The sequence below is a fragment of the Apodemus sylvaticus genome, chromosome 4, assembly GCF_947179515.1.
Source record: "Apodemus sylvaticus chromosome 4, mApoSyl1.1, whole genome shotgun sequence".
Classification (NCBI taxonomy): Eukaryota; Metazoa; Chordata; class Mammalia; order Rodentia; family Muridae; genus Apodemus; species Apodemus sylvaticus.
This window is the reverse complement of record NC_067475.1, coordinates 24379551-24523340: the sequence shown is the minus strand read 5'-3', so window position 1 is coordinate 24523340 and position 143790 is coordinate 24379551. Positions and strand designations below refer to the sequence as shown.

Below are 143790 nucleotides of genomic sequence, written 5' to 3'. Positions count from 1 at the left end.
ATTCTTTACAGACTATGACCTCAGGGACCTAAAGAACTTGCACAAGGCCAGTGGTCCTCAACCTTCCCAGTGCTTTCATACACTTCCTCATGTTGTGGTGACTCCACAACCATAAAACTATTTTTGTTGCTACTTCCTAACTGCAATTTTGCTACTGTTATGAATTGTAATTTTTCCAATGACCCCGAGGGGTCCCAACTCACGGGTTAAGAACTGCTGCGATAATCCCCGCTGTGCGTACCACACCCCTGAGGTAAACAATTCATTTATGGATTAGGGTGATGTCAGCATCCCTGCCCAGGCTTCCTCAGTATATACATGACTGAGTCAGTAGCAATGATATTTAGTTTTACATTTTACAAGAGACAACTTTCTTGGCTTCCTCAGTCTTTATACACAACAGGATGAAAATGAAAGCACATGTTCTTATGAAAGCACAGGCAATTGAGTTCGGTGAAACCTAATTTTAGTAACAGATTTAATTTTAGTCGTATTTTATAATATTCCTCTTGATCACTCCATCTGCAGATAAATGACTTGGTCCTAAAGAGGTAATTCAAGTGCACGAACTATTCAGTTACTGAACCCCTTTATAAAAATGCTCAACCACATTTCTGATCAAGTATATATATATATATATATATTTATATATATATATATATATTTCCTTTTTTTTGTTTGTTTTTTTGGATTTGGCTTTTTCGAGACAGGGTTTCTCTGTGTAGTCCTGGCTGTCCTGGAACTCACTCTGTAGACCAGGCTGGCCTGGAACTCAGAAATCTGCCTGCCTCTGCCTCCCAGAGTGCTGGGATTACAGGCGTGCGCCACCACCGCCCAGCCAATATATATATTTCAAATTAGCTAAATTTCAATTCCCTTAAGGATGGTCAGATTACATTAGTTTATTGTGCTTTTTTTTTTCTGCAGAGTTTGACAAATGGGGAAAGATTTATGTATCACTAATTCAAGACAGGCTTCTGACAGCAGTGTCTGTGATAGATGGATCGAGCTAAGTGACCCAGGAGTCACTTCTTCTTGCACATTTATACTCTCTAACAAAATCCACAACTCTAAGTTTCTCTCCCTGAAGGCTACACAACCAGAAAGGCTTGGCTGAATCTGTTTCTAAACACAAATCCTGGATTAGAGGTAAACTCTACCGTTTGGAATAATGGTGAGCTCTGTTCTTTGGGATATCTTGGGTGAGTGGGTTAAGATAACTGCATTGATCTAAATTCTCCCCAGGTGCCCATTATCACAAAACCAGCAATACAAACAGCAACTGTGGACAACAGTGGAAGGTGCGTTGCATGCTGGGCCCTTTTAAAAGCAATTTCCATGTAGTATCTCCTTTAATTCCCATCCAGACCTCATTCACTAGTCTTTACCCATTTGAAAGGGTCGCTTAGGGCCTCACCACGCAGGCTGTACACTGTCCAGGACGAGTTGCGCGAGAGATCATTCCTACTCTCTTTACAGTGCATGAGATGAAGTCACCCGCATCATTTTCTTCATCTCTGCCACAGTGGGAGCTGAAAGCAGCGAAGCCCCGAGGATTGGGAACTATGATGACACAGCTGACACAACGAAAGGACAAGTATGGGGTCTAGGAGGCCATCCTAAGATGGGTAACACTGCTCGGAAGCTGCAAAGCCTACTGCTTCCTGACCAATTATGCTCATAAGCAAGGTGCTCATTCAGTCACTATACACGATTTAAATTCTATACCACAATATAAGGAATGCATGAAGCACATTTACTGGCTTTTAGAGACCCCTCCAAATACCACAGCAGAATCAACCAGATGAACAAATCATTTCATAAAAGAAACTCAGCAAATAACAAATAGGACATTGAAAAGGTCCGGACTCTGACTAGGAAAGAGAACACCACCAGCCTTTGCAGATCTGATGATGGGCGCAGATACCAGTTGTCTAATCAAGGCTGAAGTGGCTCCTTGGAAATAGTGCGCAAGGAACACACCTGATTCCAAATGGACTTGTTCCCGACACTGCCTGGAAACAAGTTGTGTTTGTTTGTTTTGGTTTTTTGAAGACAGGGTTTCTCTGTATAGCCCTGGCTGTTCTGGAACTCACTCTGTAGACCAGGCTGGCCTCAAACTCAGAGATCTGCTTGCCTCTGCCTCCCAAGTGCTGGGATTAAAGGTGTGCACCACCACTGCTGGTGGAACAAGTCTTGAGGGCTGAAGTCAGAATTGAAAGCCTAAATTTGTCTGTGAAGCCAGGCTTCTTGTTGAATCTAAGGGTTTTCCACGGATACAACGTCAAACACTGGGATGGGGACAACCAAGTGTTGATAGGTGCTATTTTGCAAATGTATTATTTTCCAAGTGGCCATGTATATACATATACTGTGCATGACCATGGTCATTCATTCTATGCAGGGTTGTATAGCTGTTATCCTGAAATGGTACTTAGAGGTGACTTAAATGGTTTGCAAGGAGGATTTTTGCTTTCCTTGCTTTTTGGGTTAAGGTATGTGTCCATACCAGTGTCCAGTCTGTAGCACACAGAGAGAAACCATTACATAGATGTCTTCCAGCACCCGAGTACTGATCCAGACCTGCTTGCTAATACAGTGGTATCTCTTTGGAAATGTGGAGAGCCTTATTGAGGTGCCATGCCACTTGGCAGGAAGTTGACATCCACCAATGTGAAGTTCCTCTGCCAGCCTTTGAGCAGGAACTCCTGTGTTAGCCATAATCCCCTCCACCTAGGGTGGAGCGCTCAGACCAAGGGGAAGCCTATTTTTCTTCAAGGACCTGCAGTTTCTTAAGAAACACTATTCACCTGCGGAGCAACTGAACTGGTTCTGCTGAGAAGCTTCCAGCCTTTCCCCCTGCCTATATGTTTGGAGTTCTTCATTAAACGTTGAGATCTTGAATAGCAATGTTGTCTTGGTCTCCATCTCTTTTTGCCGCCTTCCCATCCATTCCCAGCTTTCCTTCCAGGTAACCCGTTCGATGTAACTGCGGGCAGTTACACAGAAATAAAGACAAGAGAGAAGTATGTGTGGCCCCGAGTGTGTCCATCTGTCTAATGCGTCTTAGGATTCAGCAACTCACAGCTAGGAGAATTCATTCCCACGACGGAACTCACATAGGAAAATCGATATATGTATTAGCTTGGATGAAAATGCCTTCCTGTCTGTGCTTCTCTCCATAGCCAGAAAAGTCTTCTGCACTTATTGCTATTCCAAGAGGCTATATGAATGGTAAACATACAAATACCAACTTGAATCTTATAGAAGGGAACATGTGTTTTCAGGACATACTAAAATAGCACAGTAAAATCAGGCAGGTGTTTGAGTAGGGAATATGAAACCGTCTTCTCGAAAGACTCTGGAGGTTTTTATTTAAATGTTTTCAGCAAAATAAACGGTTACTAGGAAAACATGTTGTAAATATAAGAAGGGTCTGTTGGCTTGAAATGTAGCCGGCTGATTTCTCCTTCCTTTGTAATCCCACTAAGCTCAGCGGCAACACTCAGCCCTCCTGGCAGCCCTCCTCAGCCACAGCTGCCGGCAGACAGCGGCCAGGGTTCTGAACCCAGAGCAAAGTCTTTATTGGTTAGCGACCCCTGACCTTTCAAAGGTGATGGCCTCAGTGGCGACACTTGACTTGGTGGCTCTTACAAGATATACAGGCCGATCAAGAGACGGAATTTTGTTGGAGGCAGAGGCTGGTGTGATAAAGGGGAAGAACATACCTAACGATGTCTATTCTGGATTGACTCAACTGTTGAGTTAATTTTTTTTCTTTTAAATTTAGGATATAGTGGTTTCAAATTTGTAGTGCTAACAATCTAAAGTTCTATTTTATGTTAAACAATTGTTGTTGTTCAGACAAAAGGCAGGCAAGGTGAAATGGTGATTTTTTTTTGCTACTTTGAGTCTTGCTTCTAAGAACTTTGAATGTGGTTTTTAAAATTGCATTACTGCTACAAACAGGTCAAAGCACTTAATGCTTCATTTATAAACCATTCTTTCTTTTCATCTAGTAAAAATCTCCCTAGATAGTTTTGGCAGTTGGTATCCATTTATTTCAAATAAGCTTTTTAACCACTGACTGGATACTACTGAGAGTCTGCTCAGGCCCTACGCTCCTGTCATTTGCCGGTTAACAAAGACTTATTTTGTTCCTGAAAAGTGCCAGATCCTTCCCTGGGAGGCAGGGAGAAATAAGTAAGTGAAAGAGGGAGGATCCTAATGAAAGAATGAAAAGCTTTATTTTAATGAAACCTTTTATTGTCAGAAATGTTGGAATAAAAACAATAAACGAGTCAAACATGATCCTCCCTGAGTAGAGTATAAATTATAATGAGAAAGATGGCCAGTAAATCAGTTCCAGTTCCATTTTTTAAATAAAGTGTGGTGGTTTGAATAAGAATGACTCTTACATGCTCACAGAGTTGAATGTTTAGTCACTAGAGAGTGGGACTTGTAGGAGGCAGTGTGTGTGTCACTGAGGGTGGAGTTTGAGGCTTTAAAAGGCCACACCAGGTCCAGTCTCTCTCTCTCTCTCTCTCTCTCTCTCTCTCTCTCTCTCTCTCTCTCTCTCTCTCTCCTTTGATATTAGGATATAGCTCTCAGCTTCTTCTCCTTTTGCAGAATCACATATGGCTACAGCCACACTACGTGCCATAATGGTAATAGACTAACACTCTCTAACTCTAAGCAAGTCCCTAATTAAATGCTCTCTTTTTAAAGAGTTGCTTTGGCCATGGTGCCTCTTTACAGTGATAGAACAGAAGACATAAGGTAATTGGTAATAATGTAACATACATGTTGGTATGATAGACATGGTCATTCTAAATAACACTGTTATTTATGTGCTAATGCACATTTTCCAAAGTAGACAGAGTCAAAAAAAACCTGAAGAGTTTGGAGCTTAAAATGTAACATCAAGACTTAAAAGAGAGAGAGAGAGAGAGAGAGAGAGAGAGAGAGAGAGAGAGAGAGAGAGAAACCCTTCCTAAAATTACAGAAATATGTGACCTGTGCGACTGCACAAGCAGATGACTTGGCTGGTTAATCACATCCTGTTTCCAACTGGCCCGGGACAATGCACAGTAACCTATGAAAGGCCAGGGAAGACTTCCTCCCTGCCCTGCTATCTAGACTGGGAAACCCCAAGGCACTGCCTTCTCTCTCTTAACATACAACAAGCAAGCCAGGATGACAGACAGGTCACGGATGAGATGGACCAAGATTTCGAGTATGGCTATTTTAAGTAGTGTTAAAGATTCCACCTGAGGGTGGTCTTCAAGGGTCACTTTTCTCATGTCTAAAACACTCCCACTCCCACAGCTCCCTCAGGAGGAAGGACGACCCAGGACATAAAAAGTCAGGCTCGTGGAGGAATAACAGCAGAGAAAGGGGGTGAAGAAGGCCCAAGAGAAGTTCAGAAGACAAAAAGAAGAAGAGGGAGCATCAGAGAAGATGAACTCCCTGACATGTCGGTCCCCTGGCTCCAGGGCAGCATCAACAACCGCTCAACTCCGTATCTGAGCTTGTGGGCAGGCTCAAGGGTTGCTTACTAAGGGTTTATTTCTGGTGGTGAACTGTCCCTTCCTGTCCTTCCAAGTTTTAAGGGCATAGCTAAGGGGTTGCATCTAGTGTGTGTGTGTGGCCCCATGACACCAGACGTGCTCCTCTCTCTCCCTCACTGTACATGCCGTTTTCCCCCTCACAGGGATAGCCGGCTCCTAATCCTGCCTCTCCATGTCTTTGGACCAGCTGGTCCCGTAGGCAGGCAGTTGGCTTAAGGCTATGAAACAGCTTAATTAGCCTGCAGCGGGTATGGTCCTGTGACCCCTCCCATCCCCCCCCCCCCCATCTCATAGGCTCGCACTTAATCACATGCTTAACGTTGCTGGAACCACCTCAAACCCAGTTTTATCCAGGACTGCGACATTTGATAATTGGGAAAATTGGTGAAAAGCCATACAGAGGCACAAGGTTTTATTTTTTAAGTCCATAAAGTGGGAACAATAATTCCGTTTTAGTCATACGATTGTGGAACACTTATTTCAATAAACCAAGTACCTTTTAATACGTTAAAAAGTATGATAGGCACCTTCTTTCAGATGCTAACTTTCACCTGTCTGGATATCCCTGGGCTTGGAAAGGAGCTGGCCATGCCCTGGGTCTTAGGCAGTGGCCCTTAGAAAAGCCTTCGTCATACACATCTCTACAGAAAGACCTTCAACAAAATATAAAGCACCACTCTCTCTTCCCTGCTCTGCCCTAGAGAAACTAAGAATGTTTGTGCTTGGCCAAGGGTTTGGCATCTAATCTGAGGCTAAGTTTAACCTAATGCATCTCTTCATTTCCAGCCTAAGGCTTCCCTTCAGTAAACTGTCTCTTCTCTTGAACCGCATGCCTAGTTATCATATTATGCCAGAGCTGGAAACTCAAAATATAAGCATGACCTTTGGTCAACTGGTGGGTGGCCTGGCCTTCATCTTTATGGCTTAAGTCATGTTAAGGTTTTACATACACTCATCTAGCTCAGAAACCCTTCAGGGAAAGCTAAGAAACTTTCTCCTCAGAGAGAAATGCAATGATACTGAGTCACTTCCTTTGTTGCTCTCAGAATTCCCATATAAAGTTATCAACGGGGCATACTTCTCCTGTCTACCCAAGCGTGCCTGCTCGCCATGGGTCAATACCAGCAATATTAGTCACGTCAATTGCTCAAGACCTGAAGTCAGGCAGGCAATCACTGAGTTCATCTGTAAAAAAGTGATTGGAGTCATCTGTAAGAATAAAAGGCATGGTGGGTCCCCATCTGTAAGGATGAAGGGCACAGTGGCTAGCCGTGACTTCAAACTACTCCAGCAGATCTGAGATCACCCCCTTTCATGGTACCACAAACTAACTCAGAACTCTGAAAAAAATGCCAGAAGGGAAACACTGTGAAGTCCTTAATTGTCTTCTTTCCCTTATAGTTGGTCCTGCTTTTCTATTTATACGTTTCTTTTCTTTTAATAGTCAGTCCTACTGTGAAGTTTCAGCTTATTTGATTTTTAAACCACAAAAGGAATTAGTGGTTTGACTTAAAAAAAAACTTTTTGGAAATTAACTTTATATGAAGGAGCCCCCACGACCACCACACCTACACTGGCGTTGTTTAGAAATCCTTGAAGGAGCCACACAGCTATTCTGAAGGTATGTATGCATGTGAGACCCGAACCATGCTGTGTGTGATTGCTGGGGGTAGGGGGGTGGGGGTTTGGCCAGGGCTGGGTTCTCAGAGAGAGGGGAAGAAGATTTTTCAGGTATTAAGAAATTATGACGACTAGTTGTGGCCTAGGACCTTTAATCCTAGCACTGGAGGAGACAGAGGCAGATGGATATCTGAGTTTGAGGCCAGTCTTAAAAAAACCAAAAGAAAAGAAGAAAGAGGTGGGGGAGGGAGAAAAGGAAGAGAGAGTAGGTTAACCATGTACCCCGTGTCGTGACCTTTCAGTTTTATATTTTGTTAGTCACAAGAAGAAACTCTGGGGAAAAAAAAAAATCTGTTGTGTTGTGATGACTGACAGGTCAAATGACAATGGCAGAACCACTCTTGCTTGGACTACAATCTCCTGACAAGCAGAAACTCTTGCCTCTCGATTAGCCATGAAGCACACGTGCTTTGCAGCATCCGGGTCCACCTTGCCTGAGGCACAGTCAGTCTCAAAGAAGAGCTAAAATGGAAAGCTCAAAATTCTGCTTGCCTGAGAGAAGGTGACTATATCTAATTTCATATTATTAACAGAATCGTGGTCCTTAATGCCCAGAGTCCATAAAGTGTTCTCGGGTTGATTATCTGAAATAAAACAAACAAACCCCAATCAGTTGCATAGCTTCTTTGTGGCCATGGAGATTTGATAGTTGACGGGGTGAGCGACCGTGACTGTGGAGACCCTCCTTGACTATCATAACCGTAAAGGTCTCCAGCTGGACTGCCTAGGTTTGAATCATGTCCTCTCTCTGTGTCTCAGGTTCCCCATCTATAAAATCAGTGCAGCAATTGGACTTAACTCAGGAGGTTCTTAACAGGGTTCAGTCATTAATATGTACATAACTTAAAATGTTCCTAGTTAGTTGTACTTACTAATTAAGAAACTAAGATTTGGAAGGTATTTCTTTTTCTTTCTCTTGACCTGAGGTAGAGCTTTAGAACCATAACTTCATTCCAGATGTTTTCAGCCTCTTCTGGGTATGTTTTAATGGCAGGAGAGAGGGCAGAGGACTTGTCCTAGGCAGAGTGGTGGCATTGGGATGCCTGCAGCTGAACAGAGAGAAAAGGTAGAAACTGCAGTTGTTAGGGGACGCCTACTTCTGACCTACACACAAGCCTACTCAGAGGAAGGAACCCTGTTCAGCGTGGGGGTGGCACTGATGTCATAAGGGGATGGTTGGCGGTGTTATTTTCGCTTTCCACAAATGTGGATGTTCAAAATAGGGCTTTATCCAGTCGGCATAGGTGACACATGGGCTATGTATAGTGGTGCGCTTGGGCCTGGCGGATGAGGAGGGCCAGGTCTCACCAAAACCGAATCGTGGTTTTTCCATGGACCATGCCCAGGGAATTGCCCCAAAGGTTGCTAGCACTGACCCCTCTGCTGCCTTGGCAAATCTGCCCGCACAGTTCTTGACTTGTTTGGGATGGATATGTCTCAGAGCGAGTGAACTTGGATTTTGGCCGTAGTTTCACGGGGCATGCCAGCGGCTCACATTTCTTCTCTGAGCCTCCCTCCAAGCGCACTGTACTCGTGGAGGGCAAGCATATTCCTTGTTCTTTCCTGTGTTTTGACTCTCTGCCCTGCAGACCTGGCCCGCAGCCAGGGGAACCCAATCGCTGAGCTGTAGCTAAGGCTATATTTAACAGGACGTATTGTCTCGCAGTGCATTTGCAAAGTTTAGGAGTGGCTTTGAGCTTGAGTAGTCGCTGTAGGGATTTGAAGTAGTGTCCATATTGTCTTCCTGTGTTCCTTCAGAATGCCTGTAGCTCAAGTTTCTCTAAGGAGCTTTTAGGTCTCGGAAAATTCCCCCTTTAAGCTTTGAGTAAATACAGCAAGAATCCTAGAAGAGATCTTTTTTTTTTTTTTCCTTTCTGTTTGGAAACAAATAGGTTATGTTTCACAGAGTATAAGTTTGGCCAAAGGGAAGGATGACGAAATATTCTTGTCCTATGAAAACTTTTACGACCATCTTTTTCATCTGATTTTGCTCTCCAAAGAGGGAAAGGCAATGCGAATGAGGCAAACAGAAAATTACCATACGCACAAGTGGGGCTTGGAATATTTCTGGAGTGTCCTTAGTTGATTTGAAGTGCGGTGCAAAATTTAAATTTTGAACAAGGAGAGAAAATTTATTTAATCAGAGCCCGGGGAAAGATGGCAGCCAGTGAAGAGTAATTGTGTACTTGCTAGACGCCTCTAAAACAGATTACAATGAACATTTGGCTGATTTGAATCAGAAGCCACATTCCTCCCCCACCCCGCCTCCTCTCCTCATCTCTTCCTTTTACCCTCAAGTGTAGCTTCGATGTGACTAGGGAATGGACACTAAAAATATTTCTGGAATGACGTGACCCTCTATCTCCCCATTCAGGGGAGCAGCTACGCAGTACAAGAGACAGCACATGCTTTCGGTTCATTTCTGGCAGACCCCCGCTGGACCTACAGATGCTGCTCCCTCGCTGGCTAATGGCATTCAGACCCCCACCCACCGACGCTGTCAGACAAGCAACTGGACAGGACAGCTCAGCAGCAGGACACTGGCCACAATCGCGGCCAGAGCCGCAGCCCCCTGGCTACAGACCACCTCTGCTGCTTCTCTTGGGAGCCCTCCCACCTCCCTCTGGCTTGCCGAGGCCCCACCGCAGGGGCTGAAGAACTGGGCGGTGGTGGTGGCAGCTGTGGCAGTGGTCCCTACAGCCTTGGGGCCAGCCCGGGCACGTGGGAACCTGTTTCGGGCCACTCTGCGGCCCCTCCAGGACCAGAGGGGGACCCAGGACAGCCCCAGCGCTCACCACTGCCTCTTCTTGTCTCTAAAACCTGGGCAAGGGCTCAGAATGGAAGGCGGTACTTCTGACATGAACTCACAGACTAGCCTGCCGCCTGCAGAGGACCCGGTGAGCCGACCACAAGACAACCCGGAGCCCAGGCAGCAGCTGCGGCCACTACCTGAGCCGTCAGCCTCTATCCAGCCTGAAGCTAAGTATGTGGAGATGTGTGCTTCAGCTGGAGTCCGAAGGGAGAGCCCCCAGACCATGAAACTGCTACCGGATCAGGGCCCTGAGGAGCAGGCCTCCAGGAGCCCGAAGGCAAAAGCCCAGGAGGAACCCAGCAGCCGTGCACCGGAGGCTCCTGCAGCTCCGGGGGAGAGTCCCGCTTCCTCCCAAAGCCTCAGCTCCCAGGCTTGTGAGAACAACTTCTCATCTTCCTCCTTCTCCTCCTCCCCGGTGGACAGTGCAGAAGGCAATGGCCTTTCCAAAATGGACGACCCCACCAAGTTACTGGGGTTCCTGGCCACCTCCTCTTCATCCTTAGGCTTTGAGAGTGAGCCAGAAACCAGCTGCCGGCAACACAGGGGAGAAGCAGGAGACCGGGCAGGAGCAGGGGCGGATAGAAGAGAAGGGGTCGATGATGGAACTACGTGCAAGGACATCATTGCCAAGTCCCACGGCAAGAGGGGGCCCCTGAAAAATGAGGAAGGACACTACATCACCACCCACGAGATCCAGTTGACTGAGGTAGAGCAGGGTATGGATTTCGACGTGGGGCTGGCGTCTCGCTGGGACTTCGAGGACAACAACGTGATCTATTCGTTCGTGGACTATGCTTCCTTTGGCGGCAGTGATGAGACCCCGGGAGACATCACCACAGAAGAAGAAGAGGATGACAATAGCGGTTACGTCAGCACCACGCCAAGCACCAACACCACTCGGACTCCCAGCCCTATCAGCAGCGACCTGGCTCGCCCCAGGTCAGGCAACAGTGGCCGTGACACCAGCAGCACAGAAGTGGGCAGTGGCCCCTCTGACAGTGACACTCTTCCTCCACCCACTGGCCCTGGCAGTGCCACTCCACCTGAGCCTTTGCCGGAGCTTCGGGAGGCAGCCTTAGGGGCATCGGCCACGGCTGCAAGCAGCTGTGGGAGTGCAACAAGCCAGATCCGCCTGTCAATCAAGCCAAGTTCCCGGGCTATAAATGAGCCTAGCAACGTGTGTGCAAAGCAAAACATTATTTATGCTGCCAAGCATGAAGGCGACATGAGCCTCCGAATCTCTACAGCTGCTGAACACAATTCAAGTTCACTGAAGCAAAATTCGGCTGCAGCCGTGGCTCAGGACCATGCAAAGAAATTCATCGCTGTCCCTGCTCGCCTGCAGACCCGGTGTGGGGCCATCCGGGCGAAGGAGCTGGTGGACTACTCCAGTGGGGCGTCCAGCGCAGTGAGTGAGTTGGACGACGCAGACAAAGAGGTGAGGAACCTAACCTCCAGGGCCTTCCGGAGCCTTGCTTACCCCTATTTTGAGGCTCTGAACATCAGTTCCCGAGAATCCTCTACCACACTGTCCGAAGTGGGCTTTGGGCGATGGTCAACCTTCCTGGACTTAAAATGCGGAGGCGTTGGAGCCAGAGTGGAACAGAGTCTGCTGAGGAGCAGCGCGGCCTCTGTGGCTGCAGGGCTGAGGAAGGGTGGTGGCACCCGAGCCACTGCTGACCAGCTCTACCTCCAGGCCAAGAAGTCCCAGACCAAGGCCTTGGAGTTTGTGGTCAGCAAAGTTGAGGGAGAAATCAAACATGTGGAGACACCCCTATGCTTCCAGAAACAGGTCCAAACTGGCTCTCGGGTGGTCACGCTTCTGGAGCCCCTCAATCTCCGCAGTGAGAGCAAAGCCAGCTCAGCTGCTGGACCCTGCAAAACCACCAAAGGTGCTAACAAGGGTCCAGGGTCTGTGTACACAGACGATGGGTCAGAGACCTCTGAGAGCAGCAAGCCTGCCTCCCGCAGTGATGGCCCCCAGAAGAAGTCCAAATTCGCTTCCAGCCTGCTCAAAAACGTCATTTCTAAGAAGATGCAGAGAGAGCACGAGTTCAAAATGGAGAGAGGAGAAGTCACCGACACATCTCACCACAACGCCCCCAGCACTAAGGAGACAGAAGGAGGGGCTGAGAAGCCGTGGGAGCGAGGGCTGCAGAGGCAGAGTTCACGGCACTCTGAGGCTAGTTCCGAGTACACCGTGGTCAGTGTGTCTGATGCAGGTGGGGAGGGGTCTGTGGTAGGTTCTAAATCCCCCATTTTCAAAGCCAGTACTCCTCGAGAGAGCAGCACAGGCTCCGGCCGAAATGTCTCCGACGGACACACAGAAGTGTGTGAAATTAAAAAGAGTGCTTCAGAGACCGTGAAGGGCATCTTCCTCCGGAGTCAGAACAGCGCCTTCCGGACGTGGAAAGAGAAAGAGGCAGAGACGTTGGAGAAGAAAGCTCCCATTGGGAAACTGAAGCTTCCCAAAGGTGGGGACTGGAGGGCTGATCTCGGGGAGATCTCTGCTAGCAAGTCCACCATCATGTCTCGCCTCTTCGTCCCCAACATCCAGCAGACACCCAAGGACAAACAGCCAGAGAAGCAGGCCACCAAGTACCCTGCTGCTGCCGCTGCGGCCACCTCCACGGCGGTGATCAGACCCAAGGCTCCTGAAATCAAGATCCGGCTGGGAAGCGTTCAACAGCCAAGCTCAGACTTCAACATCGCCAAGCTGCTCACGCCCAAGCTGGCTAGCGGCAGCGGCTCAAACCTCTTCAAGACCGTAGAGGATAACAGCAGGACCCAGCAGAAACTCTTCCGCGGTGGGGACAATCTGGAAAAGGTACCCCAGTTCCAGGTGAGAGATATTAGGGACAAGTCCAAGGCCCCAGGACCTCTCCACCAGGTGAGGGATGTGAGGAAGCTAATCAAAGGGTCAGGAGATAGCAGTGACAAGGGCAGTGTCACCCCAGAGCAGGGCTTGACGGGGACTAAGTCTAGGCAGCTGACTCCTGCCTCTGGGGGATCCAGGTCTTTGTCCCCTATGGTGATCACGTGCCAGGCGGTTGTGAATCCAAGAGAAGACAGTGTGGATCGAGAGCCCAGGGAAGGTGTGGGCAAGGCAAGCAATGGCGGTAGATTCTTGAACTCTTCTCCAGAAGGGACTGTCTTGGTTCACAGAGCATCTGGCAGGCTGCCTGTGGCCACCATTGCGCCCAACAAATCTGAGCAGGGCTCTTACCTGCCTGTGCTCAAGATTGTCTCCAAAGCTTCTGCTCAGAGGACCCCGGAGAAGCCCAGAGAGGAAGAGGTCAAGGAGGAGGGGAAAGCTCCCAAACCAGCCCGGAATGCCCTGGAGAAGCTGACAGCTGCCGTGAGGTCCATGGAGGAGCTGTACAGCTTCAACAGGAATGAATGGAAGCGCAAAAGTGACCCCTTGCTCATGATGGCGGACAGCCATGTCCTGTCACTCATAGCCAGTGAGGAGAAGGAAGGGGTAGCTGGACCCGAAGGAGACCCTGACAAGCTGGCCAAGCAGCTGGGACAGTTGGAAGAACGGGACACAGGACACAAAGGTGGTGTGGTCCTGCGAGCCGCCCCTGTGGAACGTCTGCAGAGGAGAAACTCAAACCCGAGCTCCGAGAGCGTGTCTGCCCGGGCCGCTGCCTTTGAGAACATGGCCAGAGAAAGGCCCCGGTCTCTCTATATTCCTCCAGTCCACAAAGATGTGGAAAGAACGCAACCTCTGCAGCCCCTCCCCCCACTCCCCAGCCATCGGAATGTGTTCACAGTGAGCTCTAGCAGCACTCAAAAAACTGGAGGTGTTGCTGGCAAGTTCCCACAAGCGCCTTCTCCGGAGAGCCTTTCAGCAGCCAAGGGCATCAAATCGCAGGGACTCAGATCCCTCAAGATCTCCCCAGCCACCCGAGCCCCTCCTGATGATGCCCCCAACAGGAAAACCGCTGTCAGTTTGGAGAAGAGCAACAGTGACTGTGAGAATTACCTGACTATCCCCCTTAAAGGAAGCGCTACTTCCGGAGAGTTGTTTGGCAGACCCGGGGCTTCCAGAGATGGACCCCCCAGCTCCTCAGCGGCTACTCTCTGTAGTTTACCTCCACTGAGTGCCCGCAGTCAGGTCCCCAATAACCCCAAAGGATCTCAAGTCAGTGGAACCAGCAGACCGGCTTGGCGTACCAAACCCGACAACCACCGAGAAACAGTCACAGCTGCCCCACCAGGGCCACAGAGCCCCGAGCACGCTCCCACTGCTGTCTACCACCAGCAGGCATTGCCCTTCACCCTCCAGGGCGCCCAGCCTCAGGTCCTCTGCTTCTCCCCGCCCAGTATGCCAGCCCCAGCCCCTGCAGGCCCAGCTGCTGTCCCCACAGACCCCTTTCAGCAGCCACAGCCTCAGCAGACGCAGCGCAAGATGCTCCTGGATGTGACCACCGGCCAGTATTATCTGGTGGACACGCCGGTTCAACCCATGACCCGGAGACTGTTTGATCCCGAGACAGGACAATATGTGGATGTGCCCATGACTTCTCAACAACAGCCTGTGGCACCCATGTCCCTCCCTGTACCTCCTCTGGCCCTGAGTCCTGGGGCCTACGGGCCCACCTACATGATCTATCCCGGATTTCTGCCCACAGTGCTGCCCCCCAACGCCCTGCAGCCCACGCCCATTGCTCACACTCCGGGAGGCAGTGAGCTCTCTGTGGCGGCAGAGACCCCCAGCAAAGAGACAGCTAAGGCGTTCACTGAAGCCCCGTACTTCACCGCCTCTGGTCAGTCCCCTGCCTCCGCTTCCTCCTCAGCTCCAGCAGCCACACCTCAGCTCGTGGGGGCCAAGGGCTTTGCCCAGTTGCACGGCAAGCCTGTCATCAGCATCACCTCACAGCCCTTGGGGCCACGCATCATTGCTCCCCCTTCCTTTGATGGCACCACTATGAGCTTCGTGGTGGAACACAGATGACAAGAGAGCAGAACGGGACAGCTCCTGGTGAGTGGAGTTTGCTGTGTTGATGATGAGTCCGTGGCTTTGCATTGGGAACGGGAGAGTTACAGAGGTTGTCTGTAGATGGTGGCCATTCCGGAAACTGAGTCTAAACTCTGCCTGATTTGTGAGGTAACTAATATATTGTCCACATCCCCTCCTCACTCCTCTGTCTGGTTGGCCTTTCTCCTTTGACCACTGACAACTGCCTGTGTGTTTCTCCCACCAGAGAACAAAGGGGAAGGGACCTTCCACGAGTCTCTTGGCCTTTGTTCTGGTAAAGGGTGCAAGGAGAAAGAAACGAGAGCCCAGTGAGCCTCTCTTTGTTCCTGGCCTCCAGGTGGGACAGACAAACCACTTTAGCTCACCAGAAACACATTTAACCTGCTTGCTCCCCGGGAAGTGTGGAGAGTTTCAGATGGTTGTTTATTAAAATCATCAGAAATACTCTTCTCCTTTCTTTCTCATCTGTCCCTTGGAATTTCTTATTCTAAAAACAAAAACAAAATGAAAAAACAACAAAAAACCCTACTTCCTTTTTTTTGTTTTGAGCCCCAAATTCTAATTTATTAATGTAAAGTTATCTATCTATCTATCTATCTATCTATCTATCTATCTATCTATCTATCTATCTATTTATCTTCTCACATATTATATCCAGACTGCAGTTTCTCCTCCCTTCCCTCCGGCCAATCTCTCCTTCCCCCTTCTCTCTCCCTTAGATCCACTTCCCTCCTCCCCTCAGAAAAGAGCAGGCCTCCCAGGAACATAACCAAATACAATCCTAGCAGCAAGCAGCATAAGGCCAGGCACACACTATCACATCAAGGCTGGACACAAGGCCACCCAGTAGGAGAAGTGTCCTTCAAGCAGGCAAAAGAATTAGAAACTATATTTTTAAAAAGTTCTTGTTTTTGAGTTTTCAAATGATTAGAATTCTTCCCCTAAGACTTTTACTGTATCTTATGTTCTTAAGTGTGGTTAGCTATAACACACACACACACACACACACACACACACACACATACACGGTTTGACCTTCAGAAGGGGGTGAGATTCTGGAGCCCAAGTTACTCCTTGGGTCAAGTTGCATTTTATGCCCTATTACCCTGGCTGAACCCACCATGCTCCAAAGCTAATCCCCATAAGCACCTACTCTCCCTCTGAAAAAGAACAACTTCCATACTTGCACAGGAAATCAGAGAAAATCTATTTCTGACACCGAGTCTGACGGGTGCTTGCAGGCAGGGACCTCTGCTGGAAATACAGTCACCCATGGAACTTGATAGGAGGCATGAATGTGAGTGAGTGATTGGAACCAGGACACCTCAGGTCAAACACAGACAACAGAGCGAAGATGGCTTCCGGCAGGAGCATATGGGTATCAGAGCTGTGCGCAGACTTGTCTGACTGCCTTTCAGAGTAAGAAGGGTTGAGATTATGTGCCTACAGACTGTTCACTCCTTGGCAAAACCACACGGTGTGGAAAAGAAAAAGAATATTGTAATGTCTCTAAGATTCCTGTTATCTCTAGTGGGAACGCATTCCCGCCTCGTGTGTGTGTGTGTGTGTGTGTGTGTGTGTGTGTAAAATGCTGATTCATGCATTATCAGATAATCAGATAAGAAAATGTATGCATTATCAAATAAGGTAAACAGCCTATAGGTCCAGCTTGAGGACATTAATTACTATCTAATCATCCAATGTTTACCAGCACGTCAGTGGCCAGGAAAGGGTCTTGCCCTTGTCTACCAAGATAAGAAAACACTGCACAGGATCGCATTTATTGGGACTTTTGCTTAGGATTCGAGTAAAAGCACAAACATCATTCTAGTTGCAACCCAGAGAGAGATTGTTCGGATGGTTCCTCTCCAAGAGTCTTCAACAGGCACTGCACTGTGTGGCGACCACTAGTGAACAGAGATGGAAGAAACAAGGGAGACCCAGCACAGACGATTAGCCTTGTAGGACACTATCTTAAGGGCAACAGCGTTTTTATCTCCTGGACAGCTGGTATGTCTACCTAGGGCTGTTTGGATCAGCTAATCCCTAGGAGTTTGTGAAGCCGTGGATGTGCAGGGAGCCTAGGGGGGCACACAGCACTCATGGCATCCTCATATGGCAACAACTAAAGAGGAAAGAGAAGGCTGGACTCGGGCACCCCACTTTCATGGTGTTCTGGGTGGCCCTAGAGGTCTTCTGAGACCACCAAACCCAGATCCTTTTGTATCAAAATTACAGGAGGAAAGCGACGGTTGTTTAAAGACGTGAGGCGACCTTTCTTTGGTCACTGTCCCTCTGTGTACGACTCAGTTTTCAATCTGGACATTGACTTCAGTGCCTATGATCTCTGTCCTTTGTCCTTTTCATTCTCTCTGGGGACACTTTGAGGGTGTCTGCTCCAGTGTTCCCCTTACTACCTGAGATGTTATTCCGGGTTCTCTGTCAATTATTTAGCAGCACGAGCTGTCCCAGTGTGGCTTCTCATTTTGTGTCCACTCCAACTCAGGTGACTTCAATGGCCCATCACACACATCTATACTTTTGTCTGGGTCCTTAGGTTTTTTTTGAGGGTTTTGTTTATTTTATTACAGAAATAATTGCTTAAAGTGCAGGACTGGGTAGCCTTGACAGCGCTTTCACCACCACATCCTTCAAAGCATTGAGCATCAATGATCAATATCAACGGATCAATAGATCATTTCTTTTCCCCTCCTCTAATATGGCCGTGGCTCCCACGCCCAATTAGTATGATATTGACATGGCTGCAGCTTTGATCTATAATATTCTTGATGTGTTTTTGATTCTAATCGCCTTTCTCCCTGTTCCCTCGATTGAGCTTCCCACTAGCTCACTCTCATACTCTCGCTGCAGTCCTATCGGTACATGCACATATCAGCCAAGGCTAGCCTTGACCTTATTTGAGGCTAACCTCAATGCTTGAATCTCTGATGCTTCTGCCTCTGCTTCCCAGGCTCTGCGATGGCAGGTGTGCTCTGTCTGCCTTCATAACTTGTCCTCATGCCTCTGGATTATTTAAACAAGCAGAGACTTTTCTTAATCCCTGTTAGACAAATGAAGATATAAGTTGCCCCAGTTCTCAGTAAATGAAGTCCGGGCTGTTTGAACCATATGCCTGCATCCTTACAGAAGGTCCTTGGTCACCCGTTTCCTTACTGTCCCTTTCCTTATGAAAGGAACAGGATCAGCCCCCTTCCGGTATCAGCCCCTTTGTGTCAGGCTTACTTTCTCTGAAACCTTCTCAGCATCTTTATTTTGCCTCTTGACCGGTCAGCCTAGTAAAGAATTATTCGTGCCCTCATGGAGGATAGTGGCACAGAGCTAGGCTGGCTGCCCTTATGCTAATTTTTCTAATTAGGCGGGAAATAAACATTCTACCCAAGAGAAGATTGAATCATCTAGCTATTTCACTATCATAAGAGAAAGAGAGACAGAGAAAGACTGTGGTATGTGGTGTGTGTGTGTGTGTAGGGTGTGTGTATGTAGTGTGTATGTGCTGTGTGTGGGGTGTTGTGTGGGCTCTGTATCTGTATGTGTGTGGGGGCTGTGGTGTGGTATGTGTATGTGCTATGTGGTATGTGTGTGTGGTGTGTGTGTATGTGTGGTATGTATATATGTGTGTGTGGGGGTGTTCTGTGGTGTGTGTGTGTTATGTGTTGTGTATGTGTGTGTGTAGGGGGTGTGTGTGTGGTGTGTATGTGTGGTGTATGTGTGGTGTAGGTGTATGTATGTGGGGGTGTTGTGTGGGGTGTATGTGTTATGTGTTTGTGGTGTGTGTGGTATGTGTGTGTCTGTCTGTGTGTATGAGTGTGTGTGGGGTGTGTGTGTGGTATGTGTGTAGGGTGTATGTGGTGTGGGGGGTGTTGTGTGGGGTATGTGTCTGTATGTGGGGGCTGTGGTGTGGTATGTGTATGTGCTATGTGGTGTGTGTGTGTGGTGTGTGTGTATGTGTGGTGTGTGTGTATGTGTGGTGTGTGGTATGTGTGTATGTGTGTGGGGGGTGTTCTGTGGTGTGTGTGTGTGATGTGATGTGTATGTGTGTGTGTAGGGTGTGTGTGTGGTGTGTATGTGGTGTGGGGGTGTTGTGTGGGGTATGTGTCTGTATATGGGGAACTATGGTGTGGTATGTGTATGTGGTGTGTGTGTATGTGTGGTGTGTGGTGTGTGTGTGTTCTGTGCTGTGTGTGATGTGATATGTATGTGTGTGTAGGGTGTGTGTGTGGTGTGTATGTGGTGTGGGGGGTGTTGTGTGGGGTATGTGTCTGTATGTGGGGGGGCTGTGGTGTGGTATGTGTATGTGCTATGTGGGGTGTGTGTGTGGTGTGCTGAGTTTGAGAAAAGGACTAAGAAAAGCAGGAAGAAGGGAATAAGTTGAAGTCTGAATATATCCAACACACCAAGTTTCCATGTGGGGTTTTCTCATGATTAAAATGTTTATTTTGATTCACATGATTAAATGTTCAGTCAGAACATTCTGTGCTATAAAGAGAAAACCTGAGCCATATCAGAGACACTGGAGTCGAGGCTCTCTCTTCAGGAATGAGGGCATCAGAAGAGGAAGGGTATGGGATGCACAGATGAGGGGACCCCGGCCCCCCCGGGGATGCCGATGACTTGAAACGTTTTGGGTTAGGGGAGCCACGTGCTCCTGGCCTGAGCACAGGCACAAATGACTTAGGGTCAGGCAGCTGGCACTCAGGGTGTAGTACGTCACGCACTGGCGCAGGCCCGTGTTGTATACACTCTTCTCTGTAAGATGGAAATAATTTTAAGAAAAGTTGTAAAGATGGAATTGTCAAAAACTAGAACCCATAAACCCCCCCAAAATCTCCACAGGGCCTGGACAAACCAGGAAATCAACCCTGTTGTTTCAGACATCCAGAGTGGTATCAGAGGCCTCTGCACAAGATAGCTGAAGTTCCCAATCAGGAGACAGTGATGATAGCTCAACGGTCCCTCAGAGCTGGCCGGTCTCCAGGCAAGCCAGTTGGCTGGGTGCCAGGGTATTCTAGTGCCCCACCCCCACAGCCTTCCAGTCTGTTAGACAACTCTGGGTCCAGCTTGCCAGCTGCATGTGGTGATTTCCCTCTCTGTCTGGGCACAAGCCTGCAAGGAGCAAGGAAAAGCCTGCCCCGAATCCCTGATGAATGTGGTCAGTGTTCCAGGTCTAAACCCCTGGGAAGGCATCCAGGGAGACCCCTCAGTAATACAGTATAGCTGCCCCTTCACCTCTGCTCTCAGAACTCACTTGAGAAGACTCTGGTGATTTTTATTGGGTAATTATTACTATCTTATCCTTAGTAAGAATTAAACCAATGTTTTCAAACTTTCAAACAAAATTTCTCTAAAATTAATAGAAACACACACACATACACACACACACACATACACACACACACACACCTTATGGATATCTGCAGAGCAATATCTTGACTAATGATCCCTGAATGTGATGTTAGGATATTGTTTAACAGATTTATCTCCATTTCTTGGGTGCCATCTTGGAGAGGAGTTTCTTACTCTCCTCCTCCTGTTCCTCCTTCCCCCACTCATCCCTTTTCCTCCTCTCCTTCCCCTCCTGCTGGCCCCCCTTCATGCTGCTCAAAGAGTCCTTAGACACCTTGCCTTATGACAGCACCAAGCCAGAACTATTGTCAAGTTTCTTCATGTTGTTCAAATAATTCTTCAGTCACTCCCCCTTCACACGTGATTATGTTCCGTTTCCTCTTGCTGTTCTGTCTGTGAAGATAGAAAATCCAGCTTAGCAAACTCAGTGAGTTCCAGGGGACTGCTAAGCAGTAGGTACCACATGTGCCATACAACTGCTCCGGGAACTGCTTAGCTGTGGGCACCACATGCTCCATACACCAACAGTTCCTTTAGCCCGAATATATTTTCTCAATGTAAATATGAAACAAGGAGATATATCTGAAGTATATTCACATGAGCTGCAAAAACATTATCATTCCATCTTTCATTTTAATAAACAAGCTCAAGCAGGCTTTTTTTCTAGGTCACAGGACTCCAGTATCCCTTGCCTTGCTACTTTGGTTGAATATAGTTAGAGAGATGTTATTTGAGTCTTCTATTTCAAGGTTATGTTTCACAGGATGGAGACTTCTTTCTTCTCAACAAATAGTGCTTGAAGTTCATTTAATTTTTGTCTTCATAATACTGTATCTGAAAATCAACTTCCAGGCATTAAAAAAGATTTCTTAAGCAAAGTTCTAGTAGATTGTACTAAAAAAATTTAAAAATAGAGGAAATGGATACTTTTAATACACTTTTGAATAATGTCAGTGCTGTCTTAATATGGGTTTAATTGGGTTATATGTTATAGATAGTAAATGTAATTTATATATATATATATATAAGCACACTGTGAGAAATTCCACATAACTTAGTTAGAGGTCATTTGCTTTCCAGAACCCCAAGGGCAAGGGTTCATTGATCTAATTAGATTACTGGCATAGTAAATTTCAAATGATGCCATTTAATTTAAATGCCTATTCTGTATGCTAATTTTTAAGGATACATACAATATGCCACTTGTCCTTGTGAATGATTCCAGAGGAACTAAACTTTTAACACTAAAACCATTTTGACCAACAGCTGGCTGAACTTGAGTCACTTTTTAAAGACAGGTTTCACTTTCTGGAAGTCAGCAGTGTCTGAGAACTGTAGCCATGGTTGCTAAGCACATTTAAAACTATTTACGTTCCATACTACAGAGAAATGGGCCAGATAATCAAAGAGCAGACAGGGGATGCTTTTTTTTTTTTTGTACTTTTAAAGGGGAATATTCTTTCAGAATGAGTCATCTTTTCTTTGACTGTGTTTTCTTTGCATTTTTTTCTTTTGCAGGAGCAAGACAGAAATAAGAACTGTTCTTTAATTTGAAAGTTTTATTGTAACACTGAATTCATCTGAAAAACTTCCAGTTGTGTTATGAACTTTTTATTTCTTATGAACCACGTGTGTAAGTTTGTATATTTTCCTGAACAAATCCCTTAAGGTAGCTTTTATTATTTTAGTTTTACTAAGATGATTGAATGGTTGCGTTTCTCCCCCATGAAGTATTTCTTTTTATACTTTAATACAGGACATAAGCTTTCTTGCCACCGCCTGCCCTCCTGCACTTGTGACCAGGCACACAGTACACTGAGTATTTGAATGTTTGGTTCAAAACAGGCAGTGGCATCTGATTGATTCTATTGTAAACCAAATCAGCAAATCAATAATTAGGATCAGAAATCACCCTGGAGTTTCTTGAGCTATGTCAAGTCTAGCTGACAGGATGACATCTCCTACTTAGGTTTTAAACACAACTATCTGTTTCCAATACTAAATAGCCAACTCCGTCGTCCTGGCTGTTGTTCTGAGTTCTTGACCAGGTTTGGCATGATTTTCCATGTAATCATGACAAACGGCGGTTTTGACATTTGTGCTTTAATTTTTCCCATTTGCACAGTGCCATAACACTGTTTTTGTCATAAAGCAGGATGTTTTGAGGTATGGGGGAACCTGTGATTACACTGAATATTAAGGTCTTAGTTTCAGAAAGCATAAACCACCCATTTTCCTTTAAGAATCCAACCTTTGTTGTAAGTCACAACGCAACACACATACCATGAGTCTCTTCATAGTTGTGTCCTGCCTCTCGCTGTTTGCAGCAGGAAGAGAAGCCTGTTTGGGAAAGAAGATAGAATTGGCTATGAACTTTGTTTCAGCGTTTCCAATTCACCCCAGCCCCAACCGTCCCAAAGGAGAAGCTCGTGGTCACAGTGCCTGCGTCTTCCTTCCAGTGTTAACAATTGTTAAGATTCTAAACACCGGATGCATTACTGGCCAGTTGTAACCTAATTCTGACCTAATGGATACATTCAGACTTTCCTAATTGGTGGCTCAATTAAGTGATACACCAAAGAATTTCTTAATTACTTTCTAACCAAATACTCCTTTAAAGCCCAAGTATTAATTCTCAAGATTTCTGTAAGGAGTCTCTGTTCAGTTTCTTGTTCGTTTAAAGATAAAACATTCTGGTAAATTCTTTAGATGATCTTTTTATTTTGACAATCATCTGTATTTGCTTTCCACTTAAAATTGCTTCTTGAAGAGAGGGATTTTATTCCTCTCAGAATACTGAATTTTCTAAGGCTTTTACAATTTTAATACTTTGTTACTGTGTTCTTTTTTAAATTCTGGCACAAAACCAAATTCAATGCCACTTCTGGGGCCTTTCTTAAGGGGAACAAACAAGTTCTAAAAATTAAGTTCCGAGGCCTTTCTTAAGAGGGAGGAACAAGTTCTAAAAATTAAGTTCTTTTAGGGCAAGATCTGAAGCAGGAAGAGTGAGTGGGTTTTGGCTACAATCCACTCGGTTACCAGACAATGAGCTGTGAAATAAACCCTTGTCTCTCAGGCATATGGTATAAAGCATGGTCTCTGGGTTAGAAGATGCCTTTGGGACATATTTAGGAAACATTTTTTTCAGTCAAACTGACTGCATATAAGGGTCACATAATATTGGGCAAGAAGCTCGGATCCATTTCTTTCAAAGATCTCAAACCCATATACCTGAGAGCAGCAGGTGTGAAATCTCAAGGACTTGACTGGAACGGGTGGAGTAGATAGGGTTTGAGTGGGTAGAGGCTGTACCTGGAAGACCATATAAGTTCCGTCAGAATTCTGGGACAGCCCCACGGATTTGTTAGCCAGCTCCCCACAAAGATAGGAAGAAAATGTGTCCTGGGCTACTATCAGTATTTATCACCAGGAGATCTGAGGCTTCCATTCTCCCACAGTAGGAGAGAAACTTGGGGTGGGGGTGGGGGTGGGGGTGGGGGAAGAGCTTTTTATTTGTTGCTTCTATGTAAAAGCCGGAGCCCTCATTGCAGCCAAGGACATGGTTAAAATGTAATTATAAGCTGATGGTTATGCCTTTCATAGCAGCTATTGATCATTTCACAGTTGGGTCACCATCTGAGGTTTGACTACCTCGAGTGACAGAGAAATAAAATCCTCATAGGTGCACGTCAACTCCCACTCTCCGTTTCCTTTGTTTGGTCATTCCTTGAACTTGCACAGGCCTGTGAATGAAATGTCTTTTCCCTCTTCCTTCAACCAAAGTGGAACGAACCAGGAATCTAGGAAATCTTCTAATGCAAGAAGCAATAACTCCCAGCAATATCTTAACTACTGAGCTACCTGTGATGTTTTCTAGAAGGAAAACCCTTAATTAAGAAGTATCCTAAATCAAGTCATGAGCTTGGATCTAAACAGAATGTGGCCTGGCCTTAGCTATTTTCTCTCAAGGTCACATGTGAAGCTTAGTTTGCAGAGTGATCATACTATACTCTTTAAAGGAATTTTGACTCATTTACTGTTTTTTTTCCCTGTTGATTATGGGGCCATGTTGAAACAGGCCCCATTTGACTTGTTTCTTGAAAACTAAACACATTTGTAGTCAATGTGATAATTCCATTTCCCAGAATGTATTTCTTTGAACACTTATTGAAACTGTCTTCAGGAGTAAATGAACCCAGGCTTAAGTGTTTGTATAAAGATAACTGTCTCAAAGTAATTAAGCAAACAATGAGTTATACTCTATCTAATATCGTCATGCTAAATTTCAAAAATTAGTGTGCAGTCCAAACTCATCTTGCATCATTAGAAAATGTCCAGTCACATACATACCTTTTTCTTTATTCAGATTTGACCTTTTCACCTTTGCTTTTTAAAGAGATTTGATACAGTCTGACTCTCTTCATCCACTGTAGAGACAAAAGCCAGTATTTGCTACAAACCAGATGCTCCTATTACCTGAACTCTAGCTTGGACTGCAGGACAGAATTGATTCTTAAGTAGAGGGCTCTACTTCCACAATGGTTGTGTGCAGTGTTGACTTCTAAGTAGCTGACCACAGCCTCATGATAAGTGTGTATATGTGTGTAGAAAACACATTCAGCGGTACTCTTTGTATTTAAGACTATCGCAGTATACATTTTCCTATGTGGTGCTTGAGGAGTCTCATTCTACAGTTTACAAGGTGTAATATTTGCACCCTAAATTCTCAGGGTGTGCTATTTTACCCAGATACTTGAAAGAAAAAGGTGCCCTGTGCTTTATCAGTACTGTTGATGGGAGAGAATTATGTGTAAGTTTGTTTGAGAAAACTGCTCATAAAAACCAAATTAATAAGCTTATGCTTTTACATAATCTCCAAGGAGATGTCTACATAGGTAATATCTATCGTCAAGAGACTGCTAATGTATTCTTTAACTTCTGGGTCTGAGAGAGGTCTCACCGGTGCATAGAATAACTAAGAAAGCGTGTAGCATTTGCTCAAAAGTGCCTTGAATTTGAATCTAATCTGAATCACACCCCATTTGTGATGTGTATGAACAAAGACCCAGAAGGAGGACCCAGACGCATGGACTCCAGTGTGTGCCCCGTGTCTCTGGGGAGAGCTAAGTGTTCACTGCAATACTCGAGAGTTAGCTACACCTTCAGTACTTCATGTCGTAAGTGCCTTGTTGGATTTACTCCCGTTTAACTCAAAATGGTGCAAAATAAACTACACACATCTAGTTTGGTTTTTCTTTTAAGTTTCTGGATTGCTTCCCCCTGACCCCCCAAGTTAGTATTAATGGCTTCAAGTCCTTCCCAGGTCCCTGCGTTACCTACTACGGCTGGATCTGTTTTCTAGCAAGAGGTCTTTTCCCACCCCCACCCCTTCTGAAGAGGTGTGTTTATGTATTTATATATGAAATTATATTCTTTTATAGTGATGGCTGAAGAGAATGTGAAGACTGTGGAAGTTATGTGTGAATAGGAGAGTGTATATTGTATAATGCATATAGAAGGATGTTGGATAATGTTGAAATGTGCCCCAGACTGTGAGTGACGGCATATGGAAAGAACGTGAACATTTATACTGCATCAGTGCAGCCATCTTGGTGGAGAAGTCCCTGGCTGAGCTTTGATGTGATGGAACAATGTGGCCAGCTGGCTATGGGAACTTTGCATCCAGCCAACAGCGCCAAGATTTGCCTTTCAAGTGCTCTTGTTTATGGAGACGACTATGAGATGGGATTTCGTGTGACAATCCTACTTACCTTGTACTGCCAGCATTTGTAAGGTGCGATCTTGTGTATTGGTTTTTTTATTTTGACAGTTTTGAAAACATATTTGTTGTTGTTGTTGTTGTTGTTTTTCCAGTAAAAGTAACCACAAAGAAGAAATATGTGGTTGGTCTTTATTTTAACTCGCAAAGCAAGCTTTGGACAATTTCAGTTTCTCCTAGCGTCTAGTTCGAATTCTTCATTTAAACAATATATTCCGTAAATACTTTACGACCAGGTCTGTTCGTTTTCTGTTGGTATGGTAACAAACACCTGCAGATTCAGTAGCTGAAGGCAATGCACAATTATGATCTTATAGCTCTGGAGTTTAGAAGCTTGGTCTGAATTTTTCTCTGTACCTAGAAAATATCATCTGGCTAACCTCAGTGCTGTCTAAGCACACCTACCTCTCATGAAGTCACGTTTGTGGGATTCCTAACAAGGTAAGGTGCAGCTTCCCTGACCCCAAAGTGCTTCACTGACAATTGTCTCTGAGAATCCACAATGGAAGCCCAAGAAAGCAGTGGTCAGTATTCTTAAAATCTGAAGATTACTACACAGAGCCGATCAGTGCTGTCACGGTCCCTAAGCCCAGCGCTGGCCAACTGAGATCACTGTGAACACGAATGTTCAAGACATCTGGACCTGCACTCAGGAAAGACTTCCTTGTGTTTAAACAGGAAGGAGCTGGGCAATTCGTAGCAAGCAAGAAAAAGCACTCGGTTGTTATTTTTCAAGAGTCGCCTCTGACTTTCGGCTGTTGTTTCTTGGGGATTTTCAGATTTCTTCCTGTCGCCTCAGGTGTACCCCATTTTTCTCTGCACTGAGCTACTTCCTTAGTTGTCCCAGGGGAGGAAACGAGTTATTGCAGCTTGCTCAATACACTCCTGACCTTTCTATGGTTGTGATAAAACACAAACACAATCACCTTGGGGTGGAAAGGCTTTCTTTAAACTCGTAGATTGAAGTCCATCACCAAGGGAGGTCAGAGCAGGAACCCAAGGAGGAACTGAAGCAGAGATCAAGGAGATCTCTAAGTGATCACTGGATTGCTAGCTTTATTAGACAACCCAGCCTTACCAACCCATAGTGGGCTAGCCCTTCCTCATCAATCATTAATCAAGAAAATGCCCCCAAAGACTTGCTTGCCTACAGGCCATTCTATGGAGACAATTTCTCAGATGACGTTTACTCTTCCCAGACAAGTGAAGCTTGAGTCACTTGACAAAAAAACTAACCAGGACAACTAGTCTTCATTTTAAATAAACTGTTCCACACCACTTCTGAGGTAATTTTCCCCAAGTTTTAGTTCATTTGTGCTCAGCCGCTGCCCTTGGTAATAATGGAGCTCTGTTTATCCCTTGATCCTCTCCTCCCTCTCCTCCCTAGCTTACTGGCTTCCAACCAATCCCCTGTCATTTTGATAGAGAACTTATCCACCTAGTGGAGCTCCGATTATCAAAGACTTGCTGAAATATTGAAAGCACTGTAGTTTTAGAACCAAGTATGCCCATTCTTCTACTTAAGTATTGCAGACCAGTGACCTGTCCCCCAAATCTAGTAGATTAAAATAGTAATCATGTGGTCAGCGGACACGGCTGCAGGTTAAGCAGGGCTTGGTGTGGAAGGCTTGTCTCTGATTCACAGGGTGCCAGGCAGGGACCCGAGAGTACGCTCTCCCACCGCTCATTTACAGACCTGACAAGTTGCTGCTGTCGGATGAGCGCTCTGCTGAGCCAAAGACAAAACGCCTTCAGGTCCTCTTGAGAGCTGCTCAGACGTCTTCAAAGTGAGCAGGCTGGGTTCCATCACTGAGAATGCCAGGAGCTAGGATGTCCATAGCTGCTTAAGGCCTTTCTCAGAAATGGATACAGCATCATTTTTATCATCTCCACACACCAGGGAACAATAAAACAAGGAATGTAACCATCACCTCTAAGTGAGAGGTTTGCCATAGAACTGGGTGATATGTCTTACTGCTACCATTGATGATAAATGTTATAAAACAGGTATCTTAGGAAGGAGTTTTAAAGTCAGCTCTTAGATGAGTTTAGCCAAACATTCTAGAAAAAAACAAAACATCTAGAATGAGGGCACTCTAACATGGGCCAGGCGGGCAGACTTCTGTTTGTGTCAGTAGGGCAGACATCACAGTTGTCCTTCCACTGTGGAGAGAATCCATTTCCTTTGGGGGAAAATGAGCACCTGTGACAGGTAGCAATGCCAGGCTTTCTGGTCCATGAGGGATGCTAAGCTATCGAGAAGCCTTAGACGATGGCGGGAATGCCCGATACCTTATGAAGCTGTTTAGTCTGCGCCTTACCAAAGCATAGAGAGCAGAGGGAAACTGGCTGAAAGCCACCAAAGAGCTGTGCCAGCCTCTCAGTACGGGGCTGGCAGGGGTGAAGAGCTCCAGGTCTGCACAGGACCAGGGAAAATAAGGGCCTTGAAGAGACAGGACTCGAAGCAGCCTCCACCGAGGGCAGTGAGGAACAGTGTGCAGACAAGGAACATAGGGAGCACCCCAAGGGAGAGATTACCAGCAGAAGTGGTATGGAAAAAAAAAAACAAAAATGGATTTCTCCCCCTGCTCCTTGAAACTATAGTGTGGTCAATACAATGGCCCTTATAGACAGCATTTCTGCAAGGCTTGTACACTTTCAATACTATTGGATAGCGAGTGAAAGTAGATTTATTTAAGACAAAAGTGCCTGGGTTTGAAACTTATTTCTATCTTTCCTATTAATTCCTTTGGTCCCCTAAGTCTACATTGTTGCTGTAAAGTTAACATAGTCATGGAAATTAGAGTATGACACACATGCATGCTATAATACTGGAGGACAGACAGACAGACACACACACACACACACACACACACTCACACATTCACACACACTAAATATAATTTTAAAAAATATAGTAACTACCGTGACAGGCCTCCCTATTTCCTCACTTTTACCTTTGGAAAGGTAAAACTTTAAAAGTTCTGAGGTGTATTTGGTACTTTACCTATAAATTTGCAGTCTACCTTTTCTGCTTCATGTTATTGAAAGCCTGCATCTTTGTTTCATAAGCTTCCTGGTAGGATAATCGCATGGGTGGTGCATGCATGTGAATGTGAAAGTGCATGCTCCCATGCACACGCGTGTGCAGATCAGGAGAGAACAGCAAATATCTTCCTGCATCATTCTCCATCTTATTTTTGGAGCCAGAGTCTCTTGCTGACCCTGAAGCTGTGCTTTGGTTGGCCAGGCTAGCCAGTGTGTTCTAGGATCTGCCGGCCTCCACACTGTAATGCAGAGATTATAGGCAGGCGTGGCCATAGCCAGGTGTTATGTGTGTGTTCGGGATTTAAGCTCAGGCCCTGCTTACCCAGCAGTGCTCTCTCTCACAATGGAACACTTCCTCAGCATCCTCAGCCTCCGGGATTTTTTTTTAAATTGAATATATTCTTTATTTACATTTCAAATGTTATTCCCTTTCCCAGTTTCCCCCATCCTCTTGCTTCTAGGAGGATGTTCCTCCACCCAACCCACTCCCATCTACTCTCTCCCGATTTCCCTGTGCTGAGGCATCTACTGAGCCTTCATAAGACTAAAGACCTCTCCTCCCATTCATGCCTGATAGGCATTCCTTTGCTAAAAGTGCAGCTGGAGTCATGTGTACCCCTTGGTTGATGGCTTAGTCCTTGGGAGTTCTGTGGTCTGGGTGGTTGATACTCTTGTTCTTCCTATGGGGTTGCAAACCCCTTCAACTCCTTCAGTCCTTTCTCTAACTCCTCCATTGGGGACCCCATGCTCAGTCCAATGGTTGGCTTCGAGCAGCTGCCTCTGTATGTGTCAGGCTTTGGCAGGGCCTCTCAGGAGACAGCCATATCAGGCTCCTTTCGGCAAGCACTTCTTGGCATCCACAATAGTGTTGGGGTTTGGTGACCATTTATAGGAACTTTTAATGGCTGTGTCTTATTTCCTCACACTACCATATTAGAGTATGTCTAACTTGTCTCACACTAAAGTGTCTTTAAAGCCGTTTTTTTTTTTTTTGTAGTTTGAGGCCATGCAGTTCATGGTACAATGAGTCTGCCTTTAAGCATAATTCTCTGCAGACATCTTTGATAATTTCCATAGCACAAAATCAGTTAGAATTACTGAATAAAAGGCACTGGATAAAATACTGAATAAAAAGGCATGGGGGATTTTAAGGTAGCTCTTGGCTGTCTTCAACACAAACAAATACTTACCACTTTTTAAAGAAAATTGGCCTCCCATTTGACAAGCCACTCCATAAATACCTCAGTTAGAAATGGTTATCCTATCGTAGTACTTACCTCATTCAAATAACCTCTGAGAATGGGAGGACGGGAGGACGGGAGGTCTGTCCGTCCCTTGATGTTTCGCAGAAAGGTACATTATCCCACAGAAGGCACGAACTCCTGCTTTCTCATCTGCGCTTCTCCATCAGCCTGGAGTACAAACATCAGGAAAGACTGTCTTGTGATTTAAGGGTCTTCCATTTTCCCTGGGTCACAGCTCCCTTACCCAGGTCTCACCTCATCTCCACACCAACAGCCTGGGCATCACTTGACTTGCTTCCTCCGTATTAGCTTTCAGTGTTTTGAAAACTGGCACACAAAGTTATGGACTTCATTGTCATACACCCACATGTGCATGCACACTGGAGGTTTGGAAGTCCAGACATTACATGTAAATGAAAATGCGGTATTGTCTTTGTGGGTCTGGCTTATATCATTTAACCTGATGATCTCCAGTTCTATACGTTTTCCTGCAAATATCGAGATTGTGTTCTTTATAGATGAATAAAACTCCACTGTGTATGTGTCTTACCAGTTCATCTGGGCAATTAAGCTTGATCCATATTTTGGCTATTGTGACCAAGTCAGTATCTCTGTGGTATGCTTAGAATCTTTTGAACAAATCCCTAAGAGTATCCTCACTGGTTCATATGGTAGCTCTAGTTTTCATTTTGAGGAATAATCATAGCGATTTCCATAAGGACCCTTCCAGTTCATTCCCATAAGCAATGAATAAGAACTGATGTTCTTTCTCTATATCACTGCCAGCAATTAGGGTGTTTTTTGTTTTTGTTTTTTTTTTCCTGGACATTAGCTATTTTGACTGGAATGAGGCAGAATCTTGATGTAGTTGTGATTTGCCTTTCCCCCCAGGTACTAAAGATCTTGGCCACTCCTTCAAGTATTTAATGGCCTTTTTGTACGTCTTTCTTTGAGAACTATCAGTTCAGCAGTCTATTTTTTGGATCACAACATTTGAGTGCTTCATTTTCTCAGGTTGCCTTATTTAGCATTTTTGTTGCTGTGACCAAGTCCCTGAGAAACACCAGCTCAGGGAGGAATTATGCTTTGAGGGGATACAGTCCATCACAGTGGAGAAGGCATGGTAGCAGGGGCATGAGGAACACCGGCCTGCGGTTAGCAAGCGGTGGACAGGGTGCAGCTGGGCTACTGTCTGTGACCTACTTCCTTCAGTGAGGCTCAGCTTCTTAAAACTTCTACAACTCTCCAAATCAGCGCCACCAGCTAGAAACCAAGTACTCAAACATGACCCTATAGGGGACACTGTGCATTCAAAGCACACAAGAGCCTTTATAGACTCTTAATAGCAGCTATTAATATCTTGTCTGATGTGGAGTTGGCAATGATAGTTTCCTATTCTGTAGGATTTTTTTCCCATTCTACTTGTTTCCTTTGCTGTTCAGATTGCCTTTAATTTAATGTAATTCTCTTTGCCAGTTCTTAGGATTATTTCTGCTCCATTGGAGTCTCTTTTCAGGAAGTCTGTGCCTATGCCTATGTCTTGAGATATCTTGCCTGAGTTTTTCTCTAATAGTTTCAGAGTTCCAAGTTTTACACTAAAGTCTTTGACCCATATTGAAAGTGTGTGTGTGTGTGTGTGTGTAAGGTATGGATCCAGTTTCATTGTTGTGCCAGCTCTGTGCACTGAACAAGTTGTCTTTTTTTCTCACCTATGTGCCTGATACCTTTGTCAAAGGTTCTGTGGCTATAGTTAAGTGGGTTTATTTCTGGATCCTCTATTCTGTCCCATGGCTCTACACATCTGTTTTGTGTCTGTGCCTTGCTGTTTCTGTTACAATTAAAGGCTCTGTGGTGTAATTTGAGGTCAGGCACTACCGAGACCCCAGGAGTGCTCTTTCTGCTCAGGACCCTGTTCGCTATTCCGGGTCTTTTGTGCTTCCTTGTGAACTCCTGAGTTCTTTTTTCTACTTCTGTGAAGGATGACATTGGAATTCAGTGGAGGCACACAGTGGATTGCTTTTCTTGAAGTAGCCATTTCACAATACTAATTCTGCCAATCCAGGAGCATAGGAGGTCTTTTTTATCTTCTTGTATGGCTTTCAGACCCTTTTAACAGTGTCTTTCTGTTTTTATTACAGAGGTTTGCTACTTTCTTTGTTATGGTTATTCTTGAGAATTTTTTGAATGTATTGTGAACAGAATTTTGTTCCTGGGTTCTCTCTAAGAAAGCTTGTTATTGGTATATAGAAAAGCTATTGATTTCATTATGTCAATGATGTAACCTCCTACTTTGATGAGCGTGTTTATCACATTGCAGAATTTTTTCTGTTTATTTTTAACTGTCTTCGAAGCAGAGGATCATGTCCGGCGTCCTTCCATTAATGAACAGGTAAACTAAAGATATATCTATGTGGTGGAACATTCCTCAGCCACACAACAGAATGAAGCACTGATTATGCTACAGTCCAGAGACACAGAGAGACAATGCTGAGTGACAGAAGCCAGCCTCCCCCAGCAGCTCACACATCTCATTCCGTCAGCGCGAGATGTCAGAGCAAACAGGTTATCGACCTCCTGGGGTGAGGAGAATGAAAGGATTGGAGGCAATGGCTAAAACAGGGAAAGATTTCTTTTTGAAATGACTCGAATGTTCTAAAAATGATTATGATGACAATGCACTGCGATCATACTAAAATACTGACTTCTACGAAAGAGGCGATGTGTGTAAATTCTAATCCTGTAGAGACTGTGCCAAAAAAAATATTGTATGTTATTGAGAATTCAAATTTGCTTCTGGACCTAACACACTCTTCAAAGAGGAAGGACTTCTGGTAAAAGAAAGAAGAAAAAAGAAAGAGACCTATAATACAGAAAGTGGGAAAGGACTTCCGAACAGCCATAGACTGGGATCTAGGAACACAAGAGTTCCGGGAACTTAAGGCTCTCCCTCAAAAATTTGTAGCTGCTGTTGAATCTTTATACAACCTATCACCTGGATGCCTTTAGCAGTAAATATTTGAAATTAAAGACAAATATAGGACAGTGGTTTCTGACAGCAGATGCTAGAGTGATGTTGCTCGGAAATGAGCCCCAATTCTATCATTCTCTAGGTCAGAAAATGTCTTCTGTGCTTCAGTTTCTCCACCAATAAATTAACTGCTCAGTATAGTAGCCACTAACCCTGAAAGTCTCCCGAGCACTTGAAATGTTGGTCTGAGAAGAACTCATCATGAGCCATCCTGCAACCAGGAGAGGGGACGGCAGTCACAATTCACAGAAGAGAAGCTGGCTAGATCCTCCAAGCATGTAGGTAGGTGCTGGCTGAGCAGAGCCTGGAAATTCGCCTTCAGAGTATCCCACAGATTCCAAATCTCTTTAAAACACAAAGACTGTCTCACATGCACCACAGTAAAGTGTCCAGGACTGGAGAGAGGATTCCAAGTGGGTTCAAACTTATGTTTCTGACTCAAATATCTCATTTCCTATCCAGGCATAGAGTCTAGGACTCTTACATTTCTATCTTGTTTATCTAAAAAGGGATTATTGCTTGCCTTGGGTTTATGGATCCTTGTCTGCTTGGAGCATGTTCAGAGCACACTTTGGACTACCCAGTCTCCAGGGGTTGGGTTCAGCCAGGCTAGTGGGACACTCACGATCCATGTACCAGAGTCATCCCTTCTAGAGAAATGGTTACTCTACATGTCACAGAGTCAGCTGTGCCTTATTGCACAGGTTTAGAACTGAAGTTCCTCAGCCCATGCCTCCTCATCATGTGCCACAGATCAACCTGCCCAACCCCCAGCATCAGCACAGATCAACCTCCCCTAAAGCCAACACCCATGGTCAACCTTCCCACCCACCTTCAATTTTTGACTCATTTTCCCATTCCTCAGTAACATAAGCATGCCAATCTATATCGGTAACACAAGTATGCCAATCTTTGTCACTTTGTTGAAATCTTGAGTTGTGTGTTGCTTGCAAACTGTCCGGTCTGGAAAGATTGGTCCACCTCCCTCAGAGAGCTGACTAGCCACCTAGAGGCTGTGTGTTCGGCTTGCTGCAGGGTGTAGTGCAGGGCACCCCTGGACTCATAAATAGACAGATCCGAGGATCACGTATTCAAAGCAATACAAGACGAAAGGAGCTCAGTAAATTACACATGTTTATTTTTTATCACCACAATTTATTTTCTACTTCAGCTAAACTTCCATTTTATGTGTTTCCACTTCCATTTTAAACTTCCATTTGTCTAGTGGACAAACACCTGACATTGGGGGGGGGGTGTTATAATAAACACATTTGCTTTATTAATAAATATGTTTAAATGCTTGGTGTGGCCTTTTAATTCATATAAATAAACATGGTCTTTATTTAATTTCATAGTTTTGAAATACAAGTCCATCATTTTCTCGAAGCAACGATTTTCTCAATTGTTATTGGGTGTTGCATAAATTGCAAATCGATGGAGTTCCTGCCACTCAACAATTGAGGTATAGATAAAGTGGTAGCTACAAGGGTGTCCCCGGCAAAGAACTACATACCACATTACAGTATCAAAAAGACACATCCAGAGAAAAATCTAATGGATGCTCTGAGACTCAATTACTTTTATTCCTGTATGATAATTCCAATTTTTAAAAGGGTGAATGACTTCCAAGTGGTCTCACTGTGGGGCTAGCAGAGACATTTCACAGTATGCTTTAATTCTGTCTCTTACCTTCACAGTTATAAAACTATCAGAAAACATAAATATTAATTCTTGAGATTGACTAACAAAATTCTTTTAAGTCTTATCTCTATCCTCTCTTGGAACCTTCTCATATACACCAGAAGAAGAAACAAAGAAACAAAGAAAAAGAGAAGAAAGATGAACAAAACAACAACAAAAGAAAAATGGTTTGCTTGGGTTCCGTCCACCCCGGCCCATCTTAGTCAATGTGCTTTGTAGACGACAAACTTAAGATTCTGTCAAGGAGCCAGGCGATGGTGGCGCATGCCTTTAATCCCAGCACGTGGGAGGCAGAGGCAGGTGGATTTCTGAGTTCGATGCCAGCCTGGTCTACAGAGTGAGTTCCAGGACAGCCAGGGCTACACAAAGATTCTGTCAAGGGTTCACTTTCACTGAAAAGTTGTTGAATCAAATTCACATTTGCCTAAGCTTTTATGGTGTGGGTTTTTGTTTTTTGTTTTATTTGTTTTCTTTTGTCTTTGTTTTTATACAAATGCTACTGTCTCTGCGCAAAATTAGACTCACTATGCTGATTAGGACTTTTGTAAAATACAAGAAGTAGGCGTGTTGCTAAGTGTCTTAAGGTGACTCAGAGGGACAGAGTGGGTCATCTCCTCAATAGGGTCAACTTTAATCAACTGAGGTTCTCCATTGCTCTTTACAAACACCTTAAATACAGGCAAATATGTAAACACTGTGCTCTCCGAGAGCAAGGGTTAGGCACGTCAAAGCATGTCATTCTCGAGGAAACGGATCCACGGGAATCAAAACCATCCACCGGAGTTATCGCTCTCTGGCTGAGGTGGGAATACCACATTGCACATATCAGAGTTCTCTTGATGGAGCGGGAGTTCACATCCGGCCACTAGGCTCTCTTTTCTTCTTCGAGAGACGTAGCCCTTACCTGTGGATAGCCTTTCATACTTTGTCTCAAATTGCCTGTATAGCAAGAAGAGGAAGGGCAGAGTCACACACAGTTAAGTCACCCACCCTGGTCCCTGCTTCTGCCCTGTGTGGGAAGCTCTGTCAGGAGAGGAGTTGTAGGAACTATTCTTTAAAGCCTTTTTATTGTTGTTTCTTCTGATATCAATAAGTACATTGTGACTAGATGGAGTTTGGGAATTCTACCACGCTTTGTTCTGGAAAGAAGAACTGAAATCCTGGATTGCTCTTAAGCCTTACAGACCTGCTGCCCCCTACCTCCAGGGCACTCCCCTTGGAAGCACTGAGTTCCACAGTGTTGAATGTTTAGAGGGAAATAAACCCAGTGAGTGGTCTGAACAAAATGGTGAAGCAGTCTAGCTAGCCATGTGGCCGGGTTTGTGGTCACTGCACGTATTTATGGGGAATTACTCCACATAAAACCATAAGGCAATATCAGTGAACACCAGAAGTTCTGAACATAAGCCACTATTATTTGTTCCAGGAAAATATAAAACCATGGTATTTGTAATTAAATCACTGACGTATTTTTTAAAATATGAGTCATGAAATCCCAGTAGAATAAGGTACTCAGCTTTGGCCTGGTTATCACAAAATAAAGCAAATTGTGACTTGCTAGTTCAAGTGTACAAATTACAGCTTATGGTTAGATACTGTTCAAGAAAACCTTCCTAACTACAATGGAGGAGTTGGGTGTTGCCTAGACTCAAATCATGCTCGCTCTATGGGATAGTTCTGCAGCAAAGTACAGCAATTAGACCCAAGGACGTGGTGTTAGTGAGAGTTCGGCCCAGAATGGAAGAGTTTCAGTATAGATACATAGATAATTGTATAGTAGGTTTTTCAGGTTCCCTGCTTTCTCATACCATTTAAAAAAGAATTTAGAATGCCAAATTCTCAAGACTGAGTCCAAATTTAAACATGACTGTGGATTTCCTTGGGCTATAGGAAATGGGTAACCAGATATAGTGTGTCCACGAAGCAATTGAAAAGATACCAGATAACAAAAGCCACATGCACTATTTTTTTTCCCCTGAAACTAGGCGGTGACTCCTACAATAAACTGAATCCTTTTTTCCTTAGAAAATTATTTCTAGATTAAATATGACTTAATCCCATATCAAACAAAGGGGCCCTTGGTTTTCTTTGTTTTAACCTATCATTCTCTTCTTTAATGATAACTTGCTGCTTATGTGGTTTCTACCGTCTCCTTTTAAGTCTCACAGTGAATGTTGAGGAGTGGACACAAGCTCTTGGTGAAATGGGAGAGCCTCTGGAACTTGTGCGAGCATTCATCTTACCTGAGTGGGGCTTCAGACCTATCCATCTGCATGCAGACCAAGAACGGGTACTGTGAGAACTGCACCGTGGAGATGAACTCCAGGCCAGCCTCTGTCTCTGCACTGCTTTCCAGGCCAGCTTTCACAAAAGAGGAGTCCACTGTGACATCACTGCTTATCACCACAGCCACCCTGTGATTTTAACAAACATCTCTTATTGTCTCGTCAAACCCGGCAGGAGGATGAACAGAAGAACTTCAGCAAATCTCCACTCATGGCACCACGAGGAAACACTTAAGAATGGAGATGTGACCTCAGTGCAAGTCTTGTTGAAACCAGGGCACAGTGATGTCAAAGATTAGCCACAGAAGACTCATGTTTTCCCTGGCCTTCCCTTGCCTTGAATTCTTGACATGGGATCCAAGTGTATATCACATATAAGCTGTTTGGAAGGTGTGTCCCCCAAACCAAGGTGAATCTTGCTTGAAACCTAGTCCTTTTTCAGGCCCAGAAATATGCACATTTTCTGAGGAAGGAGTATGAACACACGGAGAAGACAGCTGGCGTTTATGACAACTTTGTTGTTACCGATCTCTATTGGCTCTGTTAGCTATTTCAGTTCCATTTCATTACTTTCTCCCATGAGAAAGGCATGGATGTGGTTGCCAAGAGACATGAAAGAGTGCTATGTGACAGAGAGCCATCCCTGTGGTGGGATACGTATACACAGACAGGATGGGTTTAGCAGTGGTCACTGGAGAACCAAACAGACAGGTTGGATGACTAGGCAATATGGCTTGGTTGGCAATGAAGAAATTTAAAAAAAAAATCTAATACAAGTTTAAGCAACTGTAAACTTCAGCTAAATGGTGGGAAATTATGTTCATGGTGAAATCAGATTTACATGTCCATGTTGTTGTTTTTTTTTATTTTAAGAAGAGGAATGCTAATTTTTGTCTGGAAAATTATAAAAGGATTCTGCTGTTGTGTCTCTCAGTATCAAACAGGCCAGAGGTTGTTTGAGATGTGTACAGATAACCTTTGGTCCGTTACCGGATCTTCCACTGTCTTATTCGCAAGCAAATGTTTAAGGGGTGTTATTTATGTGAAGGAGCAAGCGAACGGGATAGAAGACAGGATAGTCACCACACGGACACTGGGGGGATGGGTGGGGAAGGGGGAAGGAGCTCAGCAAACAACATGTGCCTATGTGAAAGTGTGCTCACGGACAATGGGAATACACAATGAAAAGTTTTAATTTGGTTAAAAATGAGATTATCATTATTATAACCCAGTAGGATTAGCAAATGAAGAGAGATTGATGCCAACAACAGAAATGAGCTTAAACTTTCATGTTGTAATATTAATATGAGATCCTGGGGATAAACAAGAAAGGAAAGGCTATGGTTTACCAGCAAGGTGTCTGTGCATCAGTTTGACAAGGGATCAACTTGCTGGCTAGCTCGGTGTCAACACAATTTTAGAGCCATTTGTGAAGAGGGACTCAATTTTTCTCAATGGAGAAAATCCCTCCATAAAATCAGCCTGCAGGGCTTTATTAAAGTTAGCAATTGATATGGCTTAGCTCATTGGCTCATTGTGGGCGGTGCAACCCCAGGCCATGTTCCTGGGGTATAAATATCAGGCTGAGCAAACCAGTGAGCAGCACCTCTCACTGCCCTCTGAACAAGATCCTGCTGTGAGTTCTCTCCCCAGCTTCCCTGGAGGATGGATGAGCTATGAGATGCAATAAATCCTTAGCCTCAACTAAGACAACTGTCAGCTGCTGAAGTGAACTAGGAACGAAGGATGTTTTCAAAAGCAGGAAGTCTCTGTGCTCATCTCAGTGCTGATCTCAGTACTCAGCTCAGTGCTCCTTAGCTCAGTGCTCAGCTCAGTACTCAGCTCAGTACTCAGCTCAGTGCTCAGCTCAGTACTCAGCTCAGTGCTCTGCTCATGTTAGTGCTCATGTTACTGCTCATCTCTATGCTCCTCATCTCAGTGCTCCTCACCTCAATGGTTATCTCAGTGCTGATCTCAGTGTTCACCTCAGTGCTCAGCTCAGTACTCGTCTCAGTGCTCACCTCAGTTCTCAGCTCAGTGCTGATCTCAGTACTCAGCTCAGTGCTCAGCTCAGTGCTCAGCTCAGTACTCATCTCAGTGCTCACCTCAATACTCATCTTAGTGCTCATCTCAGTACTCATCTCAGTGCTCACCTCAGTGCTCAGCTCAGTACTTGTCTCAGTACTCACCTCAGTTCTCAGCTCAGTGCTGATCTCAGTGCTCAGCTCAGTACTCACCTCAGTGCTCATCTCAATGCTCAGCTCAGTGCTCACCTCAGTGCTCAGCTCAGTGCTTAGCTCAGTACTCATCTCAGTGCTCACTTCAGTACTCAGCTCAGTGCTCATCTCAGTGCTGATCTCAGTACTCAGCTCAGTGCTCACCTCAGTACTCAGCTCAGTGCTCACACTGACCTGTTTCTAAGATGCTATTAATATAATGAATTCCCACAGTGGTTTCTGGTCCCATGGCTTACAAACATTTCAACCAGAAAGCACAGATTTGAAACAGTCTGAAGGTTAAACAGCAACCAAAATATATTCCTGCTGTGTTGTTGTTGTTGTTGTTGTTGATGCATTATGCTTACCGATTTTTCACTCGAGTTTTAGACTCGCGATACCACAGACTGAATTCCATTGAACCAGAAATATCAATAGCTAGACCACCCTGGATCTCCATATTGGCCTTTAGTCCAGATTGCAGCTGAATATCCTAGAAGCAAAAACAAAAAACAAAAAACAAACCCACACAGTATAAGTTAACACATCTTTCAGAAACACCCTCGGCTTCCTGATAGACAGTCCTCTGCTGGAGGACCTTGAAAATCAGTACTCATTCATTCCTTTGCTTCCATGCAAGCCCAGGACCTCTCACCTGCTACACTAGTGCTCTGCCATCACACATTGTACCCCCAGTGAAGAAGGCTCAGAAATACAGATTCCCGGTCTTGGTCCCCAACGCAGGCATTGCTGATACGCTAAATAATTAAAATGGCGAAGGCTGTTTTCCTTCAATCCTCTCCTCTCTTCAGGAGGGGCCATTCATTTTCAATGCGTAGCTTTAGGCAGGCAGTCAGCACTATCTGGGAACAGTTTCAAGATGAGTCTCTGTTTTAGAAACCCCGAGGGCAGGGCCAGCAGTCTGCTTCTACTATGCCTCCAAGTGCTTCTGACACAACTAAATGCGAGAACCACTGGACCAAGAGGATAAAGGTATTTCCATCAGAAACCTAGCCGTGGCTTTCTTGGAAACATGAAGACTGAACAAAATGATCTGTCTGAGTCCTTAAGCACTTTGCTAATTGTATGCTGAGGCAAACACAGACATCTGCATCTTCTGGCAAACAAACAAACAAGCAAACAAACAAACAAAAGCAGGATGAAAACTCCAAGAGTGGTATTAACTCCGGGAACTGCAAAAGGAAGGCAATTTAACCTTGGGTTAAGTTTAGGGTTGGGGTTAGGGTTAGGGTTAGGGTTAAGTTTAGGGTTAGGGTTAGGGTTAAGGTTAGGCTTCAGTAATAAGTGGACCTAACAGAGGTTGGGCCCCACTCTGCCCGAAGCCACACACGTGACAGGTGGGTTACACATGCCGATTTCATTCTTCACTGATAGGAGTTACGGCTCGCCGGCTGCACTTAGAGCCAGAACTGCCCACACTGTGTCCAAGGTTGGAGCTTTTCAGCTGCTTGTCACAGCTGTCATACAGTCACAACTCTGCCTCACAGACTGTGAGACCATTCTGAGGGAGACTGCCAAGGAGACAGAGCATAAACTGAAGTCTTCACTCGGCCCAGAATACACATTGAGTTAATGTTTTGTTAACGGACTTCAGGAAGAAGGTGGCAGGACTTTGTGTTTGTGATTAATATGACTCCTTTGTTCCTTAACTCTGACCTGAAAACTGTTTCTTGTAGAATAGACACTGACACACACACACACACACACACACACACACACACACACACACACACACGGGGGGGGGGGGGCAGAGGGGGAGGGGAAGGGAAGAGGCAAACAAACACAGACACACATACATATAGACACACAGAGAGATACACACAGAGACAGAGTCAGAGACATAGAGGGGGAGAGACTGAGAAATTCTAGCTGCCTGGCAGCTGTGACAGGCTGCCAGCTGTCAGTACTTCCTTCAGTGTCAGCACTTGCCCTGAAGTGGAATGTGCCTCTGAAGCTAGGAAGGCTTCACTGGAGCGTTCTGCAGAGCCCAGGGCCTCAGTTATTCATAAAATAACCTCAAATCTGCCAGATACTTCAGCCTGACACACACAGATACTGGTTATGGTTAAAATTGAAGGAGCAGTCTCTCTTTGACCACACCTTGCCCAGGATGTCTTATCTTAATGAATAGAAAAATCATATAAGAAAACTTAAGTCAGGGATTAACAAACTGTAGCCTATAGGTTCTCTGCCTCGCTGGCTGTTATTGCAAATAGAGTTTTACTGGAACACAGCTCCGCTCATTCAGTATACTGCTGATGGCCGTTTACACTCACTAATCACGGGGCTACACAGATGTGTCAGTCGAAGGTGGAAATGCTGACTGCCTGCCATTGACAGGTTTGCCAGCTCCAAGTGCTTGTTTATGTGTGACTTGAGGGTTAGAGAGGTTGAGCTGCACCTCTGGTTTTTCTCCTTCTCTTCATTCAGATGAAGAGAGAAGTGCTTTTCCTCAGAGTGCACCTATACTGTGGTGGTTTGAAAGAAAATGGCCCCCATAGGCTCATAGGGAGTGGCAATATGAAGAGCTGTGGCATTGTGGGAGACTGCGTGTCATTGTCATTTCCTGCTGCCTGACGATCAGGACATGGGACTCTCAGCTCCTTCTCCATGATTATGTCTGCCTGCACACCACGCTTCACCATGATGACAATGGACCAAACCTATGAAACTGTAAACCAGCCCCAATTAGATGCTTCCCTTTGTAAGAGTTGTCATGTTTGTGGTGTCTCTTCACAGCAATAAAACACTAATTAAGACAGTGCCAAGCTGCAAAATACCACTTGCCTGGCAGCTAGAGAGAGCTCTGTGACACCATTTTGGATTTTGGTCAGTAGGATTCTACCAGCCCTCTGGATGGGCACCCAGCTCTTCCTCCTTCCCCTTTTAGGGGCAGAGGGGGATGGGTTTTCTGCACCAGAAGGGGAATGGCCATCCATCACATAGTCAGAGGGTGACAAGTGTGAGATTAAAAGTCAGAGTAAAACTGGGCATGGTTGTGCATGCCCTTAGTCCTACTGGGAGGCAGAGGCAGGCAGATCTCTGTGAATTTGAAGCCAGCTTGGTCTGAGTGATTTCCAGGCCACACAATGTTACATATTAAGACCTTGTCTCAAAAAAAAAAGAAAAAAAGAAAAAAAGAAAGAAAAAAAGAGTCACAGTAGGCAGGCAAAGCCAAAGCGCACAGATTCTGGTCCCTGAGGATTTCTGTGTTAACACTGGACTGTCTACTTCCAAACACTTATTGCATTGTAAAAGCCAATCTGTCCAGTCATTTTTGCAATTTATTACTGCCTTGAACTTATATAAGGAGCAATAAAGATCAAGACACGGTAATATTTCATTCCAGCCATTGATGTTTTTGGGTGAGTTCTAACAAAATGCAGTATCAAAGGTTTTCCCCAGTCCTCAAAACCCATGACTTCATAACCAGAGCCTAAAAATAAAAAGCTAGAATCTTCAAATAATTTGGTGAAGAGCAAAACAGCTGAGAGAATATTCGAGTCTGTTTTAACTGCCTCACTTTGTAGCAGAAAACCATGGCTTGAAGCTATTTGGTAGCTTCCTTCCCAAGGTCACACTGAGAAAGCTGTAAAAGCCAACCTCAAGGTCAGACTGCCAGGCATGATGTCACCTCAGCCCAAAAGAAGCCAGTCCCATAGAACATACATCTTAAAATCAATCTCCATGCACGCAGTGCTTCGATATAAGTGTGAAGTAGGGTTCATGCCAATGACCCATAAAACGCTACATAGGAACATTCCATTTTTTTAATATCAACCTGCTAAGGTGGGACATACATCAAAACATTCAAGGAAAAAATGTAAGCATCACACACACTCAGTCTCTAGGGCTCTTCAGATAGACGAACCCTCTCTGACTCTCAGAAAATCCAACTGGGCAAATCACTGAAAACCCACAGTATCTTAGACATAGAAACCGTTCCACATAAGAACTATAAGACTTAGCACCATGGAGCTCTGTAAACAAAATCCTGAAGAACAAGGTCAAGGAAAGGAAAAGACTTGTATTCTCTCTGAACGAGCAAGCTTCTCTAAGGACCTAGGACCCAGATATAAGGACTGGTGCCAGCAGGGGCTCAGACCCTCACGAGTTTGACATTATCAAAATGATGCACCACACTGATTTTCATAATTGCTGTCATCACAAATAATGCCAATGCCAGGTAGCTCACCTCCTGCATTCAGGGTAAAAAAGACAAGATTTCCTCCCCAGTGCAGGAAAACCGTGTTTGCAGGTAATACCAGCTCTGTTCTGCTGTATCGCAGGCATTTTCCACTAAGCGGCTAATAACAGAGAAAGCAAGTGGTAATTCGCTATAGCAAAGTAGAAAGGGCAGCAGTAGCAAGAGGACAAAGGCACAGGGAGCGAGCTCCGGGTCTGCAGAGCAGTAACTTGTATTTTCTAGACACGTTTAAAATTTGTCTGCTGAGTGACAGGCCCAAAGTGGGATCCAGCTCAAGGGGAGGTCCCAAGGCCTGACACTATTACTGAGGCTATGGAGCGCTCACAAAAAGGGACCTAGCATGACCTCATTCCGGAAGACCCAACAAGGAGCTGAAAGAGTCAGATGCAGATATTTGCACCCAACTGATGGATAGAAGCGGCTGACACTTGTTGTTGAATTAGGGAAGGCTGAAAAAACTGAGGAGAAGGGCAACTCTGTAGGAGGACCAGCAGTCTCAACTAACCTGGACCCCTGATAGCTCTCAGACTCTGGACCACCAAACAGGCAGCACACACACGCTGATATGAGGCTCCCTAACACATATACAGCAGAGGACTGCCAGGTCTGGGTTCATTCAGAGATGACACACCTAACCCTCAAGAGACTGGAGGCCTCAGGGAGTTTAGAGTTCAGATGTGTGTGGGGGGACATCTACATGGAGACAGAGGGTGGGGAGGAGGTATGGGGTGTGGAACAGTCAGAGGGTGGATGGGGTGGGGGGAATAAATTATGGAGTGTAAAAAAAATTAATAGCCAGGCAGTGGTGGCGCACACCTGTAATCCCAGCACTCTGGGAGGCAGAGGCAGGCGGATTTCTGAGTTTGAAGCCAGCTTGGTCTACAGAGTGAGCTCCAGGACAGCCAGGGCTGTCCAGAGAAACCCTGTCTAGAAAAAAAACCAAATCCAAAAAAAAAAAAAAAAATCAAAAAAAAAAAAACCAAACAAAAAACAAAACAAAAAAATTAATAAAAACTTTTTGCTGACCTGGGACAGGCTCAGTTGGGTAAAGCATCTGCCACACAAGCACAAGGCCTAATTTCAGTCCCCATCACTCACACAAAACCAAGGCACACTAGTGTACACCCGTAATCCCAGTGCTAGGAGGCAGAGACAGGAGAGTCCCTGAGACTTGCTGCCTAGGCTTCATAGCTTAACTAAGGATGCTCCAGAGTTAATGGGAGACTGTCTCAACAAAATAAGCTTGACAGCAATTGTGGAAGACTTCCAAGGTTGACCGCTGGCTTCCACATGATCTAATACTGCAAAGATGTGCTTACTGTGCACACACATGTACACACACACACACACACACACACACACACACACACAGGAACTCAATAAGAACTTGCAGTCTGAGAGAGATAGAGAATTACCTGAGAGTGGTCTATTAGCAGAATAAGCCCTTTCACCACGCTGACAGGGTCGCTGGATGCCGACAGCATTTTGGACATCAAATCACTGTATCCATTAAAAAACGTGACAGGTCTAAGCTGGATATCAAACAGGATGGGTGACATGCCAGCGTAGGAGTCAAGGTTCTCCTCCCCTTCATCAGGAGTGGCTGCAATTAACCCTTCCAGCCCTTGGGCTTCAATGACCACCTAGGGAGAAAAGGGCACACAGTTGATGGCCGCAGCTCCCCACCTGCTCCGTGGGTGACGGAGAGGTCTCTGAGCTGCAGAGACCACCGTTTTCAGGACCAAAACCTCAAGTATCTTCTGCAACTAGGCAAGAGCAAAAACTAAATCTCGTGTCTATCATAATGGAGATTAATTTTCTCCTTGCACTCTTCCCAATTGCCCTCGGATGTGTGGAAGATTACATTCATTTGGTAGACGAGGTGAGGACAGGTGAATATTCACTTAGCTGGTATGTGGCAGAAACGGAGCTCGGATCCTTGCTATGCGACTACAAAGGCTGCAGGCATTGGAGGGCATCACCTGAGGTGCTTGCTTACTTTCTCCAAGCTGTCTCAAGCAACAGACCTGCCATCTTCACGAGCCTCTGACAGGAGATGGAGAGGCACTGGCGCTCCACCCAGTCAGCTGTTCTGAGAGGGCACACTCACGCCCTCCGTGTCAAACTTTCACCCCTCACCACAAGAATGAGGCCACACTCTGAGGACGCCCACACCCACATGACTGGCCTGTAAGGAATTTTGCTTATTTTCCATTCTGCACAGCCAGGCTCTAACCACTGTGTGCTTGGCATTCCCCAGGGCACATGAGACAGCAGGTGGCAATGCCTTGGCATGGCAGGTATGTGATTCTGACCGTGGTGCCATTGAATGGATGACTTTATATTGATGATTACCCAAGCTTCCCTAACAATGGATTGTCATTGAGGCGTGAATAACTTCAATTAGGAGGTTATAATCTGATATTCATAAAACCAAAGTGATGGTATGGTTCACAGTAAAGATAAATTATCATTTAATTTAGGACTAAAATTCAACCAGTTCTCAACTGCTCATAATACTTGATTCTTTTCTTTCCTAGCAGAATTGGAGAAATAGAAACTAATTCTTTAAGATACATTGTTTTTTCTTTTTGTTTGTTTTTTTGTTTTTTTGTACATTGACGGTTCTTGTACCAGCAATCAGTCTCAGTAGAGATAAGTGAAAAGACAAACATAGAATAAAATTAAATACTTAGGTATATCTAACTAATGTATCCCTGAATGGAAGTCTAACTAGCAAATTCTGGCACAACTTCAATTCTGTGTATATATATATATATATATATATATATATATATATATATATATATACACATATACATATACATACACATACACACATATATACATACATATATAAAACAGAATATATATATAAATATGTAACCCACCATTAACTTACAAGCTAATTTGTAAGATATAAAATACATAATGCTACTCTCAGTATATGCCATTTTCCCTCAGACAGGTTTCTTTCATTGCACATGAGGTACCTGACTAGCATGAAGCTCTGCCTTTCCGATGTGCTGGAAGACGTTCAGGTTGCTTCTCCTCAGAATGCCAGAACCAGAGTAAAGGATGTCAAGGCTGTATGTGGATGCCGCATGGGGGCTTCCTAATGACAAAAGAACCGCGGAACTCAGTCACAGTTCCAGCAAGGTGGGTGAGGGGGGGTGCAGGAGGAGAAGCGTCTGGGGTCACGTACGTTCTATGTAGCCAGTATAGGCAGAGGAGGATCCACTCTTGGAGAAACGGTCATAATTGTGTACAAACATCTCCTTGAGAACTCGACGGACAGTTTTGCTGCAATACAGAAGAGAAGGGTTTTCATTCACGGTGATGAATGTTTCCCAGATCCAATTGGGAATGCAACCAAACCACCCCATGTTTAAAAAAAGAGAAGTCCTCATGCCACTGCGAGACCCAAGGACGGTCTGGCGGTGGCAAGATGCGGGCTCTCCCCTTCATTCCTCAAATAGCTGACAGTAGTTTGGTGTGAAAGGAACAGAGCATAAGGATGCCCAGCCATGAGATGCCTTCAGCTGACTGGTGGACACTTTGGGAGCAGAAAACTCATGTTTTTTGAATAATCATGGTTATACTGTAAAATTGTATATAAATTTAAGAAAGCTGTGCCAGACAGGAGGCTGCTTATTTATTTATTTATTTATTTATTTATTTATTTATTTATTTATTTATTTATTTTACTTTTTCTTTCCCTTCTAAAATCATCATTGGCAGACAATACAAAACCACAAACTTGTAGGATTGCTATTTATGTAGTTTCCACCACAGACAAAGCCCAACAGAGCCCACAGGAGAATGATTCTCTCCTCTAAAGCTTTGGCTCATTCTACACGCCCTTGTCGCGTTTATAGAATTAGCACTGAGATCTCCTCATTTCTCATGATCTCGCACTAATCCATCAGCAACGGTACAACTACCACACATCAAAACCTCCCAACTAATCAGGAATAAGACAGGCCTAGGTCTGCAGCAGAAGCATTTTGCAAGGAAGGCGTGGCTCTTTATTGATAATCTCCCTGTCCATCAATATCACTGGGTCATTGGATTTTTTAGCTTGGAAGAGAAAAGATCATGTTCTCAAATATTCGAGGGTTCGTTTCATGTGGATGAGCGTTAGACACAGTCTGATTCATTCCAGATACAAACCCAAGGCCAATAAAAAGGCATTGTTTAGAGCAGGACCCAATAACGAAGTCCTGAACAGTGGCACAGATTCACTTAGTGGCAGTGATTTTCCTGGCATCATAGAGAGTCAGTGGAGTCTGGTACCACTTGCCAGGAAACAAAACAAAAACAAACAAACAAATAAACAAACAAACAAGCAAAATCTGCCTACAGTAGAAAGAGATACATACCAGGCAAGGTGGACCTTAATCTCCCTTCCTGCTCTAAGGGTTTTATTTCTGAGAACCTGATGTAAGTGTTTACAATGGCTTCTTTCTGTTTGCCAGGCTGCTGTCCGTCCCACTCCCCCCTCTTTCCTGACCCCTGATGACTTGGTTCACAGAGCAGAGGCATGGGCTACCCCTGGGTGCTCCTCCAAGAAGTCTTGAATAACAACAGAGAAACAGAGGAATCTGATTCCCACAGGCAAGAACGGTCCTGGATTCCTTCCTGCTCCTGACACCTCTGTTCTGACTGTCCTGGCCCTCCCTTGTGGGGAGACGCCCTAAAGAGCGGGTGACATTCAGAGTGAGTGTGGAAGGTGGCTTTTGGGAGATGCGATGGAGTGTACTTAGGGAGAATGAAGTCAACCGGCGCAGCTCTTCAGAATCTGGCTCCTCTTAACCTGGGCCATGACTAAGATTTGTAACCTGAGTGGCAAATTCAGGGGAGTTGTGATAAAAGTCTTCAGAAAGACCTCACATTTGAAAAGTTAAGATGAAAGAACTTTCTTTGTCCCATTGTGCTACTTACAAAAATAGTCCTGTTGAAAATGCAATTAGACTTTAAAACTTCACTGACATTTGGTGATATATATATTTACCATACTGAGTGGGTACTCAGAGAAGCAGTCCTGCCCAGAGTTCCAAATCGCAACCAGCAAAAGGAAAGCTGTTTATCCGACTCACTAATGAGTTTCTTTGGGAAAACTTGACACTTGTTAGGTTTATGTAACACTGCCCAGTGTAATGACCAGGTCATGGTTACTAGCTATGAGGCCCTGTATCAATAGACAGATAGGCTTGCGTAAGAAGAGGCTCGGGCCGGGTGGTGGTGGCACATGCCTGTAATCCCAGCACTCTGGGAAGCAGAGGCAGACGAATTTCTGAGTTCGAAGCCAGCCTGGTCTACAGAGTGAGTTCCAGGAAAGCCAGGGCTACACAAAGAAACCCTGTCTCCAAAAAAAAAAAAAAAAAAAAAAAAAAAAAAGAAGAAGAAGAAGAAGAAGAAGAGGCTCGGGAGATGCATTGTACCTTGCAGGCATTTCAAAACGCAGGATGTCCTGCACAATGGTGAGCATGTATTTGTTCATTTCTTTAGGAAGTTCCCCGATAGACAGTAGGATGTTCTTCACGTCCATGTAGGATGGGTTGTTCTTTAAGATAACAGCAGCAGCAGTAGTGCGCACCGTCTTTTCATGAACCTTATGATTCTGGTGGTAGATCCTGTTCAAGGTCTTCCTCACCTGTTAGGAGATGTTTAAGTTTAGCACATCCACAGAGTTTCTAAATTGCTATTGTAGGGACAGTGAGGTGGGTCAACAGATAAACGGGTCTGTGGCCAACCTTGATGATGTCCATGAGTTTTACTCTCTGGACCCAGGTGGTGGAAGGAGAGAACTGACTTCAGAAGGTTGTCCTCTGAACTCTTTATGCGTGCCATGATGTGTGAACTTGAGAACACACACACACACACACACACACACACTCAATAATTGATGTAATAATTTAAAAACTGATATTGTAGTGAGAATAGCAAGTGCTTATTTAGATACATCTGAGTTATTACGGTTGCTAGATTTTTTTGCACTTAGGTTGATGCCCTGTGGCGAGGCTACTGGACCATGAACAGAAATGATGTGAATGTCTCTTAGGAAGAGGAAGTTAAAAGCTGGCATGCCTCCTGCACCTCTTTTCTGACTGCTGGGAACACATAGCCTCCTAGCCCCTAGCCCACTTTAGACACATCGCGTGTAACAAACTGTGGACCCACTGTAAGGTTTTGTAGTTCATGTGCTGCAGAAACAGTGCTTGGTAATACCTGATAGGAACTTCGAAGGTCACTGCTGTGCAGTGGGGCTTTGGGTAGGTGGTTGGGGGTGAGACTGGGGAGAAAGCCATATGGACTGGTATTTTCTTAGAATAAAGTACCTCAGATTGCTTTCCTCTCTTATTTAAAAGAAAATTTAACATGCTAGTTTCTAGTAGCAGTTTTATGTTCATCATAAAAAGTCAAAACTGCTTCCAAATATTGTCAGTCCCAACTCATGAATAATCCCTGCCCCCACATCCACCCTGTGCAGCGGTCTCTGTGGTTTGAATGTGTCCCTCCAAAGGTCATCTGTCTGGTGGTGTTAAGGTGGCTGAGCACTTGAGAGGTGGAGTTCAGTGCAACATCAACAGGTCACAGAAGCAGTGGCCTCAGGAGCAATCAACACAGGTTTCATGGGACTTCACAAGTTCCTTCAAGATAAGGGATTGCAACTCCTCCCTTGAATCTTTACTCTACATAATCATGCTATATTCTTCCGTTCTCCTTGCCTCTTGTGTTTTCCTATCTCTTCACCCTGGCCCTTGCTCTCAGACTTGTAGGAGTTAAATAACCCACTGAAGAACAAGCAATGGGAAAGGACCCGGAGGATGTAAAGCTAGGTTGGTCTGTCTTAAAAGCCTCCTGCTTTGCAGCCAAACGTCTTTCACACAAAAATGGTAGGAGGACACTCGGCTGCGACCTGCAGGTGGCATCCTGAATGGCAAACACTCCCATGGAAAGCTCATATTGAAACATGCTCATCTCTGACAAAGTCATAATGTAGGTGGCATCCAGAAAAATGCTACATGAGCAGGTGAGGTCACATGTTTCAACCCGTTAAAAACTTTAACAACATCCTGAAATGTACAGAAGTAATGTTTGTACATTTTCAACGAGAGTTTGTTTCTTAACATCACATTCTAACCAGCTGAGCTACCCGGCCTGAGCTACTAGGATTTGTTTCCTAAAATAAGAAAATGTATTTTAATATGTATGCTTCAGGTTACAGGGCATAGTTGTTCAGAGTGTAGGGCCAATTGAGATTAACTTGAAATACAAATGAAGAATATTTCTAAACGAAAGAGCGACTGTTATGGGGAAACATTAATTAATCGGTTAATTAATTAATTAAAGCAGAGTGACTTGAGAGTAGTTAACATGTGGATTACCAGAAGTGATTTTTTTCTCCTTCCTTCTTCTGTTAATGTGGCAGAGTCAAGGTGCTTACCTCATCTGTGATGAAGGAGACATCGTATCTCTGGAGAACAGTGGTAGCCAGGTGGCTGACGGGCCCTTCTCCGGCCTCGGCATACTTCAAAAGGAGCGGAATGCCTTCAGGAAGCAAGGCATTCTTCAGAGCCAGCAGGTACATCATGGTGTCTTCTTTCTTCTCCGGTTTTTCAAGTCCTCCCAGGATTAGCTTCTTAGCTTCAACCACTGCCTAAAACACCACACACCTCAGACAAATGTCCCACTACAACACTCAGACAGGAAAACAACATCAGCTCCTAGGAAGCTTGGCTTTGGTTGCTATGTGACACGTGTTAAGGCATGGAGACTTCTCAAACGTATGTGTTCTAGAGAAGCAGAGCATGATTAATAATGGACAGTCTTCAACACACGCTCTAAATGCAGAAGGGCGATTCCAGATTTAGCTCAGTTGTTCTATATGGAGAAAACTTCCTCAGCACCCCAAACAGAAGACAACTGTGGTTCCAGATCCGCAGATCATTTATTTATGGTTTAATACCACAGCATTGACAAGGACTGGTTCCTGGACCTCCTGGTAATACCGATACTGATGAACATTTGCTTGTCTATATGAGCCACCCTGCTTACTGGAGGAATCTTAGGAGTATTTGTTGTCTTCAATATAAGGTGACTGCCAGGCAAATGCCTATGCTGTGTTGAATACATCCACATGAACATCTGTTTCCCTCACCATTTTTAACCCATGGCTGGTTAAATCTCAAATGGAGACTCCACATATGTACAGGGAATCACTATCTTTGTATTCGATAAACAGACAAGGAATCCTTTGAGGGTGGCATGATATTCTGTGCATCTTTATATTAAAGGATTGGCATTGTGCCTAGTATAAAGTCAGTGTTCACTAAATAATGATACCTGGGTATTTTATATATGGGCTTTATCCTCAGCCACAATATTTAACACAGAAATTGAGCAAATAAATCAGCTGTTTAATAATTATTGAAATTGGAAATGTAGAGATTTGTCATACTCGGGTGTCTTAGATGTAATACTAAAGTTAATTTCTAGCATGACTGATAATCAATCGTTTTCAATATCCGCGTTTTTGTAGACTTCTCTTGCACGCTTATCATGCGTTCTATCCATAGGCTACACCTCGTGGACCCATTTGGTCTCAGGAGTGATGCTCCCTATTGTTTTTAATAACAAGCATTTAGAAGAAAAGATGACACAATAATGTTTTTCTGTAGCAGAAGAAAATAGAGACTGAAGAAAATAGCAGAAGAAAAGTGTGAGTGAATGCTAGCTCATAACACTAATGGGGGAAAGAGAGCTGCACGTATTAGCTGTAAAGTAGAAAAATTCCCATTTAAATGGATATCACTAGATTAACCCACTTGAGTTCTCCATATGTAGTTACGCACAGTTCCAGTGAAACAGAAGGCCGCATAACATGATGACTATAGTTAATACTATTGTAATGTTATATTTCAAAATACCATGAATATATTTTAAATGTCTTTATTCTAAGGACATAGTACGTATTGTAGGTTATGGATATGCTAATCACCCAATTTGGTCATTGTACAATGCATAAATGTTTGAAGTATCATATTTTACCTCAAATACAACATTCATGCATATGTGGATGTGTAGTTTGTCACAGATAAAACCAAAAGCAAAAACAATGCCTGAATACAGACATAGAGGACTCTCAGTGAATTTGTGTTTAGTAGAAAAATTGATGGATGATTTGATTTCTAGAGAGCTTTATTGATTATAATCTATGCAGTAGGCATCCTTTAAGTAACTGGTGTTGATAAACAAAGATTCATCATTGTGTGGAGCTTCTATTCCACACTAGAGACAGAAATAAGCAAGAATGCTAAAGAGCAGTTAAGCTGTAAAGTGTGTGAGATGGACCGATGCTAAGTTGGGAACTGGGGAGTGACCAGGTTGGCAGTGTGGCTACACTGGGCATGCACAGTCTGGACACAGTGGGTACGAGTCTGTGGTGTTACACTGGACAGTCTGGACACAGTGGGTACAAGTCTGTGGTGTTACACTGGACAGTCTGGACACAGTGGGTATGAGTCTGTGGTGTTACACTGGGCATGCGCAGTCTGGACACAGGGGGTACGAGTCTGTGGCACTTACCTTGAGTTTGCAGCCTTCATTCTGACACAGCTTCCTGACTAGGGCTCCAATGATGATCATAACCGTTTCTCTGATGTCGTTGCTTGCAAAGGAACCTTTGAACTTACTCTGTGGCCAAACAGGGGTCAAATAGATTATCAGGACACTTCAGCTTTTCCAAAGGACACTTCTCAGCTAATAAAGCAACCAACATCTGGGGAAATGACTTTGCGCTTCTAGACAACAAACTCAGAATTTTGTTTTTGAGACACTTAGAAATGTATTGTCTAGTTTTGCATGAAGGATTGCTAGACCGCCAACCCCAAATGATTTTACCTTCCCAGTCTGTGAACCCTTCAGGGTTCAGGGATTTGACTGTTCAGTTGTTCTAAGAACAACTGTAATATTCTTTATATGTCTGTAATATTCTTTATATGAACTGGAGATGTCAATGTGTTTGTAGAAATAGCATGAAGACTTTTGAAGTTAAAGTAATCCTAATTGCTTATTGAAGCATCATAGAAACTGTTTACTCTGATGTTTTCTCCTTTGCCACATGATAAGGTGGGTGTCTGTAATCTTCAGGTTGTTATAAAGTGTAGGTCATGTTGGTTACTAGACCTTCAGTGCCCCTAAGTGAGAAGGCTGACTGGGCTGGTTAATGCACAGAAGGGAGGCCGGCCATGTGATTGCCAGCAGGCCTCCGTCTTCTGGTCTCAGCACTCACTGGATCCACGTTAATACCTGCTTCCATTTAAGTTTTGTTTATCATTTTTTACCCAGCAACCCATGGTCACTATTTTCCTAGTGTCCCTAACTTACAAGGAGGGCTCGCAGGAGTTCTTCATCAGGGTGGGAGGCAAATCCACAGGCATAGAGGAACCTTTCCTGGAGAATGATACTGCTGTCGCTTTTGAAATCCAAAAAGTCCAGGATGGCTTCCAGAGAGTCTGGAGTCTGAGCAGAGGTGACTGCGTCCACCAGCTGAGGACTGTAAAACAGGCATCACCATGGATACCACGCTTACGGCACTTAGGAAAGCACCACACATCCCCACCACTCCCAGCTTCTGTTCATTTGAACTTCTTAAAGAAGTACGCCTTCCCTATAAACAAAAATTATAAATAATACATTCCCAAAGGACCACTTTATTCTACGGAAATTTCTCCTCTCCTTCTCTTATCTCAGAGTGTACAAACCATTACACTATACAAACCTAAGCAAAATACGCTTGAAGATGTGTACGTTAACATTATGTAAATATCATAAATCAGACTCAAAATACTTTTATGTGAGGTAATGCATACAATCTGAAGTCTCAAATTCAATTTTTCTCTAATTAGCTTTACTAAAACACATATTTTTCAATGCCTAATTAAATTAAAGCACCATTCATTATTGATAGAAAATATAAACTACTTTAACTTCATATACAAGATCTTTGCCCTTTAAAAATAAAAAAAGACACCATTGTATAGTTCTATTTTGTTCACAATGGGTATGTTATTGTCTTCCATGAACAAAATTGTAGTTAAAAGCTGGTCGTGAAAAATATCTTTAGTTAGTTGAGTCTGGGCATGGTAAAAATTGTAACTAATTTTTTTACACTGATGAATATAGGCTATAAATATTCCATACTGAGCTCATGCTCACAGTGGTTCACCCCTGTAATCCCAGCCCTAAGAAAGGCAAGGCAGGAAGAAGAGCCCAGATTCAAGGCTAGCCTGGGCTATATAATAAGCTTTAGGATAGAATGGGCTACAGAGTGAAATCTTATCTCAAAATCCATCAGACAAACAGAATTGATTAGTAGCCTGAGAACACAATTCCATGGAAGGAAGCCAGCCCCCATCACAGAGCATGATAAACACACGCCTGTGCTAACTTGGACTCGTGGACACAAAACAATAGTTGTGAGAATCAGCGCGAAAACTGGCTGGTGCATTTCTGGCCAAGTGAGCATTAACTTGCTGACCTGTGGTACAGCTGTTAGAAAATGCAGGCCAGCAGAATCACTGGTTTGGAAACAAGACAGAAGACTGAAAGAGGGTCCTTCCTACTTAAGAAAAATCTAACAGTGTTGCAGAGATGGCTCAGTGGCTTAGGACACCGCTGCTCTTGCAGAAGAAGCTAGTTTGATTCCCAGCACCTATCTGGCAGCTCACAACCACCTGTGACTCCAGTTCCAGGGACACCAACGCCCTGTACTGACCTCCACGGGCAGCAGACACACACGGCGCTCATACATAGATGCAGTGAAGTGTTTATACACACCGTGCAAATATATCTTTAAAAAAATAAATGAAAAGGCAGTGGCGGTTTAAACCCTTTCGTGACAGACGGCCCTGAATAACAATGTGGCTTACAGCACTTCTTTCTTCTCTGCCTTCAGAATTTGGAGGATGTCTTCTCTCCTCGCAGTCCGCAGGTGCCGGATGAAGGCCAGGAAGCTGCGCGCGGCCTCGGCATTGGACAGGTTGTCCGGCTCCAGGTGCTTTCTGATAGACTGCCAGTGCTCGGCCAGCTGCAAACACAGCGACAGGGGCAGCCGCCTTAGTCCTCAGCTCCCGACTGTTCTCCACAGGGCTTCGATGGTCGCGCCACCCATCCCATACACTGTGTGAAGCCAGCAGCTAAGAATACACAGGTCTGCTTCCCCTGGGGGCCGCGCTGGAGCTGGATTTGCGGGACCTTGGACCACTAGCCAGCGGATGTTTGGATGTGTGGGTCCACCAATGACTGCGCTGTGATTAGCACATCTGAAGCCGGGCTTTGAGGGGGCTTTGAGGGTGCAGAAGTTTCATTAACAGTCGGGGATTTGGTATTTGGGAAAGTGAGAGCTACCAGAGTCGTACCTGCTTTCTACCTTGCTCCACCCTCGCTGCTAATCAGAGTTTCAAACAGTCTGAGCTCCCTACTCCTTACAGCACTGCTTGTGTGGGGTCCCATGCCCTGCTGTTGCTGGGATCTGAACTGTTCAGAGTCTGTATCTAAAGGGGAGGGTTGAGAAAAGGGTCATTTTCTCAGATGCTACAACTACCGTACAATGATTTTGAGGGCAGTAGCAGTGCTAACCAGTGGTGTCTTTCACTTTTGAAACAAGCCAAATAGCTTCCCTACTTGAGGACTTTTGTCCATCCTTTATTGCATAGAATGTTGAATTCTACCCGTGTGACTGTTAACTCTGGTAAATCACCATGCTGTTTTAAAATGATTGCTTCCTTCTTCTAAAGAACATCTGCTGCAGAAAGAAAGAAAGGAAGGAAGAGGGGAGAGAAAGAGAGAGACAGAGAGACAGAGACAGATGGAGAAACAGACAGACCCACAGAGAGCTAGAGACAGAGACAGAGAGACAGAGACAGAGAGACAGGGACAGAGAGACAGGGACAGAGAGACAGAGAGACAGACAGCTAGAGACAGAGACAGAGAGACAGGGACAGAGAGACAGGGACAGAGAGACAGAGAGAGAAAGAGACAGAGAGCTAGAGACAAAGACAGAGAGACAGAGACACAGAGAGACAGAGAGAGACAGAGAGCTAGAGACAGAGACAGAGAGAGACAGAGAGACAGAGACAGAAACAGAGAGAGGCAGAGAGACAGAGACAGAGACAGAGAGAGGCAGAGAGGCAGAGACAGAGAGAGACAGCCAGTCAGAGCGAGCGCAGTTACAATCCAGCATCAGTCCCAGTCCGCCCACTTACAGAAGGGCATCCTTTACAGACACTCTGCAGGGCCTGTCCCACGATGGGGATGGCCTTGTACTTGGAATCAACTGCTTTAATCACACCGGACACTTGCTTCCCAGGCACCATTCTTGGGCCCGCTTCAGTTGTCTTCAGCTCCAATTTCTGCCTGTGCGACACCAAATGGAAACATCATATAAGAATTTATATGTGTGAGAGAGGGGGGGAAATACTAAAATTGCAACTCTTTCAGAAAAACCCAAAACCAACTAACTTCACCCATGTATGCGTGCAATCTACGGCATCTCCAGAGACAAGCTGAACCCCAACAATCTTGTTCAGTTTTCCTGGTCAAGGAAATATTTTATTCAAATATTTGGAAGTTGTAGGTCTAGACTTTCAAAATACCATGCCAAGAGAGTAGAGGAAAGGAGATTTGTCAGGAGGCTAGAGAAGACATGGGAGGTCTGTCAGCCCTTTTAAGTTAGCTTTCTGAAAATTGTGTTCAAGGCTATCAGGTGTCAGCTATTAACCAAGACAGTCAGCAAAGTTTATTTTCCAAAAAAATGGTCTCAATGGTAACTTTTTACTGACATTCTTTCCTAGAATTTTGTCTTTCTGTCATCAAAAGACAGGCAGTTGTGCTGAAACTAGTATTTCCAATGTGTTACTATAGATTGTATGAAAAATTATGACATACAGAGGCGGGTGCTAGCTGTCAACCATTGGTCTGGGCATGAGGTCCCCAGTGGAGGAGCTGGAGGGTGGTACGGAGGAGCTGAAGGTGTTTTCAGCCCCATGGGAAGAACAATGATTTCGGCCAACCAGATGCCCCAGGACTCCTAGGGACTGAACCATCAACCAAGGGGCATACATGGTTCCAACCAAAAATATGGCAGAGGAATGCCTTGTCAGGCATCAGTGAGAGGAGAGGTTCTTGGTCCTGTGAAGACTCAATAGAAACCCCAACAAAGGGAAATCGAGGTGGGGAGGTGGGGAGGTGGGAGTGGGTCCAGTGGAGGGGCATATACTTGGAGGCAGGGGTGGGAGGTTTTCGGGGAGGGAGAAAACTGGGAAAGGTTTTTTAAAAAATTATCTCAGAATTTAAAAAAAAAGAAAAGAAAGAAAGAAAAGAAAAAAGAAAAATTATGAACAGGTTGGACTCAATATTTGCAAGGAGTTCAGTCAAAATGAAGAGGCCCTGTATGCACACGGGTCACGAGCACACACACCTACTTACAAGTCAAATATAATAATATATAAAAGAAAATGTTAGCTATAACAATATGTGAAGGAAAATAACACTTTTAGCATTATTGTCTTACTTGGACACTATTTTTCCTGCCATGGATTGTTGGAAGTTCACAGCAAAAGCTCTGGTCTCTTCAGCAAGCACGGCAGTGACAAAGCTGTCCTCTATCTTATAGGTAGTGACAGATGTGGCTTTTGAACTGACACCCAACACCTGCACAAGTAAGTAAGTGAATCAGTAGAAAGTAATTATCCTTAAATTTTAATTGAATCAAATTAAACTGTCTTTCAGTTTTCGAAACAGTGCCTCTTTTGTGCCATCTCCCATCCCGAGAACACCCACAACACTGAAATATCTGTTCATGTGGCGCTCGTAAGTATATAGCCTAAACTCAAAATGATTAATGTTTCCTAAGCGTATTGTTTTGTTGCTTTTCTAGTATCTTAAATCTCTACAGACCATCATTGTCGGAGAACCTCAAAGGAAGCTGCTGTACCTGATTTGCCGTTGTAAATCCAGACCTCTCAATTTTGCACGTATCCAGGGCCTTAATTTTGACCACTTTGTCTTGCTGAGCTTGGTAGGTCACTTTACAATCCCCAGAGATATCTACCTGGAACAGAAAGCAAGAGCATGATGCCTGGGGTGCCACATGGGCTGTCTCCATTCTCACGGGAGGAGGCTTATCCTGGGTTCCCTAATATACCACTGAGAACTTCACCCTACCCCGGGATGACAAAACAAAAAGTCCTCAAAGGCTTTTTACAGGGTGCTGAATCCCACTGTCTTCCATTAGGCCTTAGAACATCTCCTCAGCTTTCCTGGTAAACAAGGACAGCCTACTTCTCTTGGAGCTCAGGATCTGAATAAACCGTTTGGCCATTACTGAACTCTCTGGCCATGTAGGTAATTATCTGGTGAGGGGGAATGTTTTTAAAGGCCATATCAAGGTGGTGTGTGTGATTTTTTTAAAGAGAGAAATATGGTAAAAAAAAAAAAAAAAAAAAAAAAAAAAAACTCTTGAACCTGAACTCGTGAGATTAACTAAATTCATTGTCATTCATAATACGAATCTGAGTTTAGACAAAAACATCCCAAAATAGACTCTGCTCGGCTCCCGAGAGCTTTCCCCTTGGGCCTCCTGCCAGCCCCTGCTGCTGCTATTTTAGGAAGCCAGCCACATTCCCTTGGTCCAACCCGGCCATCCCGGTTTCTCCTCTGCTCATGGGCTGAATGAGTTAAGATCAGGAAAGCTGTTGTCCAGCTTGACTCAAGTCAGAGAGCCTGACTCTGCCGGATCCTCTAACTCACTCACTCACTTCTATTTCCTCTCTGAAGGAGGGGACTTGATCCATTCCAAATACCCAAGATTATTAAAATACAGCTGTCAGGCTCATTGCTTGTCTATAATTTTAGCATCCTTGGGATAAATCTAGGGGAATGAATTTTTAATGTTTCCCACAAGGCAACAGGACAAAGACATGTAACAACCATTGGATCCCCCAAAGTTTTCTGCACAATTGACAATTATCCAAAAGTTCCTTTAATATAACTGATTCCAGTTCCTTAACTCTGATTTTAAGCAACAAGTCATTTCATATGTAAGTGAAATCTGACTATCCAACTTAAGTCAACTTTCTTAAAACGATACTTAATCCTAAAAGCAGTTTTAATTTTCTGTGGAATTTCAATAGGCAAAAATGCTTAGAAACACTTTGATATACCTGTTGACAAATAAGATCTTGGTTGGCTTATTTAACGACCTACTTGTTTAATTTGTAGTACTGGGCCTTGAACTGGGCCTTATACTTGTGCCATCTTGACTTCTGATCCTATCTCTAGCTCTTTTTACATTTTATTTTATTATCGCTTGGGAGATATGAACTCTCAGAATTCACTTGTCTCTTCCTGTTGCACTGGTTACTGGCACACAAGTGGCCACATCCATATTTTACAAAAATAAATAAATAAATAAATAAATTAATTAATTAATTAATAAATAAAAAGGTGCGTTTCCTTAAGTCTTAAAGTTACTCTGTGGCCCAGGCAGACCTTTGCTTAAAACTGGGCCTTAGCCCCTAAGCAGCTGAGATTACAACGGGCGCCTCTGCTACCTCACCCAGATACTGAGTTCTTAGGATTGTCACTAAGTACCTCGTTGGTGGTTCCAGAGCTTAACTGCATCTGGAATAAGCTAGCCAAGCCTCTCTTGAGATTTTCTATGCCCACGGGCTCATTTTCATAGGAGTAGAACTCTTTGACCTAAAAGGAAGAAGAAGAATACAAATGAAGTCACGGTACCTTGTTGATCAGATTCGGTTAAATATGTGGGTGGATGGAGAAGACAGGTTCTCACACCCACTGATTATGGGAGAGATTATTTTGTTAGTGCAAAGCTGTGATTTCTCGCTTGTGAAAAGAAGCAGTTTCAGTTTCTGAGAAGCTAGATCATCAGGAAATGGAACTTAGAAGCTGAAAATGAAGGTTCTGAGCGTGATGGTCACTGAGGAGAGCCCGGGATGTCTGTGAAAACCGGGGCTGTGTAGGGGAGAAAAGCTGAGTCATTGTTTTCCTTCACAGCACACACTTTCCACCTGCCATTCTGCTTGAAAGGAAAGCTGAGTAAACCAACAGAAGTGGATGAAAGGCTCTTGGAAGAGACCGAGAATTGGAAGAGACCGAGAATCGCCACAAATGGCAGTCAACATTCCTGAAATGGCGTAACGTCAGTAGGCTATGACCGGGGCTCACTTGGGTTTGCTCACAGATGGCCATGATGCCCGTGAACAAGCTACAGAACACCCAGCTGTTTCCAGATCAGTGACGCTGCCTCAGGAAGAAGACTGTGCAGAGGCGGCAGGACTGGAGCGGGTGCTTCTACTGCAGAAGGTTCTCATCAGAAGGTATAGAGGAGGAGGTTGAAAGGAGGAGCGATTTGGCAGGAATAGGAAGTGACTTGGCTCTGACAGCGATTGGCCCCATATCTTTTATCATTTTAATGAGTTGGTTCATCTATAAGAAACAACACAGAAACCACAGAGAAGTTTTTAGAGGGCAGCCTATTACTTTCACCTTTGACTGACTTCATACACATCCCATGGTTCAGAATCAAAGGACAGATATGTCTTCCCTGTAAAAATACTATGCTCTACAGAAGCTGTGCAGAGCATTCCTGCCCCCATCAATCCATTTCTCAGAAAACAACAAACACAAACAAACAACAAAATCAGAATTTCAAACAAAACAGCAAGCTCAGGAATGCAATAAATTTAATTAATACCAATCTGAATAATTCAGCCTATCTAAAAATTTCTCATGTCTCAGGAGGCAATATTGTGTCTGAATTAACCACACAAGTGCTTCAATTCTCTATTTTTACTTCCTAGACATACCCTGCCTAGTGACAGGTTTGCTGGATACTGTATCTGTGATCAGTTTTAGTCACTACACTGCGTAATCCTTAAGGGCTGGAATAGTGTTGTCTGTGCTGGTTAAAGGGGACCTGTGCCGGTGACTTCACTGTCTGAAAATCCAGGGATCGTATTCTCAAACAAACCACTGGCTGGCTGTCTCTCGGATGCACGCTGGCTCTCTGATGCTCTGTGCTGATGCCCGCTGTTTCCTTCCCATCACAGTGACACTATGGTTCCCAGTGCATATGCTTGGGGGTAAGATATATCTGGATATCATGGCTACACAAGGCTTATAACTAGAGTTCTCAGGCCCAGGAAAGTCGGAAGTACTTAGACAATGGCCATGACGTGTGTCGATGGAGGGTGATATTTTGGTCAGAGTCTAAAACACTTCAGAAGCCATTACATGAGGAAGCTAATGCATTATCTTCATTAGCTCCCATTTCTCTAGCCTACAAAGAAATCTTAGAGTACTGGTTATACTGCAGGAGACTCCAGTCTTGCATTCAGTCTACAACTAAGGTCACACACTCATCTGTTACTCATCATTATAACCTCTGCGACATCCATCTTGCTGTCTTAATAAGATGCTGCTGCTATGTCATTTTTTCCAAGTAAATAATCCAAAAAGTCTAAACTCCTGAATTTTTAGAGCAGGCCAATCTGATCCAAAGTGAAGATATCATTCTTATCCATATTTGTCAGGCACTGAAATTACTCAACAATGATAATATTAATAAACTGGAACTTTGAAGTTTGATCCATGTGACTGCCCCAGCAGTAATCTCAAATTCACTCTTTCACAATAGGAACCAACTATGTTTTATGGTGTTGGGGCCATAAAGCTGATAATTTCATTTAGTTCTGAAATGAGTCCTAAATATCCAAGTGCTAAGGCTGTCAATCTGAATCCGCAGTCACCAGAGTTTCCAGAGAACAGTAAGCTAAGCTTTCCACACAGGGACTCAGAGTGAGGCTAGACAGACTACCAGGAAGGAAACATCCAGCATCGTGTGGTCAAGCCAGGAGCCATTTTTTTTCCCCTTTGGAACTATATTTTTCCCTCAGAAAAATGCCCCCTCTTAAATAGATGTGATTACAGAAGGAAAATTTACAACGCAAATGAGTCAAATTGATCCTGATAAAGAGGGAGTCATCATTTTATCTGTGATATTTACCTAAGGCAAATCATAGTTAAAAAGTGCTGTCAGAGAAAATAAAGACACAGGCGAAGAACCCGGAAGCTTCCAAGTTGATGTCGACAGCTATCACACACCAACCCTGCGAACCAGGGTCTGCAAAGCCTGACATAGATAGAGATCCACCCCAGGAAACGGTGCAAAGGAAGAGGCAAACTTAATTTCATCAACACAGACAAGCAAAGCCAAGGGTGGAATCCAGAAGCTACCTAGTCGGCTGGATTAGCATTTCAGGCCAAGAATGAACCTGTGCTAGGAGCAGAGGCACCTTTCATCCTTCAGTGCCGAGGAGCTGGGCAGGGGCTGCCACGGTCCCAGATTAGCTTGTTCTGGGTAGACAAAAGTCAGGTCGGGCCCATGCACTTACATATGAGCAAAGAGTGACTGTAGGAATAGGAAAATATGCCATGCATATGCATCTAAATGTTTTGTTAGGTTCGTTCACAATGTAAACAGGGGGTTTTGAATGGGGAAAGCAGGAAAGGGGGCTCTGGAAGGAAAAAAAAGACTCTTTAGAAATCCCAGGAATTTCGAATAGAATTTAATTTTGGCTTAGGGTAGAAACGCCCACTAAGAAAACTGTCCATCAGCCCTTTCTCTGCTTAGTTTCTCTCCTCGTAACCTGAAATGACAACGACCTTTCTAACAGTGATGTGCCCGGAAATTCCCTTTGACTCCATAGTCTACAGGGTAGAGCCTTTTCCAAGCTCTTTATCGCACAGCTGAGAGATATATGATGATGTACTTTAACCTGTGACTACAGCAAGTCATCATAGGCCACAGCTCCTGCTGGGCTGGCACATTGGTGTCACCAAAATAGTGATGTGGCAGCTTCTTCCAGCCTTTGATCGCCGAGGGCATCCAGTTCTTGTGTGTGTGTGTGTGAGAGAGAGAGAGAGAGAGAGAGAGAGAGAGAGAGAGAGAGAGAGAGAGAGAGAGGAGACTTTGTACTCAGCTTCCGGCAAAAGCACCATAAAATGAGAGGTTGTGGTTAAGATGATAAATGCAACTAATATTTAATGGACTCCAGAAGCTTGCCACTTTGGAGGTCCAGAGAAGAAAAGGACTGTGTTGTGTGTCGATAAAGTTGAGCCCTATGCCAATCAAGAGAGTGAATTCATACAGTGAAAAATGACAGAAGTTTTCCAAGTCAACCCAGGAGGGCTTGCAATGTGAGGATGGGGTAATGTAGAAGCGAGGGCATAGACTTTGCTCCAAGTGCCAACTTCATGACCTGCCAGTTCTGTGCCCTTTGGGAATTTCCTTAGAACTCTAGGTCCTCCTCTGTCACAGGAGGATGCTATCAACACAGCAGCAGCCTCCTAGGTCTCTGAGTAGGCCAGGTCACAAATGTTCACAGTGTCTTCAGGCAGAGCTACTGCCTGCATGTCTGCAGCTCGACACGCTGCAAGCCCGGCGTTCTCTTATCACTAAGGAATCACAAGCCAACATGGGCTCATTTAGCCTCGCATCAACTCCTGTGTCCACCAGTTTATGTTCATTAAGTTTTCACCATAAGCCATTGCTGAAAGCACTGAGAGAAAAAGATGGAATTGCTGCTCCTGAGAAACTTGTTGCTACTGCATGAGAGAATTAGACTGCACTGGGGCAAGCTTCTGAAGAAATAATCCCAAGGGGTGGTGGGCTTCGGGAGGAATGTGAGAAAAGCTTTGTGGACATACCAGTCTGCACAAGGTACTTTGGGGAAGGGGAAGAAAGCCGTAGGGCAGGGAATGGAGGGGCTGGACTATAAAAAGGATTGGGCGTTTCCCTGCTGAAAGCTATAAATTAGCGATGGATATAGAGGAACGTCTGAAAGAGGAACGAGAAGACCCGTGAAGGGATCCGGAGCACTGAGAGTGCTGTGGAGTCAAATGCTTGCCTCCTGCTGACTAAGAGCGTGAACAGCTGCAAAGAGTGAGTAGTGAGGACAGACAATGGTGCCTGGAGTTCACATTTTGTGTGATGCTGGCACTTGCTTGCCCCAGACTCCTCCCCTCAGGGCTCCATAACAAAAACAAAAAACCCAAAACAACAACAACAACAACAAAATTGCATCCTGTTTGCAACAGAGGCTTCTGACATTTTTTACATTCAAGTACTTGTCGTTGGTATCTTGAGTATAGAAGGTTGAGCTTTGGAGACATGGAAAGTAACGGCCACAGCTGTAACTCTGTATCACCCCAGTTGTTTTTCTACCTTGTGACTGAGCTTGAATGCCGTCTTCCGTAAGGTAAATAAAATAATACCCACAACTTTTCTGAAACAGAATGCCTGGTCCCATTAACTGATCCCAGTTGCTTCTTAGTTCCAACATATTAAGACCATAAAATAAGTTAGGTTTAAATCATAAAACTTCTGAAAGCTTACAGAATTTCCTTACTGGTGTTGTAAGTGGACATCACAATATTCACTCGTCATTGAGCTATGTTTAATGCTTCCCGAAGTCATATTTATAATGGTTATCTACATATTTTGAAAGCTGTTGTGTCGTCAATATGACACAGCAAAAGGTTGTGTTTTATGTTTTGCCCAGACAGATAGCCTCACCAATTAATATAATTTATGTACCCTTTAACCTTCCATCCTAATCTGCCTACTTTCCCAAACTTTTCCAAACATCATGCAGTGATGATTTTGTTACACTAGCTCCATAATAACTCCATAAATTAGCTTCTAATTTAATAATTAATAAGATGTATTTTAAGAATAGTGTTTCTTATCCATAAGCCATCCTGCTACAATGATTTTAGTGAGAGAGAGAGAGAGAGAGAGAGAGAGAGAGAGAGAGAGAGAACCTGGGTAGGGAATAGAATTCAGGGCATAATTTGATGTACTTTGGAGATGTTTCATCAGTAGCCTTTAATCAGTTCTTGAGATGATTCCACTGTAATAGCAGTGTGATCCTCTTGGAGCACTACCTGTTGATCGGGAGCACCCTAGGAAGCTGGGGAAGGAAACACCAGAGCCATTACCTTCCCCCGGACTAGGTGAAGAAGCATGGGTCTCTGCAGAGCCTCCAGGTTGTCCTTTCCTATGATCTTAGCTGCACTTTTGCCCTTGAAGATGCTCTTGTCGCCTCTCTGCTGACCCGCATTTTCGACACTGACAGCCGTTATCTAAGGTCAAGGAAAGAAAACTCTTAGAACAAACTCCCACATCAGCCCCTTGAAAATGAACGTGGGAAGGGTACCAACTGAGATTGTCACCTTTCAAGCCATGACTTATGGGACTTGTCCCTTGTGTCGCTGGACTGGAGCTTTAACCAACTAAGCTACAAAGGCTGACTGGGTCATCCGTTTCTAAGAGTGGAGAACATGTTTTAACATAAGATATTTTAACTAGTGGCTTGAATTTGGCTTTCCTGTGTCGCCGGCACCTTTCTGACTTGCTTTGAGCCGTGGCTGCCTGCCACATGGTTTCCCTGTCAGTAGCATGTCTAAGCTATGACTCCCACTCTGCCACCATGTGTTTTTAAATGGAAGGTGGGCAGCAGAGGTCCAGGACAAGGGTGTGGGCAAAGCCTTCTTCAGGAAAGCTTGCTGTGCTTGCGATAAATGACTCAGAGGAGTGGATGTCGATGCTTTGATCCAACTTTGAACATTCAACAACCACTTCAGACATTAAAAAAAAAAAAGCAAGACAAAACAAAAACCACCAACAGATTGGCAACCAGGCTGCAATAAACCTTTCTATAAAGAACATCCAAACTATTGGACAGCTTTGGCTCACTGCACCTATTTGAGATTAACCTGCAGAAGGATTACCTAACTTTAAAAGAAATCTGTTGCCGTTAGGTTCTTGGAAAATAGAGCTACAATATGCCAAGATTAGGAAAACTCACAAATCTAAACTGCCATGGCTGACCAAACACTGTCATTCTATGGGATACTTGGTTCCTTCTAGTAGAGGCTCTGTCTCTCGTTGGTAATCCCACCTGTTAAGTGAGGCCTCTCTAGTGCTTCTTAATTCGAGCCCCCATGGTTCCTTGCATGATGCGCATTGCAAATCCCTTCCTCCTGGGACATTTTGAATGGATTCCAATACCATGTCCCTTTCACATTAAGATGATATGTAGACCTGGAGATCAGACTCCAGTTACTCGGCAGCCTGGGGCACGTAACCCCTAACTTCCCACTCCAACAATTTGGAGAACACTCACTACTGATCAGCAACAATTTCAAGACTGTGAATGCTTTGCTTGTCTTTGTGAAAGAGAAGAATCCCAGTATAACCAGGAGTTCAAGGCAAGGGCTGCTGGGTGATGTGCCTCTGACACCTAATCTTAGCAAAGTCTTGTTTCACTTTGGTAGAAAGTGCCCACCGTGACTTGGATCAGCTGATCATCGTCACCGTCAGGATTCCTCCACAGTAACATGACATCCAGGTCAGATGAGATCCTGTAGCCCACGCTGTCTTGTGGCTTCCCTTTGCCCCCATCGAGAAACACTTCAGTGGAGTACGTGAGCTTGTATAGCCGCTCATTATTTAATGAGAGGCCAGTTGTGTGACCTGCATTAAAAGAGGGACACAGGTCAAGTTTCAATTGTCAGGCACCTGTCAGGCCAGAGAACATTCTGTCTTGCCCCCATTGCGTTCTTTCTGCTCACTGAGGCTCGGCGGGGCTTAACAAGCACTTGCTGAACCAGAGATTGGGTGCTTCCCCATGGCTTAAAACCCACAAATAACTGAGCTAACTGTGAACTACAAACAAGGTTTCATTTCAGGAGCCATCATTTATATAAATTATCAAGTCATCTCCATATTGCCCTGGCTGAACATTAAAGACACTTTTAGAGCAATGGACAAAATGCTTTCAATCATGTGGCTATAAGGTCAAGCAGAGGTCTTGACAGAAATTGCTTTAGAAATTAAGTAAGATCATTTGTAATTCACATTTAAAATTGTATGTGTATGGGTGGTTTGCCTGCATGTATATACACCAAATGCATGCAGTACCCAGGGAGGCCAGAGGAGGGCGTTGGATCTCCTGGAACTGGAGCTACATTCAGTTGTAAACTGCTGTGTGGGTACTGGGACCCAACCCCAGGTCCTCTGGTAGAGTGACAAGTGCTTTTAACCAAACCACAGATCCATCTTTAAGGCACCATGATTAATATTTTTTTTCAATAGTACAGAAAGACAGTTTGTTCATTGGCGTACTTGCTCTATTTAAAGAATGTTTTCTCTTAGTAGTTTTCTCTATAAGCTTACTTAGAAAACCTGTCCAAAGAACATTTTGGTGGCTCATACTTAGAGGTTCAGTGCTTCAAAGACTGAGACAGGAAGATGCCCATGAGTTTGAGGGTAGCCTGGGCTATATAATTCCAAGCCAGCCTGGATTCCATAGAGAGTTACATGCCAACCTAGGCTACAATATGAGATCATGTGTCAAAAATACAAAAGTAGCTGGGCGATGGTGGCGCACACCTTTAATCTCAGTACTTAGGAGGCAGAGGCAGGTGGATTGCTGAGTTTGAGGCCAGCCTGGTCTACAGAGTGAGTTCCAGGACAGCCAAGGCTATGCAGAGACCCTGTCTCTAAAAAAAAAAGTAAATAAATTAATAATAATAAATCCCTTTCCAGATATTATTCTATAATAATATTTTAAAGAAAACTGGAACATTTTAGAGTCACCTATAAATAAGTTAAAATTAAACTGTGCCCCCAAGACACAATTACACAAAATCTTAGCATAGGATTAAATCTGATATTTAATATCCAATAGCATACAAGTCAGTATTGGGAGCCAAGCAACAAACAAAAACAAACAAACAAACAAACAAACCAACAAACCCACAGAGGAGAAGGTCACACAGTTTCCAGTTCAGTTTAACTCATTCTCAAGACACACATAGGGCATTGTTTCTCAGACACATAAACTGGCATTGTATATGTTCTGTATATGCTAGGCGTCGTCAAGAAGGGTTCAGTATGATGTTCTTACTTGGGGCTACTGGGCTGCTTTGCCAGCTAACTATCAGAAGTCATAACCTACTTTCCCCTTAAGAAGTATGCACATCGCCAGGTGGAGCCTTTAATCGCAGCTCCTGGGAATCAGAGGCAGGTGTATCTCCGTGAGTTCAAGGCCAGGCTGGTCTACATCACATGCTGCTCCCCCACCCTATGTAACGACCATTCATTTCCAGAATAAAAGAGACCAAGACGTGTTGCCTTAGGATTAAGTGTGCTGACAGTCATAACAATCTAATAAGTTCAACCTTGTTCTGTTGTTTATTTGTTTTGAGACAGGGCCTCACTATGCAGCCCAGGCTGGGCTGGAACTCTTCTCTTGCCCTTCGCTGTAGGTGCCTGGATTGCCCTTTTGCATCACCCTGTCTGGCTCTGAGATGGGCTTTACTATTCTTTGTTAGATGAGGAAAGTGAAGGGCACAGAGATAACACAATTTGCCCAGGGTGCTCAGGTAACTAATACTGCGGACATGACGGGATCTGTGGCTAGCTGGCTCTAAAGATCATCCTCTTCCCTCTACTACACACCTTTACATGTAGATCCATTTCTCTTTCAGTCCTAGGCAAGGAGCCAGGAATTCATTCTCTCCTTCAACAAGGATGCTCCGAGAAACTCCCAAGACATGGGCAGGTTTCTAGAGTCGACAGCCATGCCGGTGAACAAGGAGACAAAATGGCCACCTTTACAGAGTTAACGTTTACATATGAGCGGATACCACAGGAGGACAGACATGCTAAGGGAGACAAGTCTAACAGGAAAGGGAATGCGCCTCTCTGTGTGGCAAGGTCAGTTTTAGGCACATCTATCACACTCTGCTCCTCCCACTCTCAGTCTTACACAGAGTAGCAAGTGCAAAGGCCCTGCACAGGGCGCATGCAGATACGAGAGCAGCAAAGGATGGAATTCAGTGAGTGAACAACACAGCAGAAGAAGAGGGGCTGAAAGTGGCGCCTCTGGGTATCAGGGAGACTCGGAGGACAAGTCCACAGTCTTAGGGCTTAACTCGGTGAGATGGAAAGCCGAAAAAGTTTTTGACCCAATTCCAGGGTCCGCGCTCTGACAAAGGTTCCAAAGGAGGGCAAGGGGTTTCAGTGGGCATCCTGGAGGGTCTGGCGACAGAGGAGTGAAGGCTGGCATCACACAAAAGAAAGTGTGGGCACCAGGTCCGCCAAGCCTGAGACTCCAAAGATGGAGTCCCAAAGGTCTTGAAGGAGGCGGAGCCTGCAACTCTCTGCCTCTTCTTCCTCTGCCTTGTTTGTGCTCTAACCTGGTGCTCTGCCGCAGTTCAAACACCGCCTCTTTCTGGCCAGGAAGGATGTTTTGGCCAGAAAGACCTTTTTTCCTTTTCTTCCTTAGTGACATTTATCAACTTTCCATAGAGGGCACAAAAGTACTGTGCGCTGTCTTATCTTATCCTGACAGCAATTGTGAAAGGCAGGCCGTGCAAGAGGGAGCTGACAGAAACTACTCTGAGTTCAGCCCACACATAGGGCAGACTTTGAAGCTTGAGTTTTATGAAATCTGAGTTCATGGGCTACGTGGAGGTGCTTTCTGATGAAAATCATGAGGGAACATGTGTAGGAGAGAGTAATTCTCAAACTATTGTGCTGCGTTCTCTCGCTTTTACTTAACCAGTAACAAGGAGCGTAGGACCGATCAGCTCCTGACTATGCTGAGATGATGAAGCCCAGAGCAGGAAGGGATCTCTGCTCGCCCTTGCCTTCTCCTACCTCTTTCAACGGGCCTCAAGTGTCTGCCCTTCTCATCAAAGTTTACGATGGTCCAAACCTAGCCTGTGATTGCGTGTTATTCAACATCCCTTCCCTAGACTGTTTCTCTGCTTATGTTGAGCATCCAATATGTTATTGGTTTAGTTTCTGTTTCAGAGTATTGCTCTTCAAACTGGAGATAGGGGTATTTTTTTAGAAAGATTTATTTATTTCATGTATATGAGTACATCGTAGCTCGATTCAGACACACTAGAAGAGAGCATCAGACCCCATTACAGATGGTTGTTAGCCACCATGTGGTTGCTAGGGTTTGAACTCAGGACCTCTGAAAGAACAATCAGTGCTCTGAACCATGGCCCCAGAATGGCAGTTTTTATTCCCAAAGTAGAGACGTGTAATGGAGCTGCTACTTGGCTGAAGCAAGGAAGCAGAGCAGGGGTGAGTCGGAGTGAGGCCCTGGTTGTGGAGCTAAGGCTGAGTAAGAATGTGACAGGGCAACGGAAGGCAGAAGGAGTAGCATGTGTGTGTGTGTGTGGGGGGAGGGGGCGGTTAATGCAAATGACTAAAACTGAGGACTGGACCAGGGACTGCGTGACTACAAACAGAAAGTAAACGCCAAGTTAGCAAAACCTGAGTCAGATTCACCCTCTGCAGCCAGACGGACAGCACAGCGGGTGGGGGAAACTTCAGCCTTTGTTGTTCCTTCCCACTCCACAAATCACTGCCCTTCGTCCTGAGAAGGGAGAGGCCTAGCCGTTTGCTCCTTGTTGTCTATCAATCATTCTGAGGGCAAAGACTCTACCACCGAATCATGGTCGTCTAATACCGAAGGCTACTCCATGTAGAGGGGGAGAGCTAAGACCTATAGTACATGTTTGCGAACTTTAGCATAAGAAAGTCTTAACGGAATGAAGAAACTCCTATAAAGAGGCCCTGGCCCTGGGCGCCTCCCTCCCAGGCCCCTCTTGTAAGGCTCTGGAAGGGGGCCCCAGCAAGCTGGCCTCGTCCCTTATCTTCCTCCGTAACCTTTGTAAGCACAAGATATTTTTGTAATGTTTTCTCAAAGACACCCTCTCTGTTGCACAAGCTTTGGGTTCTAACAACCTGGATTTGTCATTGAGCTTGCACACAACAAACTGTCCTGTCCTAAGCCACATTTTCCCCACGCGCAGGTGGCGTGCCTGTGGGCTGCTGGTGCCTGTGTGTGTGTGTGTGTGTGTGTGTGTGTGTGTGTGTGTGTGTGTTGGGACTCAAACATGAAACCACAGTAACTACTATATCTCTATTATTTCTTCCCTTCAAAATAATCATGGTATTAGGTTCTATATTATACTGTTTACATTGTACTAGACAAACAATAAAACCCTGTCTTATAACAATTCCAAGTCAGATATGATTTATGAGGGATTTTTTCACTCAAGGAAGGGTTATATCTTAAACACTGATGATTTTTTTAAAGTACTAAAAATATTCCCTCTAGTTTAAGAACACATTACTCAGGTAAAACGAATTGTAGCCCTCTATACCTCCTTGTAGTAACAGTCCTTTTTCATGTAGAAATTACACACACACACACACACACACACACACACACACACATTGAGACAAACTTTGTTTTATGATCAGAAGTCACATTTATCTACAAACAGATTTTTAAAAGTCTCTCTGCAACTGTTTTGTGTCATCACCCAGAGAACACAGTGCTAGAAGTTGACCCGGCCATGACTGATTGCCTTTAGAGCAATTGGTTTTAACAGTATAACTTTTTATACTATTAATATAATATATAAACTATAAAAAGCTACATCTCTATCCAAGGTAACAATCTAAAACCCAAAGAGTTTATAAGCTGGTGGATTTATAGAAGGTTTCAAATCAGTACATTTCACACAACACTTTCAAAGCATTCCTTGTGAAATCCTTTTCCTCTCATATTTTCTTGATGTTATTAATTCATATTTTAAGGTAATTTTTGTTTTAAGACAAAAATTGTGAGCTAGTGACACTATTTTTAAAATACGTCTCATTTCTTAAATCCGTATTATACAGCTTTATTTTCCTTAACTCACTGACTCGGTTATTCTGCTTCCTTTGAAAAGCAATGGAATTCCACACACGTCTTACCAGTTCATTCATAATTCTTTGGCAATCAAATGTCTCTCTTTACTGGATCTGATTCTTCTTGTTGCTCCATTGCTAAGCAACTCGAAGGAAATTTCAGGACTGGGTTATTTTACAATTCAAGTGAAGGCACGCACGGATGTGTGCCCATCAGCGGCAGGTAACAATAGCTCACATCTGCCTCCAAGAATGAGAAACTGAGGCTAGAGACACACTGGTCTGGGGGGCTGGCAGGGCTGAAATAGGAAGGGATCTCTACTTTTGTAAAAGAGAGCCAGGAATTAAATTCTGCCTTCCTTTCCACCTAGTCACATCCCCCAGATAGTCTGATCTCATATACTTTCAAACATTGTATAGTTAGGAACTCTTTCAACACATACAGAGAGAGGGAGAGAGAGAGAGAGAGAGAGAGAGAGAGAGAGAGAGTGAGAGAGAGAGAGAGAGAGAGACAGAGACAGAGACAGAGAGGGAGAGAGAGAGACAGAGAGAGAGAGAGATTCGAGTTTAGGAAAAGGCACCATACACTTACCTTTAACGGAAGCCGAATAGGAGGAGAAGAAGCAGAGGAAAAGGACAGCCAAGTGGATCATGCTGCCTGGCTCCCCTCTACCGCATCCAGGTCCCAGGAGTCACTGAGCAGTGGACTCTTCTGGTGGCAGCCTGCAAGGAAGTGACCCTCCTCAGAGTCTTCGACAACAGTGTTTATCTATAGGGGAAAGGTCAGATTCCAAACTCCAAAATCAGGACCTAAGTTCATGGAAGGGCCCGCTATTAATGATTAAACATAGGTGGGCTATAGTTTGTAGTCTCTTGCTTTTAAGAAATTTGTTTCATCCGAGGACGATCAAGGAAGTTTTCGTCTTGAGGTCCAAACTAAACCAGTGCACAGCCTTACATATGTAGAAATGCAGAAGCACCAAGGAGCCATGCCAAAAAACAAAAAAACCAAACAAACAAACAACAACAAAAAAAAAAAACCAAAAAAACTACAACAAAAAACCTAGTTGTGATCCTTTACTGCTCAAGTACATAATCATCACTGAAGCTGGAGTATTCTGTGATTTATATGAAAAAGTGAGGGTCAATTAATCTCAATCTCATTGAACTCGATTGAACCAGAATACATCTTCTACGGTTATTTTTGGATTTTTATATTATTCACCAGCCATTACAAAATGATTTCTAATTTCAGAATTTAACCTAAGTCTTACCACCATTGATAATGCTATGGTCAGGCCTTTTGTCCCTGAAGTACAGATTATTGCCCTTATATGTGAGAAACTTCAACATTGGGGCAGTCAGCATTTGCCAGCATTAGTGTGTCAGTAGGCCAACCGAGTCCACCAGAGCGGTCCTCGTTTGTAAGGACGAGTGATGCCTGTTTCCCAGATACCCAGGTTCCTAGACTGGCCAGCTGGAGTCTCATCCCTTCTGAGTTACATTTCCGAGAAGAGATTCAGAGGACAAGTCCCCGTTCTCACCACTTTTGCAACAGAATATTATCTAGGAAACCTTTTGAAAGAGAAGGGCCTTGTGCGGCTCAGGCCGCACTAGGTGGTCCAGCCAACTCTTGTCCCTGGAAGTCCTGATAGAAACATAAACACTTCCAAATGGAAGTAGCATGGAGCCGGGGAGGGGTCGTGTGGGGAGAAGAAGAAAGCGTGGAAGTGAGGGTTATTGGGATATTGGTCTATGAGAATACTCATGGCCGTGTTTTACATAATGAGTTCTTAAAGCAGTCCTGGTTCCTCTGAAAATCTCCCACTCCCCTAACCTTGAGCTTAAATGTTTTAGACAATTTAGGTAAAAGATAGCAAGCAACAGAGCTACAAAATGAAATGCAAAAGTAAATAATGTCTCCGTAGTTAAGCATGTCCTTTGAAGTGTGTATTCCTATGCAAAATTGAAAGGTGAAAATTTTTTTAACCTCCTCTTGAGAGTAGAACTTCATTTGTTATTACTGGTTTTCTTGGGGACAGACTGAAAAGGGCATGCTCACAAAACAAATGAACAAACCAAAGCCCGAAAACCCAATGCTTTACAGCAATGATTTTGTTGATACTAGGTGTCCACATACAATGCACATACAATGTAATGTGAAAATGTTTGTCCCTTGCTCTTTGTTTAGTTGCTGGTGTTGTTATTATAGTTTATTTTTTGAGATGGCACTGGCTAACCTGGAAGCCACGATGTAAAACAGGATGGCTTTCCACTCACAGTGATTCTCCTGCCTCACCTCCCAAGTTCTGGGATTAAACACATGTGCCCCAATGTGTATCACTGCTTTCATTTCCACAGATCTCCACAATATTAGACACGTGGACAAAGAAAGCCGTCATGGTCTCTGAGGCTTACACACATACTTATTACAAGAAAGAAGTATTTTGCATCTTCCTCCAGTGTCTAAGAACTACCTTGCATTTTCATCTCAGAGTCACAGTTGGCTATATTTTTACAGCTATCGTTATACTGTGTGGTATGTGATACGTGTCTCTTTGGGTAAAGTTCTAGTCGTTGTCAGGAGTTCGTATCAGAGTCCAACCAATAAAAGGCATATCACGATTACCTAATCAAGTGAGTGCTATTTCACTTGAACATTTGATTTCCACTAGAAAGCACTATGGTCAGGAGTCATTTCATCACAAGACACACGAATAGGCTGCCTCTGCTGTCCATAGGATTATCCTTTTATATTTGGCTAATGTATTTCTCTTTTGGCAAAGAATTTAGAGAAAAGACTCCTTGAGATTGTTTCACAGAGATGAAGTAAGAATGCCAAACACTCCCACAATCAGAGAACTCTGGCTGGCACAGGGCATTGTCCCGTGCTGCTCTAGCACACAGAGCAAACAATATATGTGTCTCCTAAACTTACCCCTGTTTTGCATGGCACATGAATTAGGGAAGAATAACAGTACATCATAAAATGACAAAAGCCAGTGTCTATACGATGGTTTACATCTGCCCATCACAGATGTCATTCCCTCTTGGCACACGTTAATCAATTAATACTACTTGAAGGAACAAAGAAAAACAAACCTTAAAATGAGAGTTTGATTGCTTACAAAATATTAAAGTTTCAATTACAGAATTTTTGATCATGGGATGAGATTGTTATTAACTGGGGCAGTCCTTTCATAGGGCTACGACAATTTAATATGGAAAACTTGACAGATCACTTGTTTTTGTGATGGGTACCCCAGGCTGACAATATGGGGTACACTGATCAGCACAGACACAGACATTTTAACCCAACGCTGTAGCCACAAAGCCCTTTGGTGGTAGGCTGTACCCCCCCCAGTGCTGCCCACGCTGCCTTGACAAAGGAGGAAACTGAAATTAACGATGGATAACTGGTTCCAAAGTACAGCTGTGTTCTGGGAGTATCATAGGTTGTTAGGAGTTAACTTATTTCCTGCGATTAGAAGATAAATGAACTTTAGCCCACTGAAGGTTGGAAGGAAATTAGTTACTCTATCACATAGAGATGTGGCAAGCCTGGATGTATAAGAACCTTGGAAAGAAAAGTCTATCAGTGTCATCAGAACATTTTGCTCTGTTCTTAGAAATGATGACATGTGGGAAGGAAGGAAGGAAGGAAGGAAGGAAGGAAGGAAGGAAGGAAGGAAGGAAGGTGGGAGAGAGGAAAATCTCAGCTGCCTTAAACATCTCAGAAGCTCATATATTTTAAAGTATAATGGCATTTGTAATTTACTAAGGGACAGCATTTTTGACAAAATCCTGAGAAACACACTTGAACAAGAACATTCTTTTAGATTGGTGAAGTCTTTCATGGCATGGCAGAATACATTTCAACAAATATTGTAAAAGATTTTCTTTGTTAAAATAGAGAAATGTTACATTATTAACTTTAACAAAAGTAAAATGGCGGCTTAAGCATGACACATTTGGAATCTGAGATCAGACATAGTCATTTTTTTCTCAAAACAGAATTCAATAAACATATATAAACATGTATATACATACTTATCAATAATCAGAAAAATATTGTATGTCACTAAGAGAATTCTAATGGTAAGTCTGGGTTGACAGACTGAAGACAACTATCAAAAGTGATTTCAACAGTTGAATATAAAGAAAATAGAAATTTAACTTTGATAAAATAATTTTATTGTACTTCTTAAGATGGAAGTTTCAAGCCTAAAATACAATATAGAGTAGAAGTACAAATTTCTTTTAAAAGTGTATATAACATAACTCAATTATATTTATATTCAAATTACTTATAGGGATAATCATATGAGTTATTTTACAGAGGAATCAGAAGCCCATAGTTTTAAGAAACCATTAAAATAATAAAAAAAGATACAAAATATTTAAGATCGGTCAAGGAGCAGAGGATAGAGGGCAAGTAAAAGACAGGATGTTCAGATTGTATTTGAAGAATTCTCCAGAACTTGTGGAGAGATCACTGTGTTAACTCTTCAGCTGCCATAACGAGTTATTAGCTTAGAGCAATAGAATTCTGTCCTCCAGTCCTGGAAGTCAGAAATTCTACATGAGTTCACTGGACTGAAGTCAAGATGGTGGCGGGGGCGCTGCTTTCTGGAGACTTTAGGGGAGCTTCCTTTCTTGCGCTTTCCAGCTCTCTGGAGTTGCCCTATTCTTCTGCTCGCGGCCTCCTTCCTACACCTTCACCATCAGCATGAGTGAGCTAAGTCCTTCAGCTTCAGATCTCTCTGAACACCTCTTCTGTCTGCTTCTTCCGCTGTGTGAAAGCAGTTGATTAAGTCAGGCCTTCGTGAATAGCTTTACTTGGGAGTTATCAGATTCGTGACCCAAATTAATCACTTAAATTAATTTACGCTATTAGCATGGATACTAACTAGGGATTAAGTCGCGGGCACCTTTGGGGAGCTATTTTTCTCCCTATCACAGATTCAGTCATCAAACAGATTTAAGGGGCTCTGCAAAATGCAGACTTCACATAGAATAATGAGAGTGGAGGGGAAGAGGGAGTGGGAGGGGGAGGGAGAGAAGCGTCTGAGAGAGACAGAGAGAGACAGTCTCAAGAACAATATAAACTGCAGACTAACAATAGACAGGGGTGTCATGTGAAGTGCCAGATAAGAAGACAGACCACCTTAAAGGAAACAAACAGACAGCTGTATAATTATTAACACCACTAAGGAAAATCAGGCCTTAGAACAGCATATCTCAACCTGTGGGTCTTGCACATCTGATGTTTACATTACAATCATAGCAGTAGCAAAATTACAGTCATGAAGTATCAATGGAAGCACTTTTATGGTTGGGAGTCACCACAGCAGGAGGAACTGTATTAAATGATCGCAGCATTAGGAAGGCTGAGAATCAGCGCTTTAAAATGATGTCTTCAATGTGCAGAGTAAATAATATTAATTTGTAAGTTGATACCAGTCACCAATTATCAACATAGTATTCTTTATGTGAATGTTTTGATCCTAAAACACAAGTAAAGATATTTCCAGAAAAAAAAAACCAAGCTGAAAGATCCTTCTAAAGATATATTTAATAATCTATTTCACAAAAGATCAGTGGCACCCACCTTCAATCCCTGCTGTCTGGAGGCAGAGGCAAGACATTATTTTTGAGTCAGAGGTCAGCTTTGTCTTCCTAGAAAGTTTAGGCCAGCCAAGGCTATGTATTAAGAGACCCTGTCTCAAAAGAAAATGAAATCTACTTCAGCAGAAAATAGTGACCCTAACCCAAAGTCGCAAACTGAAATAAAGAACAAAGAAGTAGTAGTTGAGGAAACATACTCTTTAAATGTTAATATTTTATATAATTAAACCGATCTTACTCTATTCAAAAAAGAGCACATAAAACATGTCATATCATTTTTGGTATAGCAAAAATTTAAATGTTTATTCAATGGCAAGAATTAGCTCAATAAATTAATGTAGATCAATTCAACATAAAGCCATCTAAAATACGATGCAAATATGTTTATTCATAGATCTACGTATTTTAGAAGTAGACTATTAAATAGCAGCTGCAGATACTTTGAGACAATTTCTTGTTTAAATGTAGGAACAGATGTGAACAAAAAAAGAATTAAAAGAAAATTCATAAAAACTAGTAATTATTACCAATTATTATAATAATTTGTATCTTCCTTCTTATATCTTAAATCTTCTTACAGTCTATATATTCTATTCTATTACTTTTCTTGGTTTATAGTCACAAAATATAATTACAATAATACAAAGATTTTTCATATAGCCTTTATCCAATTCCACCTATGGCTAACATTTATATCCATGTGGTAGATTTTTTTTTTAAGATTTATTTATTTATTATATATAAGTACACTGTAGCTGTCTTCAGACACACCAGAAGAGGGCATCAGATCTCATTACAGATGGTTGTGAGCCACCATGTGGTTGCTGAGATTTGAACTCAGGACCTCTAGAAGAGCAGCCAGTGCTCTTAACTACTGAGCCATCTCTCAAGGCCCATGTGGTAGATTTAATACTAATAAACATATTTATAAGTTGCTAACTTAAAACCATAGTTATTCAGATTCCATTTGTTCTTTTAGATATTTATTTCATGTGTATATGTCTGTGCCTGAGTAGGTACCATATGTGGAGTAGGCGTTAGAACAAACTGGAATTACACACAGCTGTGAGCCACCATGTGGTTGCTGGGATTTGAACTCAGGACCTCTGGAAGAGCAGTCAGTGCTCTTCACTGCTAAGCCATCTCTCCGAGGCCCTTGGCTACATGTTTTTAATTAGACCTTTTCCCTTGTTCAGTATCCTATCCAGGGTACATTACAGTGGATTGTCATGCCTCTTTGGGTTCTTTTTTGGCTGTGCAACTATTACATAGAGGAATCCTGCTTGGTATCTTGTACAGTGTTCTTCTGTTGGGAACTTTGGAGTAGCACCCACAGGAATTCCAGTAGAAGACTCCAGAGCTCAAGGTTTGCTTTCATCACAGTGCTTGAGAAGGTCAATGCGATTTGTTGTGGTGCAGTTGCTTTGAGTCCTTGGCTGATTGGTGTTGTCAGAGTTCTCCATGTAAAGTTATTCTTATTTTTCACTCCCATTTCTTCTCCTTTTTTTCTCTAAACTCTCTGGAAGAAAGTGCAATGCTTTCAACCACCTCTTTCAAAAGGAGTTTCGTTTCTCCCTGGCTGTGGAGCAGTGATATGAGTTAATACGGATTCCTTGGCAAGCTTCTCTCTTCTCTTACCCATTTATTTAATTCCTTGCATCAGAACTCACAGATATTCAATACGTTGGTGCATAACCCAATAGTACATTACTTAATCTTGTCAGAGTCCTTTCGGGGAGTTAGGGAGGTGGCTGCCCAGCATAGCTGTGCTCACCTCACACCAGATGAATATGTAGGAGCAGGGAGGCCCTGGGGACTAGCAGGCCAACACATTTAGCCTGTAGTTGCTCTTCAGATTCAGTGAGACCCGTTCTCAAAAAGTAAGGCAGTAAGCAACTGAGGAAGACAGCTGATGTTGACCTCTGACTTCACACACACACACACACACACACACACACGCACACGCACACGCACACGCGCACGCGCACGCGCACACACGTGAACTCACAAACACCCACACATACTTATGACTATCCACAAATCCCCGCACTTACCTACCTCCCCCATGAGGTCTTCCAAAGTTGTTGTCACCCTTGTCCTTTGACACACCCCATACTGATGTGTTTAGATTTGGGTTTTATCTTTTCAGTTACTAGGTTACTAGCTCACCCTGCGTGTTTTTCTTCAATTCCTGGAACTGGGTATTTTCCTATTGCTTTCTGGTTCCTTTTATTCTTGATAAGCATAAAAACCTAAGTAAGGGCAATAGGTGTCTGTATTAAACCATAATCTTTTTGTGAGGTTTTCCTTAAAATATTTGCGGTGGTTGTGGGAGGGTGGAAGACACCTAGAGAGCCGCCAGCTAAATGGCTGCCCACTAGAGGAGCCACGCCATGTGCAAGTGTGTGATGGAGAAATGGGAAAGAAAGAAGCCACATGGTTTGAGCATTATGAAGGGAGGCAGAGCTGGAGGTCCCCAGGTAGAGGGGAATAGCCCGCCCTGCTACAGGAGGCCATGAGGAAGTCCCAGCCTGTGCTCCCACTGAGGGGCCTGTCTGAGCCCACGGCCATGCAGCTATCAGGGGTCTGTGTCAATGTCCTTGGCTTATATTACCACCAAAGGGCATGCAGACATCCCTGGTCTGGGCTGCTGCCTGGACCGTGCTGATACCCAAGGACTGTGTGGAGTAGGCCTGGCCCCCACCAGCAGCAGTGTTTGGGAGAACTGGACTGCACAGTAGAGCTGGCCCAAGTGACAAAGGCACATGAGAGAGCCCCAAGGGCATGATAAGGGGCGATCTGGCCATAAGCTTTGCCAGCTGGGGCATCCGGTGAGCTAACCAGGGCAATGCTGGAGAGCTCGCCCTGGTGGTATAGGTGCAGGAGACCTGTGGGTTGACCAACACAGCTATACCCAGGCCCAGATCCAGGGCTTTGAGTTGGCCTGCCTCAATATCCACCCCATCTGTGAACTGCTAGAGCCTGTGAAGGGGCGGTCCTGCAGATCCAAAGCTGCAGGATCCCCATAACACAGGGTAACAACGAGATATCCTGGAGAAGTCCTAGTGAGGATTCAGTATTGATAGTGTAGCAAGAAGCCAAAGGCCTCGAACCAGACCAATGACTCATTGCAATGAACATTTTCAAGTAAAGATGTGTAGACAAACGGATGTAGTGACACACTACAGCTTCCATGACAAGATTTTCGTTGTTTTTGTTTTTGTTTAATTTTGTTTTTTGTTTTGGTTTTTATTTTCTTTTTTGGGGGGGGGGTCCGTTCAAGGTCGGTGGGCAAATACGAAGGGATGGGAGTGGGATTGGGGTGCATGAGGTGAAGTCACAAAGAATTAATAAAAAAATTTAAAACGTATTTGCTGTGGGTGAGTTTATGCCATGGTGCGTTGGATGAGGGCAACTTTCAGGAGTCAGCCACTCTCCTTCCACTGGGAATTACACATAGGCCTTCAGACTTGGGGGCGAGCACTATCCACTCAGCCTTCCTGCTAGCTAGGTGTTATCTATACTTTTAAGAGGATAAAACCACTTTTGTACTTTCAAGACTACAAATACCTTTCCTGTCACTATCACAAAATGGCATTTGGGTGTGGCAACCTTCATGCCTGCCCTTCCTTCTGGCATCTGGACTTCTTCCCGGACTTTCTGTTTGATCCTGTTACTCTGCCCCCCTACACACACACACACACACACACTCACACACACACCTACCACTCTCAACTTGCTGAAGACTACTCAAACGTAACAATCACAACCTGATTGACCTGGAACTTCTAGTGCCTGCACAACGCTCACAATCGCACTCACTACCAAGTGCTGTGTGCTACAACTCTGTTCTGACAGTGTCCCTTTTCCTACACTACAGTGTGCAGTCCAGCCTAACAAACTGGCTGCCAGCTCTCTGAAATTGGTATGCAGTTATGATTTGTTTTCGGTGTCCAATATTTATTTGTGACTAAATTGCATAAACTTTATTTTTTCTATAAATGTTATTGCATACATTTAAGGTGTATAACATGACACTCTGAGCTACATCTGACTAGGAGAAAGCCTGCTATGGTGAAGCCACTTAACATGTCCGATGCTCACAGGCGGCACTGTTTCCTTTGTGATGAGATTGACTAAAATCTACTTCGTTGGCAGGAAAATAATATACGGTTTGTAAGTTATACATTTACTTCCTAGACGTGTTTATCTTATACATGTGGCTTTCGCTCACATCTTCCTTGACCTCCCTGAGCGTTCTCTTCCTGGGAAGTGCTGCTTTATCCCCTATTTCTGTGTATTTGGATATTATTTTCCACACGTAAGTGCAAACGCAAACCCATACCTGTGTCCATCTTACTTTACAGTGCATTGTCTCCCAAGCCTATCCATCCTTAGGCAAGTGCCAAGGTCTCTCTCTCTCTCTTTTTTTTTTTTTTCAGGGCTAGCAGCTCATTGTATATTTACTGGTTTCTTAGTTCATTCATTTGTTGGCACACAGATACTAGTCTCCCTGTCTCGTGATGGGAAATGCATACGTGGAACACAGCAATGCAAATATCTCTGAGGGAGTGACATCATTTTCTCAGATTTATGTATGCGGTTCTATTTTCAACTTCTCTAGAGTTCCGGATATTATTTTCTAGAATGGCTCCTCAACATTTTAAAAAGCAAGCAGTGCCAATACCAACAAACCAGATTTGATACCAATTCAATTTCTGACTGTTCTTTCAAAACTTAAGGCCTGCTATCATGTGGCCAGACTGCTACTTGGGACTTGTATTCTGGATAGAAAGGAAACGCCCTCGCAGGCTTCCCTGCAGATGACTTCTCTCCTTTTTTATGTTCCTAATCCTACAAATATTCCCGGCTTGTGACCCATGGAAACCTCTTATATTGGTTAAAAGTACAAACACAAACTATTGAGTTTAAAGTCTGTTTCATTTAGATGCCTGCAGACTCCACAGATAGTCAAATCCAAACTTGCTATATGTTTGCTTAAAATGCAGTTTTCGGCTAGTATTCTCTAAATGACCCAACTAATAGAATTATATTTCTACCACTGTTCAAACTAGAAACATCCGTAAGAGCTACTCTTCCTGATGCTACCCACTGCTCCGCAGCCACTGTGTAAAACCTTCACAATTCACACTTTGCTTTCACTGTCCAGAGCTTTTAAATTCTTTTTCTTTATTTAAAAATGGTTTACTTTCCAAGATGGGGTAAAATGACAAAATCTCTGAAACTACACTCAAGATACATTAATTTCTTCCTTTATATCTACAGGCATTTTAAGTATGTATTCACTTCCGGATTCCCCATTTCTTTGACAGAGATAATCATTTAGTCATTGTATAAAATCCTAAGTCAAACACAATGAACTGTCAATGTGCAAAAGAAGCATTATAAATCAATGGCTTTCTCACACCACGCGAATTTACCCTTAAACTTTTTATATGCCTCTGTCTTTGACTAAACTGCAGTTTTTACTGGTACCTTTTTTTTCCCCTTCATACTTTGAATTGATTCTGCAACCATGAGATCAAATAACTAAGTCAAATTTCGTGGCATCATTAAAATGAGGATTTTCTCATAATTTAAAAACTCTTTGAAATATCGAGGATGCTAGGCATTACCTTAAAAATTATTTATAAGACAGATCCCGTAGAGGCAATGGAACAGCTGCTGAAAGATTTGGCGCGCCACCATGCCAGCCTGAATTTAATGACCTACATTAAAGGGCTCCATATCCAATTACTAATCCTCTCTCAGCTACTCTCTGCCCTGATATGGAGGCAGCTGAAAGAGATGCCCTACTAACGGATCAGAAATGGATCCAGATTTTACTGCCAATGTTCAGTTAACAGAAATCTCTGATTTGAGAAATCCACAACAGAATCCTAGACCACATATTTTTCCAAATAAAAACAGTTTAAGAAAGATCCTTTTTCCCCCCACTAAATTCAGAGACTATTCAGTTCATTTCAGAACCTGTAACATGTTCAAAGGTCAAGCAACAAGAAAAAAAAAATCTAATTATGAGTTTTTATTTGAAATTAGTTTTAATCTTCAAATCCTACAGATCCTACATCGATCAGAAAAGCCATATTAAAACAAAACAACAACAAAAAGACCAACCTACCCAACTGTTTGTTTTTCTCCCAGTTCACTTGGTCTATATTTAGCAAAAAGATTATATAAGGTCAAGTATTTACAACGATGAAATATCACTATAGTGTTTTGCAAAGCAGCACAGAAAAACCTCAAAGAATGGACTGCAAAGTATATGTTTTACTAAGGACATAAAAAAACTTTAAAATTCCCAACCTCAATGAAGTTTTATTAAAAATTTCAGTTTAAAAATTTTTCACTTAAAGACCATGTGATATTGGTAACTTTTTCCTACATACATTAGAAATTGGGTACTACTAGATCATCCTCTCAACGCAGAAAACGTAAGAACATTTCGTCTGTTTCGCACTTCAGTTTCTTTCAGTGGGGCTATCTTCGCCTTGAGACCCAAGCTTACCCCTGAATAAAAGACCTGTGGGTAGAAATACAACGCTTGACGACACCTCGTGCTAGCCAGTAACCAGTCCCGCAAATCCCAGGCCCTGACCCCGCCCTCTACAAGCGCCTCCTCTTTCTCTGGTTCGGAGTAGCGCAGCTCGATGACGTAAGCCGTAAGTGTCGTAACCAGGCGTGCAACCACCGCCTCTGCCTCTGGGAGTTGAAGTTTCTGAAGGAGGACTAACGCGTGGAGCCGAGAGCACTTCAGAAAGGCTTTCTGACCGCACCCTGGCGTTCCCCATCGGCCCCGCGGCTTGGTAAATATGGCACTGAGGCTGTCGCGCCCCTGCTCTTTGGTATCCTTTCGGATGCCGAAGGAACGTGAACTACCCTATCCTCCGCTGCAATCAGGGCTTCCGGAGTATAGTGGGTAAAGGCCTGGGAAGTAGTTGCAGGTTCGCGGAGGAAGTGGCGTCAGGTGGCGTGTTTTCCCCGCCCCTCGCCCCCTCACGTGCCGTCTTCCAGAATCATGATTGGTCAGCTGCCGCTAGTTCGTGGCCTCAAGGCCCGCTCGGAGCGTGCGCGGCGGCCTGTATCTGCGCGTGCGCGGCTGGCCTGTGTCTGCGCGTGCTCGTGTCCCGTGGTCGCGCCGGGTGCTCCGGGTTTTTGTTGTTCGCGGGAACCCTGCCGGAAGTGTGGCAGAAAGGGCAATGTGGAGTCTAAGGGTGCCTCGTCGCAGTGCTGCGTTGTGCTTAGTGGGCAGGCGGGGCGCTTTCCCTGCCTTTCCTCTTTTCTCTTCCCTGGGCCAGGCGGCCGGATGTAGGGAGCCGAGGGGCGGTTGCTGTAGATGCGGCCCAGCCTCGTGGTGAGCTGAGGATGAGTTTAGGATGGCCGAGTTACTGGTTGTCACTGAAATATTTTGTGTTTAAAATGTGGCTGTGTGTCCGGACGTGTAAGATTATTCACTTAAAGAAAAAGCTCTTCCGAGATTTCCTCCCAAGCCAGAGCTCCAGCCAAAGGGACTTTTAACAGTTGAACAAAGAAAGGGCTATTGCTACTGCGGAACCGACCAATGCGTTTAAAAATGATAAGACAATATTAAAATACCTGGAAGCAGGCATGTATTGATTTTAACAGTTAGCGAAAGGAAAACTTAAAAACTCCGAGGGCTGTTTTATTTTAGCCGGTTTGATGAACAGCCCGGTTTTTGTCTTTGGCATTAGGTGACGTATGCACTCCCCACACAGATAGTCTTTGTATTTTTCAGTTTTGAGTTTTGTAATCCTATCTGATAACCTATATCCAAGAATTATCCATCCAGGTTTTTTTTTTTTTTCTCTTTTAAGATAATGCGAAAGTCTCACACTTCCGTTCTATCTTTGTGTAAAATGTTCTTAAATACTTGTTAAACTTGGGTTAGTGGATGAAAATGTGCTGTGGGCGTCACCGCTGGTCAGGGAGGAGCCCCAGACTCGCTGCCATAGAGATTTACCTCGTGATCCAAACTAAACCCAATGTGTTTTAAAGTGCCATGTTTTACATAATGCATCAAATTCGTACACTGCATTTATTACGTAGTAGACAGTCGGAGCGGAAGCTATCTTGGTAAAGTCTAGCCAAAATAAGACAGCCAGCTAGTATTTTATCTGCATTCGTGTATTTTATAAAACGAAACATATTTCGTGTGTGCTCAGTACGTCTGGCTTATTTCATTAAAGCTTAGGAAACTCACCCAGCATGGTGTTTCGAGAACTGATAAAAACACATTAATGTAGGACTAGTTTTTGATAGGCTGCTCAAAAATTTACTATTCTGTGATAGGTCAAGTTAAATTTAACTGGAGACATTTTAGATGTGAACGACAAAAGCTCCCCCTGGTGTAAGACAGCAGTAAAACACGGCTTTTGTAATTCTCACAGAATAGGTAACTCAACACTTCAGAATTTTGAACATAGAGAACTACTGAAAAATATAGCCACAGATAAACAGAAATGTGCTCTCTTGAGAATTTGTTTCATAAAATGCTTTCCTGTTAATTTCAACTTAGCTTTTAAGTTTGCATTAACGAGTTGTTTTTACTATCCATGGCTTTCAGTATATACATTTTTGAGTTTTATTTAATGCCTCTAGAGCCATCTGTCACCAGTGTACAATAAGTACTATCTCTTTAGAATTACCTCCCCCCCCCCATCGAGGTTTTAGGTTACTGGGAAGTGTTAGTGTTAGAGGTGGGTTTGAGTCATAATGCCATAATTTCATTCATCTCTTTGAGATGCCTTGTTTCATAGGAATTGCTAGAGGTGGGAGGAGTTAGTAACTTTGATATTACTCTCTTCATTTTCTTTTAAAATCCTTTGAAATATTATATCTGCGCACTCAGTTATCCTGTCAGTTTGAAATAAGAGTCAACTAAGTATCAAGCAATGTGGCACTGCACTTTCAAAGAGAATGAAAAGCAGAGAGTAAAACTGTTTAAGTTCTGCAAAAGTGCCTTCATTGTTTCATTGTGAAGAGTAATTGTTTTGTTGTTCGTTTTTTGTTTGGGCTTAGACTATCGTTGATCTGGCTTAGATTAATTAGCTAGCTCTGTATGAAGAATCTTAGAATGTTTCTTAAGGCCGTATGCTATTGAGTAGATCTTGCTTAGTCTGAGGCGGGGACAAATAGGCAAACACTTGTGAGCTTTGTTATTAATAACATATTAAAGAAAAAAGACATTTCGGTGTAGTTAACCTTCCCCCAGTCAGCAAGTTGAGTTCTAGTTGTTATGGATAAAGATGTGTGTGGTTGGATTTAAATGAAAATTTATTTCCGTCAACACTAAGAATTTTGCAGACTGATTACAGAATCAGTTTTTATATTTTGTTTTTAGCCATAACTAAAGTGTTTATAGATATACAGTGACATTTATTAGAGAAAGAAAACTTGTCTGTATCATTCAAGTTAGAAAATATAGACATCCATGAAGTGGAAGATGTGTATGTATATGCGCTTCAATAAATAATATAGTAGGAATATTAGTATTTGCATTGACTCTCAGATTTAAAATATAGTCATTACCTCTCATCAGTAAGCAATTTTGGAAATACCATTTTTACTGCTACTTAGTATGCACAACTAACCTATATATTGTTAAAACAACCATAATTTGTTTACTTTTTGCTGACACTCAAATAAGTTTTGACTTTTCACAGTTAAAAATAATGTTAGAATAAATAAATTATCATGCAAAATTTACTGTACATTTCTGAGTTGTTTGCAGGAATTTATTCTAAGAAGATACATTGCTAGGTCAGAAAGTGTCTGCAGTAGTTCAGTTCTCTGTGGCTGTGATAAAACACCCTGACCAAAGACAGGCTGAAGGAAGGGTGTCTGGCTTTTGCTTCTAGATCAGTTCATCATTGAGGGAAGTCAGGGCAGAATCTAAAGCAGAAACCATGGAGTCTGCATGTCGCCTTACGCCATTGCTCCTGCTTAGTTAGCTTTCTTAAATGGTCCAGGACCACCAGCCTAGGGATGGCACTACCCATATTAATAATCAGTACAGTTCACCACAGGTATGGACACAGACCATCTGGGCAGTGCCGTGTTGTTACCCCTCACCCCCTATCCCCAGCTGAGCCTTCTTCACATAGCTCTGGTCTTCGGCTATGTCACCTTGACAACAGAAGCTAACTAGAACAGTGTCGGTGCATTTACAACTCTCAAAACACTTGCATCCTGGAAAAAACATGAAGACCCTCAATAGTATATATAAACATTCTATTTCTTCAGTCCTTCCAGGACTGTCAGTGAACGGTATTTAATTCATGTCAAGTGATAGTTAAAGATCTTTGCCAGTAAACAGAATTGAACTATCTAAATGTGTATTTTTTTTTTTTTATCAGCAATTGAGTTTAGCATCTCGTGGTCTCTATTGGCCATTTGGGTTATTTTACTTTGTAAGTTATCAGTTCATGTAAATAAAGTTTTGCTTTTCAAACTTTTCAGAGACAACAAATATGTCATCTGACGTGCTGCCAGCACCTATTGAGCCTCCGAATGTGGAAAACAAACCAGGTGCCAGTGACGGTGAGGAGGAGACACAGAAGCCAAGAGTGGATGCAGGGGCTGAGCCAATATCTAAACGGCAGCTGAAGAAGCTGATGAAACAGAAACAATGGGAGGAGCAACGGGAGCAGCGCAAGTGCGTACTTCAGAGCATGCGCAGGTTCACTGGCAAACGGGGTTTCAGGTCCCGAAAAAGCTGCCTGCCCTGAAACGGAAGTCATGAAAAAAAAATAAGGTTATGCATGTTATTAGCTAATGCTCAGTTACAACTAAAGCCATATGTATTTCGAATTGTTACTTTCCCCCCCAATACTGATGAACTTAGACTCCGCCCCTTTTCTCACCTAAGACTGCCTGAGTAGTTGCAGACCTGCTAGGACAGCTCAGACAAGGGCGCTGGTATCCGTGTCCTAGATCTGGGTAAAGCAACAACGCAGGAAGGTCAACTTTGACCTGACATGGATGTGCCCAATACAGGATTTCATGAAAGCATTTCTCTTATAGCCATTGTCTAAGGCCAAAATTTATAAGAGATTGGAAAAACTTGGACTTTTATTCTTGTTCTTTTAGTAAATTTAGTCAAATTTTCTTTTTAGTACTTCCTATGATTTTGAACTGCAAAATTGTTTAGGGGATGAGTTGTGAATAAATTCTTTGTAAATCATAAGTTTCTCTTAGTCCTATATGATACTAGTAGTGAAACTATTGAATAATGCAGTAATTCATTATAGAAGCTCTGCATTAGCTTTGCAGAGTCCTTTTCTTCACGTGTGAAGTTATTGTATGGAGTAAATCAGGTTACTAAGGTCTGACCCTTTTCTCCCCACAGAAGAGATATGTCATAGAACCATGACTACTTTAAAATGCAATTTTTTCTTTAATTAAAAGTTTTGTGAATGTCTGAATATACAGATAACAAAAGAATGTTGTTTGATATTTTAGGGAAAAACGAAAAGAAAAACGCAAGAGAAAGAAATTAGAGCGACGTCAGCTAGAGCCCAACTCAGACGGAAATGACAGGAAGCGCATTCGAAGACATGTTGCTCATAGCAGCCTGCGCCTGGTCATCGACTGCAGCTTTGATGACTTGATGGTGTTGAAGGTATCACGAGGTCCCTGGGTGGGAGCTCGGTTATGTCACTTTTATTTTCTTATGGAATATTACAGATAGTGTTTATATGTAGACTACATTGTGAGTTTTTGAAGGTCTCTTACTCCTAAATTAAGTGCTTTGATATGTATAGCATATTTATGTATATGCTTACCGCACAATTAGTTAATAGAACTCAGTAGTCACATATTAGTTATGAAGATCACTGAGTTGCATGATGGCACATGTCTGTAATCCTACCACTTAGGTGACTGAGGCAAAAGCATCAGAGTTTTAGGCCAGCCTAGGGTATAGCACATTTAAAGCAAGCCTGCACTACTCAGTGAGGTCCTATCTCAAATTAAAAACAATCTGTAGCACGGCTGGAGAGACGGACCTCAAGGTAAGACTTTTTGGTCTTGCAGAGGACCAGGTTTGGTTCCTAGCACTGACGTAGTGACTCACTACCATCTATAACTCCGTTTCAGGGTGTCTGAGCCCCTCCTCTGGGCTCCACAGGTACTGCATTAACATGGTGTACATACATATATCCAGTTACACACACACACACACACACACACACAGTTTTAAATCTGGCATTTTACCAGCGCCATTAGGGTAACATGTGGAAATAGCATGATTCTAAAAGAAAATTTTTTGTTGTTGTCTGTTAAACCAGCATCACTAGCATTTTGAATAGATAAAAACTTTAAATGGACAGGTGAATTGCAGAGCATTGTCTTTACATATAGTAACTTTGTTAGTATTCAGGAAAATCAAATGAAAGTTCTCAACAATGGCATTACATTTTAAAAGAAAGACTTTTGCCTATCTGGCCATTTCTTCTGCTGACTTCATTCCTGTAATACCATAGAAAGCCTTAGATGATTTTGACAACTCTCTTTTTAATTGTGCTATTTTGTAGGACATTAAGAAACTTCATAAACAGATTCAACGGTGTTATGCAGAAAACCGCCGAGCATCGCACCCAGTGCAGGTGTGTGATCCCGGGAAGCTCCGCTTCCCTTCCCACCTCCCGTGACAGGAAGCGTGAGTCCTCCAGCGGCCCTTCCCTCCTGTGTCATGCCTGTTTGATGACTTTTCCTGCAAGAATATGTTGGGCATGAGTGTTGTTCCCAGACTGTCCCTCCCCGGCCCTATACCCACCGTGCAGTGCTGGCTGTCCTTGTTTTAGGATATGTGCATGTCTTCACAGCAGTTTCTCAGCTTTGATCCCTTCCAGCTGTGGGAAGTGGGGAGAGGGGGAAGCAGGCTGCCACTGCTTATCTGTCCCGCAGGGCCTCGTAGATGTATGTCTGCTTTACATTTCCTTTTGAGCCACTGACAGTTCTGAGAAGGGTTTCTTAAACTTAGCGAGCAAGTGTGGACACCGGCTGACTGCTGCTGTGAACACTACCTCATGTTGTGGAGAGGTCTGTGGATGTTGACCAAGTGGAAACAACGTGGAACTGGGTTTTTATATAATTTTATACCCTACCTTAGTGACACTCTGCATCGTTTTTTAATTCTACTGAGGCCCTCAGCATCCTTGGTTGAGCTGTAAAAGAGATGTCAGGGAAGGCTCTGCAGCAGCAGAAATAGCAGTGATAGTGAACACCTTTCCCAGGGCGGTGGAGGCCAAGAGGGGAGGGGGGTTGGAAATGCAGGGGCATGGTCGGAGCCGGTGGGTTGAGGAGACCCCACGGAACACAGGCTTTCTCCCGCTGAGTCGGATGCTCAGAGTTGATTGCAGTTCTTTTTTTCTAGCTCAGTGAAAACTACTTTGTGTTTTCCTGGTGATAAGGGAATAAAATAGTGAACTTAACTGACTGGATCTCTCCTGTTTCTCTGCCTACCAATTGCTCCCCAGTTTTACCTGACGAGCCATGGAGGTCAGCTGAAGAAGAACATGGATGAGAATGACCGAGGATGGGTCAACTGGAAGGTAGGAGGCGGGCCACGGACTCCCGCGCTCCTAAGGGCCGGTGGGTTTGACCTATGTTCTCGGTCATGGTGTACTACAAAACTCTGTGTATCATTATATCATGTCTAAAGTTACAAGGGGGCAAGCTAAAGAAGAGGCTGGCGTGCCTGCTCACTTGTATCTCTTCATAGATCTTGTTTGCTATCTTAGAGCCACTTCTTTAAAAAAGAAGTCTCTAAAAGCCTTGATAAGACCTCTTGCTTCAAATTCACTCTAAAATTTGAAACTTTCTCTACATTTTGTTTCTTCTAAATCCATACTGTCCATTCTGTGACCACTAACCAAACATGGTACATTCCTGAGATGTGAAAATCTGGATTGTGAGTTGACATATGCTATAAATGTGAGATATGCTGGCTTAGAAGGGGTGGGGCTATAACATGGGCATATTATGTTAAAATATACTGAAGGTCATTTATCTAGTTTTTACTTTTTTAGTGCTTTGTCTAGCAGATTTCAAATGTATTTGTGATATATAATGTCCCTGTTCTAGGTATATACAAAGATGTAGTCAACTTGGCTCAGTGCAAGTGTGGCCATCTTGGCTGCATACAAATGTTGTCAGCTTAGCTGTGTACAGATGTGACCAGCTTGGCTAGGCATAGATGTGGCCATCTTGGCTATGTACAGATATGGCCAATTTGGCTGTGTACAGATGTGGCCAGCTTGGCTCAGGACTCTTGTGTTCAGTAGACTGCTGTGTTCCACCTACAGATGTTGTTTACTGTTTGTTTTCAGTTCCCACAGTGTCTAGCTTCCCCCACTAGTACTACTAATCTAGTAGCTGCATATATTAAGAACCTATGTGCAGACATTTGCAAGAAAAGTATCCTTAGCAAGTCTTTAGATTCCTATCTCTTTCTAAGAAATAATATGTTAGACAAGCGTACTTTATAGTCTGTGTCTTTCCAATCGTCTCAGTCAGGGTTTCTATTCCTGCACAAACATCATGACCAAGAAGCAAGTTGGGGAGGAAAGGGTTTATTCAGCTTACAGTTCTGCATTGCTGTTCATCACCAAAGGAAGTCAGGACTGGAACTCAAGCAGGTCAGGAAGCAGGAGCTGATGCAGAGGCCATGGAGAGATGTTCCTTACTGGCTTGCTCAGCCTGCTCTCTTATAGACCCCAAGACTACCAGCCCAGGGATGATACCACCCACAAGGGGCCCTCCCCACTTGATCACTAATTGAGAAAATGCCTCACAGTTGGATCTCATGGAGGCACTTCCCCAACAGAAACGCCTTTCTCTGTGATAACTTCAGCCTGTGTCAAGTTGACACACAAAACCAGCCAGTACACCAATCTTATTTATATCTTTGGTTTTCTAGAGAAATACAGACTCATTGGTTTCTAACTACTCAGATTCTTCTTGAGGCTGTTATTAAATATAAGAGTCAGTTTATACCATATTCTTTTTCAGAAAAGTAATTGTATTAATCAGTAGCACACAATCTAAATATCTGCTTCATTTGATTTTCTTTAGAATTATTGTATAACACAGTCTGGAGACATAGCATTCAGGCAGTTAATGCAACTTGAAAAGTCTTAGAGCTCTTACTCAGTCTTGTGTCTCCAAGAATGGACAGTTTTGGCAAAGAAGCTTTCAGATGCATCTCCTTGTGGAAACAGACACATTCAATTAATTAAATTGACACAGTTTCCTTTTGGTGAGTCACCTGGGAGACATAATTGGAAGAGACATTTCTTGTCTAGAAAACAGTGTGTTCAAGAAGGTAGGAAGATGCATTCATATTTTTATTTTTGGAATAGAGATAAAGTGAGAAAGGTAGGCTGATGCCGTATCCAGGCAGGAGCTCCTAAGTTGAGGAGTTGGAGTTAACCATAGAGGAAAGGCCAGAGACTCCAAGTGAGGGTTTAGAGACTCAGTGTGCCGGATTAGATTAGGAACTGAGGCCCTGGCCAAGGGAATGAGGTTGGTAGACTATTTCAAGGACTGAGATATGAGGTAAGAAGTTGGCTATGGGTGTACACACTGCTCCAGCAGTGGCCTCTCAAGCTTGACATCAGGTGTTTGTGGACAGGTTTATTTTGAGAAAAGAGGATATCAGTTCAGCCAGCTTTCAGTGCCCTGCTAATGATGCACTCGCTCTCCTTGTGTTGTTGAAGGATATTCACATCAAATCAGAGCACTATAGTGAACTCATAAAGAAAGAAGACCTGGTTTATCTGACGTCAGACTCGCCTAATGTACTGAAGGACTTGGATGAGTCAAAGGCCTATGTGATTGGAGGGTTAGTGGACCACAACCATCACAAGGTACTGTGCTTTGCTCCTCCCTAAAACCTGACGCCATCCTGATGGCGAGCGACCGCTCTTGAGCACCAGCTACTGTGGTAGTGACCTAAGCGAAGGGCTTCCCTTACCTTACTTACCTCCTGCAGCTCAGGAGGTCACTGCGGTTCCCATCCACAGTTCACAGGTGCAGGGTCTGAGGAACAGAGAGTACACCTAAGTCAGCTGTGGCAGGTGGCAAAGTGTCTTATCAGAAATGACCACATAGCTGCAGTCTTCACCTTTACGCTGTGCTGAGTTGCTGGAAACTGATACTAACAGATTGCTAATCCACTGAAGCTTATACTACTTTTTAAAATAGTTAATTTTTATATGTATGAGTGTTTTGCCTGTCCTTGAAGGTCAGAAAATATTGTCAGATCCTCTGGAACTGGGATTACAGACAGTTGTGAGCCACCATGTGTGAACCCGGGTCCTCTGGAAGAATAGTGTGCCAACTTCTGATTCATCTTCCCAGCCCTATACTAGTTTTTAAATATATGATTTCTCAAATCATTTTTTCTCACCGGTTTTTCTTTTCTCACCTCGTGTTTTTATATAGATAAAAAGTTACTTTCTAAAGAGACAATTATCATGTACTTTGCAACATGCTCAATTCATCTCAGTTTTCTAAAGAAAAGGTCTTTTTTCTAAGTGAAGATCAGTACAGTATATGACATAATTGTACACTTCAGCAGCAGTGTGTACGGATGTCTCACATGATCTGCCTGGGTGGTGGTGACTGCATGGCTGGGGAGCTCCTAGGTATGATATGGCCGAGAAACTGGATGTCTTTTTTTTAATTGTAATTTTGAAGTTGTGAGGCGTGGCCAGGATTTTGGTGAGTAAGTCTAGAACATCCCCGGGCTCCTCAGAATGGTTCTCAGCCTGTCTGCTGTCAGGGGCATTCTGATTTATAATGTATGCACAGACAGGTTCTCCGCTCAGGTTGTGTCTGTCTTTCTAATAAAGCATTTTTATTCTAAAAGCCCCTGGCTCCTCTAATTTTTTTGCTCCTACATTGTTAAGAAATTCAGGTTACACTTCCTGGACAGTTTTTTTTTGTCTAGGATAGACAAAGATTTCTTTTTTTTGTCTTTTTTCTTTTTGATTCGGTTTTTTCGAGACAGGGTTTCTCTGTATAGCCCTGGCTGTCCTGGAACTCACTCTGTAGACCAGGCTGGCCTCGAACTCAGAAATCTGCCTGCCTCTGCCTCCCAGAGTGCTGGGATTACAGGCGTGCGCCACCATCGCCCGGCTAGACAAAGATTTCAAGCATTCTAAGTTTGAGAAAAATATAAAATCCCTATCTAGTAGTTGGTAGAAAGGGAAAAATAAAATGTAGGGAAAAAATGAAATACTCTTCACTCAGGGTTTTATTTCATTGACAGCTATATCTATATAACTGAACCTGTATTTCCTTTAAAAGTTTTTGTAGCAGAATTTTAGCAGAGCCATTGTATCTGGCATGAATTCTGAGTAGTGACACCTAGGCTTTGAAGTAAACTTTTGTAAAAAGTCAGTGATTGTTATCTGAGATTTTATGGGGTTGTGCATTTGAAGGATTTTCAGAGCCTTTACATAACAGTCTGGGGGACTCACTTGGCAAACCAGGAAGTCTCCTATGGCTGAGAATTGCTTAGGTAATTCAGACAAGTCCTAGATTGTATTAGAGGTTCTGGTATGTGGAAACTGACTTGCTAACAGTGCCTTTTATGTTAAATAAAAAGCACTTCTGCTAAGCTGGAAGCGTTCAGTCCCTGAGAGGCTGATCCCATGAGCCTAAACTCATCTTTGACTGGTGTCTCTCTTTCCTTGATCAATTATCCAGTATAACCTAGAACACCAACATATTTTACTCTCACTGAAAGAATGATAGCACTTCTCTCCTAGTTCTGATGGAGTGTTTCACTGACAGAAACAGGTACAGGTAGGGACTGGAACGGGAATATTCAGAGAGCACACTCACTAGGATTTCCTTGTTCTACCACTGGGAAGCTTCCTACCTGCTGGGAACGTCTTTTCTTTACCTGTACAAAATGAGGTGGTTAAGCAGAAGCTGTAACTGCTCCTGTTGTCAGGACTGAACACAAGCTGTTCAGATGTTTAATGCACTGAAGACCTTTCTGAAAAAGATCTACATTTTCCTAGACTACACAACACCTAAGTCCCAGTGTCTTTATTTTCAGGGACTCACATTTAAACAAGCATCCAGTTATGGAATTGAACATGCACAGCTCCCTCTTGCAGACTTTGTGAAGATGAATAGTCGAAAAGTCCTGGCGGTTAACCACGGTAAGCTGCTGAGGTGCCCTGAGACAGACCTAAGTGAGCGCTGAAAGAGGCGGCGCATTTCAGGTTTGGACAAGTAGAAAGGAGAAGCCACGCGTTCATTAGAAGTAAAAGGGAATACTTCAGACATTTTTGAAGATATACAAAGTATAAAACAACTAGCTATAAAGTATGACTCACGGGGACTTGTACTTGTTAGCTCTTGGGTGTGTCTCCTCCCAGCTCTCTTCTGTGACTGTGACTGTAGTCTCTGCCAGCTTTACTGATCTGGTGTACTTATCCTTCACTTCATTGTAGTTTCCATGGGATTGATTTTTAGTGATTGTGCTATTCCATCCTCTAAATAGATAACCATTTAATCATTCTCCCATTGTTGAATATTTTAATTTGTTTTATAATATAAAAATATAAATTTAATTATATTTAATTTTTTGCTATGTAATGCCCAAAATTAACCTATAATCTCCACCTGCCCAGGAACCAGGTAACATCATGGATTACTGGGAATTGTAGTTCTTGGAAAATAAAAAAGCCTCATTAGAAGGACGGTGGCCTCTGGGCTTGTCCTTCTAAAACTCGCCATTCAACATTCTCAGTGGGAACTCCAGGGATGGTCCTGACCAAAGCCCGTCCCTTGGTCAGTATTTAATATGGAATAAAGCTTGCCTTAAATTTGGCCCCAAATGCTAGAATTTGTTTTTCTCTGGTGAATCTCAAGATTAACAGCTATCAGGAATAACATTGTGGTGTGCTTAGATATAATTCATTGCCTCTAGTATTATTTACTTAAATTATAATAAAAAAATTTTTTGAGACAGGGTTTTACTATGTAGACCAGGCTTCTCTTGAACTCTGAGAACTCCACCTGCCTCTGCCTCCCTCCTGAATGTTGTGATTAAGGACATATACCACCTGTGTGTCATCAGGCCATTGAGCCTTAAGTTTCTTTTATTTTGAGATTTATTTATTTTTATTTTTTGTGTGTGAATGTTTTGCCTGCATGTATGTAGGTGCACCTAGTACATGTTTGGTGCCTGTGGAGGCCAGAAGAGGAAATTTATATCCCTGGAACTGGAGTTACGGGCAATTGTAAGCAACCATGTGGATATTAGGAACTGAACCTCAGTTCTCTGGAAGAGCAGCCCGTCCTCTTAACCACTGAGCCATCTCTCCAGCACCTTTAATTAAGAAACCATTTTAATCAGCACACAATAATTTATGTGATTCTAAATATGTTTTATATAGCATGCTATATGGAGTTAGAGAAAAGAAATTAATTATTCAAGGAACAAATTTCTTCTAGAACCTTTGATACCTAGTGGAAATTCCTTTTCTGCAAAATAACCTAGAGCGGGCGCCCTTCCATAGTGTGGTGAACCTAGAGACGGCATTGGTTTCCTTTCTGTTACTATGAAAGCAAGAGCAGGCGAAAGCTCCTCGCAGCGGTTCTTTGTAGTGACGGTAGAAGGAACAGACTGAATGTTAACTGTGTGTGTTCTAGTCGTGAGCTAGTACATAAGAGAGGAGGAGTCTGATGGAGCCCCTCTCTTGCTTACCACACACACCTGACACAGTAAGTGTCTGGGGCTTAACTGACTGAGGAGAAGCTGGAAAGGACGGAGGGCTGGAGAGCCTTGGGGCAGTTTGTGCTGGGAGCCAAAAGGAGAAAGGGGAGAACGTTGCCTGTAGTTAGGACAAGAGAGCACTCAGCACGGGCTCACATCACACGCCAGTGTGCAGCGTTGGGTGACGTGACTAAGAAATGTCTGCATGTGCCCTTGTTGCAGTGTTTGAAATTATCCTGGAGTTCTTGGAAACAAGAGACTGGCAAGAGGCATTTTTTACAATCTTACCCCAACGGAAAGGAGCCGTTCCTGCACATCAGGCCTGCGGAAGCTCTCCTGAGGACCGCCAGTCCCTGCCAGGAGAATGGGACAGTGCCAGTGAGCAGGAACATGGCCGGAGCGATGCTGGCTCGCCACAGACAGAGGCGCAGGGCCAGCAGAGCAGCCCGCGTCAGCAGTGAGCCCCGGCCCACAGTGCCCTTCCCGTTGTCCTCTCACCTCAGAGGTGAGAGCCAGACGGTGCGGCGCTTTGCAGAATGCTCAGACTGAGAACATTTTCTCTAGTCTGTCTTGTGGAATTTTAGACCTTTTAAAAGAGTTAAATCATAATGAAAAAACCTTTAAGCACTAAGAAAGGATTGTTTGGTTTTGTGTAAGAAGACTTAAAGGTATGATTTCAAATTTGCTTTAAGCCTCGAATCAGTCATGGAGGATGTTGTGTACGAGTCGGCCTTTGTTCGTCATTCACTGGAGCATATCCTTCAGGACGTGCCTTCTGACCTCAGTTAGTTCTCGTGGTCCTCCTGTGTCCTGTCAGTCTGATGCCTCTCTGGTGGAGCAGATATTCACCGCTGTCCTGAGTCTTCTAGAACGAGGAACTTGGGAAGCTAGTCTTTTTTCTGTAGCTTCAGTGTTCAGTTTTCTCTAACAAACACATTAATTCTAAGAGGACTACTACCAGTTGTTTGCTGGGCTCAGCAATTCATTCCTTTGGACAGTGGAGTCCATTCCTGTGCCTCCCTTGTGATACCTTCTTATGCTTCTGAAATAGTTACAAGAATCATCATAAGTCCTCTAATGACAATAACTTATTCAACTACACAATTAAGTTTTGCTGGCTAGATTATTTTATAAGCTTATTTTTGAAGGATCAATTTGTCTGTACCTCAGTTTAAAACAAAACAGAAAAGTTATCCTTCCCATATATTTTCCATATATATATAACATATATTTCCATAATGTTAGCTTTTAATGTGAATATTATACATCTGCCTCCTACTATAATATCCCAACTAGTATAAATGTGTTTCTGTAAATAATATAGGCATGTAGGAAAATGTATGTAATAATGTTTACATCTGTCCATATCACACTTAGCTTTCTTTCATGCCTTAATCCACAATGACAGGACTGAGATGTATGGAATGCTTGTATTGAATTCACTAGTGTGAGTTCACTAAGTGGGAATTGAACAGTGATTTGGAAACAGGTTGAGACAGGGCAGAGGGAGGCCATTAGGCTTTTGCACAGTATTTGCAGAGACGTCTATTCAGATCCTGTGCCCCTTACACACGTGCAGTGGACCTCTGGGAGCACTCACTGAATTGTGACAAAATCAGTTTCTGGTCTTTTCTCTTTATGATATAATGTATTTGCTGTGTTAGCATCACACTTAGACTGAAGCTCATTGCATTTGGTATTGATATTCACTGCCTGTTTCTGTTGCTTTATTCTTAGTTACCTATTGTAGCTAGCTCTTTCGAAGTCTATAAATGAGGTATGTAAACAGTCATAGTATAGTTCTAAATGAATAAAGTTCGTTCATGTTACTGTACTTTCTAAGATTCAGATTTTGTGAGATGTCCCCCTTGTGTGTTTGGATATTTGGTCTCCAGTCGATGGTACTGTTGTAGAGGTCCTGGGTCCTTTGGAAGGGGACGCTGTGCTGGAGGAAGCATGTCACATAGGGTGGGCTTTTCAGGTCAGCAGCTAGTACTGTGTCTTGTGCTGTCTTTCTGTTATGCAGTCAAATGGGATCACCGCTTCCTGACATCCAGGGCAACCCCATGATTCTGCTGCTAGGCCTTCCCTACCATGATGGACTGTATACCTCCTACAGAGCTCCAAACCAAAATAAACTCTTCCTTCCTTATTGGCTTTCTGTCAAGGTATTTTTGTCATGCGGCAACATAAAAGTATCTAACTAATACATATCATTTTATATGGAGTTAGGACCCTATAAAAGTGAAGGAAATTATTTCAAGTACCACATGGTTTAATTTTCATTAATTGCAAAAGCTCTATTGATTTCCTGGGCATGCTATAAGAAAACCTCACAGACCTAGTGGGCTAAAATAACCATAGCTTATTTCCTCCAGTTTCAGAGGCTGCACATTCTGATCAAGCCTGGTGGGCCACCCTCTCTCTCATGCTCCCTCTGGCCCACGGACGGTCTTTTTAACCTCGATGTATTCTTTTCTCTCAACTTTTTTTTTCCTGTACAGCAACAGATGAAAAAGAAAAGGAGAAAACAATAGGCAGCAATGATTTGAATTAATGGCATCAGAGACCTAAAGTAGTCAGTGAGTGAGCTCACGGAGACCCGGCCCTCTTTCCCTAGCTCCCTGCGAGGGCGAGGGCGTGGGCGTGCGCAGTGAGCTGAGTGTCTGAAGGACAGCGCCATGGCAGCCTCAAGGGTTAGATAGTGGCCGGGGACACTAGGGAGTTAGACGGGCCTTAAGGATGGGACTCTTGTGCTTACACTGTGACACTGGGTGTGTTGGAACTCAGTGTCCTTAATAAAATGTGCCTGTCACATATTAATTCTGTCAGTAGCCATGTGTGAGATAAGCAGTGGGAACTTGGTGACGCCTTCTCCGTGACTTTCTCCCTCTCTGTTTCCCTTCTCCCTTGACCTGGTCAACTCTAAAATAGCAGTAAACCTGCTTCAGACCGTTTGTCCCTTTGGGGTACAAGCCTTGACAAGGTTTTAAAAATCTCCTTTCTGCCAGAACAGGGGCAAAGAAATAAATACGTATCATTTAGTGAAGCCTTTATTAAAACAGTAAAAACAGTGCTAACATAAAACACAGTCATGCAAGATCAAATCCCTATGTCCTGTCAGCTAATATTAATATTATTAAATATTAACATGTTTACATTTTAATGACTAGATAAAAATGTTAATGCCTACTTTTAAAATAGTAATGATGAAATTTAAAAATTAAAAAAGGGCATAGCAAGCTAATAGCAAAGACCTAGCAGCTGAGAGACTTCAGCCTTACTCATAAGCAGGGGGAGGGGCAGGGGGCGGGGCTGCTGCCGTGAGGGCAGTTCCTCATCTCCAGTCCCGAGCAGGGCTGCTCTCCAGCACTGCACACATCGAGAGGCAACTCGGTGAGGATTGGACGGACTAGAAACACGTCTGTAGGAGATACTTTAAATCACGTTCCCTGTGGCATGACAGTGCAAATGCATAAAAAGTAAATATGCAGGAAGTAGAAACAGTTTAATTAATAACAGGTCTATCTAGAACAAGATCCATATGTTGAAAATAAAAACAAAATCGGATTTCTTTTCCATCATCTGTGTAACATTTCTTAAAACGTGGCTATATTGAACTGCCAAGGAAAGTCAAAACGTAAACTCTAAAGGCAAGTTCTTCGATTGTAACAGCATTACAATGGAAGCAAACCTTGGAGGCTGGAGAGATGGCTCAGTGGGTAGAAGTGCTTGTCGTGTAAGCATGAAGTTCAAGTCCTCAGGCCCCACATGAAAAGTGAGACATACTAGTGTGAACCCCTATAATCCCAGCGCTTCTACTCAGACATACTAGTGTGAACACCTATAATCCCAGCGCTTCTACTCAGACATACTAGTGTGAACACCTATAATCCCAGCACTTCTACTCAGACATACTAGTGTGAACACCTATAATCGCAGCGCTTCTACTCAGACATACTAGTGTGAACACCTATAATCGCAGCGCTTCTACTCAGACATACTAGTGTGAACACCTATAATCCCAGCACTTCTACTTAGACATACTAGTGTGAACACCTATAATCCCAGCGCTTCTACTCAGACATACTAGTGTGAACCCCTATAATCGCAGCGCTTCTACTCAGACATACTAGTGTGAACACCTATAATCCCAGCACTTCTACTTAGACATACTAGTGTGAACACCTATAATCCCAGCACTTCTACTCAGACATACTAGTGTGAACACCTATAATCGCAGCGCTTCTACTTAGACATACTAGTGTGAACACCTATAATCGCAGCGCTTCTACTCAGACATACTAGTGTGAACACCTATAATCCCAGCACTTCTACTCAGAGATGGAAAATGGAAGCAGAGTCCTCAGGAACGTGCAGGGCAGCTAACCTGGCACACAAAGCAGAAAATCTACAAAGAGACCATGTCTCACAAAGGTAGAATAGGGCTCATACCCAAGGTGTGGTCGTCCCTTCTCCCAGGAGCTGTTGGCCACTGGCCCACAAGCACAAAGAGAGTGGAAGGACACTTTAGACGGACAGCCTTTGAGTCCAGTGGGATCACTGACCTCCAGGATCAACTCCAGAGAGGCAGCTCCCTGGAGGGCTGTACAGTTCTGAGGGAGAGGGAAGGGATTCCCAGGGTGGGCGTGTATCACTCTTTGGCTGGCACTTAAGGTGCTAGGAATGACTGCATGGAGAGGCATTCCGGGTGCTTGCTGGACAAGTTCTTATTGGGAGAAAGGAGATTGAACCTGTAATCTCGCCAAGACATTGCTCAGGTAGAGGCTGTGGGGGTAGGGCTAGGAAGTCTGACTGGGAAAGCCCTGGAAAGGCCCGCTGGGAAAGGGCGTCCTCCAGAACCTGACTGGCTACTTATGCTGGTTTAGAAATTGGATGAGGCAGGGCACAAGCATAGTAAAGGAAACGGGATCAGAGGATTTAGAAAGGGAGGAGCCAAGAGCAAGTTCTGGAACATGGACAAAGGTTCTTGGGGTGGGTATCAGGCAAGGAGGCCATTGTGTAGGCTCCTAAGGGTTTTTAGATTTTGCTCCACTAGCTTAGATTTATTAACAAACACATTCTTCCCTCCCAAATCACAGGTTTCCCGACATTCGGCAGTAATCAAGACCTCTCTGGTTTTGGAGCACAGCCCCTGCAAGAGAGTTCACTTGTCTTTGGAGGGACTCACGGCTGTCTGGCTGTCTGTTTGTAGATGCCATCACCTGGCAGAGCTTGTCTTCAAAGTCTCCTGCCAGGTGGTATGTCCTTGACAACGGCAGCTGTTGTGGCCCCAGCAGATCCAAGGGAAATGTGGAGTCCCAGTCGTACTAGTAAAAGGATAAATATTCCTGACCGCATCTAGTTGGCAGTAGCACTATGGCCTCCTCCTCATAGAGACAGGCCTGTGGAATGATCAGAACGGGAGTATCTATACAGCGAGTTATGTTTTCCCCTAACTCCAAAGAAAGAACGGGGTCCGTTTGAGGAGGGGGTCACTCACTAGCGGTCTGTCTGCATAGGCCTAGGAGAAATGCAAGGGGTTAGAGTAGAAACTTGGTGAAAAACGGGAATGTCTCAAATGCCTGGTTGTGTCATTTTTCTGAGTCGGAGTTACCATTAAACAGACCGTGGGGGCGCCTGGGTGTGGTAAACGGGAGGACGCCTCAGCTCCAGGATGTTGTTGCTTTTCTTTGTCCTCCATTTGTTTGTCCTGTAGAGCACTGCGATGAGTCAGCATGGGCGTAGCTTCGGGCATAGGCTGTTGCCGATGGAGAAGTCATGAGCAGTCAGTCTCTAGTAAAGTCACCCGTGTAACGCCTGTCCCTTACCTTGCCAGTGGTCTGTCATTGTCCACTAAATAGAGGGGTCTGTCATGTCCTGTCACTGCACCAGCTGATCCTCAGGGAGCCCTTGCTCTCTCTCCTGCAAGGGCGGTGGTAAGGGCCTCCATAGGTGTCAACACCCAGGAGGCACAAGGGGCGTCTGAAGAGAGGACAGCAAGCTTATTCAGTAGCACAAGCCCACACACTGGCATTTGGGTACACTACACTCTCTAGGGCTTGTCAGCATGGCACCAGTGGGCAGTCTCTGGTTCCCAGGTATCTGTTTCCTCCCCTCACATGTTTCACTGACATAAAATCGCCAAAATGTTGTATTAGGGAGAATGGAACTAGGCGAGGAGAGATAGAAAGGGCCATTAGAAGGACAGAGAAAGATGCCCGGGTGGGGAGGGGACTGGGGCGGGGGGAAGCCTGCGCTTGGTTTTTAAGTGTTTGATGTGTTCTTTCAATAATGGCCTGGCCCTGGGGATTGTGAGGGATGCCAGTGTAATGAGCTATTTTCCAAGCTAGAAATTTTTAAACTGGAGGTTCTCGAAGGCCGGACTGTTGAAAGGGCCCCCGTGACAGGAAAGGTGGAGAGCAGGTGATTAATTCGTTTCTTTGAGTTTTCATTAGTCTGTGCTTTAGCTCAGGTGAAGGAGGAACAAGTATCTTTGTAACAAATACAATTTTTTGTTTACCAAATGATTGGATAAGGGTAATATCTATTTGCCAAAGGGCATTGGCCTTAAGGCTTCTGGGGTTAGTGCCCAACTGTTGTATAGCAGGGGTGTGAACTAGGAAGGCATAAGAGGAGCAAGTTTTAAGAATATGTTTAAGGTGCTTTGTTGGGGTTTGGGGGAATTTAAGTTGTAACCCTTTCAAGTTGATGGGGTTCTTTACTAGTGAGGGGCAACATAGTGAAGGTCCCAGTTGTGGCAATCGTATCAGCTAAGATGTTCTCATTAGGGAGGGGCTAAAGGAGGGGAAGTGTGACCTTATATGACTGACAAAGATGGGACATGTTCTCCCTTGGCTGTGTTTGAAATTTTTATTCACAGAGGGGAGAGAGGGTTACCATCAAACTTGACACAGGAGCCAGCTAGCCAAGGAAGCAGGCTAATAAACCAGATAAATGCTGTCTGAATATAGGTTAAATGATTCTTTGAGGTATGTTAGAACCAGAAAGAACTAGGGAGATCTGTCTGGGAAGAAGAGAAGGGATCCAATGTCATAATCTCCTCTGTATGTCACATAGGCAATTCCTTGTCACCACCCATCTGTCAAATGTCAGAAGGCTAAAGGCATGCAAGTGAGTTCTCTGGAGATGGCCCACCATTTTGCATGGGTTGGGACAGGTGAGCCCTAAGAGTGCAAGGTCCTTAGAGTCTTTAGCCTAAGATTGCTTCTTGCTTCTGAGATTCCTTTCCTGTCACTATTACATAGCCTAATGAATTCTGGGCACTAGCCCACCCTATTGGGCAGATTTTCTGCAGACCAACATAAAGATGTACTTCCATACAGTAATGTTGTGTAGACAAAATGATGATTTTTATAATTCCTGATAATAATTTTATAGAATTCCTAAATTTATACAAGTAATTCCAAGATCTCTGCAAAATAAAAGCTGCAAATAGAGTTCTGTAAGCTTTCTCATGTCACAGGCTAATTGCAGTAGGAGAGAAAGTAGGTTGGAGGCACATTTACAATCAGGGAAAATGTTCCTTCAAGGTTGGTGGTGAGACCGTAATCTGATAACTAAAGGTCATAAACTGGGAATGGACAACTAATTGTAGGTGCAAGGACAGAAAATGAAATACTAACTGGTTTATCCATTCAAAACTTCAAAACTAATGAGACACAAGGCAGATGATTTGTCTCTTGACAAAACTGTGCTAACTTATGACATAAAAAAATTATTGCTTTAAACTTAAAATGAGCTTATGGCACTGGTAATAGGTAATGAGTGTTTTGTTGGATACTTGTCTGAATGGAAAGACATGTAAACACCTTTTTTTCTATAAATCTTTATCAATTTATGACATGGATTTTTGCCCTAAACAAGTACAAGAGCTAAGAACCAAAAACTAAATGAAGGTGCAGCTTTCTTCAGCTTCATCCAAAATGTGTGTGTGTGTGTGTGTGTGTATGTGTGTGAGAGAGAGCGCGCGCATGAATTTTCTCTTTTACTTCTTACATTCTTTCTTTCTCTTTTCTTTTCTCTCTGATTCATGAAGAGTTAGTGAGTTCCAAGCCTCTGGAGAGATCAGGAATAAAGGAGGGGCGGAGCCACCCAAAGAGTGGTATGGCTGCCAGCAATTTATCCTTGGGGCAGTGGCTATCAATCTGTACTGGGAAGCTGATGAGGCTATTAACACTCCTGGGCATATATTTATATTTTTTATGGTCTGTTGTTTAAGATTTTCTTAAGTTGGTTCTTGATCCTGTCTTTTGTCTTGCCACATTAATAGTCTCCTATGTAATGATATATATGGAGACTTGATTTAATAGGAGGTTTTAATGTGTGGACTATAGCTTCCTGGCAAATAGTAGGGCTGTTAGCCATGCATTGGGGAAGTACAGTCCATTCAAATGTGTCAGCTGATCCTGAGTCATTGATTTTAGGTACAGAGAAGGTGAAATGCTTACAGTCTTGTTCATGGAGTATTATTGAAAGAAGCAATATTCGATGTCTAATACTAATAGCAGGGTATTTGCAGGTATGTCAGAGGCAAAGGGGAGGCCATATTGAGGAGAGTCCCAGATTTTCATGGTTTTATTAATTACTCTTGGATCCTGGAGGAGCCTCCAGGTCCAGATCTTTTTAATTACAAAAACTGGGGTGTTCTAGGGGCTCCTAGAGGGTCAAATGTGCCACATATCTAACTGGTGATTAGCCAGTTGTTGTACTAGTGTTACTTTTTCCCTGTTTAGCGGCCATTATTCTACCCAGACAGGATTGTCTGTGATTCATTCTAGGCAAGGTGTAAGTTATTCAACAGTGGTCCTTAGAATCGGGCTTCTTTTGATCCTGATACTTTGGGTAGTCTAGTATTCGGAGGCCTTCTCCTCTTCTCCTCTAATAAGGGCCACATTTAAGCCTTCTAAGATATCTCTACCCAGCAGGTTAGTGGCCACATCAGACACCAGGGTGCTAGTGGTCCCACTTGTCCCGTCTGGGTCTCCCGTTTGTCCTGGGTAATAAATGCCCAGGAGAGACCATCTACTCCTGTCAGTTGAGGTCCTGTCAAGGAGGGTCCAATGTGAAGGACCTCAGCTTGTCTTACCTGCTCTCAGTGTAGGATGAGATTTCTCTAAATGGTTATGACCCAGTGGAATTGTGGGTCTTCCCCTCTTACTGATGGGGCCAAGGGTTGCCTCGTGAGGAGTTTAAAGGTGGTAGGGGTTTTCTGCCTTGATCATATTTAAATTTGCAGTCCTTTTTCCGGTTGAAGGCCTTCCTTCACGGAGAGCAGACAGACTTAGGCATTTTAAGGGCAGTTGGATAATCCTGGAGGCAGTCTCATTCCTAGCCTCTGGTTTCCCTACATTTAACACATTTGAATTGGACCAAGTGTAGCCACAAAGGCTTGGGAAATAGTAAGCCTGGTAGGACGAAGTCCCAGTGTAATGGGTAGCCACAGTCCGTGTATCACGATGTTCATCCTTTAACCCCTGACATGCCTGTCTGTGTTCTGGGTCATTTCTTCCCAGACAAGAATGTTTAAAAGTATCACCTTGGCTGTAGGATCTGTTAGTTTTCTAAGTTGGCGTGTACTCTGATTATAAAATTTTGGAGGGTCTCGATATGTTTTTGTTTTAGCAAAGTTAATGAGGAGGCATCTCCAGGACTGATGACAAGGGGGTTAGACCTGTCCCAGACCTGGAGCACACACAGAGGGACCTGTTCAAAGCAGCCAGCAGCCAGCGGGAAGTACTGCCTATGGAACTTGTATGGAGAATTTACCCTGACTGAAGAGCTGGCCGTAATTCCAAGTTATTAACCGAATAGGAAGGAAGGTCTCAACTCACCCTTTTTGTTGTAGCCCTAGTTATGATTATTTTTTTGTTCTTTTTGTTTTCTATCTTGCATCTGGCATTCATCTTTTAACAGGTCTTCCCATTGTATGAACAAAGGACTCGGGACAGTGGATCCACATATGTCTTCCTAGTCCTGGGGGTCAGGAGATTATTATTCCCGAGGCTTTGTAAAATGGACTTTGTCCAGGAGGCATGGAGTCTGTCCTCACAGATGGCCTGGCACAATTCTTCTAGATCTGTTACTGGGAAGGCCTTTGCCTTGTTACTAGGACAGTCATGGGAAAGGTCTCTGCAGGTGGAGGCTTCAGGTCCCAGACCATTGTTGCTGAGGCTGCTGCCGTCGTGGTGGCTGGGATGGCTGCCACTGTTGTTGGGGTGGCTGGGGATAGTTATTCCTAGAGTTCCTGAGATTGCAGAGTTGTTCAGTGGCTGAAGAAGGTGGCACCATTCATGGAGACATTGTGGCTGAGGGGAGTGCTCCTGTGAGTGCTCCTGGTTGTTTGTGCTTAGTGATCAGTGAGGGTTACTGGTCTTTGTTGTCTGGAACAAGCAAGGGCTCATGGGAAGTTGGGGGAGAAAAGGAGATTAAAGAGGGAAGGGGCGTTATGGATTGGGGAGTAAATTGCCTAATTACATTGACTGCCTTCTTCAGGGCAGCTAAATCAGCCCCAGGGAAACCCTGGGGTCTTCCTCCTCATTTGAGTCCTCTCTTTTGTCTCCCTGTGCTTTGGTCTCTAACAGGTCATTTGGGGACTCTGGGGTTTTTCCTGTACATTGCCTAATGGTGGCTATTACAGGGAGGAAGGAGAGGAGCAAAAGACAGCCTTCCTGGACTTACTTTTTATGAGCCTGGTAGGCAGCCTCCAGACATGGGGTCGGAGATGTTTGCTGGCAGGACCCAGGGCACAAATTGAAGCGCCTTATTCCAGAATTCTAGACCTTCCTTTTGGGAGACTTTAAGCCCTCTTGATTTAAATACGGCTGTAAGGGCTATAGGTTTGGAGGTCCCTCTGGGACAACGCTGAATTCTCCAAAATAGAAAAGAGAAGTGCTGCCCATGACGTCTAATGTTTCCAAGGCGGTTCTGCCATCCAGGGATCAAAAACGAACGCCCCAACAAGTTCAAGCCTGTCCGCAGTGTAAGAGATCCCAACAGTCCTAGAGACTTTTTAAATGGTTGCTGTGTTACCAGATTTTTGCACATGAGAGACAAAAGGTTGGTTACTGCGGTGCCTGGTCAGGATGCCCAGGTCCAGAAAGAAGGGGAGAGGACCTTGGCCTGAAGAGGTCAGCTCAGAGCTGCTGGAAAATTCCATCACACCCCTCCCCTCCTGGAAGACCACTGGGGGGACCGACCATGTGCCACCCCTTGATACCTCATTCCCTAAGGACCAATCAGTTTAAAAGTCACACTGTTCTGCCAATCACATTGAACCTAATGGCTTCTGCTCTGTACAAAACTGGCCAAACCGACTACTACCTCTCCTTCGTGTGTGGAAAGACCCCAGTGTGTTGGAACAATAAATTCCTCTCACTTTTGCATCAACCCCTGGCTCCACATTGTTTACTCCTGGGGGGGGCGGTCCCCCATAAGCTAAGGCTCATCAGAATCTTACAGGCCAATGTTGGGTAGTTGACCTGACAGAGAGGCTTCTGTTGTCAGTGAACCGTGTCTGGTCCTTCTCATAGGCACAACCGGAAAGTAAAGCTTAGAAAGTAGGAAACTGGTCCTCAGGTCTGGATGGTCAGGCAAAGATGCTGCGATCCTTCTGGGGCCAGTGCGGGTATCACACAACTCCACAGATTCCAAGGACAGGGTTCAGGGGCCCCATGAGTAGGATGGAATGACTGACTTCCAGAATCAGCTTCAAGGAGAGAACTCAACTTTATTCAGGGTAAACTAGGGCAGTATAGTTTAGGGGGAGATGGGGAGGGATTTCTGGATTAGGTATGTATCTTTCCTTAGAGCTGATGGTGGTAGGAATGTCTCATTTGCATGGAGGAATTTTCCAGGAATTCCAGGTGCTAGCTGGACATGTTCTTATAGGGAGAAAGGAAGGTGCATGTGCCATCTCGCCAAGAACTACTTGACATTCCTGTGTAGAGGATGTGGGAGTTGGGCTCCCAGATAAGGTCACGCAGGTAAGAGGAAGGCCCGCTGAGAAGGGAGTCCTCCATCTTGCATGGAGCTCAGTGGAGCTGTAGACTGCATCCTCAAATAGAAGAGTTTCCCAGCACAAGTTACACTTTGGCCTCCACAGGGCAGAATGTGCCTTCACTCCCATGAACGCTCATGTACATATATGCTGAACACACACACATATGCATATGTTTGCTCACACAGTTCCAAACACATAAAGAAAAAATGTATTAAGATTAAAATCCTCACTACCTTTTGTGTTTTATAAAAAGAAAGAGAAGAAAGGGTATGTCTGGTGGAGGTGTGGTAAGGCGTGGGGGAAGGGGTGCCTCTGCGGGCCCATGCTGAGGCATCCCTTCCCCCTCTACCCCCAGGGACCAGCCATGGTAAAGTCTAGTATAGAGTTCATTCAGGACATGGGGAGGGGAGTTGAGAGAAAGGCAGAGGGGGTGGGGGAGGGAGTAGTAGAGGCTGGCCATGAGCATGTGGAGATGGGGGAGGGGAATGGGGAGAGAGAGGGCAGGGAAGCAAGAGCACAGAGCGAGCAAGAGAGAGAGAGAGAGAGAGAGAGAGAGAGAGAGAGAGAGAGAGAGAGAGAGAGAGAGAGAGGAGGGAACACAGGTGCTTTCATAGTGAGGCAGGCACACCTGGCTGTTGCCAGGTAACTGTGGGGCGGAGCCTAGTCTAAATGCCAACACTACCTATACATTTAAAAAAAGAAGAAAAAGCTAAGTAACTGGAAAGAGGAAATCAAATCTAAAAGTAAGCACTTGACCCACTGAGCCATCTCCCCAGGTCCATGAGATAGATGATCCTTATTAATATGGAGAACATAGAGACCCAGTGTGATCATGAGAGTCTTTAAAAGAGACAGGCAAAAGAGTGTCAGACTGCCTCCTACAGGAAGTGAACACCTTGATTAGCTGTTGTTCTCTTTCAAGATAGACAAGAGCCGCAGGTGAAGGAGTATGGACCTTCTGTAGAAAACCAAAAAACAAACTCTTCCCAGAGCCTCCAAAAGGAAAACGACTTCGTTTTCTTTTTAGACTAACCAACATCTCTACCTCTATTATTGTAATAGAGTGAAATTGTGTTGCTAAGTTTGTAATACTTTGTTACAGCAACAGTAGAACAGTTTAGTACTTTCCTCTGGTCTAATTTTCTTCTGTCAGCTGGTTACAATTGGCTCAGATATCCTAGATTACTGGGCTACAAGGTAGAAGGATCCCACACCTCCAAATCAACAAGCAATGCAAAGTATCCACTAAGTATGAACAAGAGCCTTGGTCTCATCATAATGAACCCTGCTACACTTGAACCTTATACTAAATGAATAATAGTTGTGGCCCAAGAATAGTTAGTTATACACACACACACACACACACTATATTAAATTAACACTTCACCATTGGCATTGAGTGAAAATAAACTCTTCTCTGGCTCAGGAATTAAGGCTAACTTTTACATTTTTTTTCTTTTGGAGAGGAGATGAGCATTTCTTCATAATGGTCTCCAAACATGGAAACAGCAGTGTAGATTGACAAAATTGGCTCAAATGTTAAAATTCTCAACCAGTTTTCCCCTCACTTTGAGTTTGGATTCAGCACGTAATTGATTATGGATGATTTTTCTGGTATTGGCCCTATGTTTAAGTACAAATACTATTACTACAGGAGAGGAAATGGCATTTAAATAAGCACATTTATTCTATAAGTATTAAAACTAACTACAAATAGAAATAGTCTTTATTAGTATTTATTTCTAGCATTATATGTAAGTGTTTTTGAGACTTACATGTGCCGCCATATAGAGGACTGTTTGGTTATTTTTAAAGCTACTTTGATGTTCTATCAGTGTGAAGCCCATTTTTGTGAAAGAATCACCCAGTGTTCATTTCTACCTTTGATGTGTTAAGGATAGAATGTTCTCTGAGGGCTGTAGCCTTGCACACTCCTTGCTGACCCTGGTTTTGCTGATCTGCTCCCCATAGTGTTGGACCTGACAGGAGAATTTGGATTGCTGAAATATTCTGTAACAGGTATTTTCTTCTTGTTTCTTCTTATAAACAACTGGGTCTCAGCCCCTGAAATAGGAAAATTAAAATTAAAATAAGATCATAGTCAAAAGACTGAATATAACTTCTGCCTTGTTTTATCATTGGATGGCGTGGATTAGGAACAAAACAAACATGGAATCAAAACCACTGAGAATCAACACAGTCTATTAATCTCTATCATGCTCTCCTCCAGTGAGATCCTTCCTTCGCCAACTTAGAGATGTTGGTGGCAATGATTTATAGTTGGTGATGTGTGAGGGTGTTGGGGCGATGAGTGGTCCAGTGAGATAAAAGGACCTGTTATCCTGACAGAAGACAAGCATCTCAGAACAATCTAACCACACCCCTTAGACCTCAAGGCCTGCACGGCCATACCTAACCCGGTGCAGGTCTGGAGATGCTGAATGCCAACCGTGGAGAGAAGTAGCAGAATCTGAAGATTCTTATTGAAAAGTTTATTTATCTAGGCAGGGTAAATTTATGTGTGGGCTATCAGGGAGACAGTCAAATAGGAACCATCATGTGATAACTATGGTCCTCCTGAGGAATCATAGGAGGGGCCATGTGGAAAGAGGCAGGGTTTGCTATTCCATTCTAGCTACATTCTCTTAACGTTTAGAGCCACTTTGGGGTTTGGTGAACTCCATAGGCAAGTGACAGGGTGTAGAGGGACACCTCTCATTCCTGGCAAGAGGAACTTGGAGAAACAAGACAGCTATTTTTTCTAATCTGAGGCCTGTGGATATACTGGACAGCGGCTCTGTTATCCTCCAGAGAGGCCGCTGTTGGACTCTTCAGGACTGATGCAGGGCTTCCAAGGACCACTGAGTCTCCCTCATCTAAACTGCAGGCTGGTGCAGAGCTTCTGGTTGGGGCACATTGTTTCCGGCCACCTCACAGGTGCCTGTCTGGCACTGCTGCAGCTGTGTTCTTTCCTCTGGCTGATTTTCTTTACAGTGAAATGATTAAGGTCCATGACAGTTAAGCTGTACAGAGTTAACCCGTGAAATGGCTGTGTCTGTGTGGGTCAGCGAGCCTGTCCAGTGTAACCACGTGCACCTCCTGTGTCTGTGTTTTCAGGGTGTTTTTGTCCCCAAAGACACATTTCTGTCAGATTTTATCTCAGTGCAAAACTGAGCAGATGCATTTCCAAAGAGTTGGAGCTAGAAACCACTCTTAAACCTTACTGGTTTTCCTTTAAAAGCATAGATCTGTAGCGCCTACTGATTTCCTTATACCATCTTCGGTAACCACAAACTGTACTTCACCTTGTGATACCGGCTTGTTTTCTTCGGATCCTTGACTTGACGTTCTAAATCAATTGGAGAAAGAGAAACAGGATGAGAGATAGCAATCGACTTACTGCGTTACCAAGCTGTCCTAGTCAGGGTTTCTATCCCTGCACAAACATCAGGACCAAGAAGCAAGTTGGGGAGGAAAGGGTTTACTCAGCTTATACTTCCACGTTGCAGTTCATCACTAAAGGAAGTCAGGACTGGCACTCAAGCAGGTCAGGAAGCAGGAGCTGATGCAGAGGCCATGGAGGGATGTTTCTTACTGGCTTGCTTCCCCTGGCTTGCTCAGTCTGCTCTCTTATAGAACCCAGGACCACCAGCCCAAAGGTGGAACCACCCACAAGGGGCCCTCCCCACTTGATCACTAATTGAGAAAATGCCCCACAGCTGGATCTCATGGAGGTGCTTCCCCAACTGAAGCTCCTTTCTCTGTGATAACTCCAGCCCGTGTCAAGTTGACACACAAAACTAGCCAGTACACAAGCTAATGAGGGCTGTAAGCACACTGTCCCCAATGCTTGCTTTAAATACTTAACCAGTGACAGCTTACTTTGAGCAGATACCTAGCAGGCCTATAATAAGCCACTCACTGAAGAGATCAGCTCTTACCATATCCTACTTTCTGACTCTATGGAAACGAAACGGTGCAGACAAGTTAGAATGTATACTTTCCCTACTGTTTTCATCATATTATTTCTGTGACTTTACATTTAACCCAACTTTTAGACTTTTAACTTTTAACCAACAAAATTGTCACTCCCAGCCTAACACACATTCTTTCAACATGTTATACATACATATATATGTGTGTATGTGTGTCTGTGTGTGCTTCTTTTGTTTGTTGCTTTTGTTGTTTTCGAAAGAGGGTCTTGCTATGTAGTCCAGGCTAGCTTTAAATTTGCAAAACTCTTGCTTCATCACCTTGGAGCTGAGATTACAGACGTGTACCACCACACCCTGCTCTGTTTCTTCTCCCATTACAATTGTATGGCTTAAGATATGTTTCTTTTAAAATAGTTTCCAAATGACTTAGTAATTATTTTTCCCTCTGGAACTTCCCAGGAATGTATCAGTGACAATCAGTTGAAGCAATTTATTTTTTATCTTCAGTGCTTTACATTAAAATCATTTCTGTATAATAGTAGCATTTAACAAAATATGCAAAAATATGCATAACACTAATAATAGTTTCAATTTCTGCTATGGGTTGCATATTTAAACCTTTTTAAAGTCCTTGGGGCTAGAAAGATAGTTCAGATGGTAAAGAAAGCTCACAGACTTATAGAGGACCCAAGTTTGGTTCTCAGCACCCACACCAAGAGGCTCACAACCTTCTACGACTCAGCTATAGGGTAACTGATGCCCTCTTCTGGCCTCTGTGGGCACTGCACTCATGTTTACAGGAAGTCTTTATGTCACAGAGGTCCCCTGGTGACTTCCAGATGTAATCACCTGGGTGGCTTTTGTATTTAATCACCTGGTGGTTTCTGTGTTTAGTCACCTGAGTAGCTGAAGTTCTCTAGGTCCAGTCAGCGCTTTTAGTTTTGCACGTGAGTTTTGCAGCAATTTGGTTGTGGTGGGTGTGGCAGAGGTGTATGGCTTCCTGGGCTCCGTGGCAGTGGCTGGTTCTGCTGGGGAGTTTGTTCTTTGGCGAGTCAACAGGTTTATCTCAGCTAGTTCAGAATGAACCAGAGCTGATACCCACTCCTTTTCTGATTTGGAAACAAAAAGGAAAAGGTTGGAGAGCATGGGTTACTGCTGTCTTTGTCACATTGACTAGAAGCACATCACCACCATGCAGTGTTCACTGGGGGGAAACAAACAAATCTGCACCCCCTCATATTACACAGCCACACAAATATACACACAGACATAGATTTTTTAAAGGAGTTATTATTTGGGTAATTTATTAAATGTCACATTCTTTTAAACGCTTACAAAACTGCCCCCAAGCACTTTCCAATTAAAAGGTAGCAAGGCACTATTTTTTCCAAAATGTTCCCCATTCTCAAAGCATGTGCCCCCGACCTGTCAGTATCCCCCAGGAACGTGTTACAAAAGCAGATTCCTGGGACTTTTGTAGGAGGTTTGGGCTCAGTGTGATGGTCAGCTAGTTTGAGGATATCTGCTGTGTGCTGAGTGGATTGCCCTGCCTGGGGCTGGTGGTCTCATGTCATATAGCAGGGAAGCCCAAGGGAGGCCAAGAGACAACTGTGTCATTAGCTAGGATGAATTAATCAGAGCCATTAGGAGTCTGCAACACAGAAGGCCATGCTGCTGCTGTCCACATCAAAGGAAGGAAAAGAAGCCTGCATTCAGATTTCACAGCAGGCCTGAGGATGTGTGTTCATGGAGAGCCCGGGGGGGGGGGGGGTCCCACACAGCATGGAGGAGATGCAGAAGCCAGCCTTAGCTGAGAATACACTTTCCTATTCCTCTAATGAATTCAGTTTGAGATGCACTATTGTATTGATTACCTGAATAGCCAGCATACAGCCCTGCAAGGACTCTGGTAAGAAGCTCTGGGCAAATAATTTTTGCAATATTTATTTGCAAATGGACAAGTAGAAAGCTTCGGTTTGGCATATTCATCATCTGGCAATAACCTGAGGTTGGCGCCCACAAAAGCCTGTCTTAACCTCACCTTTGGTACTTGCTTGAAGCAGCCAGTCCAGAACCTCGGCCAGAGAGTCGGTATGTAAAATGTCACAGAGCTTCGCCAGGATCTGACAGGGAACATTAGAGTCGTGAGGAAGCGCGTGGCACCAGGCTCACACGGTTTGCTTCTTTCTTTAGACTCTCATCTCCCCCAAAGTCACTCTGTACACGATTCTCTGGGATCCTTTTCAGACAGTGCAAAGAGAAACCATCACCAGTGCAGGTGGTGTTTGCTGTTTGTCGTGCTGGGTCTGTCGGGTTCTAATGTCTGCAACTCATTTCAGGAAGTAGACCCCTTCAGGAGGCTTGAGGTGGGGTGGGGCAGGGGCTCTGGCAGGAATCTGTTGGTCATGGAATTCGGCCCATTTAGCTGCTACCCTCCTCCGTGTGGCTAAGAAGGATGTGAATGGAGCTGGAGCTGGAAGTGCCTCAGTTCTACCAATACAGGGTTGGCCAATTGAGACAGGAATCAGAATCCCTTCAGTTAGCAAGGAACTGGGCTTGAAGTTCTGGGAGGGAATTCTGTTTGCTTGTCTTTTTCCCCCCTCAAATTTCCCTGTAGCTAAGGGCTTTCCCTGTCACGATGTCCTTCCCCTTTGAAGAACAGAACTCCACGAGGAGAGCATTTTACAGATGGCGTTCCTCCGCTGTGAGTGTGCAGTCTACTGGGTAGTCAGCAGCCACCACAGTTCCCTGTGCAATGTGTCTTCCTTCTCTGGCTTTCAGCAGTTGGATTACAGTGCCTACAAGTGATCTTCCTTGAGTTCATCTTTCTTTGGCTTAAATGTCTGCCAACTTTAGGAGAATATTAGCCACTAACTCTCCCCATAATGTATGTGCTCTAATCTGTACTGCTTCTGAGACTCCTGTTTCACAAATATTAGGACACTCAATATATTCTGATGGCTCAATAAGGCTTGTTTAAATTTGGGTGTCTAGTTTAAATAGCTTTTAGTTGCTCTGTGTTTAAAGGTGTTAATATTTATGTACATGGAGAGAGAGACAGAGACAGAGAGAGTGAGAGAGAGTGTGCAGGCATGTGTGCACATGTGTGCACATGCATGTGGAAGCCAAAGGTTGACGTTGCATGTCTTGCCCACTCTCCCCACTTATAGTCTTACAGTAACTCCATTCCTCAGTGTGAAATGTCTGGGTCTCGCCGGCCTGCTGGTGGCTGAAGCAGCTCTTGCACTCTGGGATGTGTGACTGGCAGCCAGCAGCTCCTGCAAGCCGTTCCTTCAGTCCCTCTTTCCTCAGCGGCCCCTGTGGTTGGTTCTGTGCTTGTAAGGGTTGCTATTGTCCCAGACTCCATGGGGCCCGCACATGCACAGAGCCTGTTCCTTACCTTGAGTTTTCTTCTTCCAGACACCTCAGCATCCTCAGACTCTAAACCCTCTCCCCTGCAGTGAAGCCCTGTGCTCTGTGGGTGCCTCGTCTCAGTACCATGAATGTGGTTGACTTGAAGACAGCAATAGCCCTAGTCGCATGGTCATGAAGCTGTCCTGTCTGTTTCAATGATTTACAGTGGAGGCTGTCCTGAGCCAATCTCTCATCTTGTAACCTGTGTCATACCCTTGTGACAGTGCTGCTCACTCTTTTCTGATATGTGTGTGTGTGTGTGTGTGTGTGTGTGTGTGCTTGTGTTCATGCTGTTTCCAAACTGAGGATTTAAGCCTGCCCTCTCACCTTTATCTCCTGATCCAGGTAGTTGGGTATGCGCACAGTGTTTTCATTCCCATCAATCTTAGGGCTCGTCACATCTGAGTACTGGGAGGCAGCCGCAGAGTATATCCTTGGGGATACTGGTGGCCTTTTAGCTTTATATTCGTCCTAAATGAAAGATACAGTATGATTGGCATGCTGTTTTATTTGCAATTTCTACATAAATTAAATGAGAAACTAATAAGAAGCTTTTAGCTTTGTTTATTTTTTTAATTGCATTTATTTAACTCTCTCTCTCTCTCTCTCTCTCTCTCTCTCTCTCTCTCTCTCTCTCTCTCTCAGAGTTTGCTTGCCTAGGAATATGGCATGGTACATGTGTGGTCACAGGACATCTTCCAGGATGCAGTTCTTGCCGTATACCTGTGAGTCCTGGGCATCTACCATAGGTCATCAGGATTGGCAACAAGCACCATCTCACATGCCAGAGAGAACCACAAAAGCAAAACAATGCTAATAATTTAAAGTGTCCTCTAAACTCTTGTTTAACCAAACATATGTATTTGGAGACAAAGCACAAGGGAAAATATTATTAACCGTGTTTGAAATCATTTAAGGCTCTTGATAAAACTCAAGGCAATAGTTTAAATGTTGAGTATGAAAGTTTTTGTATATTGTTTTTCAGGCAGCAATGAACTCCTACCCCAATGAGATATGTTTTCAGTGGCGAAGATTTCTTTTATCACCAGGAAAGCGAGAAGATCTATGTTCCGTCTGTGAAGAGTCTTCACTATGTGACCTGTGTCACACACACACACACACACCGCTCTGCTAAGAGCTGTAGACTTAGAATTAGGAACTAATTTCCTTCACTTTATTAGTGGGGTGGGCTAGAAATACAGCCTGCAGTTTAAGTAATGATAACAACACAAGTTGACTTTATGTCCAAAAGAGATACAAAAGCCTTGGATCTCCATGTCTATTCCAGGAAGGGCTTTTCAACCACCTTCTGCTGTGGCTGACACTGACCAGTGCACCAAGTGTGATGGTTTGTATATGCTTGGGCCAGGGAGTGGCACTATTAGGAGGTGTGGCTTTGTTGGTGTGGCACTGTGGGTGTGGGTTTAAGACCCTTATCCTAGCTGCCTGGAAACAAGTTTACTAGCAGCCTTCAGATGAAGATGGAGAACTCTCAGGTCCACCCGCACCATGCCTGCCTGGATGCTGCCGTGCTCCCACCTTGATGATAATGAACTGAACCTCTGAACCTATAAGTCAGCCCCAATGAAATGTTGTCCTTATAAGAGTTGCCTTGGTCATGGTGTCTGTTCACAGCAGGACAACCCTAACTAAGACACCATGCTAATGAGGAAATGAGCCAACCTGGACTTGAGAGGACCAGGATGGTGAGAATGCTGTAAGGGCTGGCAGCTGTAGGAGAGCTGCCTCACATGCAGACTCGTGTTGAGCACTTCTCCCGCACACGCTCAACTGGGACGGAGAAGAGTGACACACAGTATGCTTTTACTCCCCGCTGAACAGACCCGAAATGCCTGGAGTCTTAACAAATAAGTGGAAGAATCAGAACGTGTAAGACGATGAGGATTTCACAGGTTGAAGTAAAAGGAAGTTAAGGAGCCAGAATTTCGTTAGATACACCAGACATCTTTGCCTTGAGGTCATCATATGATAATAAAAAATAAGAATTTTTTTTGACATCCTGAAATTGAAAGACAGATCTCAAAGCTCGGGGCCCAAAGAGGACCACCCAAGGACTCCATCTGCTGATGATAGGGACACCCAGTCACGCCACAATCTCTGAATAAGATCAACAAGGATATAAAAAGGCCAAGACATTGATGATAACTGATGAAAATTTAACATTTATTCCTGGGGAAGATGATCAGAAGTTATAAGCCTGGAGGCAGACGCATTGCTCCAGCTAGCTTTATGTCAATTTGAATCAAGCTATAGTTATATGAAAGAAAGGAATATCAATTGAGAAAATGCCTCTGTAAGATCCATCTGTAAGGCATTTTCTTAATAAGTGATTGACAGGGAAGGACCCAGTGCATTGTGGGTGGTGCCATCCCTGGGCTGGTGGTCCTGGATTCTATAAGAAAGCAGGCTGAGCAAGCCATGAGGGTCAAGCCAGGAAGCAGCACTCCTCCATGGCCTCTGCACCAGCGCCTGCCTCCAGGTTTCCGTCCTGTTTGGATTCCTGCTTTCACTGCTTTCGATGATGAGGGAAATAAACCCTTTCCTTCCCCAAGTTGATTTTGCTCATGGTATTTCTTCACAGCCATGATGATCCTAACTAGGACACATCAAAAGAGAAAAGGCACAAAGTGGCAATGCTGGGGAGCAGAAGAAAAATGATTGTACAGACGTAAAATCATGAAAAAATACATTTTATGAACAAATGTAAATCCTAAAAGTTAAATTAAATAGACAAATTCCTTGGAAAAATGCAAGTTGCCTAAGCTTACTAAAGATGGCATAAAAAGCAGACCTCTGTGAGACAAAAGAAACTTTATCTTCTGCTTAAAACTTTCGACTGGAGGGGAACTTGAAGCCTGTCTTTCCTAGAGAATTTGAGCCATCAACTCAGATCATCTAGAAGATTAAAGAGAGGTCCCGACCAGTTACATGGTGCCTGCATTGTCCTCAGCAAACCAGAGAACGACGTCGTAAGAGAACTACAGCTTCTCCAAACAAGGACGTAAGAATATTAAACAGTATTTTATAAACCGTGGTATTGAAAATAACAACACACCATACTAAGTTGACTCTTTACCCCAGAATGCAAGGATGGCTTAATATTGGAAAACCGGCCTATGTGATACACTATATTCATAACCTAGCATCTCAAAAGCAGAAAAATCGATTGGCAAAATTCATCCTTCACGTCTGATCAAGAGTGGAAATGTGAAGGAGCTGCCTTGTGAGCGTCTGAGCGGACAGGCCGACCTTGTCCTTCGTGGTGGAAGCCGCGGGCCAAGTGTAAGGCGAGGATGTGGCCCCTGTTGTTTCTATTTAACGTTCTTCAGGGGCCCGGCCGTCACGGTAAAGCATAGCAGAGGTGTGCAGCATGCTCATTGGAAAATATTATAGAAAAACTAGAAATTTAGGCCTACTAAAAATAGTAATTTTTAATTACTAACTAAAATAATGGAAAATAATACTTTTTCAGTTGCCATTGAAGCAGAAAGGCAAGATTGAGATGTAAAGAAAACATCTGCAAAACACATGTGCACAAGGGCTTAGATGACTACGTAGGAAGCTTTCATAGCACAATTACAAAAAGGCCAACAGCTCAACTTTAAAGACCTGTAAAAGCTTTGAACATCCATAAAAGATCACATAAATGACAAGGAAGGGGAGGAAAGCTGCCATCTTCATTGTTTGGGAGAAAGATCAAAACTAAAAGCACACAAGTAACACACCCCCGTCCCTGGGCTAGCAGGCTGTGCGTTTGGTTTTGGCTTAAGGCAGCAGCCATAGCTCAAGCTCCTTGTGTTGGGATGGCATCCTGCAGCTCCATTCCACTCCCATTAGCTGAAAACTAAAACCCAGCAGACTACATTTAAGGAGGAAGTGGAGGAAAGGAAACTCTGGACTCCGCTAAGCGAAAAGAAAACAGCTTGGTCATAAAATCACTGTACCTGCAGGGATTGACTGGGAGCAGAGCAAGGACCAAAGCATATAAAGACTGTGTGTGTGTGTGTGTGTGTGTGCTCATCATAGCTGGTAAGAAGATGGACATGACCCAATGCCCGTCAACAGGTGACTTCAACCCGAGAGGCAACCGAGTCCCTTGGCATTAAAAATCAACATAGCAACTTCTGTAGATCTTAGAATAATTTTGCTGAGTGAAACCTAATCTTGAAAGAGAACTTGCATGTGGTCTCATTTACATAAAATTAAAAGTCTGTGCCACCTCACTAGCACAAAGCAGATCAACGTTTGTCCCTAGGGGCTCTCATGAGGAAACCCACGGAGCGGAGCTAGTAGCCGCACTCAGGCTCCTGTTGTGGGTGCTGCTTCCCTCGGGGGTGGGGAAGTGGGGGGGGGGTACGTGTATTTGTCAGTGTGCATCAAATTGTGTATTTCGGATATAAACATTTGATATCTCATTAGCTGTACTTTAGTGGAGCTGTAGAATGGTGTGACAGAGACTTCTGAGAAGCGCTGTGAGGAAGTCAGAGCAAGCGGTAGTGCTCGCTCGCCGCGGGCAGCCAGGTCTTTACCTTACATCTCACCAAGGGGTTGTCTCTGGAACTTTTGAAGCTCTGACTGAATTTTCTACATGGCTCTGAAAGAAATTGAGAAAATATATTTAAATTAAGTCAAACTGTTCCGTGCATGCTTTAAGTATTAGTTACTGAAATAGGCTCCTCTATCTAAATGTAAATTAAGGTCAGCCCTGACCCATGTGTGCATGAGGACACTTGTGATGTAAAACTGTGTATAGTAGCATTATACAAGGTCATTTGAGCTGGAGAGATGACTCAGTATTTAAGAGCACTGGCTGCTCTTGCTGAGGTCCTGAGTTCAATGCCAAGCAACCACATGGTGGCTCACAACCATCTGTAATGGGATCTGATGCCCTCTTCTGGTGTGCCTGAAGACAGAAACAGTGCACTCACATACATAAAATAAATAAATAATTCTTTAAAAACAATAACATTATACAAGTTCATTTATGTTTTTTTTTAAAGATACTGATTCTATTGCCAGCATAAGAGGAAAACAAATTGCAAACTAACCTACCTTCCTTCCTTCTTTTCTTCCTTTCCTCCCTCCCTCCTTCCCTCCCTCTCTCCCTCCCTCCCTCTCTCCCTCCCTCCCTCCCTCTCTTCCTCCCTCCTTCCCTCCCTCCATTTCTTTCCCCTGTCCTACCTCACACCACTACCTAGGCTGACCTGTAAACCTGCTGACTCAGCTTCCCAAGTGACTAGAGCTGCAGGTCTCTTCCAGCAGCCCTGGCTACTCCATGGTTTCTTGATTCAGTTAAACCGACTGTAAAAGCAGACTCTTACTGTGTGTTTCTTATGCATGTCCCTGTTGCTTCTGTTTCACAGACAATGTGTGTGTTTTGTTTGCTCCAAAGACAGACGATTTGCCCAGACCTATAATTGTATTCTTTATTTTGTATTTCTCTCATCTTCCAACCATATCGCTCATCTGTGATCTAACTAAATCCCTTTCAGCCTGAAATTGTCCACAGTTTTGCCTGGCCTCCTTTCTACTGACACAAAGATAGTGTCTTTTCTAAGCAAAGCCATAGTTATGTACCATTTTTTAAGGTAAAATTTCTGTGCACAGTACCCATAGTAACTAAACTTATCAGTTCTGTCTGAAGAAAGATCATTACCTTCTGGTAATGAACGGTATTCTAGTTGGTGACTACGTTCAGTTAATGCTCCCTTGCAAAGAAACTACTTTGTTTTAAGAAAAAAATTAAGTAATATAAGGAACTGTGTAATTACATTGGAAGGACTGGGGTGTGAACTTTTGTCTTGAGATCTAGAAATCAGATTGACTGCCTGAAATAACCTAGACTCATCTAGGAAGAGTCTCAGAAGGAATTTTCTAGAGCAGGTTGCCCCTTGGGCATGTCTCTGAGGCATTGTCTTGATTGTCTTAGTTGATGTGGGATGACCCAGCCTGAAGGTGAGCAGAAAATCCTCTGGTCTGGTCACTGAACCCTATCATACTAAGAAGGTTAGCTGAGCAGCCAACCATTGGACTGGGCGTGGGGTCCCCAACGGAGGATCTGGAGGATGGTCTGGAGGAGCTGAAGGGGTTTACAGCCCCATGGGAAGAACAACCATGTTGGCCACCAAGACACCCCAGGACTTCCAGGGACTAAACCATCAACCAAGGGTACACATAGTTCCAGCCAAAAATGTGGCAGAGGAATGCTTTGTTGGGCATCAGTGGGAGGAGTGGTCCTTGGTCAGGTGAAGGCTCAATAGATGCCCCAACAAAGGGAAATCAAGGGGAGGGGGGAGGGGGAATGGGTTGGTGGGGAGGGGCATATACTTGGAGACAAGGGGTAGGAGGAGGGGTTGGGGATTTTCAGGGAGGGAGGAAACCAGGAAAGGTTTTAGAATTTTAAATGTAAATGAAGATTATATTCAATTTAAAAACAACAAAAAAAGAAGGCTAGCTGATTTATTTCTGGGTCTTCAATTCTATCCCATTGATCAGCCTGTCTGTCTTTTCTACCAATACCATGCAGTTTTGTTTTGTTTTTTTATCACTATTGCGCTGTAGTACAGCTTGGGGTCAGGGATGTAAGTCCCCCAGAAGTTTTTTTATTGTTAAGAATTGTTTTCGTTATCCTGGGATTTTTGCTTTTCCATATGAAGTTAAGAATTGCTCTTTCCATGTCTGTGAAGAATTGAGTTGGAATTTCAATGGGGATTGCATTGAATCTGTAGATTGCTTTTGGTAGGATGGCCATTTTTCCTATGTTAATCCTACCAATCCATGAGCACGGGAGATCTCTCCATTTTCTGAGGTCTTTTCCAATTTCTTTTTTGAAAGACTTGAAGGTCTTGTCATACACATCTTTCACTTGTTTGGTTAGAGTTACACCAAGGTATACACAAATCATATAATTTGTGATTATTGTGAAGAATGTTGTTTCCCTATTTTGTTTATTTGTATAAAGGAAGACTATTGATTTGTTTGAGTTAATTCTATATCCAGCTACTTGGTTGAAGTTTTTTATCAGTTCTCTGGTAGAATTTTGGGGGTTACATATGTATACTATTATATCATCAGCAAATAGTGATACCTTGACTTCTTCTTTGCCAATGTGTATCTCCTTGATTTCCTTTGTTATCTTATTTCTCTAGCTAGAAGTTTGAGCACTATATTGAATAGATACGGGGAGAGCGGGCAGCCACAAGCAGAAGGGCTCACGTGAGGATGCTTCAGTCCCACTTGGGAGGAAGAAAAACGTAATCATGGGCAGCAGGAGGGAGGGACATGGTTGGGGGAGGAGAGGGGAAGGGGAAAAGGGGAACAGGATCGGGTATGGGGAGGTGGAGAGACAGGTGAGGAACCCTGAAGGCCAGCAGAATGAATGGAAATATGCAACCTCAAGGAGGTAAGGGGGAACCCTCTGGAATGCACCAGAGACTTGTGAGGTGATCTCAGGATTCAAAGGGAGGGACCTTAGATGAAATTTCCAACAGTGGGGAGAGGGAACTTGTAAAGTCCACTTCCAGTAGAAAGACAGGGCATCAAGTGGAGGGAAGGAGTTGCCATCCCACAGTCAAAAACTCTGACCCAGAATTGTCCCTGTCTAAAAGAACTGCAAGGACAAAAATGGAGCAGAGACTAAGGGAAAGGAGGTCCAGTGACCGGTCCAACTTGGGATCCATCTCAAGGGGAGGCTCCAAGGCCTGACACTATTACTGATGATGCTGTGGTGTGCTTACAGACAGGAGCCTAGCATGGCTGTCCTTGAGAGGCCCAACAAGCAGCTGACTGAGACAGACACAGATACTTACACCAAACCAATGGACTGAAGTTGGGGACCCCTGTGGTTGAATTAGGGAAAGGCTGGGAGAACCTGAAGAGGAGAGCAACCCCATAGATGGACCAGTTGTCTCAACTCACCTGGACCTCTGAGGTCCCTCAGACACTAAGCCACCAACCAGCATACATGAGGTGACCCAAGCCCTTCGACCCAGCAGAGGACTGCCTGGTCTGGCCTCAGTGGGAGACGTAAGAGACTTGAGGCCCCAGGAAATGGGAGGTCTGGCAGGGCAGGGGGATGTCCTCTTGGAGACAGAGGGGAGGAGGAATGAGATGAGGAAACTGTGGGAAGGCTGACCAGGAGGAGGAGGGCAATGACTAGACTATAAAAAATAAAAAGTAATAATAATAATATTTTTTCAAAAAGCTAGCTGAGGACTAACAGCATATTCTCTCTCTGCTCCTGACTGTAGATGTCATGTCACCAGCCATCTCAAGCTCTTCCCGCTCTGATCTCCCCCTGCAGTGAGGGACTGTAACCAAGAATTGTGACCTAACCCAAACCCTTTCTCCCCTAAGCTGCTTTTTCTCAGATTATTCAAGCACAGCAACAACAATGACAACAAAAAAGAAGCACTAAGGAAGTGAGTTGCTGTGGTAACACTGACTGTGTTAAAGGCTAGAGAGATGGACCCACCTTCTGTCTGTTGGGTTTTTTTAATCAGTGCTGGCTTCACACTCATACCTGATATCTCTTGGCTGGTTTGTTATTTTTCTCATCCCACGGAACAAATATCTGTCAGAAGCCTGTGAGAGGAGGACAGACTTATTCTGGCTCATGGTTTGAGGTTAGACACCCATCCTCGATGGAAGGCTCAACAGAGGGAGTATGAGATAGCGGCAGAGTCAGGAGGCAGAGAAGATGGAGGACTAGGCTCCGCTGGTGTCTTTCTTCTTTCCCCATTTCTCTATTCAGCCTGGGATCCCAGTGTGTGCAATGGTGCCATCCACGCTCCCCGTTCGCCACCTCCTCCAGAAACCCCCTCCTCCGCACACCCGGACACTTGAAATCAGGCACCACACCTATTTTTCTAAAGATCGGGCACTATACCCACACCAAATCTGGCCTGGACACAATAATAAAAATAATAACAATAGTATTCACTAACAACAAAGTCTTACTGAACTGTGGTTAGAAGAATGTAAACTGTCTGTAGTGAGTAAATTGCTCATCAGTTGCCGCAGCTATTTAAGCAATCAGATTTCCTTCCAGTCGCTTGCAAGAGGCCTCCGAACACATCCGTTTCTTTAGAGGGACTCACCAGAGCGAGGTCTTGCAGGCACTTTGTTTGGGGCGGGGGACAGCCCTCGGACACTCAGGCTCTCTGGGGATGCAGTGCTGGCTGAGTTACTGCATTTTGTTAATGACGTCTCATTCCTCTCTGAAGGTCTAAACTGGTCGGAGCAGTACAGCATTCTGGGAAATATGTCATCATCATTCACCGTGCAGATTGGGATGTTGTTCAAGCCTGGAAGAACACGGGCGATCATTTATTTGTCTGCTGACAAACCTGTTGGGAACACACACGGTCATTCAGCGTCTCCTAACGTTCCCATGTCCCTCCCAGCACGTCCTGCTAGTCTTATTAAATGTTTGTAAACTCCTTGTCAGAGTTGTGCTAGGCTGTGAGTCTTACTGTGGGGGCTTTGGTCCCCTTTTTGTTTTTAACTGTCTGTGGTTAGTACCTACACCAGTGCCTGGCAGAAAGCTGGGGTCTCTGACGGTTGAATGAATGGCTGCCAAACACCGTTAGCCATTTTATTTGGTTCTATACTTCGAACTTTACTAATAGTAACTGTCTCTCTAACAGACATTTTCATGTTATCATTATTATATTTTAAACACTAGCGTGGTGATTAGTCCCAGCACACAGAAAAAAATTGGATACCAAATTAAATATAGGCAAGCTTACGCACACATGTCCATTGAAACCCCTAATCTCTCTTTTAATTTGTTTTTGAAAGAGAAACCATGCAGTCCATGTCCTGTGTACGTTGAAGCGCCTTCGCAGGGGAACAGCCCTCTCTGCCCCACTGCACTTCGTTTCTTTTCTATTGTTGGTCCCACTTTCTTTCATATTCACACAAATGTGCACACAAGGAAATCTCACACCAGACAGAAATAAAATGAGAAAATTCAGATTCCACCGATTACGAGTTAGGAAAGAACTGTTTCTAGGAGGTGCAAAGGTACACACAGAACAGCAGGACAGTGGTTTCAGAGTCCAGTGAGTCAGGGCACGGTGTGTGGCAGAGCAGTGAAGGAAGACCATCCTGCAGCTCAGCGGAGGGCTCGGGAACTGAGCTGCAGAGACCATGCCCACTATGGAGAGTCAAGCTCTGCTGCAGACGTTAAAATGGCTCCCGTGTCTGAGAGCCAGGCAAAGGTTCTGCTACACACCCTTAGTCTCTGATTGACGTTCAGTCTCTAATAGGAGAGTCTGTTGTTGTTTGGGGTTTCTTGTTTCATTTTGTTGTTTTGCTTTTTGTCCAGGGCACCTGTTTCCTTAATGGATGACTGTCCCTTAACAATTAGGAGATTTAAAATGACAGAAATTATTAAGGCAATGTATACTATTTATCCTGCTTTGCTTTTTCCGTTGTTGTAAATAAAACACCATAACCAAAAACTTAACAGAAAAGGGGTTGCTTTGGCTTAAACATCCACGTCACTGTGCATCATGAAGGAAGTCAGAGCAGGAGCCCAAAGGAAGGAACGTGGAGGGGGAACTGATCCAGAGGTCATCCATCCCACTGCCCTGAGCAGAGGTCTTCTATACTAATGCCCAGAGTAAGAGGTCATCCATCCCACTGCCCTGAGTACTAACTGTTGAGTCTAATGGCTCAGCCTACATCTTCTCTGTCTGGGAATTTCCTTTCCGTGAAGGGAGCTCTCCTGCACAACAAAGCACTAACCACCACCCCATGGAAGTCAAACAAAGCTGAAGTCTTTACCTGGAATTGAGAACCCTATAAAAGGGTCCCGCTCTCCCTTGTGGCCTCTGTGACACCTGTGTGGCAGGCTTGCCCTCGCCTTCCTGCTTCATTCTGCCTCCTTGTGTTGGGAACCAGAGAGCTTGGCTCAACGCCCCCAGCTGAGCTGTTTGCACAGGTTTCTTGAGAGCAAAACATCCTGTGGCTTAGCTTGATTCCTGCCTTCCCGCCCGGTGTGGTACGGACTTCCCAGGTGCCTGACCTATGACTATAATTGTTTTTTCCTGTTCCCTTCCCTGACCTCTAGTATATATATTGCTGATCTCTTGGTAAAGCTTTGGCATTCTCCTTGCAGAATGACCCGTGTCTGTGTTTTTTGTCAATCCCCCAGGCCTACGCCCGATACTCGGTACCATGGCAGCGCGGGCGCTGTCATCCTTGTTTTCTTCATAGATGTTGTTCCACAAAGCACTTCCAAATAAAGCTTCCTGACATAAATTCCCAGATCAGTATCCTCAGAGAACCTAATTTAAGAAAACTTCTCTGGAAGAAAATATAGGGCACTATGCCAAAATATCACGTGACCGTCTAGACCGAGGATATGGGGCCTAGGAAGTCTTTTGAAATGTTTAAATCAATATATGAAAGGTGAGAAACAGCGATTAATGGGAGAGTTTTCCGTCTAGAGAAAGTATGTGTGAAAAGCCAGAACTTGCCAAGGGATTGCTATATCTTCAAGTAACTCAGGTAGGCCCACAAGGTGTGTGCACATAGGGGCGGGGATATGTGAGGTGAATTGAGGAGACAGGAGACACATCCCAGGATTAGACATCGTCGTCGTAAACACTTCTGGGGGATTCTAGCAGGATGACTAAATAGCCAAACTGACACTTAAGTGTGATTCCTGTGGCATTCTCATGAAGAATGGGTTAGACAAGGGCAGCTGATTTTTCTGTTATCAGCCTCACGGCCTGCCTGATTATGCTTGTCAGTTTTGTCAAAATAAGGATAGTGGTAAACGTTAGCAAATATGACGTGCATGAGGCAGGGAGGCAGCCAGAATGCAGGGTGCTGAAGAACCCTGAGTGCGTGCATATATCTCTTCCGGCTGGGATGCAATGTCAGTTTCTTAGCACGCTGCACAGCGCGTCGTAAACGTGCTCTGCAGTCAATGTCTGCTTCCCCCCTCCCACAGGTACTCTCCTCAGCAAGTCTTCCTTCTGCTCTGTTTGTTGATGCTCCTTCCCTTCACCTCCCGTGCCATCTATGTAACCACGGCACGGGCGTTGTCGCTACCAGGCTCTGCCTGTAGACTCACACCAAGTGTTTGTTGAAAAAAAATGAATAGATGGATATATGGCTGAATGATTAACTTGGTGATCAGTATCCCTGATTTAAACACTATGTTTCCATCAATAACTTCACAATATGCCTCTCACACTTGCGCCTTCTACTTGAGACCAGTCTCAAATTTCCACTCAGGCAGACTGTTACTGCTGGGTACCGGGAATGCTGTCTGTCTCACGGAACAGAGTACAGCGTTTGACTAGAATGTGATCTTTGTAAGATGGTTGGGTTTTGCTGATACGTTTGCTACATCCAGAATACAAGTTAATTGGTATTGAGACACAAGTCACCGCTGAGTAAAAAGGCTCCAGTGTCTTCCCTTAGCTCTCCTGTTTCACCAGAAGCAACATATTGTCCTGTAACCTTATAACACAAGGTTAACCTGATAACCTCAGGTGGCCAAGCAAAGCAGCACAGGTCAGGTCATGTCTCCTTCATACCTTGTTCCAGCTGGTCACCATGACATTTTTTTATCCCCCCCCCCCCAACATCTTCTCCAGCCTCACATTCTGGTTGCTTAGTTACCATTGCATGGCAGGGATACCCGTGTGGCTTGACAAGATTGACAGCCTCTACTGCTCTATATACCCAGGCTCTGCCCCTTTCCATCAAGAGATGGTTCATTTTTATTATGAAAATGTTCTCACTTTTTTTTTTAGGAATACAACTCATTTTCATCTATCAGGGTCATTATGCACCATTAATGTATATCTTCCTCAGGAAGGACACGCCTGCCTTCTACTCAGTTTCCAGATGTTCTTTTCCGTGTTGGTGCCTTTCCCTTCACCTCCCATGTCCGTGTACGTAGCCACAACACAGTGTCATCAGGCTCTGCCTGCATCGCCACTCCAGGTCACCGTTTGTTGAATACACTTATTGAGGAAGCAAGATGAGGCTCAGGGAAGAGTGAGAGAGACTAGCGATTAGCCCACCAGCTGAGGTGGCTTTGGTGGGCGGTGTCCCACAGTCACCTCATCTGGCATGAACTGACTGGCTCACTGCATCTAGTACCAACAGTTCTGTTTGTTTTCCGTGTACTTTGCGATCTTGAGTAATCTACCTCTCAAAACACCATTTTTTCTCTGCAGTCCATGTGTATGTCAAAAGCACATATGCTTCTATTCAGTGTAAGAGAAGATACTACCAATGTCTAATTTCTAAGGGTCTTGCTACAGAAAGTTAAATAAGGAAATGGGAAAGAAAGGAGAGGTGGGAAGGAAGGAAGGCAAAGAGGAAGAGAAGAGAGGAAGAATGGAAGGAGAGATAGAATGTACGCAGGGCCCTGGGCTCTTTGCCCACCATATGTACATATATGTGGACATAAATGTAGTTCCCTAGGGCTTATGTTTAAATCCAAGCATGGGTGTTGTGTTGCTATTCTTGTTTGTCAACTTGGCTACCTCTGGAATTAACTAAAACTCAAAAATGGCTGGGCACACCTGTGAAGATTTTGTTTGTTTGTTTATTGTTTTGTTGTAGCTTTTTTTGGGTTTTTTTCTTAATTGGGCCATTTAAAGTGTGAAGATCAACTTCTAATCTGGATATCTAGCCTAATGAACTGGGCAATTATTGGACCTTCCATTGTTAGATAACCATTGTTAGATTAGCTGAACCATAGCCTGTAAATAATTCTAATAAATTCCCTTCAGCAAGATGATAGATAGATGATAGATAGATAGATAGATAGATAGATAGAAAGATAGACTGATAGATTGATTGGTACATTCTATAAGTTCTGTTACTCTAGAGAACCCTGACTAATACAAATATTAAAGTAGTTACGATATTAAAATACTTTTAAGTCATTGCCACCTTGAGCTCCCTGAAAGACTTCCTTGGCTCTGAGTACTTCGGTCCTTTCCCCACTCTATCCCAATACAAGCAATCTATGGACTAAAGGTGCCTACAAATGTCTACACTACCAGCAGTAGGACCATGGCTCCTGGTATCTTAGCACCTGCCTTTACCAATGGCTAAATATTGTTAGCAAAAGTTACAGTTTTATGCATGGAAGAAACAAACATCTGAGTAGCCGAGGCCCCCTTACCTTGGATGTGACAAACTCTTCTGGGATGAGGTGTGTGCCTGACCATAAAGCAGCCTTCGCTTCTCTCCGTCATGTGTCTGGCTTTGTACTCTGGGTGAAGAGAAGATGTTGAGGATTTAAAGATAGGGTTCATGGCCTCTTGGTTCCCCCTCTCTGCCATTGCCACAAACGTTCTTGGGGTCTAACTTGACTGGTCTCACTCACAGATGGGCTGCACCCTTGAAATCACATAATGACAATTACCCCCAGAAAAGATCCTTGACAGTCACTTGTCTATTAAATATTTTTCCATCCTTGCATTAAATTATTTCTCATGTGAAAACAATATGAGGATAACAAAATAAACAGATGAACAAAGAGGAACAATGGGCACTTGTTTTGTTGTCAAAACAAACTTTTATAAGCATTCTAGGTCTGAAGAGAACATAAGTCCCCCCCCTTGGGGGGGCGGAAATCATAGCCCTTATAAAAAATGAGCCATATTCTATTTTTCATTGTGTTTAAGATCACTGTTGTCTTATGAGCAAATTATTTACATGATCAGTATTTATTTTAATGAGTAAACTTAGGTTTTAAAGTACTATATCATTAAATTAGCTTTATATAAGAAACCCTCACATTGTATCTGTAATAAATCTAGGTTTTCAAATTCATATCATCCTCCAAATGAATAGTGCTACCTAAGAGAGTAAACACTGGGGGAAATGACCCCATGTGCTCAGCTGGTAAGCCGGACCACATTTGCTAAGTTGTTGGCAGCATTCAGAGACAGCAAATGTTCCTCTGTCACTAATTAACATCAGTCACACAGCAAAGGTCTAAAAATGTTTTAAATGACATACTGCTCCTGAAATCTAAGAAAGACATTATGATGGATGTTGTATATTTTCTATGTTATAATGGAAGCCTTGTTCATCATACCAGAACTGGCAAAGAGACATTTTTTAAAAATATTTATTTATTTATTATATGTAAGTACACTGTAGCTGTCTTCAGATGCCAGAAGAAGGTGTCATATCTCTTTATGGATGATTGTGAGCCACCATGTGGATGCTGGGATTTGAACTCATGACCTTTGGAAGAGCAGCCAGTGCTCCTACCCGCTGAGCCATCTCTCCAGCCCAAAGAGACATTTTTATGGTCATTTTTTTCTGGTCAGAAGAACATGTCATACCAAACATGTCCAAGTACTAAAATCTGAATGCAAGATGTCAATGAGTATGTCTAGCTTGTTGACATCTTTGACTTATTCATTCATTTGAGAGTAGTGGTGTGTGCGTGTGTCTAAGTGGGCTCATGCATTCTGCAGTGTGCATTGAAGTTGACAGTGGGGTCTCCTTCCCTTCTTCCACTGTGGATCGGGCATTCATCTCAGATCATCGGGCTCATATAGCAAGTATTTCTACCAACAGAGTCATCTCACCAGCCCATATTGATATCTTTTTATACTATACCAATCTGTTCAAGGTTTTCAAGGCATACTTCCAACTGCATGGGGTACAAATTACCAGTCATGTTACCAGAAAACTCTTTCAACAATCTCATTTTGGTGTGTGTGTGTGTGTGTGTGTGTGTTTCCATTAGCTTTAACTCTCAGTTTAACCCAGCACAGAGTCACTTGAGGATGGGAGTCTCAATTGATGGGTTTTCCAGATCCAGTTGGCCTGTCTGTGGGGGAGTATCACAATTGCTAATTGTACAGGGCCCCACCCTCTGCAGATGGTGCCATTTCCTGGTAGGTGGTCCTGGATTCGATAAGAAAGCTAGTACACATGAGTGTTTCCAGGTTTTTATCATTGTAATAAAACACTATGAGTAAATACAAGTTGGGGAAGGAAGGGTTTATTTCAATCTACAATGCTCAGGGAAGGAAACAGGAGGCAGGACCTGAAACAGAGGCCATGTTGGAATGCAACTTATAGACTCAGTCTTTCTGGCTTGCTCGGCCTGCTTTTTTTATGCACCCTGGGGTCAGCTGCCCACGGGTGGTACCGCCCACAGTGACTGGGCTCTCCCACTTCAATCGCTTCTTAAGAAAACACCCTGGAGACTTGCCCACAGCCTGATCTTATGGCGGCAGAGTCACTTGAGGATGGGAGTCTCAATTGATGGGTTTTCCAGATTTTCTCAATTGAGGTTTCTTTCTCTCAGATGGTTCTAGCTTGTGTCAAGTTGACACAAAAGTAGCCAGGTCTGTACGCAAGCCAGTAAGCAGCACCCTCCATGGTTCTGTTATGATTATTTTGTCTGTGAAGTGAGTTCCTTGATTGGAGATAATGCTGTCTGGAATGGCAGGCAAGCAGACCTGCCTCCAAGCTCCTGCTTGGGCTCCTGGCCTGGCTTCCCTCCAGGACAGACTCTGAATGCCAAGCTAAAACAGACCTTACCGTCCCCCATGTCACTTTTGGCCGTGGCATTTGATACAGCAACATGGTGAAACTAGCATATCATTCCAAAATTATTTTAGGTTAAATGAATTATACTTAAATATTAAATTAGAAAGTATCCTTACTTATTTTGTTTTAAGCCTTTAGGGTAATATTACAAAGAGGACTAATTGGAATCTCTTTGCATAGTCAAACTATTATTTTACTGACTGATTTTTGAGATAGAGCCCACGATGTAGCCCAGGCTGGTTTAGAACTCAAAATTCTCCCCAGTCTTCTGAGTGCTGGGATCATAAGTGTCTACCACACCAGACCTATTAACAAACTTTATATTTAGTCTTCCAATGTGGGTCTTTTGATTCAAACAAGCAAGTAAGTTCATTATTAATCTGTAGTACAGAAGAGGAGTTCAAGCTTGGGGGGAGGGGCGATAACCAGGAATGAAAACTGGGATCAACACAGACTAGTTAATTGATTTTCCAGGTTCACATCTGTTTATCTACACTCTGTTGGAAGTGACTTGAATGTCAACTGGAATGTCCAGTTTTTCTTCTTGGTGCATCTGCCCCACATGAGTTCTTAGGTCAGTTGTCCAGGAATTTGGGTATGACAGATAAACCAGAAACCAGTACAGCCCCCATTCTTCTCATCAGAAGAACTATGGAAGGGTCTGGGACTCATCTCACTCTTTCTAAAGAAATGCTTATGCCTGGTTTAAGAAAGGTCGACCAGATGTCGTGTTCTGTGTGGTGAGTGTTTAGCAAGTTAAGACAGCATGTAAATATTTTGTTCAGATATATCATTCAATTTTTGCAGAATCTAAGCTATACACAGAATTCTTGTGCCCCACAAAATTATTTTGTTGATGTCTAACCACCATCACAATAATGTTAGGAGATGGAGCCTTTGAAAGGTGTTTAGATCATGAAGGCGGAGTCCTCAAAGACTGAGATTAGTGCCCTATTGAAAAGGTCCCAGAGAGCCACCTTACCACGCCCTTGCTGAGAAGATGTTGCCCAGAGGCCAGGAAGTTGGCTCTCACCAGCCTGAGAATGTGCTGGTGCTTTCATGTTAGACTTCACAGTCTCCAGAAGCATGAGAAAATAACTTTGTTGTTTATAACCTGCCCTGCTTCTGGTCTTTTGCTCTATCTACATAAATGGATTAGGACCGTGCTCTCTGAAAGCCCAATAGAAATTTACACTTTTGGAAATGCAGTTGATTCATAATAAATTAAAGTTGTGCGTTAGATTATTTTAGTATGTGAACGAATGGAAAAAATAAAAATAGTGTAAACCAGAAGAGAAGCAAAACCTGGCTCCTCCACCACCTCACACTAATGCTGACTTCACCTGTGGGAATCCTCATTGCCTCCTGTGTTTATCAAACCTCTTTCTAGAGCTTGTGGATTGGTTTAGAATCACATTTTCCTTTCAAAGTTTTACTTGATAGCAGATAACAAGTCTGAGTGATAACTTCCTAAGAGCTATAAACTCATAAGAAATTAAAGTATGATAATCCTCATATCTACATACATTTGCAAAATAAGTTTAACATAAGAACATTTACTGATTGATTGATTGATTTTATGTACACAGATGTTTTCCTTGCATATATGTGTGCTCTATGTACACGCAGTGCCTTGGAGACCAGGAGAGGGTGTGAGATTCCCTGGGACTGAGGTACAGACAGTTGTGAGCCACCATGCGATGGCTGGGAAGAGAACCTGGGTCCTCTGGAAGAGCAGCCAGTGCGCTTAGCTGCGGAGCCATTGCTCCAGTCCTGAGCGTATATCTTGAAACAAGAGATTAATGGTAGTAGAGACCAAGAAATTAGTTAATTATTGAATATGTATCTTTACTGGAAAATCAGAAATGATATTCATTTACAATAAAGAGACCGAATCTTCTTGTTGAGCTCAATATTAGAGATATTTGTTAGTGCTAAACTGACTGACATGTACCATAGGTGAATTCCATAAGCTAAGTTATGATCACTTCCTCACTTAAGCCATGAATTAGTTAGCAAGTAACATAGAATCTTGTGATGCATAGGGGGGGAGGAGGGGAGGGGGGAGGAGGGAGAGAGGAGGGAGATGGAGAGACTGTTGGAAGAGGGGGAGAAGCCATACACTCATTTCCAGTATTTCACAGGTACTCATTGCATGCTATAGAAAACAATCCCCAGATTATTTTCCCTACGTCAGATGGTCACACGGAAGGCACAGCTGCATTACAGAAGCACCTATCTCAAATCATGGGGAAGCAAACTACTAAAAACTACCAGCCCAACTGTGGCGTCAGGGACTGTGGCTTGCAAAAGTGACACCCATGTATGTAGTTCCAGCCAGTCCAATCAAGTTAGCACAAGCAATAGAGAGTGGTCTAGAACCTCACCTTGTTTTGTACTAATTTCTATTAAAAATACGATCATTTGTAAACACACAAGAACTTTAGCTGTTTTTAGTAAACGTCCCAGCTCTTACTATTTGTATGTTATAAAACCCGCCTAAGACTTCTTCGCTAGGCCAGCATACCCAGGAGACCTCCCGAGAGAAGATCGATGAGTTCCGTTTGTACTCTGCTTTGTGATGCTACCACTGCTGCCATGCTGAGAGGAAAATGTGAAGACTGTGTGCAGAATTTAACTGCACATCACAGTCATCGTCCCCCAAAATCTATAGTTGGGGAGATGTCTCGGCTTAAGAGCGCCTGCTGTTCTCGTCAAGGGGCCAGACTAATTTCCCAGGACCTACGCTGGAGAGCTCGAAACTATAACTCCAGTTCCAGGCAATCTAAAGCCTTGCACAGCACTGCATGCATGCGATGCACACCCATATAGTCAGGAAAAACTCATATGTGTATATATATATAAAAATTAACAAGTGTCAAAGATACTATGAAAGCAAAATTTCCTTTCCTATGCTCTCTCAAATCTGCCCACTTATCAGTAAATCACCAAATTTTATTTAAAATAAGGGAAATACAATCCTCCAGAGAGAAGGATTGAAAAAAAAACAGTTAATGTTATTCAGAAAAAAATGCCCTGCCCATTTGCATAAATATTCATACCCTTAAGTTCAAAATAGCACACACATAGCACACGGGCTTACAAAGGGCACACAGCCAGTAAGGAGCAGCTGAAAGTCACCTGCGGTGGTCATCCTGGACAGCTGTTGCTGGAAACACGCACACTGCTCCCCCACGCTTCCAGTCAGAGCACACCAGCTGTCCCTGTGGCTTCTTCTCATACAGGATGTGTTGTTCTGGGCACACACTCTTTAAAAGGAGTCGAACACCTCCTTGTATAATCCCCATGGTCACCCCAGCCTCCACCACCTTCCAACCCTTTTTCTTCTTCAAAGCACTCCTCAGAGCACCTGCTCCTCTCTGCTTTTTGTTTTAAAATATGTCACTTCTTCCTGGCTCCTTTCAATAGGATGTCATCGTTAGGCGAGCCTCGATTTACCCCGGTGTTTCGTCTGGCGAGCCTCAATTTACCCCGGTGTTTCGTCTTCTTTCCTGCTGTGTACACACACCTGGTATAAACTCAGTAATTGCTGTTAAATATGCTAGCACTTTCCCCCCACGGAATAAATGTCTCTCTGAATAGCGCGGTGCTGTTAGCACGATCCCCTCAAAATAAGTGACCAACTTTAAAAGACGGCATCCTTATTTGTCAAAATAACTTACTTGGTTTTTGTATGCCTTAAAAAACATATTTGAGACTCATAGGTAAGCATACCTAAAATGTTAGCAATTTTTTCGAATGATAAATAGAAAAATTATACCTGAGAATAGTTTTTAAAGCAGATACATCAACTGATAGGCGCTCAGGCCGGCCGACCTTCCAGCCTCATATTGGGTCTCGGCTGTGGAGAGAGCCGACTGTCTAACGCCTTCAAAGGAGCAAAGCTGTGTCCCTCCAGTTCCTCCCACTCTCACACCAAAGAGCCCAGGCGCCTGCCTCCCCGGTTGTGAGGAGATAGCACAGCTTAGCAACCTTCGCAACGGAATAGAGTCCTGGGAAATCTAAGTTCCAGAACTCTGGCATCCTTTGCCCTCAGGCCTCTGGTCGCACAGCTCCACCAGCACAGCACAGAGCATCTCTTCCTGGTTTCAGACGCGTGGTGGACGTGCTGCGGATCTAAGGAAGAGAGAGAGAGAGAGAGAGAGAGAGAGAGAGAGAGAGAGAGAGAGAGAGAGAGAGAGAGAGAGAGCGCACAGTGCGTGCTATGGGACATAAACAGCTCTCAACAACTGCGGTGCAGGTGGGGATGCCGGGATGGCCTCCCAGTCACTGAAAAAGGAAACCATTTGATTTTCAGAGGTGGGAAGAGGAGGTCTTAGGGGGCGAAGAGGAAAGAGGATAGTAGAGTACCCATAACAGGAAAGAGGGGGCTTGGAAAGCAAGGTAGGAGGAGGTGAGGGGGGGGGGAGGGCGCGAAGGAGAGGGGAGGGGCATGGTGGGGGAAGGGATGGTGGGAAATCAACAAAACAAGGTATGTATTAAAGAACACCACAAATGAAGCCCATTACTTTGTATGCCCAGACTGACTGAGTGATCATGTTTCTTACCTGAACAAAAGGAGCCCACCAGGGCCACGCCTCTGGAGCACCAGGGAGGAGCCTTGGGCTGGGGCAAGCTTCCGGTTTCTTCTTAGGACTCAACCCGGAGCAATTTTTGCACACGTCTTCGCATGCAAAGAAGGGTTTTCTTCACTGGGAGAAGAGCTGCTGTTTAAGGGTCAGATTAACTTCCCTTTTCTTCCATTTGTACATCCATACGGGACCCTTCAAAGATCCTGAGGAGTTAAAGTCTTTTGTTTTTTGACTTACATAAGATGTGCCTAGAGAGGGTCAGGGAGATGGCTCTGTTAGTACAGTGCTCGCCACACAAGCATGAAGACCCAAGTTCAAGTCCCCAGTACCCACATAAAAAGCCAGGTGCTGAGTAGCCTGCCTGTAATCCCAGGGTCGTCAGAAGGCGGGATGCGTGGGCTTGGGGCCTGCAGCCAGTCTAGAAATCCGTGAGCTCTCCTCTCTCTGAGACTGTCAGAGAATAGTGTCAAACTTTCAGACTGACTTCCCATGCCTGCGGTAACGTCTTCCAACTTAGCAAGCAGGTCCACCCACTCAGGGGTGTGGAGGGGTGTGGCTGGTAGGCTGCACAATGCGGGCCAGGACCATAGAATGGTGATTGCGCAGGGATTCCCCAGGGCTCAAAGCTGGCGCTGTTTTACTACTGGCTGTGAATCTGCGATCTTCGCTTCTGCCTTTAGGCTGCATGTTTGGAACAAGTACACGCATAGCTTGGACCAAAAGCACAGTGACTTTTTGTTCCCGACTTTGCAGGGAACTTAGTAAGAATGGACTTTGACCAATAGTTTTTTGTTTTTTTCTGTTTAGTAAATTTTGTAATTGACCAAAACACAAAATTAAAGTGGAGACTGATTGAGGAAGATACCCAACATCGACCTCAGACCTCAGCACATATGAGTACGTCTCTTTGTGCGCATGTGCCTCCTCCACCCGTGCACACACGGAAATGCACATAAGGGGAAGAAACGTGTGACTAGAGAAAAGATAGGAAAGGAGCACTGAGTTTCATGCGCTTTAAAAACAGTAGCTGCTTTCTGAGGTGTTCAAGCCTGTAAATGTCAAATCGACCACTAGGTGGCAGCAACGGGCTATAGGACAACAACACTGTCCACGCCTAGGCTAGAGAGGAAGCAGATCCTGCCGTGGTCATTCAATTCCCTACATAATAAACCTTCAACTCAGAGACTTAGGCGTCAATGAGAGCTTATGTCCAGGCCTCTCAGTAAGCTACTGGGCCACCAGAGTTGACGGCCTCCACTAGTGGACAGACGCTTGAAACACGGATGGCCTTTTCTTAGACTTTCCCTCCACGATGTTCCGTTTCCTGTTCACTGAGGTTGAGCTGTGAATGTTCACAGGCTGAGACTCAGGATGTGCAGAGTGAGCAACTGTTTTCCAGAGAATGCCAAGCAGGCTCAGAAGTGCTAGAGCAACCCGAGCTAACTGTTGACTCCTGAGAACGCCGGGAAGGGACGTTCTCAGCCCTGGGGGTAACAAAGGGTCTCTTAGGGATGTTTTTATAGGAGATTCTCCAGATTAGGATCCATTTCTGTTTGAAACCAAGGCTTCTGTGTAGCCATAACTACTCCACGAACCCATACTCGTGTCGGCTCTGGTGGAAAGCCGTGGGAGAATTTGATTAATGATAAGACTCTTAGTCTAGGGTCCTCCATGGGATCCATCAAAACAAAGTGAAGCCAAGTTTGGAACCACTGTGGAATTTAGTGAATTTTGTCATGCTTAGTTTTAGCTGGAAATAAATGGTATCTTTAAGTTGAATAACTGAGAAATTGATAGGTTATTAATAAATCTCTGGAAAAGATTTTAAGGGCCAGAGCAGTGAACTTAGAACGAAGGTGAAGGAAAATATTATTCCTATTTTCAGTAAATCAATGTTTATGACGTGATAGTTCAAATATTAAAGTGTTTATACTTTTCAGTTGTCTCATGTTTTCTCCTCTGGAAGACCTGTGTGTGGGTGTGGTCCTGGACACCATGACTGCTCGCCAGCAGGCGTTCTCTGTCCGTCCTCTCGGGTCTCCGTAACTGCATGTGGGTGCTGAGCAGGAGACGGATGTCTCACAGCAAGGGGAAGCCTGGAGCTGCCCAGGTAGCCCCGTTCTCCTGGAATGTCATATAGGGGCCTCTCTAGGATGCTCGCTGGGAGACCATTCCCCTAAAAAGAAAGTGGAGTGAGCTACATCACTGGGCCTGAAAGGGAAGGAGAAAGATGCTTCCAGTTGGCAGAAAGCAGTAGGTAACCCCAAACTCTGGCCGTGCTGGGGTTTCTGCAAGCTTTGCTACATGGGATTAAACTACATAAACGTTTTTAGCTTAAGGCATGGTGTTCCTGGTAGGAAAACTGCTTCCTACCTGTCGTAAAGGACTTACTGCAGGGAAGTCCGAGCTGTGAGCCTTAGGGACTCTGCAGGATAATACACCCAGCTGTCACTGGGCCAGCACAGCGACGTCCTGGCACCTTTCACAGCCTTATCTTGTTCCCACTGAATTAAGGAATTCCCTTTACAGAAGCTTAAATCAAACAGGAGATGGAAGTCACTGGTTTGCAATAGTCAGCTAGAATCCCAACTATTTTGACTGTGACTGAAACATCCCAGGACTTACCTGACTGAAGACATCGCATGATTCAGCTCATACCGTAGCGTGCAGAATCCCCTCTAACCCCTGCCTCTACCTCTGTGAGTTCGCTTCCCTATGCCTAAGCATGGTCCAAAATTATTAAAGGGATAATTCCTAAAGCGAACCAGTCCAGCATCTTCTTTGCTCTTCGCCCCCTGCTACTAAGGGAGATAAACCCCGTGTCGGAATGGCTTCCCCCTTTCCACTGCTTGGCTGACGTGCTATTTGTTGAGTACATCTCTTTGAATTTGTCAAGAAAAAAAAAAAGCCCAAGAAATGCCAAAATGAGGTCTCGGTAGAGTATCTTAAGCTCATTTAAACAAGTGTCACGAAGACAAACAGAACAAATGAATAGTTTGCACGGTAGGCTATTCCTTGATTAAAACTCTCGAGTATCCAAGGTTGGTGGTGCAGCGTCGAGGCGAACACCGTTAATCTCAGCGCCTTGGAGGCCGAGGCAGAATATTGACAGTTGAAGGTCAGAGATCCTGCCTTCAAACAGACCACAGGCATCAGACTAACGCTGGTACACGTTCATTTACTACTGTCGTTTAAACTCCGCATCGTCTTTGGAATATACGGTGGTAAGCAGCTTTTGGCTACATGCTTTAAAGAGTTTGTGAGTGTTTTCCAGGGTCCCTAACATAACAGTCCCATCACAGCGACATGAATCTGCCACCACAGGTATCTCTTGAAGAGATTTGAAGCCAAGTCTCGAATAACTCAGTATGACTATGCCCAGTGCGCCTATGACTCCAGCCTCCCTCTCGACATTACAGTAGGACGGCCACTTGCTCTCATGGCGTTCCCTGGAAAAGCACACACTGAGTCTTTTATCTGGACACCTTGGTACCCACCCAAAGGAGAACTCCTTAGCAGGTCTCTGCAGGCTAATCTTCCAGGATGCCTGGCTTGCTTCTTGTTTGGGCACTGCCCTCTCTCTACTGTCTCGGGGATTGGTCCTAGTGATTTGTCTAAATCCCGCCCCCAAAATAGGGAATCTGTGTGTCCAAATGCTGAATATATGTCCTGTCCACCCCCCCCTCCACAATTGGTTTTTGTTGATCAATGAAGAGCCAATGGTCAATGGTTGGGCATTGATGAAAGAGGCGGGGTTTCCAGGTTCCCAGGGGAAGAAAGGAGGAAGAAAGAGCTGCCCCCTGGAAGGGCTGCCCAGGAGGGTCTTAGGCAGCAAAGATAAGGAGTTGCTCAGAAGGAACCGGGGGGGGGGGGGGGGGAGGTGGGGGGGGGGGGAGCAAAGATAAAACATGGATTTAGAAAGTAATAAGCCAGTGAAACCAGAGGGGAGTGTTTGGTGACCGCAGGGAGTTTTAGAAGTGTCCAGCCATTGAGCTAGTCAAGACATATCAAAATTAAGCTGGTGTGTGTGGGGGTATGGGAGTGTGTGTGTGGGTGTGTTTCATTTGCAAATCCAGAGGGCTCTAGTGTAGCAGTATAGGGCAAAACCAGAACAGGGAAGTGGGAAGGGGTGGGTAGAAGAACAGGGGGAGGGAAGGGGGCTTATGGGACTTTCGGAGAGTGGGGGACCAGAAAAGGGGAAATGATTTGAAATGTAAATAAAAAAATATATTGAATAAAAAAAAAAAGAAAAAGAAAAAGAAAGAGTGACATGCCGGGAGCCAAAGTGATTTAACTTAGTCACGGCTACACCTCTGCATTTGGGAAGTAGCCCACCATCTCCCTTGCAGAGGTTTTAACTCCCCCACCCTTTTTTTCTTTCTTCAAGGCAGATTTTCCTATGTGCTGTTCTGACTTCCTACTTCACTGAGTCATACAGGTGCAGCTTCTAGCCAGCTATCCTACCTACATGTTATCAGAAAGCCTTCTTAAAAAGACACTGAATGTTGAATTTAGGTCCAACCTTAAAGGACAAAATGTATGCACAAAAATAAAATAATTTCTAATAAGGTCACACTCTGGCATTTGGGTAGACATAAATTTGAGGTTGACTCTAGTCTATGCAGTCTTCTTTCTTCTCAGAGAGTTCTACACACGACCGCTGAGAGACAGCCGGTCTCCCAGAGTGCCTACACACCTGAGAACACAGGTAAGAGCACCACTTCTGCTCAAATTCCTGACCCAAGAGGAACCCTCCCAGAGCCATCAGGATGCAGGAACCAAGGAACGGCTGGGGACAGGATCCTTCCGGTTTGCCCAGAGCTGACCCTGTGCCAGAGGGCTCCGTAGAGATAACTGGTCTTCCAGGGATGCTGACACACAAGCTTGCAGGAGGGACAAGTCACAGTCAGAGACAGCAAGACCAGCTAACACCAGAGATAACCAGATGGAGAGAGGCAAGGGTAAGAACATAAGCAACAGAAACCAGGGCTACTTGGCATCATCAGAACCCAGTTTT

At 44.0% G+C, this 143790-nt stretch overlaps 4 protein-coding genes across 7 annotated transcripts; 2 read left to right on the top strand and 2 right to left on the bottom strand.

The window, feature by feature from the left end:
• Nucleotides 1-9655: 9655 nt before the first annotated feature.
• On the top strand, nucleotides 9656-15022 carry C4H4orf54 (chromosome 4 C4orf54 homolog). Its single transcript, XM_052178492.1, has one exon. It carries the CDS (start codon nucleotides 9656-9658, stop codon nucleotides 15020-15022), a length of 5367 nt encoding a protein of 1788 aa, XP_052034452.1.
• A 19604-nt stretch (nucleotides 15023-34626) lies between these two features.
• Nucleotides 34627-73471, bottom strand: Mttp (microsomal triglyceride transfer protein). The gene is made up of 18 exons (XM_052178830.1): nucleotides 73411-73471; nucleotides 67381-67568; nucleotides 66032-66175; nucleotides 60599-60706; nucleotides 58941-59057; nucleotides 58518-58657; nucleotides 57211-57361; nucleotides 55876-56033; nucleotides 54332-54500; nucleotides 53531-53638; nucleotides 51390-51602; nucleotides 49384-49595; nucleotides 47145-47242; nucleotides 46933-47054; nucleotides 45355-45582; nucleotides 40080-40204; nucleotides 37454-37624; nucleotides 34627-36149 (listed from the first exon to the last, which is right to left on the bottom strand). Exons 1-18 carry the CDS (start codon nucleotides 73469-73471, stop codon nucleotides 35975-35977), a joined length of 2688 nt encoding a protein of 895 aa, XP_052034790.1. The 3' UTR covers nucleotides 34627-35974.
• An 11647-nt stretch (nucleotides 73472-85118) lies between these two features.
• On the top strand, nucleotides 85119-121942 carry Trmt10a (tRNA methyltransferase 10A). 4 transcript variants are annotated; one of them, XM_052179154.1, is made up of 9 exons: nucleotides 85119-85273; nucleotides 88947-89142; nucleotides 89949-90108; nucleotides 91022-91093; nucleotides 91967-92041; nucleotides 94208-94357; nucleotides 96562-96667; nucleotides 118246-118325; nucleotides 118586-121942. In XM_052179154.1, exons 2-9 carry the CDS (start codon nucleotides 88958-88960, stop codon nucleotides 118733-118735), a joined length of 978 nt encoding a protein of 325 aa, XP_052035114.1. In that variant the 5' UTR covers nucleotides 85119-85273; nucleotides 88947-88957; the 3' UTR covers nucleotides 118736-121942. The 4 variants fall into 4 exon arrangements, with proteins under 4 accessions (XP_052035114.1, XP_052035112.1, XP_052035111.1 ...); XM_052179152.1 differs by lacking the exon at nucleotides 118586-121942 and adding an exon at nucleotides 98452-98734 and having other exon boundaries at nucleotides 85120-85273; nucleotides 118246-118264; XM_052179151.1 differs by lacking the exons at nucleotides 118246-118325; nucleotides 118586-121942 and adding an exon at nucleotides 98452-100381 and having other exon boundaries at nucleotides 85120-85273.
• C4H4orf17 (chromosome 4 C4orf17 homolog) lies at nucleotides 112143-131858 on the bottom strand. The gene is made up of 8 exons (XM_052179155.1): nucleotides 131786-131858; nucleotides 126720-126926; nucleotides 122151-122215; nucleotides 117928-118071; nucleotides 116228-116309; nucleotides 115085-115295; nucleotides 113557-113600; nucleotides 112143-112315 (listed from the first exon to the last, which is right to left on the bottom strand). The coding sequence occupies exons 1-8, from the start codon at nucleotides 131856-131858 to the stop codon at nucleotides 112143-112145; spliced, it is 999 nt and encodes a 332-aa protein (XP_052035115.1).
• Nucleotides 131859-143790: the final 11932 nt, after the last annotated feature.

Coding starts and splice junctions, on each gene's coding strand:
- Mttp (XM_052178830.1), bottom strand. CDS start 73,471: ATGATCCACTTGGCTGTCCTTTTCCTCTGCTTCTTCTCCTCCTATTCG. Junction 47,055..47,144: donor CTATACTGGCTACATAGAAC/GTACGTGACCCC, acceptor TTTTGTCATTAG/GAAGCCCCCATGCGGCATCC. Junction 40,205..45,354: donor TGCTAATAGACCACTCTCAG/GTAATTCTCTAT, acceptor TTTTGCTTCTAG/GATATTCAGCTGCAATCTGG.
- C4H4orf54 (XM_052178492.1), top strand. CDS start 9,656: ATGCTTTCGGTTCATTTCTGGCAGACCCCCGCTGGACCTACAGATGCT.
- Trmt10a (XM_052179152.1), top strand. CDS start 88,958: ATGTCATCTGACGTGCTGCCAGCACCTATTGAGCCTCCGAATGTGGAA. Junction 92,042..94,207: donor GAGGATGGGTCAACTGGAAG/GTAGGAGGCGGG, acceptor GTGTTGTTGAAG/GATATTCACATCAAATCAGA. Junction 94,358..96,561: donor TGGACCACAACCATCACAAG/GTACTGTGCTTT, acceptor CTTTATTTTCAG/GGACTCACATTTAAACAAGC.
- C4H4orf17 (XM_052179155.1), bottom strand. CDS start 131,858: ATGACGGAGAGAAGCGAAGGCTGCTTTATGGTCAGGCACACACCTCAT. Junction 126,927..131,785: donor AAGAGTTTGTCACATCCAAG/GTAAGGGGGCCT, acceptor GTGTTCTTCCAG/GCTTGAACAACATCCCAATC. Junction 115,296..116,227: donor GCTTCAAGCAAGTACCAAAG/GTGAGGTTAAGA, acceptor TTTCCAAATCAG/AAAAGGAGTGGGTATCAGCT.